Below are 142,387 nucleotides of genomic sequence, written 5' to 3'. Positions count from 1 at the left end.
CTTTATGTTTAGTTACAAAGTTAAAAATGCAAAACACATGCATGTTAAGAAGTATATAAAAAACTTTAATTTTCATATATTATTTCCACTCATTGCAAAAAAGTAGAGAACAAAAAGAAGTTTGTAGACAAACTGTGAAGCTCAATTTTGGAGTTTTTATTGTAAATCCTCAGAGCTAGTGAGAAGGATGTGCCTGCATAGCCTGAAACAGTTTCTTGATGTAAACTTTCAGGTGGACATTCGGCTGCAAATTTAGTCTATTATAGATTTTGAAGGAGTATTTTATTTCAAAGCATGTGAAAAAATCAAGCTTATTTTCCTGTTGAGTGTTAAAGCTATGAAGTCTGCTCTACACGCCTGCAAAAAAATGTTGTCGTGTGGGAGTATTCTCAACATTTCTCTTCCGAACTGATCGCATTCCCCCTTCAAGTCGTCCAAGTACCCTTGGGGGTGTGCATACCACAGTGTGAGAACCACTGGCCTAGGGTGCATCTTTTCCGAGATCCAAAATCATTTGTTCACAAATATATTATAAGAATTTGGTGTGTGTTTAAGTGAAAAATTACTTTATTTGCCTTTCGATTTAGGTGACTTGGTCACTCAGTGTAACCCTTCCAAGTTTATTTTGCTTTGAAGCACACAAATTTTCATATCTATAATGATTTTCTTTGCTAAATTTGACTCAGATCAGGAATTTTATACAATATATGTGTATTTTGTTTATCAATAATGCACATTTTAATGTTTCACTTACCTCTGAAACAAAGAAAGCTCAGAGATCATTAGTGATGACTAGAGACTGGATGTTTAGGCACTAAAAACATATAAAATAGGCAGGCAAATAAGCACTTATAATTTTCAAAATAGGCAATAAAAAAGGCAATTAAAATTTACTCAAAATAATGAAGATAGACATACAAAAAGCAGGGTTGCTACGCGACTGGAAAACCTGGAAAACAGGGAAAAGTCAGGGAATTTGGTTGGTCAGGGAATAGTCAGGGAATTTTGCATATTTTCTGGAATTTACGTGCATTTTGGAGTTGCAGGAGAACCAGTTATAAAATGAACGAACAGTTCATTTCCACTTCCGAATTCGGTTCTTGTGATTCCAGTCCCCCAAAAGATTCAGTTCAGAAACTTGTTCCACTCGTCATTATGACTTCTAGTCTGTTACGTACAACATTATGGTTCCTTGCATTTCAATTCTATATTTATTCACTCTCGGATCTAGGTTCTTGGATCCGTTCATTTTGCGACTCGTTCTTGTGAACCTGTTCAAGACCGGAATTTGGAGAGGCGTGAGGTTTTTCCTTAGAGAACAAACTACTCAAGACGAAACCTACGCACCAGCCATCCTCAGAATTTTTTGCGGAAAAAATGTTGCTTTAGCTTTGTGTATGGTGAGGAAATTTTCTTTCTTCAAGAACACACCCGTCCGGAACCCGTTCTCTTTTGATACGTAAAGCGGAGCAGGTTGGTGTTCGGACAGTTTATTGGTTTTGGATCTGCAATAAAGCTTGAAGAGCAGAATTTCACGTAACTGGCTGTGGTTGACATCACACTGGACGGGTGCGGACGCCGAGTAAAAACAAAGGGACTCACTACTTCGTTCCCCCCTTGAACCCGTTCTGTGAATTTGAGTCCTCCGTTTGCGACCCGTTCAGAAGCAACCTGATCAATTAGTTAATTTGCTCCTTGTCGTAGTTTTTACATTGCAGAGATGTGTTACACCCGAGAAATTATTGATTTTATGCAGTATCAGTGATGTCATTATTCGAATATGCACGTGTTTTGTGCATGTAGAACGAATTTATTTTTTAAAAAAACTGGTGCGAAATAGAGGAATTAAACGTACGCTGGTCACACGTCGTTGTTAGGTTAGGAATGTTGGTTTCATGCCGATAGTAATTTTACGTATTGTTTGCGTGTAGAATGAAATTATGCTGAAAAGTGGTGAAAATGAGCGCAAGTTCCTTTTGTTTTATTACGATTTCATTATGCTACAAATGCAACTTTTACATGGTTCGATTTCGATGTATGTCTGTTAACACATACTGCAGAGTTTTAGCGATTACTTATGATTTTGTGAATATATGCTTTTGTGGTTAGGTTAGGAATGTCAGGTTTGGTTGTCTTAGAATTAAAATAAAGACCCTGAATGCACTCTACTAAGGTTCTGATTTATTTCTACATTCATTCCCACTAGTTTACGATGTCAACCAGAGAATACCGTGGAAAGCGTGTATGATTGAGTAAGGTCATTTTGAAGGTTTTTTTTTCAACATAAATAACTTTTTTCGAATCCAAATAGTGCTCATTATTTTAAGGAAGGTCCAAACTTTGTGTCACAATGATTGCCAAAATTTTATGATAATAGTCTTCCTGATAGGAAAATTTGAGAAAAAAAAATCATAAAACATTCGGAACTGTTACCTTTATAAAGACAGATTTCGATGTTTTCCGTAATATAAAATTGAAAAACTAAATATGCTGACCAAGGCAGCAATTTATTTTATTAAAAACATAAACTAAACGTAACGTTTCAACCTTCTAGCAAGGTGTTCTTCAGACTCTGTATCAAGTACAAAAGTAACAAGATACAAAAACAGGGCATTATATATACACAAACATTACTCCCTCCAGACTATTTAGAAAGTTGTTTGGAACTTTCTAGCAGGTGACTTTCACTTTCCAACTTTACTTTCACCTAAAAAGCTAAACACAATTACTTCCAAATAGAATGTGTTTGGACTTTAATCTCACGCTCTTTTCCCTTCATTTTTCTTCTTTCTCCTCTCCTCTTTCTCTCTTGTCCTTTCCACTCTTTCTAACATCATCTTCCATTCTTTGTTTAACTTCAATCCCCCATTCCAGTTCATTGTGTCTTCTTCACCTTTCTTCTCTATTTCCTTGGCTTCCTTCCATTTTCTCACTAGCATTCTCTTCTCCCTTCCTATCTGCTTAGCCTCATCCCACTCTATGTCATGTCCTGTTTCTCTCGTGTGTTTAAATATTGCATTTCTTTCTCTCTTAAGTCGTACATCATCCCTATGTTGTTTCAACCTGTCTTTCAGCCTCTTTTTCGTTTCTCCTATGTACACACTCTGACATTCTTTACATTTCACTTCGTAGATAATCCCTTCCTCTTCCTCTTCTCTGTTTTCCTTTTTCTTGTTTGCATTCCTCGCTATTCCTAAGATGCTTCTCCCTCCCTTCCTGTAAGTTTTAATTCCCGCTTTCTTAAGCACTTTGCATATCTTTTCTGTGGTCTTCCCCATACTCCTTATTCCAAACCTTTTCTCTTTTTCTTTCTCTTCCAATTCTTCCCTGCCCGTTTTCTTCCTTCTTCTTTTTATGTCCAGTCTATCCTGCTTCTCATAGCCATTCTTTTCCAGCTGTTTCCATAGGCTATTTATTTTGCCTTCTTTTTCACATTCTTTCATGCATATTTTCTTGATTCTGTCCTCCATATTCTTTATAAAATTTATTTTTGTCACCTCACTTACATCACTTCTTTTATGGCAGAATACCCCTGCTGCACACTTCTTCTGATGCCAAGCGGTTTCAATTTCTTGTCCTCTCTTCCTTTTCATCAATATATCTAGAAAGCTTAAGTTGTCTTCTTCTTCTATTTCAAGTTCCAATAATATCCCTCTTTCTTCATCTTGTATTTCTTTGGCAAAAATATCAAGCTGCCTCTTCGTTCCCTTCCATATGCCAAAACAATCGTCCACATATCTGCAAAACAGAATTATTTTGTCACCTCCTTTTTCTATCACTTTCTTTTCCCATTCATTCATAACCAATTCAGCCAATGCTGGGCTTGTTTTGCAGATATGTGGACGATAATAATAAATAGCCTATGGAAACAGCTGGAAAAGAATGGCTATGAGAAGCAGGATAGACTGGACATAAAAAGAAGAAAGAAGCAAACGGGCAGGGAAGAATTGGAAGAGAAAGAAAAAGAGAAAAGGTTTGGAATAAGGAGTATGGGGAAGACCACAGAAAAGATATGCAAAGTGCTTAAGAAAGCGGGAATTAAAACTTACAGGATGGGAGGGAGAAGCATCTTAGGAATAGCGAGGAATGCAAACAAGAAAAAGGAAAACAGAGAAGAGGAAGAGGAAGGGATTATCTACGAAGTGAAATGTAAAGAATGTCAGAGTGTGTACATAGGAGAAACGAAAAAGAGGCTGAAAGACAGGTTGAAACAACATAGGGATGATGTACGACTTAAGAGAGAAAGAAATGCAATATTTAAACACACGAGAGAAACAGGACATGACATAGAGTGGGATGAGGCTAAGCAGATAGGAAGGGAGAAGAGAATGCTAGTGAGAAAATGGAAGGAAGCCAAGGAAATAGAGAAGAAAGGTGAAGAAGACATAATGAACTGGAATGGGGGATTGAAGTTAAACAAAGAATGGAAGATGATGTTAGAAAGAGTGGAAAGGACAAGAGAGAAAGAGGAGAGGAGAAAGAAGAAAAATGAAGGGAAAAGAGCGTGAGATTAAAAGTCCAAACACATTCTATTTGGAAGTAATTGTGTTTAGCTTTTTAGGTGAAAGTAAAGTTGGAAAGTGAAAGTCACCTGCTAGAAAGTTCCAAACAACTTTCTAAATAGTCTGGAGGGAGTAATGTTTGTGTATATATAATGCCCTGTTTTTGTATCTTGTTACTTTTGTACTTGATACAGAGTCTGAAGAACACCTTGCTAGAAGGTTGAAACGTTACGTTTAGTTTATGTTTTTAATAAAATAAATTACTGCCTTGGTCAGCATATTTAGTTTTTCATAATCATGGAAACAAGGCTTAATGGTGTTATAATATAAAATTGGTTCCAGCATGTGGAAAACTCAAATATTGGAGATATTTGATTCCAAAGTATGGCCCGCGTATATATTTTTTTTAGGTGTATGGTTGGTCACCGGCCCCATTCAAGTTCTGAATTTCCATAATATGTACTATTTTCAATAAATTAAAAAATATAATCATTAAACTTATTGCATTTTCTAAAGGTGCATGACCTAATTTTCTGTTGTTTCTCATTTGTATTGATATAGGCTAATTGAGGTTGTGTACAGGTAACATTGTAAAGCTTTGATATATGCCACATTTTTTATTGATTTTTTTACACCACCTTAATTGTAATGACTTAGTGAAAATGGGGAAGTACAATAGTTATTTATTTTTTCATTGAATAGCATTATATTAATCACTTGGTAATTTTTCAGCTAATAACTGTGTATATCCATATTCATAATAATTAATGTGCCTGCATATTTAATTGAAAAACATGAGGTTCAAAAGCAAAAATCATGACAACAAGCATGTCTGGAAAAAAAATATTTCTGGTCTGGAAAACCTGGAAAAGTCAGGGAATTTCATAATCAAAAAATCGTAGCTACCCTGAAAAAGATATAGGTGTTTAAAAAATATAGAAACATACCTGTACATTCTTTATAGTTGTTTAAAATAAACCAGGAACTCATCATTAGAGAGAGACAGCACTTGTACTTAATAAATCACTGCAAACAGGAGTCACGTCAGCCCAAAATTTTCCATTGTATAATGGCTACACACAATAGTCTGACAAAAGAAATTGTTGCAGTACGCAAATTATTAAGTATACACTTTATCACTGCGCACAGGGTTATTTCAGTTAAAAAATTTACACTATATATTCCACACAGCAGTTCGAACTAAGAATCTGTTTAAATGCATTTCAAGTTTGTACCGTGGGGTTTGGCAGTCTCTGAATAAGAAGCATTAATCGTGGTTGCACATCACAACAAGGTATTTCTTCAGGTGATCAACCAACAAGTTATGTCTGCGATCGGACAACAATTTTTTTAGGATTGAAAAAGATATTTCAACCTCCACAGATGTTACCGGAGCATACTTAAAGCACGCGAGAACATGTGGATCTAACTCAGTTTGTATATTTTCACCTTTCAGAACTTGTTGAATTGCCCTTAATTTGTCCAAGTTCTTATTAGCTGTAATAACTCGCTAACAGTTTAAATTTCTTGGAAGCATCGGAAACTAATTCTGGGAACAGGAAATAGTATGCACAGAGTTCAGTCATGTCCCAATTTTAAAGATAATGCCTAAAATAGGCAATATCATATGAAATACGTAGGCAAAATTAAATTGCCTTTAAATGAAGCTAATCCCTCGTGGCCTTCGCAACATTCGTTTTCATCATATCTCGAACAGGAAAGAACAGGTATTTTGCCTAACATCCGGTCTCTAGTGATGACATATTTTGGATTGTATTTTATTGAAATTTATCTGAGAAGGAAGGTAGACGTGAGCTTGGCTTTCACACTTCTGTGAAGCTTGAATTGCAAGCATTTGAAAACAAAACTGACTGCAGGTAATGGCAGGTTAACACAGTTAAATCTGTTTACCCGATTTCTTCCCATAGTATACTGCATGATGGCATGAAGTTGAATATCCATTTCAACATAGTAGAGGACTATTTTTTGCCCATAATCATGTTTTGTGATTTAAGGTCAATTTCTTAGATGTTACTTGTATATATGTATATAGTATGTTGATATTCTTTTGTTATTAGTTTGTAAATTTCTTTTGGTTGCTATACATGGTAGGCCTGTATTTGGTTTATATTTAGTGTGTTAGAACTGTTCTAAAGTATTTCACAAGTTTCTCTTGTAACACATTGGCTTTGTCTATTACACACTTGTAAAAATGTTGCATCCTGTTTGATGTGTTCGGAGAGTCCTGGTTCTGATGATTCTACATCATATGTCCATCCCCCTTTCATTATTTTGTTCCAGGTTTCTGTACATTCACTTCAGGTTATAAAATATGGTACTCCCAAACATCCCCCAAACAGCAAAAGTTTAATTTGCACTCTAACCACTCTCTATTGGTGAATAACTTTTAAATGACACACAAAGTAAATTATTGAAATTCAGTACTCTGTAGATGTGGGCGTCACAACATTTACGAAGGGAGCTCAAAAAGTTCTTACCCTGAATATTATCTGGATGTGTTATGGAGGTGAAAATTTCTCCACCGACTTCCATCTCCAAATAGCCACCTACTATGGCCACATGCTCCTCACATCTATTATCTATCAAACAATCCCTGATTACCAGCTATGTAAAAGTATGCAGAGTAGATGACACCAGTTCTACACTTCAGTAATGACCTCACTATAATCATTGAAACATGTTCCCCTTAAGTGGGCGGTTCTTCAATTTTGGAAGGAGGTAGAAATCTGTGCTAGGTAAGGTACAAAGTTTAATAGACACAATGGCAAATAAAAGATACTGCAGCTCAGTGTACAGGTTCATTGTCAGCTAGTAGCAATTGTTTCATAGTAAACCTTGTGTGTTTTTTTTCTTTTCTTGAAAGCATCCCATAACTTTTCTGGCAAGTTCCTGCAGTTTGTTTCGGTTATTGTAGACCCCTTTTTTGTAAGTACCTGTAATCAGTCAGTATCACACCTTTGGTGCAAAAGCACAAACAACATTCCTTTGGTGGATGACTGTTGCATGCTGGCCTTTTTGGGGATGGGTGATGCATTTTTCCATGTTTTGCGCATTTCTTTTGTTTCAGGATCAAATAGATATACCCAAGTTTCATCCATGGTCACTTATCTTTGTAAAAAAGTCCTTCTCCTCATTGTCGCATAGATCTAGAATGCTTTGTGCATGTTTCACCTGGGAAAGATGCCATTGCTTGTATCCAAGATGTTATGCAACATGTACACTCACCTCACTTAATACTCCAGCAGTTTGTTTCTTTATACAGCATATTTGCAGAAGATACAATTAAATCTACAAGTATATTAATCTATGCTGTATAAAATGCACGTTATTACTGACTACTAATATTCACCTCCCTAGCTAAGAAATTAACTGTCGCACGTTGATCTTGAAGCACTGCTCCGCTTGTCACCTTGCTTGGTTCTGTTGGTGTGGATGGGTGTCCATTTCGTGGGTCATCCTGTAGACTTGAGTGCCCACATTTTAATTCTCCCTTCCATCGTTTGGCAGTGCCATATAATACACATTGCTTATGGTTCACAGCTACCATCTCTCCATGGATAGTTTTTGCAGGTTTACCTTCCATATGTAGGAACATTACAAGGGTGAATTAAAGGGGGGGTGTTGTGGGCGACATCCACCAAAGACCTATTTTATTTTTTCACATATTGATAAATAATATACACAGTTGGAATTAAATATATCACACGTAGTGTCAATTAAGAAACATACAAGAGTGGAAAAAAAGGGGGACGGCAGACACTTAAGGATCTCATTTTATTTATTCAATATGGGGTCATTCCATGTCAAATCATCCAGAATTTTGTGAAAATGTCACCCACCATCCCCGATTTTGATGAAATTTGGTATGCTTATAGAACTTTTGATGCTGATTACAAAAATGACAACTTTTTTTAAAATTGGTCAAGGGGTTCAGAAGTTACGCGCTTTTTAAGATCTCTGTGTACGCCACATCCGGCTCCACTTTGAATGACACGCATTAGGTTATAAACGATCAGATCTTCCCTCGGGTTTGCCGTAGAAACTTCAAGTTTGTTTTCTTTTGTTCAGAATAGTATAAGCTTTCATTTAAATAACGTTTCAGATGAATGCATCAGTAAACATGTATTTTTATATATAGTTTTATGTATTTTTTTTAGAAAATAAATGACTAACTTCAAGAGCGAATTTCATGCAATGCCCCCCCTTCAATCTCCCCCCAATTTTATATGTAGGTAGCTCAGAGTATGTACTAATTCCTGATCAAAAAATTGGGATGGGCGGATCAGAGACAGGGTGACAAAAAAATCATTTGCATAAAATGACATTAAAAGTAAATCTTATTAAAAATGCTTATGTATTTAGCACAAAGCCTGAAGTACAATATGTTTCAAGTTACAATATTCAAAATTTATGTTCACTAAGCATAGGCGTAACCTGGCGGGGGCAAAGGGAAGCACTGGCCCCCTCCAATAAGTTAAATATATTTTGTGATCCTCCTGGCACTTGAGGAACAAACGAATAAAGAGTAATAATTGTGATTTTTCAAATGTATTTATCAAATAATCCTGGAGACTATTTTTATGCGATGGATAACTTTGCGATTATCTTAACCCGAAGAAAGTTTCCAAGTGACCCATTAAGATAGTACCTAAAAATTGTACTTTATGCATTGCCAAAATTTCATGTAATATAAATTGTGCCGTTCACATTTTAGATGGATATTTTGACCATTTCAAACACACTAAAGTATTTGAATTATCACTAAGTACATATGTTCATCCATTTGTATTGTTAATGTCCACTGGACACAGCATACTTTTTGGCCAGTAGTGGGAAGTTGATGGACAAAGTGGATGCAAGAATTTAATAGCTGCATCGCCATTTTCACGTGGACTTTTGAAGCAATCCTACAAACAAGTTTGAGTCGCGCACACACATGCTACTACATAACTGTTCACTGTTGGAATTCGAAAGCCACTTCTTCACAGAAGTCAAATCATACAGTTATACAAAACATATCACATCAGCACTTACAATTTTGGCTCTGTTAAACAACTAGTGTTTCGAAGTAACTAGTTACAATGTTACAAGTACAGTTACTTTTTATTTAGGAATTCTAACTGTAACTAGCTACTTTTAAAAGTAAGTACCTGTAACGTTAACAACGGTAACAGAGTTACTTTTTGCAGTAGGGAAATAGCTAAATACGGCAATTCTGTTCCAGACTATAAAAATAAAATATGTACCTTCTCCGGATGCTTGGAATTGCTTGCAAGGAAGATATGCTTTGTTGCATGCTAAATTTAGAACATCCACGTTTTACTGCAATTCATTTCTAATTGTATGTGAAAACTCCATTGTTTTTGGTAGACTGCTGCATTTGTTTGTAATGCGGCTGTCCAGCTAGGAAAGAGTCATTGTCGAGGGAGTGGATCTTATTGAACTTGGAATGGAGGAGAAAGAAATAGGTGCAAGTGGAATCAATGACACCATATTCAAAATACCGTGGTCAGCATCCGAATGATTTCTTAATTATAATCGTTCAAGGAAAGCTGACTGTGTTCTCAATCATTTATTTGCAGTTCCCTAGAAACATAAGTAAATCACGGAAATCTTCATGATCATTGATTGTGTGTAACTTTTACACAAATCAATGATCATTAACAGTACGTTACTGTTACAGTAACTGTAAAAGAAACTCAGTTACTTTCAAAGTACCAGTAACAATAACTGAGTAACTTTTTAAATGAGTGACTGTAACTCAGTTACTTGTAAAAAGTAACTTACGGAACCTGTAAGTTCAAAATAGTGCATACTTCCTGATACTGTTGTAGTACTTTGCAATCGCTGACACATTGTACTGTGAGTTGTTGTCATTTCACCCTAGATGATTGCTAAGAAATTTATGCCTTGAATTCTATTTCTACATAATTGCCGTACTTGTTGCTTTATACTACAGAAGTCTTTACAAGTATTTTTACTGTTCGAACCATCCCGTCACAAGGATATTTTCTGTGGTATGTGGCGAGAAAGCTCCATTTGAAAAAAACTTCAATCAGCACAAATGTGTAGTATTAATTCTTACTTCATATTACGTATCCCCATGAAGAGTAGCCAAAAAAGAACTTCCATATTGAGATAAAATGCACAAAAATAATGTTCTCGAAGATACATTTGCTAAACTTGGGAATGTTAATAATGATTATATATATAATTATATAATATAATTATTTTTAAAATGAAGACTGTTGAAACTAACTTAGATACAGTGGAACCTCAATTTTACATTATCCAGGAGACCAAGCTGAAAAAACTTAATACGCGGGAAAATATAAAATCTTGGAAAATTTCTAGCCAGACCATGACGATTGATGAATGCAAAATGAAGGAAAATGTAAAATCGAGGAACTTAAATCGGGATTCCACTGTAATTATTACTTGCAAATTTTAAATTAATCTCTAAATTTAGGAGAGGGCAAGAGCTTCCCTTTGCCCCCGCCAGGTTACGCCTATGCTTAGTGAACATAAATTTTGAATATTGTAACTTGAAACATATTGTACTTTAGGCTTTGTGCTAAATACATAAGCATTTTTAATAAGATTTACTTTTAATGTCATTTTATGCAAATGATTTTTTATCACCATGTCTCTGAACCGCCCATCCCAATTTATTGATCAGGAATTAGTACATACTCTGAGCTACCTACATATAAAATTGGGGGGAGATTGAAGGGGGGGCATTGCATGAAATTCGCTCTTGAAGTTAGTCATTTATTTTCTAAAAAAAATACATAAAACTATATATAAAAATACATGTTTACTGATGCATTCATCTGAAACGTTATTTATATGAAAGCTTATACTATACTGAACAAAAGAAAACAAACTTGAAGTTTCTACGGCAAACCCGAGGGAAGATCTGATCGTTTATAACCTAATGCGTGTCATTCAAACTGGAGCCGGATGTGGCATACACGGAGATCTTAAAAAGCGCGTAACTTCTGAACCCCTTGACCAATTTTTAAAAAGTTGTCATTTTTGTAATCAGCATCAAAAGTTCTATAAGCATACCGATTTTCATCAAAATCGGGGATGGTGGGTGACATGGCCTGGATGAATTGACGTGGAATGACCCTATGGCAAATATTGTGGTATTTTACGAAGAACTACCATTATGGGGAACAGGAAGCTTAACGGCGAGTGTAACGAGTGACTAAAATAGGGGCGACGAAAGGAAGGGGCGAACAAAGATAAGAATGACAAAAGATAGGGGTGACGAGAGATTGGAGGCGATGAATGATAAGGTAGCGAACAAAGATAAGAATGAGGAAAGATATATAAAATAACCCCCCTCACAAAAATCCTGGGTACGGGCCTGTCTCATATGACGATTTGTTGTAACCAGTTTTAGTGCTTACAGCCAGAGCTTGAAGTGAAAAATCTTGGCAGTTACATGGTGTAGCGGAGGGAAGGGGGGGGGGGGGGTGCGATACCATCTGTGAACACTGCTTACAATGATAGCGCCAGGAAAAATATACCGCGCTTTCCAAAATTCACCCGCGTGCATCAGACTAGTGCACCAAAAATGATGTCAAATTCGGTTAAATATGCTGCAGCGAATGGAAGCTAGATTCGGAATGCGCGCGCATATTCACGATTATTAGGAAAAAAAGAGACTAAATCATAGAAGATATTTCATAAATATTATTCAGTGGTATTCTTTTGTAAAAATGTCTAATATTGCCAATAGATGCTTTCCTGCATGTTTTGATGCATCGTCATAATTTATTTCACTTTTCGTGCAAGTGAAGAAGCAGTAGTATTAAAAATGTCTACAGTTTATACTTGCAATCAGTTTATTTGTCTTCCGTGCAACAAAATCGACGTGACATTCCGTACTACTGCCTACAGAACACATATCATGAAACAGAACACGTTTCAGTGCAGACGATGCCATTTTCATTAACCAGCCGCACCAGCTCTTGAGGCTGGTGTAAATTGATGAAATCATGGTTTAACCTGCCGCGCTTTCCAGATTTCAACGGTGGACGGGTGGTGCACCGCTGATGCACGCTTCGGCTTTCCGTATTTCACCGGGGCGCACCAAAGCTTTCACCAGGTTAAACCATGACGTCATCAATTTACTCCAGCCTCAAGATGGCGTCGTCTGCACTGAAGCTTGTTTTGATTCGTGATACGAGGGTCACTATTTATATTTTGAGCCTAACAATGAAAAAACAGGAATTTGGCATTGAAAACTTCTTTATTGTTTTTCGAAGTATTCTCCTTTATGGTCAATACACTTTTGCATTCGTTCGAACCATTTGTCAAAGCAGTGTTTCCAGTCTTGAGACACCTCCATAATATGGTTTTTGAACGCATCAACGGCGTCTTCCGCCGACGAAAGTCGTTGTCCACGCAATTTATTCTTGACATTCGGGAACAAGAAGAAGCCATTGGGTGCCAAATCAGGACTGTGCGGCGGATGACCCATCAATTCGATTTTGTGACTTCATAAAGTCGGTTGTTAGACGACAGCTGGCATTGTCTTGATGAAGAATGATCCGACGGCGTTTGTTTGTTTTCCGTATTTGACCGAAGACCTCTGTCAAACAAATTGTTGTGTACCATTCAGAGTTGACCGTTCTACGTTCCTCTAAAGGCACAGTTGCCACATGACCAGTTTTCCCGAAAAAACAGGCGACCATTTGTTTCGATGTGCTTCGAGTGCAAACAACGTTTGTTGGATGGGTTCATCTTGAAACACCCATACAGTCGACTGCTGTTTACGTTCCGGCTCATGTGCATATATCCATGATTCGTCACCTGTTACAATCTTATATACGTCTTTTGAAGCACCACGATTGTATTTATTGAGCATTTGTTTGCACCAATTGACGCGAGCGTGTTTTTCAGTTTTTGTCAAATTGTGTGGGATCCAACGAGAACATACCTTTCTCACAGCTAAATGAGCATGTAATATTTTATATATGCTGGTGGACAGTGGCGTACGCAAGGGGGGGGTTACCGGGTTTAAACCCCCCCTTGAGCTTTTGAAATATTATGGAAAATGCTGTAGAAAAAAATTAAAATGGCTAATTTACCACAGTCAAAGATCTGCGACAGTAATAATAATAATAATAATAATAATAGTAATAATAATTTGAATTATTATTCCCATGCAGCATGAAGAAAAACACAACATTCCAAACACAATCTAAGCGGCCGAAAAGTTCAATTTTGCAATTTTTTTTGCAAAAAGTCGCGCAGTGACTCTCGCGAGAATTGTGAAAATTCCTTGCTTCGTCGCAGTGTGCCAACGTTATTGCAAACGTTCTTCCCGGTACTGATTTCACATCCCCTTGTGAACTCTTAAAAGTGATGCTGATTCTACATCCACACCATTAAATAATGTTGAAGAAGTGCTTTGAGAATCACCTAGAAGTGATAAATGTGTTGGAATGTCTTTAAACTTACTTTTCAACGAAAACATAGACTCAGTGGCATTTAGCAACATGTATTCTCGCGCTCCATCATCATCGTGGGCGAGTTCCATAGGTAAAGGTAATGTAAATTCCCCCGTGCATATAGCACCGTGCCATGAAGGCACACGTAGTGGTGTGGTGGTCCCCACACATTCACGATCTCTGCCACTTTGCAGATGATGTGATCAGCACCATGCTCCTGCAGCCTTTATCCCCCAGGATTGCTCTCAGGTACCCATTGATATGAGGCTGGGTGCTGAGACAAGGCTGGATATATTCCAACCAATTCCGGGAATCGAACCCGGATATCCCACGAAGTTGTCAGACTAGACCAGCGCGGCTCCTTGAATGAGTTTCATATTTCGATTATTTCAATAAATTTAATATATTTGCTTGTTTTTATGGATTTTCTTCTCACTTAAAATGTCTCACTTATCAACATATACAAATAACCGTTGACTAGACAATTATTTTGAAACAAAAGAAATGTAATTTTGTTCTATTTCTTTCATAAATAGCAGCTGCATTAGTAGTAATTAAACTAATTAATTAATTAATTATAAGAATTATTAATTAATTTATTATTATTAATTAATTAAAGTATAATAAAACAATGGTAATGTGAATTTGTAGAAAGTTTTCGAAATAACACCCCCCTTGATGAAATCCTGCGTACGCTACTGCTGGTGGAACTAATGCCTATGGTTGCCTCAATCTCACAGTATGTCACATGACGATCTTGCAGTATTAGGTTTTGCACAGCATCAATGTTTTCTTGAACGACAACTGATTTTGGACCATCTTCGCGAATCTCGTCGGTGAGCGAATGGCGGCCACGATTAAATTCGTTATACCAGCGTTTCACAGGGGCAAAGGATGGGGCTTCATCGCCAAATGTGGAAGTAAGTTGATCGATGCACTCTTGTCTTGATAATCCACGTCGAAAATCGTAAAAAATCATCGCACGAAAATGTTCACAAGTTAATTCCATTTTATTGTTGTCGCGCAATCTCCAAGGCAACATAAACAACACAAATCAAGCTATTGACAAAACATTTGAAGTACGTTGATTCTCTATGGATTTGCTCGACAGTGTGAACTTCGCTTTTGATATCATCCCTCATCATTGCAGTGTTATAGTGACAGTGAAGTGAAGTGTAACAAAATATTGTGCTGTTCATACTAGTGCGCGAATTTCCAGCCCTCAATGTTTTCAGACCGTTGCCCAGGACTGCTACCATACAAGCGGTGAGGGGCATGAAGAAGAAGAAGATGAAGAAGAAGAAGTACGTTATGGTCAATAATGCCAGACGATTCCGTGCAAACGTCAAATCGCGCCTAACTTCAATCAGTGTTGCCAAGGCTCAAAATATAAATAGTGACCCTCGTATGCGTCCTGTATGCAATAGAACGGAATGTCACACCGATTTTGTTGCACAGAGAGCGAATAAACTGGATGCAGGCAAAAACTGTCGACATTCTATGATACTACTTCTCCTTCACTTGCACGCAAAATGTAATAAAGTATGTCAGTGCATCAAAACATGCGTCCATCTTCTGCTGCAACATGCAGGAAAGGATCCATTTGCAAAATTCGATATCTTTACATAAGAATACCACTTAAATTCGTATTGCACATGCAAAATAAGGTGTCGTTAAGTGAAAATATATAATATTCATGAAATATATTTTGTGATTTAGTCACTGATGGTGAATTTTTCATGATAAACGCGGATATGCGCATTCCGTTGTTTCGGCATGAAGCTTTCCGAATTTCACCGAATTTGACGTCATTTTTGGTGCACCAGTCTGATGTACGCTAGTAGTAGGTATCTACGATAACGTCTGTCGCTATTTAATATTCGCAATTCATTTGCACGTACTTATAACTAATTTGCACGGGTTTTAATTAATTCGCACGTACTTAGAATTCATTTGCATGTACTTAGAATACTTTACATTTATGTATTTGCATGTTTATAACTTTTTATGAATATATATTTATTTATTTTATGAAAAATATGTATATAGAAGGTAATTAGAGGTACTAAACGCTATGCATATGGTTTTATATTCATTACTGCAAAGTATGTAATGTATAAAATGTTAATATTAATGTTTATAATATTGAAAATAAGTTTTCTATGGTTTATGAACCGCTATGAACGGTGGTAATGGGTGTAGGTACAGGTCCAATTACGATTGGGGACGGTCCCGGTACTCGAACCCGAGATATGCAACGTTAATAATTAGTACTATGTAATAATGTATGTTATTATGGTATGAAACACGATGGTCTCAGACGGTAGACAGAATACTGTCTCAGAATCTCGACTCCGCTCTGAGGGTAGACAGAGAGAAAGGAATTAATATTCCGCGCAGGTAGAGAAGAAAGGAATTTGGGGAGTGTGCGTTCAAGGTCAAATGACGTCAGAACGTCAGAACAAAGGAAGAATCTGATTGACCAATCAGAGAACGCGTCGGTAGGTTTTCAGAACCGGTTTTTTCAAGGTTAACCAGTACGCAAGAACAGGGGAAAGCTATGCAATACTGTAGGGCAGGGGAGGGATTCAATCAGACAACAAAGGATGTCTGAGAATGCGCAGCAAGGGTCAAATCTCTGAAGCTATGCGGTTTCCGCCGCCAATTAATATTCCGCTCAGGTTTGCCTCCAAGGCACAGGACGCTTTAGCGCAGGTTTTTTTTTATCTGTACTATGAAGAAGGGAGAGCTATTAGGGACGGGGCCTACAGTTTTCACCATTTTCTTTTATCACGGGGTAACGAACCTAGGACCCTTTGATTATTGATTTAGGTAGTAAATGTATGTTACTGTGTGCTATTTAACTTAATTTTGAGTTTATTTTTTACCAAACTTTGACTTTATGTCAAACATTTTCACAGCTTATCCTTATTTTTACCAAAATAACACTATTTGTACTATTCAGGCAACACTTTTATTAAATTTTGGACTCACAAAGACATTTTTTTTCAACGTTTAACTTATTATTTTACAACTTTATATTAATTTTTTACCAAAATAACACTATTTGTACTAATCAGCAACATTTTTTATTAAATTTTGAACTCACAAAGACATTTTTTCAACGTTTAACTTATTATTTTACAACTTTATATTAATTTTTTTACCAAAATAACACTATTTGTACTAATCAGCAACATTTTTTATTAAATTTTGGACTCACAAAGACATTTTTTCAACTTTTAACTTATTATTTTACAACTTTAAGTTAATTTTTTACCAAAATAACACTATTTGTACTATTCAAGCAACATTTTTTATTAAATTTTGGACTCACAAAGACATTTTTTTCTACGTTTAACTTATTATTTTACAACTTTATATTAATTTTTTACCAAAATAACACTATTTGTACTAATCAGGCAACATTTTTTATTAAATTTTGGACTCACAAAGACATTTTTGCAACTTTTAACTTATTATTTTACAACTTTATGTTAATTTTTACCAAAATAACACTATTTGTACTATTCAGGCAACATTTTTTATTAAATTTTGTATTTACAAAGAGATTTTTCAACTTTTAATTTATTATTTACAAGTTTATGCCTATTTTTTACTCAAATAACACAATTCTATCTGTTCAGGAAAGACTTTTAGTTACATTTTCGACACACAAAGTGTGTGTTCTCAACTTCTATCTGTTTATTTCACAAGTTTAGGCTTATTATTACCAAAAGAACACAATTCAATCTGTTCAGGAAAGACTTTTAGTTATATTTTCGACACACAGAGTGTGTGATCTCAATTTCTATCTGTTTTTTCACAAGTTTAGGCTTATTATTACCAAAATAATACAATTCAATCTGTTCAGGAAAGACTTTTTAGTCGCATTTTCGACACACAGAGTGTGTGATCTCAACTTCTATCTGTTTATTTCACAAGTTTAGGCTTATTATTACCAAAATAATACAATTCAATCTGTTCAGGAAAGACTTTTAGTCGCATTTTCGACACACAAAGTGTGTGTTCTCAACTTCTATCTGTTTATTTCACAAGTTTAGGCTTATTATTACTCAAATAACACAATTCTGTCTGTTCAGGAAAGATTTTTAGTTACATTTTCGACACACAAAGTGTGTGTTCTCAACTTTTATTTGTTTATTTTACAAGTTTAGCCTAATATTTACTCAAATGACACTATTTATATTATTCAGGCACCATTTTTATTACATTTTGGACTCTCAAAGACACACACACACACACACACAGAGAGAGAGAGAGAGAGAGAGAGAGAGAGAGAGAGAGATTTTTTCCAAGTTTACAGGATTATTCTCTAGTTTACTCAAATAACACAATTTAGATGTGTTTTGAATTATATTTTGGATGCAAAAGTATGTTTTTTCAAGTTCTACCCTTTTATTTTACAAGTTTAGGCTTATTTTTACTCAAATAACACAATTTCATCTATTTAGGCAACATTTTGTTTCTTATATTTTACTCACAAAGACATTTTTTCAATTTTTAATGTATTATTTCACAAGTTTATGTAATTTTTTATTCTAATAACACAATTTTAACTATTCAGGCAACATTTTTTTTTGCGATTTGGATTTACAAAGAGATTTTTTAAATTTTTGTATTAAATTTTCTTTTTATTACGTTTTGTATTTCACATTCACTAATTTTTAAAGTTTTACTTTTTATTTTTATCTAAAAACTAAAGAAAAAAGTATTTTTAACTAAAAGTTATTTTATAGTTTTCGGTTTTCAGATTTCCACAATGCTATTTTTGGTTCTGTATTTCTATATTAGGATATTACAGTTCTAAGGTGTGTATAATATTTCAAAGTATTTTCAGGGTGTATTTGTTAATGCATTTGGATGATAACTATTAGGTTTTTGGACGAACTAATGTTAAGAATATTTCAACCAATCAGAAAACGCGTCGGTTTTATTTCAACCAATCAGAGAAGGCGTCAGTTTGCTTATGAGGTATAAAAACTGCGTAAAAGCAAGCAGAAGCTATTTTGAGAAGTATTTCTGAAGCATTGCATCAGATGCCAACATGAATATCATTATTCGAGGTACTTTCGCAGACACTGAATTGATTTTGAAACATGAAAAAAAATACATTGTCCTAAATAAAAAAGAGTACCCATCATGCGTCTACAAATCAGATGTGATCTTCGACACTTACAAAAACAGATTCCCCACACAAAAAGACAGATTCAGATCTATAGACATTATAGGAGAACCTTACTTCACCTTCGAGGGCAGTGGAGAAAATATAAAAGTGGAAATCACCAGCATCTCTGGTGGAGTCACACTCAACTTTAAACAGTGGCAAAAATTTCTCTCTTACTACAAATCCCTCATGGAAGAATTTCAGCATCGGCTAAATCGTAATCCCTATGTGACTTTTGCTCTTTGGTAGAGTACTTTTCATATATGTAAATTTGATATATTCTATATTTGTATATTAAATAAAAATAAACTTAAAAAACTTAACTTGAGTGTTTTATTTGAATCCAAAATATATATGTAATCTAATGAAAATGATTTAAACTTTATAAATATTATTGCTAAACAGTCACAATTCAACATACAAGTTGTTCTTGCAGGCTAATAAGGCTCTGGCGTGTGGGCCTATGCCTCCTACAATCCTCTGTAAGATTCGTGTTGTCCTGTGTTTAATCAATATACATAGTAAACCTAAGCTTTAAGGTTCAATCAGTGGATTTTAGTCCTCATAGACATATAGTGATTGTAGCCTCGTATAATAAACCAAATAGAAATAACCCATGTGTTGATGCAGCCAAAAAACAGTAATACTTGAAAATACCTTGAATAAAGGCTTTAAAACTAAATAACAACATAGCAAACATTTCTTTTTCACAAATCTTTATTATTTGCACTAAATACATTACACATTAATATTTTTATTATTGTACCAACATACAAGTCTTTGAACATTTCTGAATGCGCAACCTTGTTCAGCTGGGGGAGAAGTATCAGAATGATACTTGCACAATCCTCCTTGAAACATATACAAATTCTTAAGGGATGGACAGTTTACAGTTTGTAAATCAACAATGTTATCAATATTAAACAAATCTTTGATAATTTGGGATTTTCCTTTGCAGAAAAATGTACCACCTTGACAGTTCAAGTTCCTAACTGCCCTCCGGACATAGTATATTTCACATCCACAAGGAATATCATACATTAATGCATGGAGATTGTCTTTAACCCAGCGCGATTCTTTGTTCTCTTTGAAATAATCGGGAACACTCACAAGCGCATAATACACAGTGTCCAAATTTGTAGAACTCACACAAATCTCACGCAATATAAATTTTCTGTTATAAATAAATCCTTGTACATCAATAATGTATTGCACCATTTTCGGTGTTATTAGTCAGTGTCTATTCAACTCTCACAAAAATCCTGTGCTACCATAAGTAAGCTCTGCTGAGCGTATAGGATCTATAAGAGTTTTCACTAGTTCGATATTGTTTGAAATTTCACATAATACACTATAAAAAGCTTTGTATTCTGTCTGTACCTCGTGTGTCGTCAAAGCATCCGCAACATCCTCATGGTTAGTAATATAAAAATCAAAAATATGTTTTGTGTTATCCAAGTCCTGTAAATAATACTGGATTCTCTCGCACATCCACTTAAAACATCGTTGGCATTTATTCAAACAGCGTTCTCCTTGGCAAATAAAATAACGTTCAGAGAGTAAATCTTCATCTTTACAGCATACGCACTCACACTCGTAGAAATGGTTAACTACACAATCGTGGGCTAATTGGTTGCCTTGATTAGAATAACATCCCCAGCATATAATATACTTGTCAGGTGTATACCTCTTCAAAGTCTCCAACACACAGTCCTTATAGATATAATTGGAAAAACATGGACATGATGCAATTATTTGACTCATGTCCTTGTTGGTTACTTTGTTGGCGTTATTTCCAGTAATAGATCCTTCCACTCACAGGTACACAAATAAGAACACCTGAAAAATAGAAACATAGTTGTAGTACTTGTTTATATTACGCATATTCATTTCTGTATTTACTTTTTTCGTTTCTTTGTTTTCTGGATTTATATATTATTTCAAAAACTAGTGGAGAAATATACATTCCAGTGGTAAAATCTCTTGCGAGGTACTCACCGCAGTGTGGTTAGCCTTGTTTGTGGAGGTTGAAGACGCCATCTTTTACTAATGGTCCCTTTCAGTCACACATACAAAATTAGAAGCACCTGAAAAATAGAAAAATAGTTGAAGTACTTGTTCACATTACGCATATTCTTTTTGGTTTGCATTGACGTTTTCTTCGTTTCAATATTTGCATTTACGCATTATTTAAAAGCACCATACATATATGTAACAATTCACTTACCTTAATTATAGCTTCTTTTGAGTTCTTTGTCTTCAAATCTCAGACAATAATCACAACTTGATGTCTTCTCTGACGCAATGCTTCAGAAATACTTCTCAAAATAGCTTCTGCTTGCTTTTACGCAGTTTTTATACCTCATAAGCAAACTGACGCCTTCTCTGATTGGTTGAAATAAAACCGACGCGTTTTCTGATTGGTTGAAATATTCTTAACATTAGTTCGTCCAAAAACCTAATAGTTATCATCCAAATGCATTAACAAATACACCCTGAAAATACTTTGAAATATTATACACACCTTAGAACTGTAATATCCTAATATAGAAATACAGAACCAAAAATAGCATTGTGGAAATCTGAAAACCGAAAACTATAAAATAACTTTTAGTTAAAAATACTTTTTTCTTTAGTTTTTAGATAAAAATAAAAAGTAAAACTTTAAAAATTAGTGAATGTGAAATACAAAACGTAATAAAAAGAAAATTTAATACAAAAATTTAAAAAATCTCTTTGTAAATCCAAATCGCAAAAAAAAATGTTGCCTGAATAGTTAAAATTGTGTTATTAGAATAAAAAATTACATAAACTTGTGAAATAATACATTAAAAATTGAAAAAATGTCTTTGTGAGTAAAATATAAGAAACAAAATGTTGCCTAAATAGATGAAATTGTGTTATTTGAGTAAAAATAAGCCTAAACTTGTAAAATAAAAGGGTAGAACTTGAAAAAACATACTTTTGCATCCAAAATATAATTCAAAACACATCTAAATTGTGTTATTTGAGTAAACTAGAGAATAATCCTGTAAACTTGGAAAAAATCTCTCTCTCTCTCTCTCTCTCTCTCTCTCTCTCTCTCTGTGTGTGTGTGTGTGTGTCTTTGAGAGTCCAAAATGTAATAAAAATGGTGCCTGAATAATATAAATAGTGTCATTTGAGTAAATATTAGGCTAAACTTGTAAAATAAACAAATAAAAGTTGAGAACACACACTTTGTGTGTCGAAAATGTAACTAAAAATCTTTCCTGAACAGACAGAATTGTGTTATTTGAGTAATAATAAGCCTAAACTTGTGAAATAAACAGATAGAAGTTGAGAACACACACTTTGTGTGTCGAAAATGCGACTAAAAGTCTTTCCTGAACAGATTGAATTGTATTATTTTGGTAATAATAAGCCTAAACTTGTGAAATAAACAGATAGAAGTTGAGATCACACACTCTGTGTGTCGAAAATGCGACTAAAAAGTCTTTCCTGAACAGATTGAATTGTATTATTTTGGTAATAATAAGCCTAAACTTGTGAAAAAACAGATAGAAATTGAGATCACACACTCTGTGTGTCGAAAATATAACTAAAAGTCTTTCCTGAACAGATTGAATTGTGTTCTTTTGGTAATAATAAGCCTAAACTTGTGAAATAAACAGATAGAAGTTGAGAACACACACTTTGTGTGTCGAAAATGTAACTAAAAGTCTTTCCTGAACAGATAGAATTGTGTTATTTGAGTAAAAAATAGGCATAAACTTGTAAATAATAAATTAAAAGTTGAAAAAATCTCTTTGTAAATACAAAATTTAATAAAAAATGTTGCCTGAATAGTACAAATAGTGTTATTTTGGTAAAAATTAACATAAAGTTGTAAAATAATAAGTTAAAAGTTGCAAAAATGTCTTTGTGAGTCCAAAATTTAATAAAAAATGTTGCCTGATTAGTACAAATAGTGTTATTTTGGTAAAAAATTAATATAAAGTTGTAAAATAATAAGTTAAACGTAGAAAAAAATGTCTTTGTGAGTCCAAAATTTAATAAAAAATGTTGCTTGAATAGTACAAATAGTGTTATTTTGGTAAAAAATTAACTTAAAGTTGTAAAATAATAAGTTAAAAGTTGAAAAAATGTCTTTGTGAGTTCAAAATTTAATAAAAAATGTTGCTGATTAGTACAAATAGTGTTATTTTGGTAAAAAATTAATATAAAGTTGTAAAATAATAAGTTAAACGTTGAAAAAAATGTCTTTGTGAGTCCAAAATTTAATAAAAGTGTTGCCTGAATAGTACAAATAGTGTTATTTTGGTAAAAATAAGGATAAGCTGTGAAAATGTTTGACATAAAGTCAAAGTTTGGTAAAAAATAAACTCAAAATTAAGTTAAATAGCACACAGTAACATACATTTACTACCTAAATCAATAATCAAAGGGTCCTAGGTTCGTTACCCCGTGATAAAAGAAAATGGTGAAAACTGTAGGCCCCGTCCCTAATAGCTCTCCCTTCTTCATAGTACAGATAAAAAAAAAACCTGCGCTAAAGCGTCCTGTGCCTTGGAGGCAAACCTGAGCGGAATATTAATTGGCGGCGGAAACCGCATAGCTTCAGAGATTTGACCCTTGCTGCGCATTCTCAGACATCCTTTGTTGTCTGATTGAATCCCTCCCCTGCCCTACAGTATTGCATAGCTTTCCCCTGTTCTTGCGTACTGGTTAACCTTGAAAAAACCGGTTCTGAAAACCTACCGACGCGTTCTCTGATTGGTCAATCAGATTCTTCCTTTGTTCTGACGTTCTGACGTCATTTGACCTTGAACGCACACTCCCCAAATTCCTTTCTTCTCTACCTGCGCGGAATATTAATTCCTTTCTCTCTGTCTACCCTCAGAGCGGAGTCGAGATTCTGAGACAGTATTCTGTCTACCGTCTGAGACCATCGTGTTTCATACCATAATAACATACATTATTACATAGTACTAATTATTAACGTTGCATATCTCGGGTTCGAGTACCGGGACCGTCCCCAATCGTAATTGGACCTGTACCTACACCCATTACCACCGTTCATAGCGGTTCATAAACCATAGAAAACTTATTTTCAATATTATAAACATTAATATTAACATTTTATACATTACATACTTTGCAGTAATGAATATAAAACCATATGCATAGCGTTTAGTACCTCTAATTACCTTCTATATACATATTTTTCATAAAATAAATAAATATATATTCATAAAAAGTTATAAACATGCAAATACATAAATGTAAAGTATTCTAAGTACATGCAAATGAATTCTAAGTACGTGCGAATTAATTAAAACCCGTGCAAATTAGTTATAAGTACGTGCAAATGAATTGCGAATATTAAATAGCGACAGACGTTATCGTAGATACCTACTACTTACGCTGGTGAAATCTGGAAAGCACGGCTGGTGAAAGATATGGTGCGCACCGGTAATATACGGAAAACCGAAGCGTGCATCAGTGTGCACCAGCGCGTCCACCGGTGGATTCTTGAAAGCACGGATAGTGTGGAACACAGGGCCACATACAGTATGTGACATTCTTATTCCTACACACGGATTTTCAAAGAAAATGCTTTAATATCTGAAAGAAAATACACTCGATTGAAATAGTTTCTTTACAATTCAATAACTAATATCATTAGGAACATAAAATCTTACCCAAATTCTGTATAACCAATGACAATAATAAATTAAATGAAACTGAGAGACATGTAATTTTTTGTACAACTTTTCTAATCGTGCACTTAATAATATAAAAGAAAAAAGTATATTCAGAGCAAATTGACTGACAGTTCTAATACTTTGATGCGTATCCTTTGGCTTTAATTACTGCTTGACACCTGTTCTTCATAGAATTAACCAGTTTCCGACATGTTTCACAGCTTATTTTCAGTGACGTCGACACTTGGGGTAGCAATTAGCAGTGGCGTCTCGTCCCTTGGGGCTTCCGGGGCTTAGCCCCTAAAAAAAACGGACGTATTCACGTAATTATCAATCACCATAACGCATAACTATCACACAGTCTTTTAAAAGGCGATTTTTACCCACATAAATTCATCGTCTGTTGCAATGGATACGACAGTGCTCCTATACGACGCACGCTTTTAGAAGCGATATCGGGTGGGGCCACGCAGAGGGTGTGCGTGGCGATCAACCAATGGCAGGAGTGCAACGTTGTACAGTTAGGAGACTGCGGCGCGGAAGTTAAAAGCCGTGTTCTGTATTGTTCTTGCGCCCAAGAAGTTTTCATAAAACTCGCCAGTTTAAGGTTCATCATAAGATGGGAAAAGACATTTTGAACCTGACTGTCCAAATACCATGAATTTCCGTCGCCTACAGCCGGAGTTATCGTTCCTTGAAGAAACAAGGGAAACACCTTTCATTTCCTTCAGCCTGTTTTTTTTTTTCGTTGCCACCGTGTTGACACAGCTGAGTTGTTGTGTCTAGGCAAAACTGTGGGTATTAAATTCGCCTCGATATAAACAATGAGCCTTCATTGTTCTGGGCGTTCTCGAACATTGAAAGCCTGGGTCAGTTTGAGTTCAGCGTTTTCGTAGCAAGGCAGGTGTAAAATTATTCGCCTATCAGTAGTACAAGTGTCCGGGTTCTAAGCCACCATCATTGGGGCTCGTGGGGCTCGATCGCCTTAATGGATTTCTCTCGTAAGGCGCAGTGTTGCCAACTTCTTACCCGAAAAAATCACCAAGGTTGTGGCGCTCGTCGTAGCCTTTTATGATGTATATTTTGAGAGCAGAGTTGGCAACACTGTGGGTTTACTGTAGCCTTTTATGAGGGGGGGGTTTATTGCCCTCTGTTTACATCTGGCAACACTACCGTAGATTGACAGTGTTGTTAACCTACTGGGTTTTTCACTGTAAATTTTTATCAAAGGACCTGAGGGGTCCATGTATTTTTTATGTCTGGCAATACTGTTGGGGGCCTAGTGTTGGCAACACTGTGGGTTTACTGTAGCCTTTTATGAGGGGGGCCTATTGTCCCCTTTTTTATATTTGGCAATTTTATTGGATGTTTTGTTTGAGGCTTGGGTTTTGCCAACCCATCCGAAGAAAATTCCACTATATGATCTTTCACTGGCTAAGCTAACCTACAAATAGGAATTGGCAACACCGACGAGCCTCAAATAATAATTCAAGGCTCGTCGGTGTTGCCTACCCACTCTACAAAAATTCTACTATATGATATTTTGAAACTTTTGAATGCAACTTATCGTAATTTTCCAACTGTGGGACCAAATGTTTATATATCGTGACTTTTGTAAACCTCTTTCGGGAACAATGTGTCGCACACACGCGCGCGCGCGTGCCTGTATTGTGACGCAAGCAAACAAAAAAAACTTTGCCTGTTATTACAAAAAAAAACTTTGACCGTATTCTTAAATAACTAACAAAGACAATGAATCTTTTTGGCTTCCGCAAACAGATCAACATGGAGACCGCACCACCAAATTCCAATAACCTCTTACCTTCCGTATTATCTAAACTCAACGGTCTGTTGATCATTCACCTCAACAGCATTTGGACGAAACTGAATGACGATGTGGGCAAGATGTTTTATGTTTTTAATAACAATTTACATTTCTACGAAATTCCGATCGACGGGAAACTTCAAATCACCGTGAATCCGGAAAACGCAGGCGAAATCAAAATTTCTACCGGCAAGAACATTTTTCGAATCAAGCACGACAAGATGCTTTCTAACATTACGTACGATGTGTCTGCAGGAGATTATTTTTACATAGAACTCCTCGGAGATTACGACAAACTTATTCCTCTCTTCGTAGAATTACGAATCGTCTATCCTATTATAAATAACCGTTAACCAAAAATGCCTAACGACATTTTCGGCAACACCAAGCGTGTAGACCACGCAGAAGAGATTCTCATGTTGGACATTCGAGTTAAGAAGTTGAGGACCGATTTGATCGCTTTGCAGGAAACCTTAAACAAAAGTTTAGAGTCGGAAATCGCTACGCTCCAAACGCAATGTCTCGACCCCATTCTGAAAATCGATTCCGAACTGAAGACGCTGATAAAAAATTATGTCGACGTACCTTCTTACGACAGCGTTCAAAATATACAGTTGAGCGTGGATTCGCTTCAAAATGATTTGGCCAAATTACAGCAATTTCAATCGAAAAATGAAGATTTGGAAAAATTGAAACTCGAAATCGAAGAACGAACTTCCGCAATCGAAAAGAATTTCTCCGAACTTCAAACTGTGGTGAACGATATAGACGCAGAACGCTTGCACGTCGTTGTTTCCAAATTACAAGAAGAATTCACCGGCACGTTGGAAGAAATTAAATCCAAGTTGCAGACTTTGGAAGATACCATGACGAACCTACCATCGTCGGACGAACTGCAGGTCATCGGTAAAAGCGTCGCGAACATAAAAATTCAATTGGAGGCCTATCAAGATTTCGAACACATTCAAACCACCATCGCTACGCTTCAGGCGTCCTTGGAGTTGATCAACGAAGAAATTAAAAATATTCACGCTGAAGCGAGCGCGCTGACGAGCATTCAAGACACGTTGAGCACGGTTCAGCATAAAATCGAATATTTAGAAAATTTAAACGTCGAATCCAATCTTGCTCATTTTCATCACGTACTGGACAACATACAGGGTGACTTGGAATCGTTACGGACGAGCGTGCCTTCGAGCGAAGATTTGGAAAAATTGAAAACGGCGGTGACGGCACTATCCGAATCGAGCGACATCAAAAGTTCATTGAGCGATCTCGAGAGTAGGGTGGCCAATCTCCCCACCTCCAAAGAATTGCACGCTTTGAAAAGAAACATATCTCGAATGCTGAAACGACTAGAAACGGAAACGGCGAACGTGGAACAGATTCGAGACGAAATTAGTTCGCTGGTGTCGACGCTGCCCACTTCCCAGAGCGTCGCCGACCTTCACACGCAGTTTACAGAGATGCGAAGCATCGTGAACGATCTTACTGAGAAGAGCTCGAAATTGAATCAAGTCGAGAACCTTCAGAACATTGTCGTCAACATTAGAGATCAAGTTGGAGTGCTGGAATCCACGCAGGAATCGACGCTGGCTTCTTTCGGTGCCAAGTTGCAAGAACTCAACGAAAACTACAAGCAGTTGAACGTGGAAGTGAAAATCAAACCGTCGTTTTCTGCCGTAACGGATACCATAGTCGAGCATTTGCTGCCCATCGAAAATAAACTCGGACAAGTTCACAGTAATCTGCTCGGCGTCGACACTAAATTCGCTAAACTGCATTCTCTGCAAGCCATCGAAATCAACAGCGTACCCAATCAACAGAGAATCTCCACGTTCGTCGAAGGTAACAAACTGTACATGTTGCATCCTTATCATCCGTACTACAAGTTTCTCCTCGATGGCACGATTCAGATAAACGAATTTTCGTACTGGTCTCACGGTAGAAAAGCTAGCGTTCCTACCATGACTTTGATATCGAATCGTGGTGTCCAGAAAGCAGGAAACATTCCTCTGGCACGTTGGAACGAAACGCGCAACATATATGAAATACACGAAGACGAAGATCTTACCGTTTTCGACGTGAGTGCCGGCGATAAGCTGATCATTCAAAACACGAGCGAAGTGCCACCCTCTTTGAATCCCATCACGCTTGTGCTTCTCTTGAAACGTAATCTCTAAAAAAATGTCTAGGCAAGCCATCGTCGAAGAATTGCATAAACCTGCACGCCGTAACTACGAACGTTTGGCTGTGGTAACCAAGGGCATCGACGACCTCTGGCAAAGTGACCTCGTGGAGATGAGTAGCGGCAATTTGAAAAACGTGCATAAATTGAACAAGGGCAACAAGTACCTTCTCACCGTCATAGACACGTTTTCGAAATTCGCATGGGCTCTACCTTTGAAAGCCAAAACGGGAACATGCGTCACGGAAGCATTCAAATTAATTTTTCTCGAAAGCGGTGGCAGACAACCACGGTTTCTGCAAACAGACAAAGGGAAGGAATTTTACAACGCCGTATTCCAAAAGTTTATTCAAAAACACAAGATTCAACATTATTCGACCTTCAGTCACATCAAAGCCAGGATCGTGGAAAGATTCAATCGAACCTTGAAAACTCACATGTGGAAACGATTCACGCTTCGGGGAAATTACAAATGGGTCGACATCCTGCCCGAACTCGTCGACACCTATAATGATACGGTACACAGAACGATAGGCATGAAGCCAGCTGACGTTACGAAATCTGACGAGCAGCGTTTAATTTCTACCGTTTACTGTCCAAAGTACACACCCACGACAAAAAAAGCTAAATACAAAATTGGAGACCGGGCGAGGATCAGCAAATTCAAACGCACCTTCGAGAAGGGATTCACAAAAAATTGGAGCACGGAACTCTTTACGGTGGTTCGAGTTTTACCTGGAAACCGACACACGTATATAATAAAAGATAGTAGCGGCGAGATTTTGAAAGGAAGATTTTACGAAGAGGAACTCTCTAAAACGAAACACCCTGACACGTACCTCATCGAGAAAGTATTGCGTAGGAAAGGTGACAAACTGTTTGTCAAATGGCTGGGACTTCCGGAAAAGAGTTGGATCGACGCGGACGAAGTGATCTTGTGAGTACGTGGAACGTGGTGAAGCGTCTACCGGATCCGGAAAGTCAAACGAGAAAAAAAAAAGAACGGCGAGTTGCTTCCCGACAGCATCCGCTGTCTGATCGTAGGTCCTTCGGGGTGTGGGAAAACGACACTGCTCGTGGACAATTTTCTCCTCGCACCGAATTGGCTAGATTGGAAGAACAGGCACCTGTACGTGTTCTCGAAAAGTTTGGAGCAATCCAAATACCAGCAACTGATGAAAGTGTACGATGGTCTGGACATTGCAACGTTCGCTTCGGAAATAAAACCACTCGACGATTGTCGTGAAAATTCAGTTGTTGTGTTCGACGACGCCATCCTGGAAAATCAAAATGAAATTCGCAACTTTTTCACGCAAGGTCGTCACAAAGGAATGGATTGTTTCTACCTAGCTCAAACGTTTTCCAAAATTCCAAAACAGTTAGTACGCGACAACGCTAATTTCATATGTTTGTTTCGTCAAGATCACACCAACCTCAAGCATGCGTACGATGACTACGTAGGCGGAGACATGAACTACAATCAGTTTTCGGAAGGCTGCTGCTCTACTTGCTGGAACGGTGACGATTTCGGATTCGCGACGATCGACATGACGAGGAAACCCAACGACGGAAAATACAGAAACAAAATCAACGACTTTCTAAACGTTGCAACGTTGTGAGAAACGACGTGTATAAATAACGTCATGACGAAACGAATAATCGAAGACGAAAATCTCAAGCTTCGCGATTACCTCGCGAAACGCTTCAAAGGTTGGAAATCCGAGAATCGCGGATTCTACGAAGAGAAGAAACGTCAGGATCAACCCGTGATCGATGCCATCAGCGGTCTAGGTAAAGAAATTAAAAGTGTCACGGAACAAAATAAAAATTTGATCAACGAACTCGTACCGCTCGCAGCTAAAAGTTACGCCGTACCCACACCCATTTCGAGCATTCCTTCGACGCCGTTCGAACTGAAGGATGCACCGGCACGACGTCGAGCCATAGGCAGCACGTCTTCGGATAAAATCGAGTTGGGACCTTTGGCACGAGACTACCTGAGCACGGGGAAATTCGACAAGGATGAAGTGTTCGGATTGTATCCTAGCATGGAAACCAGCGAAGGCGGCGGTGTGGTGTGGAAGATTGGGAAATCGAAGGTGACCTTCGAAGGCAATGACATTAAAGTCAATTTAGGCGACAAGGATAGTTGGACCAGGTATCCGGGTACGGTGGGACTGTGGGAACTCGTCGCCAAAAAGCAGCCGAAAGATTACACCGACGAAGATTACCAAAGTTACAAGGAAATTCTGATCATGACGGATGCCTTGTACCAGAACAACGACGCCTCGCAGAATAGGGTGAAATCGAGCAGCGGCGAGAAGTACAGGAATCTCATCAAACCGATTTGGAACCAGGTCAAAACAGGCAGCGGCGTCAAACGCTACAACACGTTACCCAAAGAATTCGTTTGGGTGGACGACGTTAGGAAACTCGTGGACCGATTGTTGGTGATAGCCGGCGAAGAGAATGCAGGCAACGTTAATTTCTACAACGAGAAGGTTGGCATCGTGGACATGATCAGCACGAAACTTTCCAACTTCATCGTGAACGACGACAAGGGCATAGGTTACCTGATCAAAATCATCAACACGCTGCCTCCGAAATTTTGGAACGTGGCCGAAGGAAAAGGACTCGTGAACGACATCATCAACAAGTTACCTTTCGAGATGCATCTACCTGGCTACCAGTACTGCGGACCGGGTACCAAACTCGAGAAAAGATTGGAGAGAGGAGACAAGGGTGTGAATCCGTTGGACGCGGCATGCAAAGATCACGACATCGCCTACAACACCACGCAGACGGATCTGGACGCACGTCACGAAGCAGACAAAAAATTGGAACATGCAGCTTTCGAAAGGTTCGTGAGCAGAGACGCATCGCTGGGTGAACGGGTCGCCGCACTGGGTACCACCATCGCCATGAACACGAAACAAAAATTGGGGTGGGGTATATAAATAACATACCGTAAAAAACTACACAAGAAAAAATCTCAGAATATATATATAAATAACATACCGTGAAAATAACACATAGAGCATCAACATGAAGCCCAAGGGTGTCGTGTACCAGATACCATACTCCAATCTTAAAAATCTAGGTGCCCTCGATGGGTTACTCACCAAGAAACAACGCGAGAAGAAACGTTCTTGCTTGTCGAAAGGACATGGAATGAAATTGCTGCTCAGCACACCTCAATTGAAAAGATTGCAGCGTTCGCGGAAACAGCAAAAGATCGGAGGTTTCATATTCAGCATCCCGGCCATCCTGGCAGCATTGGGGGCCGTTGGAAGTTTGGCCGGCGGAAGTGCCGCCATCGCGAAAACCGTCATCGACTCGAAGAAGAACAAGGCGGAATTGGAAGAACAGAAACGTCACAACCTGGCCATGGAGAAGAAGGGGAAGGGTGTGATGAAGAAGTTTAAAAAAAAGAAACAGAAGCACTCACCAACCGAGATATTGAATCTCTGATCGAACCGTTACAAATCAAACACTTCAGAGGAGTTTTCATGTCCGACTCGTTACCTTCAAGCGTTAAAAGAAGAGAATGCGGAGTAGTCAACTTGGACGGTCAAGAAAATCCAGGCACGCATTGGATATGTTACCACAAAAACGACAATGATAAAGCATTCGTTTTCGATTCTTTCGGAGGTGTTCCACCTACAAATTTAATTCATTATCTGAAAACAAACAAAACCTCTATATACTACAACGACGAACGCATTCAAAATTTCGGAGACGTGAACTGCGGTCATCTCTGCCTCTCCGTGCTCGCGTTTCTCTCTAAAATAAATAACCCTACGATTGAGGATTTCCAGAAAGCATTGTGGAACCTCAAACAGCATCACTAGGATGGGCGTGTTCCATCTCACGAGCGAATCTTCAATCTTGAAACTCACGCTGCACGACGACATCGTCTATCCTAAATCCGTGGCTCTGCGTGCATTCTACAGCATGTACCTCATACCCAATGTTACGCAGCACAACAACAAAATTAGCGTCGGAAGCGAACACATCGTCGTCACGCCAGGACAATACAATCTTTCCACTTTGCAAGCTCAGTTACCCAAAGGCACATACCTTTCTCAAAATTCGGTCACGCACAGAGTGGAAATCCTATCCGCGACGGAGACCGTGGACCTGGGCACCATGGGAGAACTTTTAGGTTTCGAGAACGACACCAAACTCGAAGCTGGCATCAAGCACGTAGCAACCAACATTCCTAAATTCTTGGCTATAGAGACTCTGAACGTACACTGCAACGTGGCGGAAGGTATGATCACGAAATCTTCGGACGGATTATTAGGAAGTCACAAGCAGACGGGAATCATAGCCACTTTCAAACCAAGTTCCGAGTTCATGGAACCGATCATCTACACGCCCTCTTCGCCGATCTATTTTCCAGTATGTCGCAACCGCATAGACGACATAGAGTTGGTGGTGACGAACGAGAAAGGAGACGTGGTGGATTTCGAAGGTGCCACTACGACGGCCATCGTGGAGATCAACGTATAATAAATAACCATACATGTAAAATGGAGCAAATCGAAAGTTACGAATTGCAATCTTTCCCTCCCAACCGTCGCACGTTCGCCAATCTGAACGAAGCGAACAGGGAGATCGAATACGACGTGGACGTAGGCGACGGGTTCATTCATCCTCACAGAGCGGACCTCTACCTTCAATTCGACGTGGTGAAGAAGGAAAGCGGAGACGCGTTTCCTGCAGCAGCAAACTTGATACTCGTGGACAACTTCGTGCCTCACCTGTTCTCGCAGGTGGAGGTGAGGAAACACAACACTGTCATCGACAGAATAGATTATCCAGGCATCACGTCGACGGCAGTGGGAACGTTGAAATTATCCAAAACGGACGCAGCGTACTACCAGGCCGGGGGATTCGAAGCCGGGACCAAAATATCGACGAAAAGTCACACGGTGCTCTTTCCCATGCGTCTGCTGCCTGGTTTCTTCTCGGATTACAAGGAGATCATGTGGAAGGGAGGACTGAGGATCACGTTTCGAAGAGCGGCCAACGACAACGACGCACTGATGCGATACGCTACTTTGGGTCCGGACGGCACCACGCCGATAGCCAACACTTTACCCGAAGCGGCGAAATGTGTCATCCGGAGCATGGAATTGAGAATGCCGGTGGTGGAATACGAAACGAACTACGCCCTCAAGTACAAAGCGGAGATCTTGAAAAGTCCGCAGGTGCCGATTCACTTTCACGGTTACCAGTGCGTGCAGAAGATGGCGTCGGGAAGTCACATGGAATTCGACGTGACGACGCAGTTCAACAACATACAGTTCGACATGCCAGATTTCGTCGTAGTGCTCTTTCAGACCGGACGCGATAACGATCAGGAAAAAGATTCCAGCAAGTTCGACGACTGCAAGATCAAGAACGTTTATCTGAAGAACGGTAGGAACGAAGTGTTCCCGCGCGAGAATTACAACCTCGACATGACCAAAGACGATTACCTCAAACTTTACGAAGCTTACACGGCTTACAAACGCGTGACCGAGGGAAGCGTGGACGTGTACTACGCGCCCAGCGAATTCAAAGCACGGAGACCCATGACCGTCATCAACACCACGAAAAGAAAGCAAGTGGTGGTCAACGATCGTACCAACATCAAGATTGTATGCGAGTTCCACGATGCCTTGCCTGCAGATACTCTGTGCAGTGTCATTCTTATTGCAGAGAAAACATTTGTGTATGACGTCAAGAATGAAAGAGTAACTGAACAGTTTTAAATAAATAAAAAAAAAATAGCACACAATAAGAAATGTGGAATTTTATATATATAAGTACAAATTGCAATTAGCAGTTTCCAGAAGTTTAATTTTGCTGTGCCATGCATGCATGTAATCGAGGAAGTGGAAGTAAATTAAAATTGTTTTTTTTTCGCATTGCCTATTACTTTTTGTTACACTCTGGGCAGGTCTTACTAGTTTGGAGGCGATAGTGGCCCCACGGAAGTGTATGGACCCCACATTCAAGAATACACCTCTTGTCGTCGTGTGCATCCAGAGCAACTTTCCTGACAATATTAGTTGTAAGCACATGATCGACGCTTTGGATACGATGCTCTTTTTGTAGAATGGGCGATTTTGTTCTGAGGCACTCGAGGTAATCCTCAAACTTGAGGTGCTCCCGAACCACTTGCCTGCTTACACCCTTTGCCTTTTTTGTTACAGAACCCTCAGCCCGGATTGCATAGGCTTTGGCACGAAGTCCAGCAAACTCCACAATCACATCCCCGTCTTTCTCGTCCTTGAGTTTGCCGGGTATTTTTTTGTTCCGGGGCAGAATTCCATACCGGTTTAGCTGGGGATAGCCCGATGTGTCGAAGAGCTTGACAAGAGCTGGAACTTTGGCTATATCACCATATGCATCGGCCGTGCGAACATGGTATACCAAGCTGTCTGTGTCTGTGTAGAGGAGCGAGATATTGTGGTTGTAGTGTGCACGTAGTATGCCGTAATATGTCTCGAACATGCACAACTTGCTCAGATCCAAAACTGCAGCTCCCACATAGATGGGCTTGTTGAGTAGCACCTTGCCCCGGTTCATGTGAATCAGAGACATCTGTTCGTTGTAAATTGTTCGAGACCTGAACAGCGGGCTTGCAACAAGTCGACGACACTGTGTTTTCTTCGTCACCAACCTCACATCAACGCGATTTCGCACATTCTCCATGGTCTTCCCAAATACCGCATTGTTCATTAATTTGAAAAAATCGCGATCAAGTTCCGAAGTGGCATCAGTGCGATGTTTGGTGTTCAGTTCGATGTACGGCTTCAACCATGGAGACTGCCTGAACAAGAGCACCTGGTAAACTGCTTTGACCGAGACCCCTTGCTGCATTAACCACTGGAGGTTCCGGTAGTGTAGCACATAATGCTTTTTGGGCTCCAAATCCATGACGAGCTTCGGTTGATCCGAGCCAGGTGGACACTTGAATTCCGGAGCAGGCGAAAGGTCACAGAATGTATCCTGCAGCTTCTCGGGGAAGTCAAGGTCCACCTCGGCAAAAAACCCAAACTCGTCGCACTCTTTTTCGATGTCGTGGTATAAAGGATCAACCCACTTAAACTGTCCTGTTGGGAGTGGCTGCATCATGGAGTGCCCGTAAAGATTATTCACGTCAGTGTACATGATGTAGCTTGATGGTTGGGAGGGGTCGTAACCAGTGGCCATGTGGTGATTGTTGGCGTGTGCGAAGCGTTGCGACACTTGGACCATGCCGCCCCGGATAGCTCTCTCGATGAAAAGCATGATATCATTATCGGAGATAAGTGAAAGTTTAACTTTAGTCAGCAGGAGCATGGCCGACCATGCCAGTCCAGGAAGGCTGTAAAAATATACAGGGTCCAGGTTGTAAATGTTTATCGCAGTCGCCCGAAACGCCTGGAACACATCGGCAAGAAGCGTCACATCAAGCTTCAGGTATGCATCGTGGTAATCACCGAAAGTTCGGCAACCCAACTCGACCCACATAGACTGAGCATGCTTGTACTCCTCGTCGGTAATACCAGAACCTCTCAGCTGGCTGTAGAACTTATCCTGGGGAGGCAGCAACTCTTCTTCGAACTTGGAAGGGTCTGTGACGTATTCGTAGGGGTAGACCCCTTTACGTCTGATGAGTGCGACATCTAAGTTCGGGAAACTTGATGTAGTAATGGCTAGTTGGTCGTCTCTGAGCTTCCCAGCAAGAGCATCGAGGCTTGCCTGGAGGAACCTCAGAGAGTCGAGGAACCGAAGCTCGATGCTGCTGCTTGAGTTGGGGATCGGCACCCACTTGCTGATGCTAATATAACGCTCCTCGTTCTGTGCCAGGACATTGATTCTCGCATTGTCGTACCCTAGATGTGTAACCAAGTGATGGAAATCATATCCCGAGCCATTGTGAAAAAAGACCGGTATGAAGCGCGGGTCCCTGGCTCTCAAGTTACATCTGTTGCACCACGGGCCAATGTAGCTTCCGGTCCCATAATGGTCATGGTGGTGGACCTTTTTGTTATCGTCAGTGAAGACCGACTTGCAAACAGGACAATTTAGAGCCATTTCGTGCTGATGCTTGTCTTCCGGAGACAGAGGCAGCATGGGCTTGGGGGCCAACAGCACCTTCCCTATCTTGATGGCTTCCTGTTGCATTCTCTCCAGGAAGTGTTTGACCGGGTCGGGACCGCGATACACATAGGGCTCGGAGGCAATATGTTGGTCTCGCCACACCACAACATAGGAGTAACTCGAGGCCTCGTGGATTTGGAAAGGAATGGTAAAGGATGTTTCGGGGTTGGGCTCGCAGTTAGACAGAGGTTGAAGAAAGGCCTCGAAGTCTGCTACAATATAGGCAGGATGCTTCACCATAGCACTGTGCATGCGAAAGCACTCTACTGCACCAGGTTCGGGCAGGATAATTCGTGCAGGCTTGTTGGTACCACAATAGAGCATGTGGCGAGCTAGCTTCTCAGCAGCAATGTTGGGTCCTCTGATGTACCGGTAATCCTGCTGTTCTCGATTATAAAATATAGCCAAGCACCTGCGACACACCTCGACGTGGGTTTTGTCTTTGCTCCGTTGGCTCGAAACAAGCCGAGAGAGGGAACGGATAAGGGTGTAATGGTGATGGGTCTCGTCCTTGATGAGCAGGAGGTTGATTTCTCGTACCTCGTTGTTGTTGCTCATGTTGATCACCCGGATGGGATGGACCTCATTTTCGTTCTCGGTGAGACCGTAAACATTGATGGCTAATTGCAGGCCCAACAAGTCACGAGCACGAGCCTCAAACTTGCGAATATGCGAGACTTCTACAGGGTAGGCAATCCCGGCCATTGCATCCTCCAGTTCCGACTCATACTGCTTGTAGTGTGCAACACGGTACGAGTGGTTTTTCCAGTGAACAGGGTGCAATGCTGCCAGCACCGACCAGAGGAAACATTTGGTGTCTTTGTTCTGAATATTGAGAACAGCTTTCCTTGCTTCAACCTCGGGTGGCAGGGCAATATAGCTAGACCCTGCCAGTGGCAGGAATTTGTTAAGTTTCAGACAAAGTTCGTGGGGGTCGCCACACAGCGAACCGCCCGAGCCTTCAGCCTGATGCTCCTCGTGCTTTGCCACAAACTCCTTGACAAACTTGTCGTAGATGCTGTCGAGGTCAGTGATATCTGCCTGATGCAGTGTTTCTGCTTTTGTGGCATGGAAGAATTTATATATTTCATCAGACGGTTTCTTATACTTGCAGCATAGCACAGCATAGAATTTAGTGGAGTATGTAGCCAATGCATCGTTGAGGATGGATATTATCTTAGCTCGCTCGCTCTCCAGAAAACTACGCACATCGCAGAAGCTGTCTGATGTTATGTTAGAGTCTTCTAATAAATGCTCAAACGCAATTCGGTCTGCTTTCTTCGCCAGCTTGACGCGTTTGGCAGGTGGCGATGCATCGAGGGAGGTTACTTCTACCTTTCGCTTGGAAGGTTGCGGTAGAGATGTTCCAGTGCTCTTGCAAGTAGGCTGGTGTTGCTTGAAGTTATCAATAGTAAAATTTATTCCACACTTAGAGCACAATTTGGTTGCACATATTCGCTTTCCCGGCACACAAGTACGACAGTGTCTTTGAAAATGTTTACTTGACACAGCAATTTGGCACGTAGGGCAATTTTTTACAGAACGCATAATGCAGAGATTTTTTGGGGGTATGTTATTTAATACCTAATGCTGTGCAATGCAAAATATAATTGTTCACTTTTTTTTTAACTATTTTCTATGACCTTACTTGGGTTTTTTTTTTCGCCAAATTATATGCTTCTAGTCTCCTATACAATACAATATACGTACAATATTGTCAACAGTATTATATTTGAGCAGGTCGCTTGTCACCTAAACACTACAGCTCACAGGTTGGGAAAATCTGACATGAAAGCAGATAATACGCTTATGCCTTATTTATATATAATTTTCACGGGGCGTACAATATTGTCAACAGTATTATATTTGAGCAGGTCGTTTGTCACCTAAACACTACAGCTCACAGGTTGGGAAAATCTGACATGAAAGCAGATAATACGCTTATGCCTTATTTATATATAATTTTCACGGGGCGTTCAATATTGTCAACAGTATTATATTTGAGCAGGTCGCTTGTCACCTAAACACTACAGCTCACAGGTTGGGAAAATCTGACATGAAAGTAGATAATACGCTTATGCCTTATTTATATATAATTTTCACGGGGCGTACAATATTGTCAACAGTATTATATTTGAGCAGGTCGCTTGTCACCTAAACACTACAGCTCACAGGTTGGGAAAATCTGACATGAAAGTAGATAATACGCTTATGCCTTATTTATATATAATTTTCACGGGGCGTTCAATATTGTCAACAGTATTATATTTGAGCAGGTCGCTTGTCACCTAAACACTACAGCTCACAGGTTGGGAAAATCTGACATGAAAGTAGATAATACGCTTATGCCTTATTTATATATAATTTTCACGGGGCGTTCAATATTGTCAACAGTATTATATTTGAGCAGGTCGCTTGTCACCTAAACACTACAGCTCACAGGTTGGGAAAATCTGACATGAAAGTAGATAATACGCTTATGCCTTATTTATATATAATTTTCACGGGCGTTCAATATTGTCAACAGTATTATATTTGAGCAGGTCGCTTGTCACCTAAACACTACAGCTCACAGGTTGGGAAAATCTGACATGAAAGTAGATAATACGCTTATGCCTTATTTATATATAATTTTCACGGGGCGTTCAATATTGTCAACAGTATTATATTTGAGCAGGTCGCTTGTCACCTAAACACTACAGCTCACAGGTTGGGAAAATCTGACATGAAAGTAGATAATACGCTTATGCCTTATTTATATATAATTTTCACGGGCGTTCAATATTGTCAACAGTATTATATTTGAGCAGGTCGCTTGTCACCTAAACACTACAGCTCACAGGTTGGGAAAATCTGACATGAAAGTAGATAATACGCTTATGCCTTATTTATATATAATTTTCACGGGCGTTCAATATTGTTAAGAGCGTTAGTTTTTGTAGAGCTCTCTTTTTCCATCTTTCCTCTATACAGTGAAGCTGTAGAAGACACAATTAGCTAACCTAGCATACAACATACCTTCCTAATTAATATGGATATTGTCACACATTCCTCTTATTTTATACTGTTGTAAATGGAAAAGATTATGTACGGTAAATGTTTTGTACATTATAGGAAAAAAATGCAAAATATCCCCCAATTTTAATTCGATCCATCTCTGAATCGAATTTTTACATATTCTCACGCCGGCACATGTTGCCCTATTTGCTTCTTTTACTTGCCTTGCTTAATTAACTCTCGCTAATTAGCATTTTTTTGGAAGAAGTCAAGTAGAACAACATATGGCGGTATGAGAAATATGCAAATCAAAGAACATTTTAGCAATATATGGGCCCTAGCAATTAGCTTTCTCGACTAAGAGTACTCTTTTAAACGTCTTGTGCTGATCGTATTACTAAACGAGGACGTTTAAAATTTTTGGGTGTTGAAAAAGTTTGACCCTACTTTTTATTTCTATTGTTTGCTAATAGATGGCGCTAATAGTACCCCCTCCCCTCCCTCTCCCCTCTTCTCCTCTGCTGTATGACAAATAGCACAAACATAAAATCAAGATTTTGGAGAGCAAAACATAAAATTTGCATGCATCTGATGTCGAACCAGGAACTTTTATCTTTCGGGGAGTCAACATTATTTTTTTACTCAGTCGTCATATAACATGAACACACGCAAAAATTCACATGTGCTTTTTATTATTTTGTGTTCGGTAAGTACAAGTATATTCTTACATAAATTATTGTTTAATTTAATAAATTGTAAACTCGGAGCCTGCTATACTAACATTCCTTCTGTCTATTGAAAGCGAATGTTGCGTGCATGCGGAAATAACACAGAAAAAAAAAGCGGATGGAAGCAATTTAAAATCAGTGGAGCAAGATTAGTATTACGAGAGCGTAAAAACATGTGCTTCCATTCAACTTCGAAAAATAAGAATAAATGTGTGCATACAGAACACATATGCTTTCTTTTCATAGTTGTAAAAGGTAAGTTGCGGGAAGGCTCTCTCTTTTATGTCTGTGTATATGTTGTACAATTAGGTACAAGTATTGTACAATTAGGTACAAATTGTTGTACAATTATTTTCCCCAGTTGTCCAGTTGGAGTTGGGGGCATAACACTGGTACTATTTGTAATCACAGTGCTTTCTCATGTATTTTGTTTAATATTTTATTTCAAATTCACTGTCAGAAACTAGTGTTGCCAGTTCCTGGATGTAGGTTTACCTACTCTGTTGGTTGTCACTGTCAAGCTTCCAGTATTCGTACAGCATAAAAAGCTATAACCCCCCTCTCAAAATATATACATTGTATACGCCAAGATGCTCAATAGCCTAGCAACACATCATGAAAAAACATGCCAAGAGGACCCAGTGGGTTTATAAGTCAGTGCTGCCAACTCCTATTTGTAGGTTAGCTTAGCCAGTGAAAGATCATATAGTAGAATTTTTGTAGAGTGGGTACGCAACACCGACGAGCCTCAAATGATGATTTCAAGCCTCAAATAATAATTTCGAGCCTCAAAAAAGAAACATCCAATAGAGTTGCCAAATATAAAAAGGGGGACAATAGGCCCCCCTCATAAAAGGCTACAGTAAATCCACAGTGTTGCCAACACTAGGCCCCCGACAGTATTGCCAGACATAAAAAATACATGGACCCCTCAGGTCCTTTGATAAAAATTTACAGTGAAAACCCCGGTAGGTTAACAACACTGTCAATCTACGGTAGTGTTGCCAGATGTAAACAGAGGGCAATAACCCCCCCCCTCATAAAAGGCTGCAGTAAACCCACAGTGTTGCCAACTCTGCTCTCAAAATATACATCATAAAAGGCTACGACGAGCGCCACAACCTTGGTGATTTTTTCGGGTAAGAAGTTGGCAACACTGCGCCTTACGAGAGAAATCCATTAAGGCGATCGAGCCCCACGAGCCCCAATGATGGTGGCTTAGAACCCGGACACTTGTACTACTCCTATCGTTCACTCGAGCGCCACAAAGAACAGTTTGTGAAAAGATTAAATACAGCCCTTTCGTGCGATAATGTGTGTTCTTTTTATTTTAAATAATGAGTAGTGTATATTGGTTGTTTCAAAGTCGTACTTAGTAGGTATTCTCTTTTTTTATCAATTGAATATCACTTTTTGACATATTTTGACAATTTTTTGTCGATGTTTTAGCGTTTGACGATTTTTCAGTGCAATTTTCACTGCATCTCATTTTTTTCCCACTCGTACTTGGTAGGTATGCATTTGTAGCCTCTTTTTTATCAATTGAAAATCAGTTTTTGACATATTTTGACAAATTTTTGTCGATGTTTTAGCGTTTAGCGATGTTTTTGTAAAATTTCCTATTTTTTTTTTTCCCACTCGTACTTGGTACGAATGCCATGATCTTACGTGATATAACTTAACCTATTTATTTTTTTTCGTGCTAAACTACACGAGAGCCTCTACGTGCTTTGACCTACTTTAGAGTAGAACCATAAAGACAGAGCTGCAACCGAAAGTGAGGCTCGAAGTGAGGCTCGGTCAGGCTCGACTTAATAGTTTGCTTTTGTAAGACATAAGCCTTATTTTCTCGCAGTGTTGCCAATATTTTACTCGAAATAAAATCACCAAGGTTTTTTTCTTGGTCTAACCTATGTTATTGAACTGCGTCATCACGTCCAAACCTGCATGACTTCCGAACACTATTGGTTTTATTCATATTTTTTTTTACGTATAGGTGTATATGATGAATCCCCAAACAGATTTTTCCTAAGTCTTACAGTTTCCAAGATAACCCTACTTCCGGTCGCCATTTTGGATTTCCGAACATAGGTTCTATTCATATTTTACTTACATATAGGCGTACGTGACGAATCTGCAAACAGATTTTTTCTAAGTTTTACCGTTTCAAAGATAACCCCACTTCCGGTCGCCATTTTGGATTTCCGAGCATAGGTTCTATTCATATTTTACTTACATATAGGCGTACATGACGAATCCGCAAACAGATTTTTCCTAAGTCTTACCGTTTCCAAGATAACTAGTAGTGCAGATTAGAGAGTTCACCAACCGAAAATGGGGCTCGGTGGGGCTCGGTGGGGCTCGCCAAACCTCAAAAACTCACTTTCTCTCTACGTTCCGCGCCTCATTTATTGCGCTAACGATGTTTCACAGCGTAGAAAACAGCACCAAAACATCAAAAACTCACTTTGATTATTTGGAGCTTACCAAAACCTCAAAAACTCATTTTTATTAATTGAGGTTCACCAAACCTCAAAAACTCTCATTTTCTCTCTACGTTCAGCGCCTCATTTATTGCGCTGACACAACGTGATGAGTAAATAATGCAGTCTCTTATTCTTGAAGGATGAATGCACCTTATCGTAATTTTCCAAGCCCCGGTCAATGTTTGTATATCGTGACCTTTGTAAACCGCTCTCTCGGGAACGATGTGCCACATACACACGCGCGTGCACGCCTATATTGTGACGCAAACAAACAAACAAATAATATTTTTTTTTAAGATTCCTGGCCCCTAACCCCACTTCCGGTCGCCATTTTGGATTTCCGAGCATAGGTTCTATTCATATTTTACTTACATATAGGCGTACGTGATGAATCAGCAAACAGATTTGTCCTAAGTCTTACTGTTTCCAAGATAACCCCACTTCCGGTCGCCATTTTGGATTTCCGAACATAGGTTCTATTCATATTTTTTCTTATATATAGGTGTACGTGATGAATCACCAAACAGATTCTTCCTAAGTTTTACTGTTTCCAAGATAACCCCACTTCCGGTCGCTATTTTGGATTTCCGACCATAGGTTCTATTCATATTTTACTTACATATAGGCGTACGTGATGAATCCGCAAACAGATTTTTCCTAAGTCTTACTGTTTCCAAGATAATCCCACTTCCGGTCGCCATTTTGGATTTCCGAACATAGGTTCTATTCACATTTTACTCACGTATAGGCGTACGTGATGAATCTGCAAACAGATTTTTCCTAAGTCATGAATTGGAGGGTTCTATGGCAACTTATATTAATTCTCGTAAGAGAACAGAAAACACAAAAAAAAAACAAAAAAAAAACAATACTGTGGTCACTACAACAAATAGTCTTCTTCAACCCCTATCCAACAAACCAAAAAAAAAATCATCATCCTAACTAGAACCATGTAACTAACATTGTGATGACTCATATTAAGTACCCCTTAATTGTATTACTTATAAGGGTATACTATTGCACAACGTTTTTGCAACAAGTTATTACGTAATATTGTGATGACTCATATCTAATGCTCTTCGTTGTATTAACTATAAGGGAGTAAACTATTACACAACATATTGCAACAAGTTATGACGTAATGAGTACGGACGTCCTGTTGCAGCGCTCCTCGTTTCTGTAAAAATAATAGGTATTTAACTTTCTTTGAAGCTACATACCATCTATTATTTCAAGTTCAAAGGTGTTTCACGTGGTTTTTCATAGTAATTTCGACCAGATTGAATTTTGACGTGATCGTGCATTTTCTATTTCACCTCAAGAAATTCTATATAAATAACATACCTGAAAATTGTATCGCTATATACTAGATTTTTTGATTTCTGTGATTTTCGAAAAAGCAATGGCATCCACCACCAGTTTCAATCGTAAAAATGATAAAACTGAATGTGTTACTTGTGGGAAGCTAATCTCAAGGAACAATTTATCGGTACACAGGGCAAGATGTAGCGAAACAGGTTCGAGAATTAATCGTTCGTCACCTTCTAAGTCTTGTGCTCGATGCGGAAAGATGATCAGCATTACAAATTTAAGTAAACACCTCAAAATTTGCAAACCATCGACCGAACAAGGAACATTGAAAAGAAAAATCGATGATCCAGGAACCGAAGCTTCCACTTCCAAGCAAATTAAATTATCCAATGAACGCAAACCAATTAGATCTGCATTCAACGACCAACTCCAGGATTTTTCAATTAAGTCAGAACCAGGCCGTGACATCCTTAGTTTCTTGGACGAAACGAAAACATCTGTACTAAATATTTTGAAAGATAAACTTGAAAACAACTCTATAAAAATATACGTTGTTCTGTTTTCCGAATACGAGAAAGTTGATGGCACAACGAGTATTTTTTATCATCGTACAAAAAATCAGACTCTTTATTTTGCTGACGTCGAAAATTTGAACAACTTCTATTATAAAGTTTCCAACGAGCTGGTTAAGAAACATGACGATTTCGAGGCTAAAGGGTCGGGATGGTCTCTGTGTGGAAGTTCTCACACGTTAACCGTTTACGTGAACCAATTCTCGCCTCTTCGTGCATCCAGCTACGTTCCTCTTCCACCGAACATTCAACACAAGAGAGCTGTGTTAAATATACAGAACAGCGATAACAAGTGTTTTCTCTGGTGTGTGTTGGCTGCACTGCATCCTGTTCATTGCAAAAATAATCCAGAACGGATTTATCATTACAAGCAATACGAGTCCGAATTTGAAAGTGTAATGTCTGACATCGAATACCCGGTGACATTGTCGAAAATCGTGCAGGAAAACGCATCGCTATTAATGTATATTCCTTTACGTCAGATAAATATCTTGTGCACCCCGTCAGGATAAGCGATATCGACGATGACGATGCTCGTGTGATTAATCTTCTTCTAATTTCCAACGAGGATGTTCATCACTATACGCTAATTTGTTCACTGTCACGTTTGGTCAGAAGTCAATCAACCAAGCATGCAAACAACATCGAAGTTTGCCCGAGATGCCTAACCACGTTCGACGATCGAAAACAACTTGATTATCGAAATTACACCGGACGTCAAATTGCTATCGAGAAACTTGCCGAACATAAAATTTATTGCGGCGACAACAAACCGGCTAGAATGTTGATGCCCGAAACGAACGAAGTCGAAGAATTCAAAATGCACAAGGCATTGTTGGAACATCCCGCAATCATCGTCGCAGATTTCGAGGCGTTCCTCAAACCACTCTCCTACTGCGAACCGGATCCTGAACTTTCCTCCACAACGGGGTACCAGCTTCATCAACCTAATAGTTTCGGCTATGTTGTTGTGCGACGTGATAAAATAAATGAAGCATATATATACCGCGGGCCAAATGTAATCGAACACTTCCTGGAAAAAATGGTGGAGGAGGTTGAGGTAATTGGTAGCGTACTGCTTACATCAAAACCGATGGTACCTTTAACTGAAAATGAACTTCAAAATTACAATTCCACTGAGGTGTGTCCGGTATGTGATCAAAGTTTCACTGATGAGAACAAAAAAATATTCCACCACGATCATTTCAGCGGAAACTACATAGGTGGAATTTGCAACACGTGCAATCTTAAAATCCAGAAACCTAAATTCATCCCCATATTCTTTCACAACGGAAGCGGATATGATTTTCACCACCTGGTGAGACATCTTGGCTACGATCCGAAACGTATAGGTGTCTTGGCCGAGAATGAAGAACGCTACATTAGTCTCAGCAAGCAAGTGTCGATTCGGGGAACGAAAACAACAATCGAGATGCGCTTCCTGGATTCGTATAGATTTCTCTCTGCAAGTCTGGATGCTTTAGCGAACAAACTCACCGACGATCAATTTAAAATAACTAGAGCTAGTTTTCCCAACGTAGATATAGAACTCGTTAGACGTAAAGGGATTTATCCTTACGAATACGTTAGTGATGGTTCTAAATTTAACGACGACGCTCTCCCACCTCCAAGAGAATTTTACAGCAGACTCAGAGAGAAAGGAATCGCGGAAGAAGAATACCAACACGCGCAACTCATGTGGGAGAAATTAGAATGTACGACACTCGGAGACTACCACGACGCATACTTAAAACTGGACGTGACGATACTCGCGGATGTTTTTCAAGCGTTCAGGAAAACGGCAACGAATATTTATAAATTAGATCCAGCGTATTTCTACAGTCTACCGGGATTAGCGTGGTCGGCAATGTTATTCCAGACAAAGGTCAAGCTGGAACTGATATCGGACGTTGACATGTTACTTTTCATCGAAAGAGGGATACGAGGTGGAATGGTGCAATGCGTACAGAGACATGCAAAAGCTAATAACGTACACATGAAAGAAGATTACGATTCAAATCGAGCATCGAATTACATCTTCTACGCCGACGTTAATAATCTCTACGGACATGCCATGGTTCAGAAACTTCCTTACGGGGGATTCGAATGGTTAGATCCCACTTCGATAGATATTATTCATTTCGACGATAGCGAGTGTGGTTTCTTCGCAGAGGTAGATTTTCAATTCTCCGATCACCTGCACGACACGTTTTCGGATTTGCCTCCGACTCCCGAAATCAAATGTCCACCCGACTCGGTTCAAGACAAGCTTTTGTTAACATTGGAGCCTAAACAGAGATACGTCGTCCACTACAAGAATCTCCGGTTTTTGATTGGGAAGGGTGTTCAGATAGTAAATGTTAGAAGAATACTAAAGTTTAAACATTCCACGTGGTTAAGACCTTACATAGAAACTAACACACAACATAGAACAGCTGCCACTTCCGATTTAGACAAGGACTTCTTTAAATTAATGAACAATGCGGTGTACGGAAAGACCATGGAGAATGTTAGAAAGCACGTAGACGTGAAATTAATTTCCGATAAGAATAAATGTCGGAAGTGGATAGCCGATCCTAGATTCAAGTCGAGAAAAATTTACAACGAGAATTTGGCACTTTTCAATCTAGATATAAAATTGATGAAATTCAGAAAACCAATTTACGTTGGCGCAACGGTTCTCGACTTGTCGAAACTTTACATGTTCGAATTTCATTACGACGTGATGAAACTCTTCTACAATGATAAGATATCACTTTTGTACACGGACACCGACAGCTTCATTTACAGCATACAAACACCTAACCTATACGAAGACATAAAAAATCCTTCCATGCTTGAGTATTTCGATACTTATGCGTATCCTCAACCCAACAGATTTGGGATTCCATCTCGTAACAAAAAAGTCCTAGGTAAACTGAAAGATGAATGTAACGGTGATATTATTGTCGAGTTCGCGGGTTTGCGTTCGAAGATGTATGCCATGAGAACAGAGAGTAGCGTCACGAAGAAAGCAAAAGGTGTGGGCAAGAATACGGTGGAGAACAAACTCACCTTCCACGATTACATCGATTGCCTTTACTCACAATCGACGATACTAAGTATAGAACAAAGAATCCAAAGTGTAGACCACGTGATTACAACAAACAAAGTTAGGAAAGTAGCAATAGATCCGCATGACGATAAAAGATGTATTTTGTCTTGTGGAATCCACACGTTGCCTTGGGGACACTATCGTTTAGAAATTAGTAAAAATTGTAGGCAATGCAATTGAAAAAAAAATAAACTTAAATAACTATAACTAAAATAAAACAAAACTTTGACTGTCTCAAATTATCACATACACAATAAAGAACTAGCAAGGACAATGAATCTTTTTGGTTTCCGAAAGCAAACAATGGAGACTGTACACCGCAAGGCAGATCATGAATTTCTACCTTCCATGTTATCTAAACTCAACGGCCTGTTGATCAATCAATTTTCGGAACGCTGCTCTTCTTGTTAGAACAGGGACAATTTCGGATTCGCGACGATCGACGTGACGAGGAAACCCAACGACGGAAAATACAGAAACAAAATCAACGACTTTCAAAACGTTGCAACGTTGTTTATTTTTTTTTCAATTGCATTGCCTACAATTTTTACTATTTTCTAAACGATAGTGCCCCCAAGGCAACGTGTGGATTCCACAAGACAAAATACATCTTTTGTCGTCGTGCGGATCTAATGCTACTTTCCTAACTTCGTTTGTTGTAATCACGTGGTCTACACTTTGGATTCTTTGTTCTATACTTAGTATCGTCGATTGTGAGTAAAGGCAATCGATGTAATCGTGGAAGGTGAGTTTGTTCTCCACCGTATTCTTGCCCACACCTTTTGCTTTCTTCGTGACGCTACTCTCTGTTCTCATGGCATACATCTTCGAACGCAAACCCGCGAACTCGACAATAATATCACCGTTACATTCATCTTTCAGTTTACCTAGGACTTTTTTGTTACGAGATGGAATCCCAAATCTGTTGGGTTGAGGATACGCATAAGTATCGAAATACTCAAGCATGGAAGGATTTTTTATGTCTTCGTATAGGTTAGGTGTTTGTATGCTGTAAATGAAGCTGTCGGTGTCCGTGTACAAAAGTGATATCTTATCATTGTAGAAGAGTTTCATCACGTCGTAATGAAATTCGAACATGTAAAGTTTCGACAAGTCGAGAACCGTTGCGCCAACGTAAATTGGTTTTCTGAATTTCATCAATTTTATATCTAGATTGAAAAGTGCCAAATTCTCGTTGTAAATTTTTCTCGACTTGAATCTAGGATCGGCTATCCACTTCCGACATTTATTCTTATCGGAAATTAATTTCACGTCTACGTGCTTTCTAACATTCTCCATGGTATTTCCGAACACCGCATTGTTCATTAATTTAAAGAAGTCCTTGTCTAAATCGGAAGTGGCAGCTGTTCTATGTTGTGTGTTAGTTTCTATGTAAGGTCTTAACCACGTGGAATGTTTAAACTTTAGTATTCTTCTAACATTTACTATCTGAACACCCTTCCCAATCAAAAACCGGAGATTCTTGTAGTGGACGACGTATCTCTGTTTAGGCTCCAATGTTAACAAAAGCTTGTCTTGAACCGAGTCGGGTGGACATTTGATTTCGGGAGTCGGAGGCAAATCCGAAAACGTGTCGTGCAGGTGATCGGAGAATTGAAAATCTACCTCTGCGAAGAAACCACACTCGCTATCGTCGAAATGAATAATATCTATCGAAGTGGGATCTAACCATTCGAATCCCCCGTAAGGAAGTTTCTGAACCATGGCATGTCCGTAGAGATTATTAACGTCGGCGTAGAAGATGTAATTCGATGCTCGATTTGAATCGTAATCTTCTTTCATGTGTACGTTATTAGCTTTTGCATGTCTCTGTACGCATTGCACCATTCCACCTCGTATCCCTCTTTCGATGAAAAGTAACATGTCAACGTCCGATATCAGTTCCAGCTTGACCTTTGTCTGGAATAACATTGCCGACCACGCTAATCCCGGTAGACTGTAGAAATACGCTGGATCTAATTTATAAATATTCGTTGCCGTTTTCCTGAACGCTTGAAAAACATCCGCGAGTATCGTCACGTCCAGTTTTAAGTATGCGTCGTGGTAGTCTCCGAGTGTCGTACATTCTAATTTCTCCCACATGAGTTGCGCGTGTTGGTATTCTTCTTCCGCGATTCCTTTCTCTCTGAGTCTGCTGTAAAATTCTCTTGGAGGTGGGAGAGCGTCGTCGTTAAATTTAGAACCATCACTAACGTATTCGTAAGGATAAATCCCTTTACGTCTAACGAGTTCTATATCTACGTTGGGAAAACTAGCTCTAGTTATTTTAAATTGATCGTCGGTGAGTTTGTTCGCTAAAGCATCCAGACTTGCAGAGAGAAATCTATACGAATCCAGGAAGCGCATCTCGATTGTTGTTTTCGTTCCCCGAATCGACACTTGCTTGCTGAGACTAATGTAGCGTTCTTCATTCTCGGCCAAGACACCTATACGTTTCGGATCGTAGCCAAGATGTCTCACCAGGTGGTGAAAATCATATCCGCTTCCGTTGTGAAAGAATATGGGGATGAATTTAGGTTTCTGGATTTTAAGATTGCACGTGTTGCAAATTCCACCTATGTAGTTTCCGCTGAAATGATCGTGGTGGAATATTTTTTTGTTCTCATCAGTGAAACTTTGATCACATACCGGACACACCTCAGTGGAATTGTAATTTTGAAGTTCATTTTCAGTTAAAGGTACCATCGGTTTTGATGTAAGCAGTACGCTACCAATTACCTCAACCTCCTCCACCATTTTTTCCAGGAAGTGTTCGATTACATTTGGCCCGCGGTATATATATGCTTCATTTATTTTATCACGTCGCACAACAACATAGCCGAAACTATTAGGTTGATGAAGCTGGTACCCCGTTGTGGAGGAAAGTTCAGGATCCGGTTCGCAGTAGGAGAGTGGTTTGAGGAACGCCTCGAAATCTGCGACGATGATTGCGGGATGTTCCAACAATGCCTTGTGCATTTTGAATTCTTCGACTTCGTTCGTTTCGGGCATCAACATTCTAGCCGGTTTGTTGTCGCCGCAATAAATTTTATGTTCGGCAAGTTTCTCGATAGCAATTTGACGTCCGGTGTAATTTCGATAATCAAGTTGTTTTCGATCGTCGAACGTGGTTAGGCATCTCGGGCAAACTTCGATGTTGTTTGCATGCTTGGTTGATTGACTTCTGACCAAACGTGACAGTGAACAAATTAGCGTATAGTGATGAACATCCTCGTTGGAAATTAGAAGAAGATTAATCACACGAGCATCGTCATCGTCGATATCGCTTATCCTGACGGGGTGCACAAGATATTTATCTGACGTAAAGGAATATACATTAATAGCGATGCGTTTTCCTGCACGATTTTCGACAATGTCACCGGGTATTCGATGTCAGACATTACACTTTCAAATTCGGACTCGTATTGCTTGTAATGATAAATCCGTTCTGGATTATTTTTGCAATGAACAGGATGCAGTGCAGCCAACACACACCAGAGAAAACACTTGTTATCGCTGTTCTGTATATTTAACACAGCTCTCTTGTGTTGAATGTTCGGTGGAAGAGGAACGTAGCTGGATGCACGAAGAGGCGAGAATTGGTTCACGTAAACGGTTAACGTGTGAGAACTTCCACACAGAGACCATCCCGACCCTTTAGCCTCGAAATCGTCATGTTTCTTAACCAGCTCGTTGGAAACTTTATAATAGAAGTTGTTCAAATTTTCGACGTCAGCAAAATAAAGAGTCTGATTTTTTGTACGATGATAAAAAATACTCGTTGTGCCATCAACTTTCTCGTATTCGGAAAACAGAACAACGTATATTTTTATAGAGTTGTTTTCAAGTTTATCTTTCAAAATATTTAGTACAGATGTTTTCGTTTCGTCCAAGAAACTAAGGATGTCACGGCCTGGTTCTGACTTAATTGAAAAATCCTGGAGTTGGTCGTTGAATGCAGATCTAATTGGTTTGCGTTCATTGGATAATTTAATTTGCTTGGAAGTGGAAGCTTCGGTTCCTGGATCATCGATTTTTCTTTTCAATGTTCCTTGTTCGGTCGATGGTTTGCAAATTTTGAGGTGTTTACTTAAATTTGTAATGCTGATCATCTTTCCGCATCGAGCACAAGACTTAGAAGGTGACGAACGATTAATTCTCGAACCTGTTTCGCTACATCTTGCCCTGTGTACCGATAAATTGTTCCTTGAGATTAGCTTCCCACAAGTAACACATTCAGTTTTATCATTTTTACGATTGAAACTGGTGGTGGATGCCATTGCTTTTTCGAAAATCACAGAAATCAAAAAATCTAGTATATAGCGATACAATTTTCAGGTATGTTATTTATATAGAATTTCTTGAGGTGAAATAGAAAATGCACGATCACGTCAAAATTCAATCTGGTCGAAATTACTATGAAAAACCACGTGAAACACCTTTGAACTTGAAATAATAGATGGTATGTAGCTTCAAAGAAAGTTAAATACCTATTATTTTTACAGAAACGAGGAGCGCTGCAACAGGACGTCCGTACTCATTACGTCATAACTTGTTGCAATATGTTGTGTAATAGTTTACTCCCTTATAGTTAATACAACGAAGAGCATTAGATATGAGTCATCACAATATTACGTAATAACTTGTTGCAAAAACGTTGTGCAATAGTATACCCTTATAAGTAATACAATTAAGGGGTACTTAATATGAGTCATCACAATGTTAGTTACATGGTTCTAGTTAGGATGATGATTTTTTTTTGGTTTGTTGGATAGGGGTTGAAGAAGACTATTTGTTGTAGTGACCACAGTATTGTTTTTTTTTTTGTTTTTTTTTGTGTTTTCTGTTCTCTTACGAGAATTAATATAAGTTGCCATAGAACCCTCCAATTCATGACTTAGGAAAAATCTGTTTGCAGATTCATCACGTACGCCTATACGTGAGTAAAATGTGAATAGAACCTATGTTCGGAAATCCAAAATGGCGACCGGAAGTGGGATTATCTTGGAAACAGTAAGACTTAGGAAAAATCTGTTTGCGGATTCATCACGTACGCCTATATGTAAGTAAAATATGAATAGAACCTATGGTCGGAAATCCAAAATAGCGACCGGAAGTGGGGTTATCTTGGAAACAGTAAAACTTAGGAAGAATCTGTTTGGTGATTCATCACGTACACCTATATATAAGAAAAAATATGAATAGAACCTATGTTCGGAAATCCAAAATGGCGACCGGAAGTGGGGTTATCTTGGAAACAGTAAGACTTAGGACAAATCTGTTTGCTGATTCATCACGTACGCCTATATGTAAGTAAAATATGAATAGAACCTATGCTCGGAAATCCAAAATGGCGACCGGAAGTGGGGTTAGGGGCCAGGAATCTTAAAAAAAAATATTATTTGTTTGTTTGTTTGCGTCACAATATAGGCGTGCACGCGCGTGTGTATGTGGCACATCGTTCCCGAGAGAGCGGTTTACAAAGGTCACGATATACAAACATTGACCGGGGCTTGGAAAATTACGATAAGGTGCATTCATCCTTCAAGAATAAGAGACTGCATTATTTACTCATCACGTTGTGTCAGCGCAATAAATGAGGCGCTGAACGTAGAGAGAAAATGAGAGTTTTTGAGGTTTGGTGAACCTCAATTAATAAAAATGAGTTTTTGAGGTTTTGGTAAGCTCCAAATAATCAAAGTGAGTTTTTGATGTTTTGGTGCTGTTTTCTACGCTGTGAAACATCGTTAGCGCAATAAATGAGGCGCGGAACGTAGAGAGAAAGTGAGTTTTTGAGGTTTGGCGAGCCCCACCGAGCCCCACCGAGCCCCATTTTCGGTTGGTGAACTCTCTAATCTGCACTACTAGTTATCTTGGAAACGGTAAGACTTAGGAAAAATCTGTTTGCGGATTCGTCATGTACGCCTATATGTAAGTAAAATATGAATAGAACCTATGCTCGGAAATCCAAAATGGCGACCGGAAGTGGGGTTATCTTTGAAACGGTAAAACTTAGAAAAAATCTGTTTGCAGATTCGTCACGTACGCCTATATGTAAGTAAAATATGAATAGAACCTATGTTCGGAAATCCAAAATGGCGACCGGAAGTAGGGTTATCTTGGAAACTGTAAGACTTAGGAAAAATCTGTTTGCAGATTCATCAGGTACACCTATACGTGAGAAAAAATATGAATAGAACCTATGTTCAGAAATCCAAAATGGCAACCGGAAGTAGGGTTATCTTGGAAACAGTAAGACTTAGGAAAAATCTGTTTGGGGATTCATCATATACACCTATACGTAAAAAAAAATATGAATAAAACCAATAGTGTTCGGAAGTCATGCAGGTTTGGACGTGATGACGCAGTTCAATAACATAGGTTAGACCAAGAAAAAAACCTTGGTGATTTTATTTCGAGTAAAATATTGGCAACACTGCGAGAAAATAAGGCTTATGTCTTACAAAAGCAAACTATTAAGTCGAGCCTGACCGAGCCTCACTTCGAGCCTCACTTTCGGTTGCAGCTCTGTCTTTATGGTTCTACTCTAAAGTAGGTCAAAGCACGTAGAGGCTCTCGTGTAGTTTAGCACGAAAAAAAATAAATAGGTTAAGTTATATCACGTAAGATCATGGCATTCGTACCAAGTACGAGTGGGAAAAAAAAAATAGGAAATTTTACAAAAACATCGCTAAACGCTAAAACATCGACAAAAATTTGTCAAAATATGTCAAAAACTGATTTTCAATTGATAAAAAAGAGGCTACAAATGCATACCTACCAAGTACGAGTGGGAAAAAAATGAGATGCAGTGAAAATTGCACTGAAAAATCGTCAAACGCTAAAACATCGACAAAAAATTGTCAAAATATGTCAAAAAGTGATATTCAATTGATAAAAAAAGAGAATACCTACTAAGTACGACTTTGAAACAACCAATATACACTACTATAATGTCACTCTCAAAACTTAGCACCAGTAGTACAGGCACCAAGGGTGCAAAATCTAATCATTAACCTCCAGTAGAGTGATTCGGAAATGAGTGAAATCAGTGACACGGAGACCAATGGGCGTCCGGGAGGGGGCAAGGGGGGCCGCCACATATAATTGCATTACAGCCACAATAATATGTGTTAATTATTGCATGAATATGATATTCAAATTTAAGCAATGTTTTTGAGGGAACAACACTATTGTAGAGAAAAATGTGTCTTGTTTGCCCCCTGGAAAAAAAAACACCTTCCTTGCCCCTCCCCGGAAAAAGTCCATGCGGAGACCGAGGAAGACGACGAGAGCGGTGATGAATAAATAAATACCTTCAAGCTTCTTTCAGGTATGGGTTTCTCGTATATTCTACAGTGATATGATATTATAATCCTGTGTAGAAATATTCACTATATTATTTCACTGTACTCATATATACCGTGCATGCATTATCAAAAATAATGGACACATCGATGGACACATCGCAAATTTTCTGTCCTTCCCTTGCGCTAGCAGTTAGTTTGGCAACAGCGCAGTAGCACTGGCTGGGTATTGGCCGAACTCATGTTCCTTCTAAAAGCGTTCGCCGTATAGCGTCATTGATGTAAATTATCGTTTTCCGGGGTACGTCGCAAAGGAAGGCGTGGCCTCCACCCACCTACGCTACAGTGAAGGTCACAGGCTAGCAGAGAGAGGAGGAGAGAGGGCAATGGATTTGAGTGCTGATTCGGGGCTAGTTCCAGTGCGTCGCGTGTTGTTCTGTAGTGTTTTGGTGGCTTTCATTCGCTATGTTTGAGTGAGTTTGGCAGGGTTGATGTTCGAACACAAATTGATGAAGGACATAGGCTGTCAATTACAAGACACAATGAATTTGTCCGGAAAAATAGGCATATTTTAAATAGAATTATCGATTGCTTAAAATTCTGTGGTCGACATGAACTTGCTCTACGAGGACATAATGAAAGAGAACAATCTTTAAACAGAGGCATCTTCCCAGATTTATTATCCCTTCATAGAAGAGGTAACTTCGTGTTCATTATTGTAGTGAAGAGTTGAAAAACATAAACTCTATCAGTAGATTGCATTCATTTTTTATTTAAAATTATTAGAGGGTACCTTTTCAGAAACAGTAAAAATGACAAACATAGTTTGAATAATTCCAGTGGCAACAGCTGAATCTGAGCGATGGTGACTTTTACTTGTCCTGCGATAGGAAGAACGTCCTAGTTGCCGACCGAGGGGGAGTTCTTTCGCAACATGTGTGAGGACTGCTCTGTTTGTTTTTCTTCGCCCCCAAACCTCCCAAGTGGACAACGAGGCTGGAAGAAGGAATACCGTCCAGCATTTTTTCTAAGCTAACGAACTTCCAGGCGGTTAATTTTTGAAGTTTCAAGTCTTCCTTAAATACCCCTAGACTCCAGAGGACCGACACAGTTTAGCGCCATAACCAGACCGAACACCATCTCCGCGTCACTTTGCGCTAGATACGGAACTTTGCTTTGTTTTAACTTTTCGACCGCGTCGTGTTAATTGTCGTGAGTGTGTGATCACAGTGACAGTGCCAGGAATTGAGGCCGTGTTAATTAACGTGTTTCACGTGCTCCAGTTGTGTTTTTCTCCTTTTTGTAAGGAGGGACAGTGAATTAACATAGGCGGCTGAAAACTACGAGAGGGAGGGAACCCTCGGGTTTTCGATTACTGCTGCCATGAAGCCAGGAGAAGACGGCACGACGCTTGAATAACGGCGCCTGAGATGAAAGCCACGACGCAACGACAGCTCGCATTGCCAACCCAGGTGAGAGACCACCCAAGAAGACGACAGTACGACAAAGTCGACACCAGTGAGACGGATGTTACGCCGAGAAAAGGAGAAGAGATAGAGAGAAAGAGAGAGATGAAACGACGTCAGCCCTTAGACGACCCGACGCCCTGCGTATCGCCGAACGGCCATTGAAGCCACGATCGGATGCAACGCCCCGAGCAGACAGATGGAAGCGAGGTGCTTTTTCCGCCCATCTTCGTAGCTGCGATGGAAAATGAAGAAAAATGAATGTTACGTCGAAGTACGCCGAAGAGACAGTTTTCGCCCGCCAGGAGAGCAGACTTTCATAGTCACAATGCCACGAGTGTCGTCGGGACGCCGCAACGAGGACCGTTGACATCAGCGAGGACCACGCCGCCATTGAGTCGGTATGGTATTCGCCAGTTATCTCTTTATGTGTGAGAGTGAACATTTGTTCACCTACGTCGCCACTGTTCGTCATAAGACAAAGCGAGATGAAATCGAACAATGTTGCCTGCAATTACTAATTATTTTGGCCAATCCAATCAAAAGTACTATAAATCTTCAAAATTAAGAACCTATTTCCCTCACCCTTCGAAATTCTATAAATGTAAAAGAACTGCGATTTGTTATTGTTTTTCCTATCCTCGCGCCGAGTATTTATATGATTAATTATAGGTTTGTTTTAACTTTTACCGTGCTCTTTGATATATATAGGTATTAGAAAACTAAGTACTAAATAGTATAGCCGACTAAATCATTTTAATATATCCTAGTTTATATTACAGTCGTTATTATTATCAGCAATCGTGTACTTGTAATCAAGTTAATTTCCTCTTGTCATTCATTTAGTGTATGCTTATTCATTTTGCATAGTTGTGCCTCGACAAGTGTAATGTCGATTATTATTTACTTTTGGAAACTAAGCCGCCCCCAAGCTAATCGCGTCTCTTATGTGACAGAGCGCTGGCCGCGCGTATTTACATTGAAAGCAAGCCTAAGGGGCTAATAGAAATCTCAAATGTTCGAAGGTACACGGGAGATAAACCAAAGAGGCGATTAGATATTTCATCATTTAATGGTATCTTGTGTTCGCCCCTGCAGCGTGAGTGTGTGAGTGCATGATTGAGTGAGAGTGTTATATTATCATTGTTGTGTTTATTTTTACCGAAAACACGTATATATCCGTTATCCTACAGGTGTCCTTGATTCATTTATATATAGGTATAGATGTATATCCTCGTATGGTCGATATTTTTGGTTTTAGTCCTGAGTTTGAAGCTGTATAGCTTATCTCCATTGACCAGAATAGTTATAGTTTTCTATTATAACAACAATTATTATTATTATTATTGCTATAAATGAATAACAACACCACTTTATGCACGACGTGGCTTACCGCCGGAGGTGTAAATAACCGACCCGGTGACACGAACGTGGAATTAAATCGTTAGCTGGTGGTAGGATTCGTATTTCCTTAACCGGAGACGCGAACCAATGACCGACGACCGTCCAATCGGGCGGCCGCGGAACCCTGAACCAACGGACCAGCGGTAGAGTTGTTTGGCACCTCGAACTGGGGACTTCGGTCTCCTGGACGAATTGTCAAACCCCATTACAACACTATCCCAAAATTCCTGGTCCTTGTGGATGTGCTCTTTCGCGAATGAAAGTCTAGTCCTGCGATTCACTTTATTTACATACAGCCTCTTTCATGGTATTCTGCCATGATATCCATGCTTCCACAAGGTACGTCGGACAGTTTGATCTTGCCAGCAACATTTTCTACTAACAGTCGTAACTGAGGAACACTTAGTCGGGGGTTTTCTCGCACTCTTTTTAAAATAAAGCGTTCATCACGTTTATTCTACCGTCTCTCTTTTGGTTTTCTCGGCACATTCTGCTTTGAACCTTCCTCTCTATTTTTTTTTTTTACTACGTATTGAACTGTGGAGTGTGATTTATTGACTGTTTGTCCAATTTTTCTTAACGAATAATCTCTAAGGGCCAAATCCTTCAGATCGGAACTAAGTTCCTTCACCTTATCCATTTCGAACACGCTGATAGACGATAGGCCTACAACAGTACCTACGCCTGCATTCCGCTTGACGGGGAGCGCGCCAGCATGTTCAAACTTGTTACGAAGTTGCAAACTGCACGAAACTGCCCGAATAGCGGTGGCGCTGTATGCGAGGAAGATTGAAACCCTTGCCTGTACGAATAACAATTTTGCATGAAACAGGGTATTTTTCTATTTTCACACAAATTATATACTCTGTTTATAAACTTTGAACATACTACATTTTTATTGACATTTGTTGGTAAAACCTTCATTAACATTAATTTCCAGGTACATATGAAAATAATTACATTTACTAGTAGATATGACATTTTTTTCCTCGGAAATTCTATGTGTACGAATAACAATGTTACATACTGTATTAAAGTGGTTCTGGTCTCACAATAATTGCATATTTGGGTTTAAAGATAATTTATCTACTTTCTGGATGAGGTGGTTTAAGTAACCGTCGGCTTCCTTTTCTGTCACTCTCGTTCCTGACTTATGTGAGGATATCTTTCCCCTACACTGTAGGGCCTACAGAAAAAATATGTGACTGCTTGCTAGGGGTGTGTGGGACAGAATTTTCTGATCGGGACGGGAATTTTTTTTAATCCCGACATTCGGGACGGGAAATGTTCGAAATTTCTCGAATTCTACAAGTCATTTCCAACTTAAGTGATTGTTTTTGCATTTCTGGAATAAAAACAAACCATTTCCGACAAGTTCCAGACACTTGCAATGCAGAAAACGTCGAGAATTAACAACTTTTTAAAATGACCATTCGGTATTTCCCGACTGCTCGGAATTCCGAAAAGTCGGGAAGTCATTTCCCGAACTCGGGATCGGGACAGGAATTTTTTTTCCGATCCCGACTTTTCGGGATCCTGCACACCCCTACTGCTTACTACCTTCCACACCAGTTCGAAAATCACTTCTAAAAGTAAAGTAAAGTGCTCTCCTGTGCTTTGCACCACGCCATGAAGGCGTATAGGTGGGGTCAGGGCCCACACTTTCTTGATCTCGGCCGAGCTGGGAGTGATGTGATCCACATCACGCTCCTGGTCGCCTTTACCCCCCCCCCCCCCCAGAGTTTCCTCCAGGTACCCACTTCATTACACGCTGGGTGGGCGCCGGAGCCGCTTGAACAGGTTGAAAAAGTCCTGGTTTTCCCCCGCCGGGTATCGAACCCGGGTGTCTCGCATGTAGTGAGACGCCCTAACGACTGAGCTACCGCGGCTAGAAAATCACTTGGGGAAGGCAATTTCAGCGGACGACATTACTACCATTTCCATTTGCAGGCACACATCTTCCATCGAACGTACATTTCCTTTCTATATGTTCGTTGACTTTATGGTCATCTATATAGAAAAGAAATAAATGCGTAATAATAATAGCTGCTTTATTTTGAAAAATGCCTGGTATGCTCAGTAAAATAGCGCTTAGCGTTCGAAGGCAGCGGCAGGCAGTGTAGAATAGTTTCGAAATTCTACAACCGGAAATGGACATTTCCACTCAATTTTTTTTACAACAATCTCTTTTGCAAATTTTTATATGTGTATATATATACACACACACACGCACATGATGAAAGGCCGAGTCTGCTCCACGCACGTGTCAGCAGTAAGAATAAGCGTCAAATTTGCTCCTGCCACGTAATTAGTCTGCTAAAAGGATGTTACAAATCTTAAGAACAGATGAAGACGAGAAAAATGCAAGGTTATGATTAGTGGGAATGAATGTACAGGTAATTTAGAACTTTTTTTTTCTTTAGAAAGCATTTACAAAATGCGTATTATTTTAATGCTAACGGAACCTAACGTAACTACGAGAGCATAGAAGAATGCTAAGGAACCTAATCTTAAGACATTTATGTGAAAGTAATCGCTACAACTTCACAGTATGTGTTACAGACGTAATTGCATACATAGCATGATGAAATCACGATAAAACAAATACCGAGTTTGCTGCCACGCGCATCTCTTTTGAGGTTCCAGCAGAAAAAGAACGTGGCAGCAGACACTACCTTGATGAAAATAGCTTCAATTCATCATTGAGGTGTTGGCCTTTTGTGAAGATTATCTTTGCAGTAATAGGAGGGATGGGCGGGTATGAGGTCATGCGAAGGGAGGAGAAAGCAAGAGCGCAAAGTATGGTGGCAAGCTGCTAGATACGGAAGATTTAAGATTTTTGAGCTTGATATTTGCATATTTTTTCCCTTGGAAGGTGTACAAAGAGTGACATGTCATGTGTGCGAAGATGGCATTTCAACATCAGGCCGGTACAGCCATGGAATGCTTGAGTGTAAGTATTGTTTTATTACATTAAAACAAGTGCTGACAAATCGAGCGACATGTTTATCTAATCAATGAGCTATTGAATCGAGTACTGTGCATAGTTATTAAAGAAAATGAAACGGGCGTGTTATAAAACAAAGTCGCGATATTGATATTATAAATTATATGAATAATACGTATGAATTTATCAGCAGTAAATTAGCATACATTTTCTTATAAGTAGGTGGATGGGGGCCGTTTACCCACTGTACCCCCTTGAGAATTACGTCGATTTTTTTTAAATCGACAAATTTCAATGTTTTACGTAATGTAATAGTGGTTCCAGCATTAGGAGAGAACAAACAATGAAGATATTTGATCGCAAAGAATGGCTCACGAAAGTTAAAACCTGCAATTTCGGAGTATTGTCGCTGCTTTTTGTTATTAAAAACTTTGTATGCACAGTAAAATAGCGAAAGAACACATCGAAATTAACTATCAGTACCAAACCTAACAATCCTAACCTAACTACATAAAATTATATCTGCTGTTGTGCAAAGTCGTTTGGGTGCTATATTCACTTGCGGGAAGCGTACATTATGTTTTGCGGTAAAATTTTCGTATCCCCCAAAACGTATTTCTTCAATTTTACAGGAGAATGTACTTACCGAAATGGCTTTATTTATACTTTAGGAAGGTCTTGAAAGTTTGTTTTCACCTCGTTGAAATTTTTTTGCCGGTAAATCATGTAATTTTCGACATTGTCACTCCGATGCACGAAAGCTTTTCCCTTGATGTCTGTCTACTATGTGAACCAAATATTTGCGAGGGTTTCATGACGTAACAACCGGTCAGTGTTTCCAAATATGCGGTTTTGTAACTGTGTAACAGTTCTAGAACGTAAATAATCGTGAGTTACCGTTCATCATTTCTGATTACGAACTTGCGACAACATGACATGTACAGGATCAGTGGCGTGCTCAATGTGAGGTTGATGGGGGTTATAACCCCCCCTTTCGCCCAGTATCTCTAAGGCTATTTATGAATGGTTCGTGGGGCTATTTATGAATGGTTCATGGGACTATCCGTGAATGGTTCGTGGGGCTATTTATGAATGGTTCGTGGGGCTATCCGTGAATGGTTCGTGGGGTTATTTATAAATGCTCCGTGGGGCTATCTGTGAATGGTTTGTGGGGTTATTTATGAATAGTTCGTGGGGTTTTCGAACCCAAAAAAAATTTCTAATTTTGAAAAAGAAATTTAACTATGTTTCCTAACCTAACCTAACCTTGCCATGCATGGTTCGTGGGGCTATTTATGAATGGTTCGTGGTGCTATCCGTGAATGGTTCATGGGGCTATTTATGAATGGTTCGTGGGGCTATCCGTGAATGGTTTGTGGGGCTATTTATGAATGGGTCGTGGGGTTTTCGAACCCGAAAAAAAATTTCTAATTTTGAAAAACAAATTTAACTGTTTCCTAACCTAACAGAACCTAACCTAACCTTGCCGTGCATGGTTCGTGGAGTTTTCGAACCTGTAAAATTACAAAATCAGTAACACGAAAGTAGGTATTTTTCTATGAAGAAGGGTGCAACACTTCATAACCACTGATCATGGACTACGCTAGTCAAGATTTCTCTGCCATATCGCGTGTAACGCAAGCAAAAGCGAACAAAATAAAAATACTCAATATTTCGAAAATTGAGATTATTTGCCTGCAAAAAACGAAACGCGAAATAGAAGAATCCTTACGAATGCAGAATATGTAAGTATCAATGTGAAAAATACGAAAATAAGGGAATTAGAGACGTCTGGTGGTTACCGAAATTTTGTTTTGCTACATGGTAAAGTACGGTAATACGCTAAAACAACAGATGTACTGTACTTCACAATAACACATTTCCTAGAGCTAAAATCAACCTAACTTTAACACTTTACTATACCAGAGATGGATTTCTTCAAATTTACAGGAGAAAGTACTTACGCAAATCATTTTCTGTACCGTTGTTGTTGTTCAGGAATGTAGTTTTGACCCATTTTAATGCGAATGCATGTGGTTTTGTACGAAAATCTATTTCCGATGCGCTATTGCTGCTGCCGCCATTTGCTTTCTGCACGAGAGCACAATATGCTCCATATTGCCCATATATGCTAAATTGAACGAAAGGAGTGCCTAACCTAACAGGCATACCTCGTCCCCGTGATGTTTCGTGGGGCTATCGTAAATTTTTGGGCTAATGTCAATGGTTTTTGGGGCTACCCGTGGATGGTTTGGGGGAAATAAGGAACAACATTAAGTACTCGTTAATGTAAGAAATAGACATTATTTTCTTTAGAAATTCATTATTTCACCTAAATAAATGTTCCACAATGCAGAATAGTATGTTAGCAATGTAAAAAATTGCAAAATAAATCATTGATAGGTGTCTCTGGTATAGTAAAGTAGTACCAACCTAACAAACAGGCTAAATTTTCCGTATCCGATAAACGGATTTCTTAAAATATACAGGAGAAATTACTTTCCGAATGCAGATTCGTTAGACTTGTGGAAGTTCGGGCAAGTGTTTTCTAGCATCGTTCATTGAATTTTGCCGGTAAATCATGTATTTTTTGTTATAAATGTGTGACTGATGCACGAAAGCTCTTGCATCCATTTACTTCCAGGTGGATGTAGCCTGTGTGTGATGACGTAGTCCGGGTCAGTGTTTCCAAACACGCATTTAGGTTACTGGTCACATGTTTCAATATGTATGTTCATTTGAATGTGCTGAACGTATTTAAAATGACGTGTGCAGAATGCATGGTACAGTTGAAAGGCGTTGAAGATGTAGTAGATTTCGTAGTAGAGAATGGTATTGCATGTTTCGTGATGATGTGTCATGATTGTTTGCATTTCTAAACATGCCTTTAACAGGGGCTCTGTAGAGGTAGCCGGAGCAGAGCAGAGGCAGGGCTGCGGTAGCGGTAGGGGGCGGTAGGTCAATTACCCCAGGGGTGGAGCCTGGAATCTGTGGGAAATTTGGACCCAAAAATTTCAAACGAAAATATAGGGGAGTTGGGAGCCTGCATTAAAAAAATGTAAAACTTTTTTTTAATAAAAGAAAATATGTAATGATGTGTATTTTGCCATGATTACTTTACACTTGTCCTCGGGTAATTGTAGAAGATCCTTGAAAATGTCCTGGAAAAAATTGCATGATTTTGTGTAGGAAACCTGCAACAGGTGTGGTGATTATGTGGAAAAATAGCAAAAAGTACCTAGAAGATTGTGTATATCTTGTTTTTCTTTTGTGGTTTGTAATCTGGCAATAAATAGTTAGGTGCCAAGACTTTTTGATTTAACCTCGTATATAATGGCATACCATTTCCTTCTGATTAGGTGGTTTCATATATAGTGGAGGCCTCCCAGATGACGCAATGTAATTGCCTTGTAATCAAGGGGTACCGGGTTTGATACCTGGTGGAGGCACATAGTGGTTCGGATGCCACTTTAAACTGTAGGTCCAGTCCTGATTAGCCTTGTGCATAAAGTCATGGTGATTTTTCCTATTGTGGTAACTCCAGCACGAAAGTAGTAAGTAGTAAACGGATTGAAATGCCTCGTTAGTAAACCAACAATTTGGTGTAGAGGAAACAGAGTTTGCTAGCATCTATTTATGAACTTTCAGAAGATAAGGTGCAATTTTGATTAGGCAGTATTTTTCAAAGGAAGGGATGCATCTTGTGGTTAAAAAAATATGGTAACGCATTATAAACTTGCAGAGGGTATGTGTACATTAGATTCATATTGTTACTAGGGCTGAACCAATACCCATACTGATAATTGATACCAACGCCTGAAATTTGAAATAATTAAGTTATTCAAAATGCTCATTAATATTGGTAATTGTTCCAGTCCAGTTGTAAGCATCAATTTACAAGAGTGTTGCTTTAAATATTAAAAAATTACATTGTAAACATTAGGGGTAAGCTGATACCCTCGCCGATTTGTACCGATACTCATGCTTGAAAAAAAATGTTATAATTAAAGTTGTTCAAAATACAGATTAATACTAGTGTATTGAGCATTCCACTCTAATTATAAGGATCCTTCTTTAACTGTAGGTCCAGTCTGGATTAGCCTTTCTGCACATCAAGTGGACTTGAAACAAAAAGTCTAATTATATGCATTCATTTACCAGGATTTTTGCTTTAAATATTTGAGAATTACATCAGAATATTAAATTGCATGTTACGTTATCACAAAATTCAGTTTTTCACTCAAAAACTGGTGCAAAATAGAAATAAATTCAGGATAATTAGACTCCGTGAAATTGTCATGAAGCATTTTTACAGGGTCCATAAAAGACCAAAATGCCGGAAAAGTATCGGTAAGAAAACTTCAATCAATACGTTTCGATACCAATACATTGGCATTGGTATTGTCTCAGCCCTAGTATTTCACATAATATTGGTACAAAAGCAAAGGAACCTTCTAATCGGTTGTAACTTCCAGGATAATTAGACTCCACGGAAGTATTACATAGCATTTTTATACACCCCGCGAATGATCAAAATGCCAGAAAAGTATCTGCCGGTATCTGTAAATAAAATTCAACCAATACTTTCCAATACTGATACAACTGGTATTGGCTGAGCCCTAAGTGTACCAATTGTACATGAGGATTTATACGTTTTATTTTTTTAAGATGTTAACTTTTTGTCATGTGCAATGCAGTATGATCAGCCATGTTTTTACATTATCTTGCAGATTCCAATCACGCTACGGAAAGAACCGGGCGTGGATTCTGAGGGAAGAGAAGTACTAAAATGTGGGTTCAAAATTGGAGGGGGGATAGATCAAGACTACAGAAAAAGTCCACAGGGGTATACAGACAATGTAAGTACTTTATAATGAGTTTTTAAGTTATTTAATTCTTTTGTTGAAAAATTGGTTCTTAGATGGTTTTCAAAACATATTTTAACCTTTAGTCGAAGGCCAGTTTCGAACGAAACCACACAAGTTATGACATTATGGGTGGCTGGTTTCAATTGAAACTGCCTCCACATAGCAGCAATAAACCCATCATTTCTTGAGAACTTCAGATGATATATCAGTTCTGGGTTTTTTTCTATATTTTACTTGTAAACTAACTAACTAACTCTCTAGCATTCTTAAACCCGAAGGATCATGGCTTCAGCAACACAGGCCTTCCATCTGTTCCTATCCTGATCAAGATCTATATACTCTTTTCCATTCCTACCAATTTCCTTTAGGTCAATCTCAACATTATCCGTCTATCTTACTTATTATTTTACTTTTATATATAATAATGAAGTCCCTCATTGTGGCCGTGCAGGCTAAGGCATCAAGCTTTGGGCTCTGGCGAGGTTTGTGTCTCCTGGGGGAAGCATAACAACTTTTCTCCTGAGATTTTGGCCTGTGTATGCCACCAGTCACATACACAGGCCAAGGAAATTAGGGAGGTACAAATGAGCGGTGTAACCCGGTCATGGAAACCTACAACGACGACTAGGGTTCGTTGTGCTGACCATGCATCACCCCCTAACTTGTTGGATGATCTCTCACCTCGGCAGATGAGAGTGAGGCTGGCATTTGGTAGGTAGACCCTGAACCTCACGGGCTATTGTGCCACGAATTATTGTATTAATGAAAACAAAATAACATGTTCACAATGTGCAACAATTAGTGTCCAGCGGGAAACCTCCAATTTTAAAACTTTCCTGAAAATTATGATTTCATAAAATTTTGCTTTCTTTTTTTCTCTTTCAAAATTTGGGGACAGGCATTACATGTTCTCAAATATTGGTGTTTTGTCATGCTTATTTGCAAATTTGGTCCATCCAGCTTCCAAAGTAGAAACAAAAATCCAGAAATTCTTTGTGTAAACTGGCAAGACTGCCATTCTTATGATTTTCTTCTTCTTTCTTTAACTCTTATTTTGGGGAGGTAAAATGTATAAATTTTACCTCCACTAAGAGTGAAATTTTGATTCTGAAAAGAATCAAAACCAATATTATTTCTCTATTACAGTCACTTCTATTGTTACAATTTTTTGTTGTACATTGCTGAAAGTTTGAGAAGCTCGCACATGAAAAGTCCCCATATAGAGCAGCTAATATGTGGGAGGGTTAAAAGTTAATAGAGGATGAAATTGCCTTTTTTTTTCTAATTCACATATAGTGTCTCATTGATCTCCACAAAAGATATGACTGAATTACAAGGAAAGGAACCCAAGAAACTGAACTCGCAAAAATGGTTCCATTGTTTTTATATTGGGCTGTAGAGTTCTGCATGGGACCACTTTCACTTGCTCATAATTGTTCGAGTCTCCCACCCTCGTGTGTGCTATGCTCGAGTGTATATAATCAAATATTTTAATCTGACAATAATCATGTATGTAAAATGTCCACCCTGGTAATATCAGCTCACAATCATCTATTTCATTTTCATATATCACCGTATTGGCAAGATAGAATAAATTACAAATAAATTACATCTGAGCATGGAGATGATGATTATGTACACTTAAGTTTCAATTTCACCGAGCGTTTCACTTCATGGTCCATTATTTTAGGGCCCAATATCACGAACAAATGACGGTTATACGTGTACTACTGCGCTTTGAGTGTGTGCCGCTCGTTTTGCCTGGTCGAGCATCATTCAGTCGTGAAATCATGGCAAGCAAGGAGCTCTCAAATCTGTATACTATGTAGGTGCTCAAGCGGAAAGTTCTTGCTGGTGGGGTGAGAAATTAATTATTTGACAATATAATATTCATTAATGTGTTTTCAAGCAGAAATCTTCATTTGTACATATGTGATGCAGGTTATGAAGCGTAGGAGTATATTGTGTAGTGCTTGTCATAGCAAACATAGTATGTGCTGTGATATGTTTTCTGGATAGATTTGAAATACATTATTTTACTTTTTCTTTACAGGGTATATATGTTACAGAAGTTCATGAGGGTAGTCCAGCAGCAAAATCAGGTCTTCGAATGCATGATAAAATTTTACAGGTAGGAACCAATTTTTCCCCCCATATTTATCTAATTTATGATTCGTTTGCATTAAAGATATGCAAATTACTTTGCCTCTTTAGGCTAATTGCAACAATGGTCACACCCGCAGAGAAGCACTCTAGCAGAAGCCAGTACTCCAACCTTCTGTGATAAAATCACGAGTGTCACCTAGGATGCAAAAGATGCAATTATTTCAACTGTGTTAACTGGGCTCCCACGTAGCCAAAAGGCTGTAGCCTTTGGTGCAAGCTGTCCCAAGGTTTGATTTACAGTGAGAGCTAAAAAAAAAGCTGTGTTGACCCAGCACCTGATGACAGTTGAAACAGGCTCCAATCTCTAATGCTAGAAAACAGTGCAGATGGGACTTGATGCACTGACCACTCATCACTAGGGGGTGGATTTTTGCATATTTGCATGTTTTTTTTTCCTTAAGAAAAATTCACATGGTCTCAACGAATTTATCCATTTCACTTGATGTGGATTACCCTGTAAAGTTTTGTAGTGCATATAAATGCATATTTCAGACATTGCATATTTTAGCTTAACGTGCATATAATTTGGATATATTGGGAGTAATTTTTCATGTAATTGTTAGTTTCAAGTTTGTCTACTTCATTTTCCCCATTCTTTGTGTCAGCATTAAAAAATAGCCTACTTCCTCTGGTCATGGGCACTAGTTGGGTCAAGGACATTCCAAAACTCGTCTCATAGCATTGCAGGTGCCTGGTTACGAAGATAGAGAAAACCCACCCTTTTATCAACCAATGACCTTTCAGATGGAAATTTACCGAAATGCAAATTTATCATGCTCAAGCAGAGCTTTCATTTCTGGTAACAAAACATTTTTTGCCTGCATAGGCCTGGACACTGTGATTTTGATAAACTTATGATAATTTTTGCGGACAATGCTGCTGTATAACCTAGTGAAGGATCATTCTGTTATTTGAGTACAAAATAAGAAGACAGTAGAAATTAAGGGAATGATGGTCAGATGATGAAGATATGCACTGTGAGTGCATTTTATTCTTAAAATATACATAATAAAAATACAATAACTTTTTGCGATTATATCTGTCAATGGATTGCAGCTAAATATTCAAACAACATACTGGTGAGGATTGAAAATGATTTTTCGGCCATTTTCTTCATGAAAGTAGTAGTGATTTGAAGTGCTAATTTTACTATTAAAGTAATTGGAAGGAGAAAAATGGCTATATATATATACCTGTGGTAGCATAGCTACTGGCAGGGTTTCCCATGCTGGGCAGGTTAGCGGGTAAAGAGCCAGACTAAGAAGCAACCTAACGGTCAATGGCTCCAAAGATGATGGAAGGTCATCTCAACAGCAGAGGAGACGGATGAACCAGAGGAGTAACACCTCTTTAAAAAACCGTGGTTCAGCTGGCTCCGGCTGATAGTACCATGTAAGGGCCCCTTACCAGGGTTACGGTGAAGTCCTCAACAGCAGATGCGGCGAAGAAGGAGCCCTTCGGTACGGCGCAGATGGCGGAAGAGTCAACCCACTCCACTCTCTTGGGAGTAATGAAGTGAAAACCACTGCCTTGTAGAGAAGAGGGATCTTTAACGGCTAAGGGAGATTGCCCCTACAGAAAAATGCAGCCTTGGTTTAAAAGGCTGCAAGAGCAGGAGCACCAACATCTAATGCTCCGGTCAAGCCCAGAGGCAAAGAGGAGGCAGCCCCTACACTGGGATAGGATGCTGTAGGCCAATCCTCTGCACATTCGAATTTTACATGATTAAAAGAACAACCAGAAAGCTAGCCGGATGGATTACAAGGAAGACGTACTGGAGATGACATGGTACGAAGGCTTTTGGAACATGGAATGTTAGAGGCATAAATGGTAAAGAATGTGAGTTAGTTAAGGAAAAACAAAAAGACAAAAAATAAATTATCTAGCCCTGACAGAAACTAAGAAAAAGGGTAAAGGTGTAGAAGAAATAGATGAAGGTTTCCTTCTGATATGTAGTGGAGTAGATCGAAAAGAACAAGCAAAAGCAGGGGTGGCATGCATGATTCACAGAGATAAGAAAGAGAACATAAAGGGATGGAAATATGTCAACGAAAGAATAATGACTGCAGATATAACTGAAAAGGTGAAAGATATAACATTAGTTCTTACATATGCTCCAAATGAGGATGAAATAACACAAAACAAAGAACAGTTTTATGAAACATTGCAAAGGACAATAGAGGGAATTGAGAAACAAATCATTCTTTTAGTTGACATGAATGCCAGAGTTGGAAACAAACCAGGGGACTGGGAAGGAGTAATAGGAAAATTTGGAGAAGAAACAATTAATATCAATGGAGAAAGTTTGCTGGAATTTTGTTTAATGAATGACTTAGTCATTGTAAATACTATGTTCCCACATAAGCATATACATAGATATACTAGGGAAGAGCAACAAAGGAATGAGAAATCTATTATAGATTACATAATGGTAGAAAGAGATAGTCAAAAGTTTGTTAGAGATGCTAGAGTTAAAAGAGGAGCAGAAATAAATAGTGACCACAAGTTATTAATATTAGAGAAGGATTTTACAATGTTTAGACAAGAAACCACCAGAACAAAGTGCAAAAGAAAACGAAATGAAAGAGTAAACACAGAAAGGAGGATTAAAGGTTTTAAACTAAAGAAGGCAGATATACAAGAAAAGTATAGAGAAACTGTAGAAGAAGAACTCAAAAAGTGTGAATCCTGGGAGAGAGGAGGACTTAGAAAAGGTATGGAGTCAGCTGAAAAACATACTCCTTAAAGTAGCACAAGAAGTTTGTGCAAGATAAGAAAAAGAAATGGAAGAAATATTTAATGATAGGAACATTTGAAGAATACAGAATTCAAAGAGATAGAGTAAAGAATATAAACCTTGTTGTTGCTAAAACAGTCTGATTCAACTGTCGACGTCATTCACTTCATTGTTTGTGTAATTGCAGCAAGGTGAAGCTGTTCCAAAGTTTATGGGGGTCAAATTTACCTCCACGTGCCTAGTTACTTTTGTGATTTTTTTGTTGTTCATTTTTTTTGTTAGAAGTTTTGATTACTGTTCTTCGTGAGTGAAATATTTTAACAGTTTTTACTTGATCTGTGTTGTGTGGCCGTGTTTTAAAGTGAATGTTTAATTTTTCTAAGAAATTGTTCAAAAGCTCGTAGTATGAAAGACGTATACGGTGGCTGCTGGAGGACATTTCGAACCTAGTTCATCTGAAGTGCTTCAAGATGAATAATTGACTCCAAATCAGATCATGATGTAGAATATCATGTTACTGAGTGAGAACATTATACTAATTCTAAGACAAATCATGATGATGAGAATGATATCGCGGATGAAGATGAAACTTATTTCATGGGAAGAGACAAAATAACTCGATGGAAAGAAGCTCCCTGCTCATCTTCAAATGTTCACAAAAGAAGTATGAATATTGTTTTTCTTCTTGGATCACTTGCAACTGCAAAATTCAAATCCTCGATGCCAAATCTGCTATCGATGATTTTCACTTTTCATAGATGACACTACTGTGAGGCATATTGGAAAATACCAATACGTATATAGAAATTATATGTGGATATTCTGTAAGGGAGAGAAGTGCCAAATTTGCCGATGAAGATGAAGTTTTAAAAACAAGACAAGTTTATTTGACATAATATATGATAAAGAAATAATACAATGGTCCCGTTTAGTTAGTTGTGTAAAACAATTGAGATTTTGAAAATTGATATGTATTTGGACCTTCAATTTTTTCAAGGGAAAACATACTAAAAATGTATATTTATATTTCTTTAAAAAATAGATATTGCTAAATTTACACAAATATTTGAAGTGTGTATCCTACAAAACAAAATGTATTGCTTATTCCACATTTTCCTCATTATTATCATTTGATTTAACTATTGCAAGAAAGGGTTTTGAAATGTTGAAAATGCAATGTCTGTCCATATCATCTTTTTTTTTTTAAATAATTGCACCTCGTTTCTATATTGAAAAACTACTTTAAGTTCTTGAAAATATTCAATTTAATTGTATAAAAGTATTTTGTGGTGCATATGTATCTTACAAATAATATTTTATATTTGGGAGTCAAATTTACCCCCACGTGCCTACTTAAGGTGGTGAAAGAGGTGCCCCTGATTAAGGGTTAAGACAGATCGTAGAAAAAGTCATTGAATATGATAGAGAATTATACTTATGTTTCATTGACTTGGAGAAAGCCTTTGATAGAGTTCCTCAGCATGTGTCATGGAAAGTATTAAGAAAGAAAGGAATAAACCAAGAACTAATAAAAGCCATACAAAGTTTTTACAATGAATGCAGAAGTTTTGTAAGGACAAGCAAGAATACATCAGAGGAGTTTGAAGTTACAGCTAGAGTAAGACAGGGCGATATACTATCACCTTACTTGTTTATAATTTTAATGGACCATGGACTAAAAGAAATGAAAGCAGTAAATATTTCAGATCTGCTGTATGCAGATGATATAGTTCTCTTTGCTAACTCTCAAGCAAACTTACAAAGAAACTTGAATATTATAAATATAGCCTATTAAATAAATCAATGAAAATAAATAAAGATAAGACAAAAATTGTGAGAATAGCCAGAGAAGAGAAAACATGCATAATAGAGTTTGAAGACAAAGAACTGGAACAAGTTAAGAGTTTTAAATACGTCAGAACCATCAACAGCAATAGAAGAATAGATGGAGAATTAAATACAAGAATACAAACAAACTATATTATGCTATCAATCAGGGGTTTGTAGGAAAAAAAAAGAAATCAGCCAGAAAACAAAAATGGCAATATATAAATCAACATATTTACCAACTATGCTGTATGGGAGCGAATCGTGGGTATTGACAATTAGGCTGATACAGCGGAAACGAAATATTTAAGAACAGTGGTTGGAAAAACAAGAAGAGATAGAATTTGGAATCAAACAATCAGGATAACGCTAAATTCAAATCCAGTGGAACAAAATGTCATCGAGGCACAACTGAGATGGTTTGGCCATGTTAATAGAATGAAGGATGGAAGAATACCAAAGGAAATATGGGAGGCAAAATCAAGAGAAATAGGAAAAAAGCGGCCCCAAGGAAGACCACGGCAAACATGGAACAAGAACATTGAGCATACCCGGAACAGAAGAGGCATTAAATGGGATGAAGCAAGGAAGATAGCAGAGGATCGTAACCAATGGAGAGCTCTCTACAAAACCTCGACACCTTTGGGTGGAAGAGGATCCGAGTAAGTAAAGTAAAGTAGTAAAAACACAATAACGTTTTGCGATTATATCTGTCAATGAATTGCAGCTAAATATTCAAACAACATACTGTTGAGGATTAAAAATGATTTTTGGGCCATTTTCTTCACGAAAGTAGTAGTGATTTGAAGTGCTAATTTTACTATTAAATTAATTTCAAGGAGAAAAGTGGCAGTCCTATAGAGACTGAAATATCGTCCGTAGAATTTGTGTACTTAGTGATACTGTATTGTATATTTAGTGCAGTTTTTATGGGTGTATAACACGTTTCTTGGTTTTGATAAGGAAAATTGTCACAATTATATCTCTTATATAATCTACAAAACAATTTGTTAAAAAAAATTATGCTATTCTTATTCTTTAGTCTATCGTTGTGCATTATTTTCCATTAAATCTCACGTGACAAATAGCGTTTGTTCGACTTGCACTGCGAACCACAGATTCATCCGAGTGCAGAGGGTTTGCTGCCCGAGTTCAATATCTGTCTATAATACATTTATCTTTGTGTGCACTCTTATCGCCACCAGAACCGCACATTAAATGTAGCAATCCAGCATTGCTTCCTCTGAATTCGATCTTATGGTGATGGATTCACATTCAGTGACCACAATGGCCATCCAGGCCATTGTGGTCTGTCTGTAGCTGTACCAGTGCAATTTATGATTGTGTTGTTAATTTGAATCAAAATGCAGTTAATCTGAAACTTAAATGAAGTATTAAAAATTTGGTAAAATTTCGTTGATAGTTTTGAACAGACAAAGATTAGATTTGTTTTTTCTTTTTCTGTCCATCCAATCTTTTTTCGATATTGTTATAAAGAAAATAGTACTAGGAGAAGTTGAGAAAGATGAATTGGAGAAGCAGTTAGCAATAGCTTCCAGAAACCCAGGTTTGCAGTTTCTGGGATGGGTGAAATGTGTGTTGCAGGGGGAATCTGTCCAGGATTTGCCTGGGTATTCCACAACTGAAATTTATTTATTTATTTATTTGAAAATTCTGAATACAGAAAAATCTATTTTACATTAGGATATCAACACAGGAAATGAAACGAAAAAATAATGTGCAGTGGCATCCTGTAAAATGGAAAGAAGATTTTCAAAATACAAAGACTCACTTTCTGACAATCGCAAGAGTCTGCTACAAGTACCTGAAAACATCGATAAATAACGTCTAGTGTATTGAAATGCTAATGTAAAAGAATAAGATATTGATTAATGCAACGAAAAGAGCATAGTGTTTCCAACAAGATACGTATATTATTATAATTACAATATTGCAGTTTTTAGAGCAAACCTCCAGACAAAGAAATTCGTGTAATACAGTATAATTATTTCGTTACATGAAACTAAAAACATTTGTAAATTAGTATTTTTTGGTGATCATAAATAGTGCAATTTATTACACTTTAATTTCTATAATTGCGTTCAGTGAGTTACTGATACATTTATTTCCCGTGTAAGGCGTACAGAACCTTAAAATAGGTTGTTTTGAAGATTTTTTAGTGCATATAAATCTGCCCCCTACTGATCACCCAGCCACTTGCTCTAAAAGGAATGTTTCACCATAAAGTTTATTTTTTTCTTTGATTAGTATAGTTATGGATTCTCAGAACTTGCATGGAAATACAAATATTAAAGTCTAGGCAAAGATTTTAACAGTAGTCAAGGCATTGTGTTCTAATCAAGACTAGGGATGGACAATATCGGAAATTTGAAATCGCAATATATCGTCAAGAAAATATCTTCACAGATGATACAATACTTTTTCCATATCGTGATATCAGCAATATATTGCCGACACAATATATATCCCTAAAATATCATGATGATATATCGACATATATAGAGAGGCTGTTCAGCGTATATTTGACCAAACGCGATTCCTTCCCCCTGCACTCAGAATGAACTTGCCCAACCTTGGTTGGGCATGTTTGCCAGTGTAGTGTGTGAGCTCTAAAGGAGTGGTTGTGTTTTCTCACTGGGCCAAAAATCCCACCCAAACTGAGCTGATTTTGGGAGGAGTACGTTGTATAACTTTTCCAAGTGTTTCAGTTTTCTCGCTTGGCCGAAAATGCTGCCAAAACTGAGTCGCTTTTGGGAAGGTTATGTTGTAGCCCTTTATGACACAAAGTTCAGTGTGTCAATGATCAGGAAGTAGTGTAAGAGCAAGGATTGTGACGTTCGTTTGACTTTATTCAAGAATGTGATCGGCAAGTATAAGGATTGCATGGCCCCAGCGTTCAGTTCTGCAACAAAGGGGACGAGAACACGGCCGTGCACACAAGCCACCACCAGAATAAAGGCGAAACTTCGCAGAATGGCCATGCAAGACACTCCACCGAACCAAAGACAGATGGCAAATCATCTAAATATGTCTTTGGAAACTGTTAACCGCACCTTGTACCTGCATACTGGTGGTGGCTTGTGTGCACGGCCGTGTTCTCATCCCCTTTGTTGCAGAACTGAACGCTGGGGCCATGCAATCCTTATACTTGCCGATCACATTCTTGAATAAAGTCAAACGAACGTCACAATCCTTGCTCTTACACTACTTCCTGATCATTGACACACTGAACTTTGTGTCATAAAGGGCTACAACATAACCTTCCCAAAAGCGACTCAGTTTTGGCAGCATTTTCGGCCAAGCGAGAAAACGGAAACACTTGGAAAAGTTATACAACGCACTCATCCCAAAAGCAGCCCAGTTTGGGCAGGATTTTTGGCCCAGTGAGAAAACACAACCACTCCTTTAGAGCTCACACACTACACTGGCAAACATGCCTGACCAAGGTTGGGCAAGTTCATTCTGAGTGCAGGGGGAAGGAATCTCGTTTGGTCAAATATACGCTGAACAGCCTCTGTATATGTATGTATCCAGTGGCACAGGAACATTTTTCATTTTGGGGGGTACAAAATTCAACCTCCACACATACATACACTGGTCAAGAAAATTAGGGGAGCAAACAAGAAATCCCAAAACCAAAGTTGGCAAGTCAAAAGTAGCAATGTATTTTAATTAGTTGAGTGTGTCCTCAACCAGTACAATACATGCCTATTAAGTCATTAGCACAACAGAGTTCTAGGGGTGATTTCTGCAAGGTACTCACAAAATCAGGAGAACATCACGGTGATAAGACAACAGAAATGGACAGATATGCAACAGATCCATACCTCTAATAAGGCGTGTGGTCGCCATGAACTGCTATGACAGCTGTACATCTGTTTTGCATGCAACCAATAAGGTTATCAACGACAGCCTGCGGGATATTCACCCATTCCTCCAGAAGGGCCATTTCCAACTGTTGCAGAGTTGTAGTCAGCGCTGGCTGAGCAGCAATGCGTCTTCAGATTGTGTCCCACACATGTTAAATGGGATTCAAGTCTGGGGAGGATGCTGGCCATACCATTCGTTCGATACCCTCATTCCGTAGCATGGCGTCAACCAGACGTGCTCGGTGAAGTTGGGCATTATCGTCCACAAAAATGAAACGATCACCGATATCTGCAGCCATTAGGACAACATGAGGCCTGAGGATCTTATCCCGGTACCGTAAGGCTGTCAAAGTACCGTTCCGGATAATGTGCAGGGAGGTACGTCGACCAACACTGATCCCTGCCCATACCATTAAGCCACCATACCGAGACACTTCGCGCACATGTGCGGGATAATTGAGAGTCCCACGTTCCCTCCAGATGAGAATGTGTCTATTATCTGACTGGAGACTGAAACGCGACTCATCCGAGAAGAGAACTGAACTCCACTCTCCATGTCCCCACTCACGATGTTCCACAGCCCACTGTCTGCGGGCCCTATGGTGTTGGACATTCAGAGGGACACACACCATTGGTCTTCTTGCATAAAGACCCCTTTCTCGCAGGCGATTTCGTACAGTTTGGCCCGAGACTCTTCGTCCTGTTGCCAAAACAAGGCCGCGTTGCAAGTCAGTTGCAGTTTGCTGCCTATTCCTGCGAGCCGACAATGCTAAGTACCGGTCTTCCCTAACTGTTGTTGACCGTGGGCGACCTTGCCTAGGCCTCCTTCGTACTGTACCTGTTTGTTGAAATCGTGTCCGCAACCTGGAAATGACACTGCGTGACACACCAAGGGCTGCAGCCACCTCACGTTGTGTTTGCCCTGCTTCCATCCTCCCAATGGCTCTCCATGCGCTAGATTCCCCTAAATCATGTTGTTCTGCCATCGTTCCTATTCAACACTACTCAACTGAATCCCACCTGCACTTACGGTCTGCCAGCACCAAACAACCGGTGTTCCCAAGTGACCTCGTGATTGCTCCTCATATCACAAATTCTGCCACGTGCCTTATGGTGTCACTAGAGAGCTCTTCATGCTGATGATCAGAGTTAGGATTTTTAGGTGCGCACCTTTTTTTCGTAGTGAAAGTGAGACCTCTCTGGAAGGACTCAGTGTGTGAAATGTTGCCTCAAGGTGAGAATGGAGCTAATTTTCCAGCACCTTTTTTCCCCTTTTTTGATAACCTTTCCCCTTCCCTCCCTTTTCTGGGACATTTATCTATTTTCCCCCTTTTTCGTGTTCTTAATCGCTTTTCCTCCCCTTTTTGTGTCCTTTTACTGGTGTTGTTAAATATATTTCCTCAGCAAATCATTGAATTTTTATTTTCTTTTTTTGCGACACTTTTCTCTTTAAGATGTTTTCACATTGTTAACTGAAATTGAATGTATTTAAACTGTGCTTGATTGTTGCCTATTTGAAATCAACAATGGAAAGACCGCTGCTGATATGCACCAGATCGCCGTTATTTTTTTAAGATAGAAGGAAAGTGATGGAACTGTTATTCGATGCACGGTTTGTGATACGGGAATCACATTAGATGAAAAACACCAGAGAGATCGCATCCAGCAACATATTTCCAGCTCTAAGCATCAAAAGAACAAGAATCTGCAAGGAAGTAAATCTCGGCAGCCTCTCTTACGCAATGCATTTGAGCAGTGTTCTTCCAAGAACCAAAATTTAAAGGAATGTAATGTTGACTTGTGTGCACCTTTTACACAGGCAGGGATTCCACTCAACAAGGTGAACCATCCGGCCTTGAAAGGGTTCCTTGAAAAGTACACACGGTTGTCAGTGCCCGATAAGAGTACGTTAAGGAAAAACTATATTTAACCTGTGTATGAAGAAACTGTTCGTAAAATTAAGGTGAAAGTGTCAGATTGCGATATACGTAGTTGTCATTCTGGATGAGACGACAGACTCAATCAATGTTTTGAACATTTTGGTTTTCCTCTGACAGATGAGGATGTTAAGCCCATGTTACTAAACATGTAAGAGATGCAGATAACCAATGCCAGTACAGTGATGCAGTCATTTATGGATTTCTGTCAAAAACTGTGGCCTGGTGGAATTCAGTTCGAAAAAGTTGATGTTGTAGTTACTGACCAGGCTCTCTACATGCTTTCGGCATTTAACTAATTGAAGCCGTTGTTCCCTAAGTTGAAGCATGTAACCTGTTTGACTCATGCCCTTCACAGGGTTTCTGAATCTATTAGGAATGAATACAACATTGTAAATGAGTTCATATCTGATCTGAAGAAAATACTCCTTAAGGCCCCGAGTCACATTATTGCCTACAGAGAAACTACCTGCCTGCCCCTGCCACATTTCCCCATCATTACTCTTTGGGATCATGGATTGAGTGTGCTGCATTTCTGTGTGAAAATTTTGAAAAAATTAAGGAGTTTGTCCTTTCCCTGGATTCAACCGACGCAGGTGCAATTTTCAAGGCACAGCAACTTCTCCTCCCAGACAAGATAGATAATTTGCAAAAAGAATTATTTTGTGTACATTCCTACATGTACCTGTCGACAGCCATAAAAGCTTAGAAGAACAAGGCGTCCAAAAGGAAAAACAATTGGATATCTTTAATACTGTGAGGGGACAGTTAAATGGTTTTGCCAGAGACAAACTTGAGGCTAGTCTTGACAAGAATCCAGATGTTGTTGAATTTGCTACTTGCACCGAGTTGCCATTCCGAGTGAATACTAAGTTTGCCCACTTGTTTCTGTGGATGTAGAGAGAAGCTTCAGCTTATATAAAGATATTTTATCTCCGAAAAGAAACAAACTCACTTTTAAAAATTTGGAAATGCTTAATGTTGTAAGGTACAACAGCTTTGTGTTTTTCCCTGACTGGTGAATAACAGTAACACAACCTATGTGTGTGATGTGTACACAGCTTCGAGTGAATAGCTTAGACTAATAAAATATGAGGGAAAGTTTTAATAAGTAGTATAATTATCAGCACCTTCTTTTTGCCCCAATCAGCACCTTTTTTGCCCCTTTTTGGGTCTTATTTTAGCTCCTTTTCCCTTCCTTTTTCCCAATGAAATTTTCCCCTAAAAATCCTAACTCTGCTGATGATTCATCACAGATGAATTGTACTGGTTGAGGACACACTCACTTCATCAATATACATTGCTACTTTTGACTTTCCAACTTTGTTTTTGGGATTTCTTGCTTGCTCCCCTAATCGTTTTGACCAGTGTGTATACATATTTGTAAAATTGAATTTTTCATGTACCAGTGCGCGCACGTGTGTGTGTGTGGGCACACACACATATATCGGGAGGAGCATGGAAAATTCAATTTTATAGCAGCACACACATTTTTTTTCTAATCAAAGTTGTGATAAATATTTTTTATATATAGTTATATTATCCAGTTGATATTGCATGGTCGATATTTTTTCAATATCTCGATATATATCCTAGACCAGTGGTTCTCAAACTGTATATCCCCTGGAGTACATGAATGACTTGAAGGGGGTACACGATCTGCTCAAGAGAAATGTGGAAAACCCACACAACAACATTTTTTTTGCTGCAAGTGTGTAGAGCACACTTCATTGTATCAGACTTCATAGCTTTAACACTCAACAGGAAAGTAAAGCTGATTTTATCACTAGCACTCTTATCTTTGATTCATGTGTTTTGAAATAAAATACTTGTTGAAAATCTCTCTTCCTCACATAGCTCACCACGCAATAAAATTTTGATCCCTTTCTCCACTACATATTTATGTGACATTGCTTTTTCATCCATGGTGCACCGAAATAGACTAAATTTGGAGCTGAATCTCTGCTTGAAAGTTTCCAGTGCACAACCAGACATCAAGAAACTGTCATGCTATGCGGGCACATTCTTCTCAGTAGAAACTGAGGATTTACAATAAAAACTCCAAAATTGTGCTTGACAGTTTGTTTACAAACTTATTTCTGTTCTGTTCTTTACCTTTCTTTTTTCAATAACTAGAAAAAATAAATGAAAATTAAAGTTTTTTCTTCTCCTTTTTATTCTTCTTACCATACATGTGATTCACATTTTTATTTTTGTAACTGATCATAAATATTGTAAACGTAGGAACACCCATTAAAACAATAAACATAGGATTCTAATGTCTATTTATTTACCATTTTTCCACATATAGCCAGAATGTCATTTTGCTCTATTGTAGATACACGCCTCCAACATATCAAAAGCTCCCCACCAATCAGGCAGCTAAAAGAACCCAAAACCCACTATTTGGAGAAAACCTATGGTGGGTTTACGTTAGACGTTTAGTTACAATTAAAGGGTACAATGAGAAAAAAGTTTGTTTGAAAACCGCTGGTCTAGACGATATAAGCACTAATCCAGACTTACAAGAGGTAGATTGTTGATGAATACAACCTTCGTGATTAAATTAATGTAAAATATTTACTGAAGAAGCTATATGAAATAGCTTTAGCACACAGAAGGTATGTTATAACGAGATCTACCAAAGTCAAGCCTCTTGCTACGTCTTACCTTCACATTGAATTTCCCAGTTTTGACAGTCAAAATAGCCCTACACATACTGTTACTATAACTTAGTGCCAATATTTCTGTGGGCTTCTGAAGACTATGTAACCAGAGGTTCCAGACTTGAATCCTGGTTCAGGCATGGCTGTTTCATTGTGTTTGTTCTATCGTTCATTTCATTAATTGAGATGGAAAAAGGAACGTAAAATAACAGGACTGGAAAAGTAGCTTAGTGGTAGAATATTGGCATTCCAATGTCTGGTTAAGCCACAATTTTCACAACTTCTCTGTGAGTCTGTTCATACTAGATAGAAAAATACATTTAGAAAATTGCCATTTTTAGAACATTTAGTAGCTATTATTGATTGTTAGGTGTCATTTGATTTGGAATGAAATATGCTTTTTTTTCTTATTACAGTGTAATGGATACGATTTCACCATGGTAACTCATAAAAAAGCTGTGGATTATATTAAAAAGCATCCAGTATTGAATTTACTAGTAGCTCGAAAGGGGGTAACTTCTACATAAACTGCTTAATCACAGCAAATAGCTATGTACCTGCTTTAGTTGCATTATTGTAATTTATTTGTGATCCAATGCATTTTAGATCAATTCCTATTATTTTGATTTTATGTGATTGACTTCCCTCATGGTCTTAAAGGCATAATATTTTATCAGCTGTACAATTCATATACCTGTTTGTCAAGATGGAATTTTATGGAATGTTCAGGTAAGAGGTCGTCAGTGTGTTTGTTGTCTGTGTTTGATAATCCAATGTAAAGCCATAAACGAAAGGGTCAGTATCAGTGTGCACTTTTAGACTGATGTATAATTGTATTTGTACTCGACTTGTTTGTACATATGTTGTGGCCCTAATGCAGGCATAGGGTACCCATTTCCAAAATGAATTACTTATTTGTCAACATCAAAATCCTTATTACTGATATTGGGAGACTAACACTACAGACTTTTACACTCTTGGAATTTTTATGCCGTCTGTAAGTATAATTTACTTTAAATTATGTGGCGTATGTTTGTTCACATCCCCAAAATTTTTCACTTTGAAATTTGACGTGCTTGTTCACTATATACGTAGTAAGTCATATTTTTTTTCAACAAATATTCTGTAGACTGTGTAGCCATGATTTTTTTTCAACACAATCAAGTTTGACTATAGTAAAATTCATGCAAGTTTAGTGCATACTGGATTATGACAAAAGAATGATTTTTACAATCACTTGTTTTGATTATACACTTGGTTGTAAACAAAGATTTCAACTGTTTAAGTCATCAGATGAGCACATATGCAGCTCTACATGGTGAGTAGTGGTCATGTGCAACTCCTTAAAACTGGCAATGCTATTGCAGCTTGCCGAACTCTGTGCCAGAGTGGTTAGCAATGCCAGGGACCCTGGCTTGGGCATGGGTGTCTTTGTCTTTGTGTGTCGCATCATCATATCATTACTCCTCATCGTCACAATTAGGCAAAAGTGGCAGAAAAAGCCACATAAAACAACGAAATTGAACCAATCAATCAAAGCAACTTCCATACTCGAGGAGATGACATAGCCGACAGATTTGTGGGTAAACAAGATAAGTTAGGAGTGTAGCAGAGATTCTCTGCCCCTCACCCGACGTACATCCAGTTCGTATGAAACTCGTGCGAATTTCAGTAATGAGTTGATACAATGCTGACAGTTAAGTAACACTCTGACTACAATATAGCAAGTTTGACACAAACTGATGGTTGTACCCAAAGGTGGATGATAATGCTTCTTTTTTTGTGTTCTGTAACATTTTCCTTTACTCCTATACCCAAGTGAGGGTACAGATTTCCATGATTCTGGTCATGTAAAATTGTAGGTAATTAGTCTTTGTGCATAAAGATTGAGTTGACATTTTCCATCTCTACTTGGTCTCCATGTTCACACTTAAACCTGTTTGACGACAAAAACTTAAATAATACAAAAAGCAGCAAAGCTCAGGAAGAATTTGCATGCTGTTTATGGCCTATTTTTTACTGTCTATATTACAACTGCATAAAAGTAATACATGGAAAAAAAACATGAATTAGTTTCTATTTCCTGTAAGTGTATTCTCTATTATATGTATCTAGATGGTAATGAAGATTTTGGTGAATTATGGGAGTAATTCTAAACATAACCTAATATTTTGGAATTTAGAATAACACTGTGACTCTTCGAATTGAGATACATTCTGATATAAGTTACTGCAATATATGGACAGTTACTTTCGTTGATCACCTGGATAGCAGTGCTTTGAAATTGTAAAGTAAGAGATTTTTAGTTGCACAGTATTTTGGCCCTTCACCTAGTTTGCTTCCATTGTTATTTTTCTGATTACCGTCTACCTTCTGAGATACTGAAAAGTACTGAAGAGTACAGAAATGGCTGTGTGCGTTGTCATATTTTTAATGGTAGTAATGCATTTATTTCAGACTTTAATTGAAACCTGCCAAAGGTGAGAGGGACCACAATTTAGGTTAACCGTAACTTCACACTAATATAGCATGGAATATTCACACTAGGGTACTTAATTCTATTTGCTGTATCCACTTTTAGAATGATACTAAATGGTTTTAATTAAATTTGATAAAATTGATTAAAGTGAAACAATGCACTGCCATATTTATCAAGAAATAGCATGTATTTGGGTATAATATATAAATTGTTTAAATACCTTAATTCAAATAAAGTATAGGACCACATCATATACCAGATGTTTAAATACTTATCTGTACGAGAGACCAGTGTTGATTAGTCTCACATTGATGTGCTTTTTATGGCTTTGTTCTTAAAATTTTTCACTATTTTACTGTGCATTTTGGTTATAAGAAAAGTGTGAACCAAATTTTCTGCATGTTTGTATGTATAGTTATATATTAAGACTGGTGTATTTCTCTCTTTTAACTTAAATGTGTAACAAGAAATGTGTCTGGCTATAAATTTTTTAGAATGTCTTCATTAACTTTTTTGTTGGTGGGCTAGATCTGTCCAAAATATTTATAAACATAAGTGATTAAGATATGAATACATTGAATTATGTTGCATGTTGTTTTGGGGGGCAAATGGTTGCATAGTACATGCATTTATAATCCTTTACAAAATGGAGTGCATACATAAATGAAATCAATGCATTTCCTGTTATGTACTGAACAAAAGCTTTAATAGCCAAAATTCCTGTTACATAGCCTTGGTGACTCTCTGAGCCAGTCTGTCTCTGTATTGCTGTGAAATTCCTAGTTTCATTATATAAAATTTATTGATTGACTCCTGTGGTTATAATCAGTCTAATCATGGTTTTTAATAAATGCAAACTATTTAAGTGAGTGTGTGATCGTAGATACAGGCAGGCCATTTCAGATACACGGGACCCACTTATCGTAGTGGTTTCAATTAAATTGACAAACCAATAGAATGCAATTTTGAGAATTTGACAAATGCAAATGAAAGTTAATGAATATTATATTCCAATGGTATTGTAATTTCTAAAAAGAATTAAAGGGAGCTTTGGTCTTGTTCACGGGGGAAGTTTAGATTCAAAATCAGTAATTTAATGGGCATTATAGAATCACAGATTTAATATACTTCTATTAGAAATAACCTAGGCACATTGGCATCTACATAACCATGAACATTAAGTGAGAAATTTTAGTTTGTGTAACCATGCTGTTTATGAGCATAAATTTCCAAGTTCACTACAATTCCTCGTATACGTATAAAGAGTACAACAGAAAATAAGATTACATACAAGAAAGCAGTTAAATATATTGACCATAATTTCCACTTACTGCACGTTTAAACTTGTAAAAAATTTTCTTCAAATGTCAAGAAAAAGTTGAGTAAACCTTACAATATTCAGAAGTTGCCATTTGTATATGATTCAGTACCCCAGGAGGTGAAATGTTCATTGTTAAGAATCAAAATACATTTTTCGTAACTTGTTTCTTTAATGTAATGAACAAGCCATGCTCTTCACTAGTTTCTGCCAGTATACACACACAAAAAGCTTCCACAGTTAAGAATGAATGAACTTGAATGTATACATGTAGACTTAAACGGAATATGGATGTTTACATTGTGTAATTGTTAAGCAATATTAGTTCATGATTTTAAGTTGTTATGAGTTATTTGATGGAGATATTTATTTTATAGCAAGTATTTTTGATTTTGTATACAGAACGGTGGGAAAAAAATCTGTATCTTATAGTCAGTGTATTCCAAATTCATGACTATGTATTCCAGCAATGCAATTTTTATATTTTTTAATAAAGATGCATTAAGACCCAAATGTATTTGTGGAGTTTATCTTCAAACTATTGAACAAAACAGATTCTTGTAAAATCTGAAACTTTTCATGTATTTGTGTATTTAGTCTTACAATTTTTGAAACTCTTACTAATGCCATGTATCGAACATTTCCTTTTTACCAATAAAAATGCACTTTCTTGATTACGGCCAAAGGTGGGGGTGATGTGATCAGCACCATGCCCCTGGCCACCTTTACCCCCCCCCCCTAAAGTAAGTTTCCTTCAGGTACTCATTTTATATTATTCTGGGTGGGCGCCGGAGCTGCTTGATCAGGTGAAAAAAATCCTGGTTCTCCCCACCAGGAATCGAACCCGGGTCTCTTGCATGGTAGTCAGACACCCCAATGACTGAGCTACTGCAGCTTATGTATCAAGTACAAACTTGAAGATCCACCTTTAAATGTCAGTGATTGTTAGTAGGGTGAGTTGGAGTGTTGCATTATGGAACACCTGGCAACATATTTAAATACATGCCACATGGGTCCAAGTTGGTCGAATCAGTTGGTTGCACTTTGTTGTGGACTCCCAATGTTACACGTTTTACATCCAGCCTGTTCCATATACATGGTAGAACTGTATGCATTTTAAAGGCCCTGAACTTTGCTACTGTTCCCACTTTCCAAAGAATCCTCTTTGGACTGTTTCAATCAGCATGCCCCAGAGTCTCAAATTGATGACTTCCAGACATACTGTAGTGCATCAGGTTATTCATGTCCTTGTCTGTCAGTGTAGAAGTCTGCGTTTCTGCTGGGTCCCCAGTCATGTATGTATGAGGGAGAACAAAGCAGCAGATCTTGTCTACCTTCTGCAGCCAGGGACATTTGCTTGGAAGAGTAAGATCAGGTAATGGGGAATGAGCTTCATATTATTGTGGCATTTCTCTTACTACCCCTCCCATCACAAAGACAGTCATTTTAACCTGGCTTCGTATTGGACACAGTCATCTTACCCATGGTGGGGCTCTCCAAATGTTTCTCGCCTATATTTTAAGTGTTCAGCATATTCTTACTGAACGTGCCAATATTACTATCCTCAAAACACTTTTATCATCCATGCTGGGAGAGGACGACAGTGTTTTAACAAATGTTTTAGCTTTTTGAGAAGAGCAGGCCTCTTACACTGTTTCTGAGGAAGTTTTTAATCTCTCCTTGCCTTTTTAATGTGCTGTATGTGTCCTGTGCAGGTCCCTTTACAACCTTACACTTTTAACCTTTCTCAACCGGCTCTTTACACCCCTTTTTTAGCTTTAAGGTAAGGATTCTCATAATATAATTTGAAGGATACGTGCCATCACACCCAAAAAGTTTAACTCCTGCATGGCCATTTTGCACCCTTAAAAGTACGAGGACAATAATTTTGTCTAAAACTTTACCTTAAAGCACTGGTTCTCGAACTTTTTCGCTTCACGGCAACCTTACTGTTTTAACATTTTTCCGTGATGCCCAGGTCAGAATGTAGACATATCTAACAGTTGCAGCACTCAGTGTGATTAGGTTGCTTGCCTTAAATTAAAAAGTAAAAACACACTTCAAATTCAGAAACATTTTGTGTAAAAAGTACTAAAAATCATGCGTAGACTAACAAGTAATTGTAATTTCAGTGAAAATATTTGGAACATTTTGCGTCACCCCTGTAAGCCAACCACAGCGCACATTTGGGAACCATTGCCTTAAAGTATAAAAATGGGTGTAGATTTTGTTGTGTACCATGTATGAAGCCAGGTGTCCTAGGTTTTAATTGGCAAAACATTATCCACCCTGGTTCAAGAACAGGCGGGCTGTCGATGACTCAATACAATTCTTTACGAGAACAACTGTGATTGGAGGAAAGACACTGTTTATGATGACGCTATTGATTATTTTGTTCGCCTATGAATGATCAGAGGCGTAGCTGGTGCGAAAGGGAGGGGGTGTCCGTAAAATTGAAATGCATAACCCCAGAAATTCAACAGGTAGTGTTGAATATATGAAAATTTTGATTTGAGATGCGTTATTATTTGCAGTAAGGTTACACATAAGGAGCACGTTGAAAAAATAAATTACTATAGTGTGGAAGTCCGTTATAAATCTTAATTTCTAGATCCCCCTCCAACACGCATACCGCTTTAATTTTCTGGCAGTACGTATAGTACTGGAACCTTCTTATCAACCTGATGGTAAACAAATTAGGTTAATAATGCCAAACTTACGATAATGTATAATTATAATGTAGTATGTTCAGCAGCCCTGGTTAACTTGACATGATCTTCATAGAAGTTCATTCTCTTAGTGTTCTTATGAAGAGTACCGAAATTATTTCATGGAGGAAAATGTATTATGTGCACACATGGCCGTCACCCACTTTTATAATTTATTGTTTTACAATAAGGGGAACTCTTATTTCTTTTTATTGCACTGCTTGAATTTTGAAATTTTTGTTCCTGCAACAAACCTGTACCATTCATATATTTAATAATCAATCCCTTTTAATATAATGCAGTAAAGTACAATTACATGTGTGACCTCTCCCGATATACTTGCAGTTTCCAGGATGGGCGTGAACCACCTTTTCCCCTTCTCTCAATTCCACCCATGATATATGAATAAGTTGTTTTTATAACTAAGATTTTACAGTGCATGACATAAGTACAAACCATAACATTTTCAACCCATAATATTAGCACTATGCACTATTTCGAGAAAAGACTGTCACACCTGCAGGTGAGCACGTACTCTTATTACAAATGGCATGGTGTCTATACAGTGGGAGGGGGGGTCTTGGTGGATGTCATAAACCCTTTCCTTTGGCCCAAGATTCCTAAAAAAGGATCGTCAAAGACACAGAGGTCTGACTACTAACAAAATATACATATCTCCGTTCGAAAATACTGGGCACACCACTGTCTATGTACAGTGAACCGGTCGTCTGCCCAAAATACCCACGTTACAGATCCTAATGAACCACGAATACCTGCTCCAGTGTGGACGTGACGTCATAGCCCGATTTTATCCAAGCTGCACGGCGCATGGAGACCTGGATCCCGAGAACTGCCACAGCGATTGAGCAGATCCCAGATTACGGAATGAGTCATCCCGCCCACGCAGATGTCTAGTAAACAGCCAACATAAAATAACCATACAATAAAAATAAAGAGTACTTGGTTCTTAATTTCTTTCAGATAACTGCAAAGTTGCTAAAAATTAACAGGATTTCTCTTTTTATTCTCAGGAAAAGAACATTGCCTAAAAAAAATGTACAGTTCAGGAGCCCATGCTTCTATTCAAAATAATATTCTAAAAATTTGTTCCTTAAAATATTCCTCTCATATGTTGTCACTAAATGCATTTGCTCATGAAGTATCTACGGGAAAGTTTATTTTGAACAATAAAACAATAACTGCCAACAACTACAGTATTTATTAGACACGAAAGCATTTACTTAAATATGCACTGCATTACTAACACTGTTACTCAAATTTATAACTTGTCTATTTGGTCTTCACTGGCCACTGCCATTGGGTTGGAGGTGGTTTGGCAACAAGGGGCTCCCAAGGTCTCCAGCTTATCATTTTTCGTGCAAGCCTCAATTCTTTCTCTGCCTGGATTATCAACTCTTCCACCTGGCCACAGTTGATCCTTTCTTCAATTCTCTGAGGATCAGCTTCCTACAATGAGAATTTCAATGTCATACCAAATATTTTGAGTGTTTTAAACTTTAATTTACCTAAGAGTTTGTTCTAAACACACAATTTAAGTCTCCAGTGGGTGAGTTTTATGCTAAGAACTAATGTGTGTGAATGCAATCTTTCTCAAATGATGTGAAAAATGTGTGGCAGTAAAGGACATTTTCAACATCATCTGTGACCAAAGTACATGATTTCTTTACTTGTTGTTGTGAAATATTTTAAAGTAAATACATGCGCTTGACTTGAGGGGGTCACATCCAATTTCACCAGCAAGGAACTTGCTTCCAACTGCTACATGGGCTATGTTTGAGTGGCACAATAACCAAATGAAGGCACTGCATATTGACATCTTTTGCACACTGGTATTATGAGACATTCTGATGCAGATGAATGATTGGCTAAAAGTTCCATATATTACGATCTTTTCCATGCAAATGGTCTTTCATAATCTCTATAGGTCAATTGTCAATGTTAACTAGATGTGCTTTTATGCAGAAACAGGCCTCTGTACGGATTTGAAACCAGAACCTTCACTAAGATGCTCCTATTCTTCAAGGTTGTATTGTTATCAAACACATATATTCAGAACAAATATTATGTAGCCTATGGGTGGTATTGCTATTTGCATTTAATGTTTTATGATCATGGAAAGGTGTTATTAGGAAGTAATCAGTGGTTTACCGTTTATACATCTGTTACCTTCACATTTTTGCATCCTTATCCTCTTGCACATAAAAGTGGATGACTTTTTAATGTTTGTAGTAGGTTGATTCCTACCAACAACGGCTATCCATATGATATGAGTTAATATGAAGTATTTATAGTCATCCTACGGCCTTAACAAATAGTTACTTTTCAAACAAATGCATCAGTAAATTCTACTGTTTCACTGCTTGATGGAATGTCTGTCATAAAACTGAGACAAACTCAGTGCTATATGGTATTATAATTACAGAGATATTACTATCAGTGGTCCTATAAAGATATGAAAGATACTATGGAACATTTAAGGTTCCTCACTAATAAACAGTGTTCAGAAAGTTAATTTCCTAAAAGTAAATAACTTACAGTTACTCATTTTAAAACGTGCCTCCATTGCAGTTACTATTACTTGAAAAGTAACTGTAGGTTATTTTTACATTTACTTTATGCTAGAAATATGCTTGCAAGCAAAGTACACACAATAATTAATTGTAATAAAATAAATGTGTTTATTACAACAAATAAAAATAATGGAGCAAAAGTTTGCTTTGCTTGTGATCATTAATTTTACTTTGCACCTTGTGGCATAGATTTCACTTGCACCTGTTTCTTTCTCTTCTATTCCAACCTCAAAAAGATCCACTCTCTTGACAATGACTTCTTTCTGGCTCTACTACCATGATCCAAATTAATGCAGCAGTAAACCCAAAGTGCTGAGGGCTTCACGTGGAATTAGAAATGACAAATTGCAATAGAGAAATGATTTTTCTAATTTAGCATGCAAAGAAGCCTAGCTTCCTTGCCTTAGAAGATTCCATAAAACCCTTTCACCTTAGCATCCAGAAAATACACATAGCTGGAAACAGAATTTAGCTCTTCCCCCATGTTACAAATTTTCAAGTTAACAACTTGTCATAAAGTAACTGTTGATAATATTACTTCTGCAAAAAAAGTAACTGTGACTTCTAAATACTGTTAATAAAACATAAGATGCATTAAAAAAGTTCAGGAGTTAAAATTTCTTTTTACACACAAAACTAATTAAGGCAAAGAATAAATACTAACTTGACTGAAGTTAAAGATGCTATTAAAAGGCTAAAGAAGAACAAAGCACCTGGCATTGATTTAATACCAGCTGAGTTAATTAAATATGGTGGAAATTCGTTAATATGTCAAATTCATAAATTAATTTATTTCATCTGGAATAAAGAAGAAATATGAGAGAATCCATAATTGTTACTGTGTTTAAAAAAGGTGATAAAATGAACTGCAATAATTACCGTGGAATTTCTCTACTCTCAACAACATATAAAATATTATCTAACATTCTTTTAACAAGACTAACCCCATATGCTAATCAAATTATAGGTGATTATCAATGTGGATTTAAACGTAACAGATCAACTACAGATCAAATTTTTCACATCAGACAGACACTTGAAAAAAAAAATATATTAGTCAAGTTTGGAATACCTAAGAAGCTTGTTAGTATGATAAAAGTATGCACCAGTGAAACAGAAAGTAAAATTCGTGTGGGTATTAATGTGTCTGACAAATTTACATTCATGATGGGTTAAAACAAGGAGATGCATTATCACCATTGCTCTTTAATTTTGCTTTAGAATATGCTGGTAGGAAGGTAAAAGAAACTAATGAAGGACTAAAATTAAACTGTGTGACTCAGCTGTTAGCATATGCAGATGATGTAGATACAATTAAGAATAATTCTAAAATATTTTTCAAAGCAGCTAAAGAGATAGGTTTTGGAGTTACCAAAGAGAAAACTAAATATATGCTTATAGGCCGAAACCAAGTGTTAGGTAATAATCAAAATCTAATTATTGATAACAACTCATTTGAACCAGTTTCCAAATTCAAATACTTAGCAGTAATAGTAACAAGTGAAAATTGTATTAAAGAGGAAATAAAAAGTAGGCTTAATTCAGGAAATGCATGTTACTTCTCTCTTCATAAACTTTGTCTTCTCGTTTAATATCTAAGAAACTAAAAGTTAAAATATACAAAACAGTAATTTTGCCTGTGGTATTATATGGGTGTGAAACGTGGTCCCTTACATTGAAAGAGGAACATAAATTGAGAGTATTTGAAAACAAGATGCTTAGGAAAATATTTGGACCTAAAAGGGATAAGGAGACACATGAGTGGAGAAGATTCTATAATGTAGAACTGCACAATTTGTCATCCAGTCCAGATATAATAATTAAATCAAGACGACTCAGATGGACAGGCCATGTGGCACGAATGGGAGAGGAAAGAGGAGTTCACAGGATTCTTGTTGGGAAACCTGATGGTAAGAGACCTATATGAAGGCCACGACGAAGATGGAGGGACAACATTGAGATGGACCTAAAGGAAATCGGTAGGGACAGATGGAAGGCCTGTGTTGCTGCAGCCATGAACCTTCGGGTTTATGAAGGCTAGAGTGTTAGTTAGTTAGTTAATAAATACTTTTTATACTCACAGCTTTAACTATATTTAACCTGTCACACACAGTCTGATGTGTATACTTTCTATATGCTGCATTTTCGGGCATTCTTTCCAACGCTCGTATTATCTTTGAATATAGAACCTCTAATGTGTGGTGGGGAGTTTTAGCCACAGCAAGTCCTGTTAGACCAGTAGCCTAGAAAGAAAAATAATTTTCATTATTATTGTACTGCTATATTCTTATTTTGCATTAAGAATGAATAGAATAGAATGCTTGGAGCGAATTTACAATACTGGAAGTATCTTCAATTGCTTTCAAATTCGGCATACTCACTAATTTTGACCTCATAATCAAGAATCTGCAGTTAAAATTTGGCGGTCACGTCTAGAAATTGAAAAAAAAGTGGGTCCGTGAACGGAGTAAACACCCTTGATTTATGAAGAAAACAATTTTTTGCAATGATTAGCATTTCCAAACTATGTTTATGATGACCGTTAATTTTAACTATGCTTGCCTAACCTAACCTTAATGTGAATGGTTCGTGGAGCAAACATGCTTTCCACCTTTACGCAAGATGCCATTATCTCACATACAAATCAATGCTCTCACTTATTGCAAGACTGTTGTGCAGAAAGGAAGACGTCTTCATATAGTTTCCATGTTAGTGTATGGTAATTGACAAGGTTATTTTGCAATTTCTAGACGTGACCAGTGGCGCAGGAACGGGGGGGGGGGGGGGGGGGGGTACAGGGGTACATTGTACCCCTGCAAATTTTGAAGGGGGGTACTGTACCCCCCTAAATCCGTAAATCGAGTTGTACCTCCTGTACCCCCCCCCCCCCTTTGGTAATTTGACAGTAGACGGAAGGTGCTACTGTTAAAATTACCTATTATCAATTCGCCCAATAAAAAATGTATTATTGTTTATAAATTTTAAGCATTATAGTCCTTACCACAGAAATTCAAAACATTTAATTGTAAACTTATTATACTACATTGTGCTTGCTACTAGTTAGTTCATTCACCTAAGTTCTTGGAAACCTATTTAAGGAGATGAAAATTGTTTAAAATGTGTGTGGAACGATGGAATCTGATTGACTCTCAGACAATTATGCTGCAGACGATTGCTGCTTTGCGTAAGGGGGGGGGGGTACACATTTCTAAAGCAGTGGTCACGTCGATTCGAAGATAAGGTACAAATCTTCATCAGAAGAGTATATGACTGACCCCATTTTCTTTTGAATATTTATAATGGAATTTTCCGAAACAGAACACTTACACGAACGAGACGAGACACGATAGACCAACTGGGGGGGTGTTACAATGCACTCCTGCACCTCACCCATATTTTTCATAAATTTGTAAGAGGGTGTTGGGAAAACTATACTTAAACCTATAAATTAAGATATATATATATTTTTTAAAATAGAGTGCCGATTAGCCTATCTGAGAATGAGGTGAATTTGGAATAAGTTTTCATAACTTCTGAGTGGAAACCGAAAGAAAAATAAGCACAAACAAGAACGAGAAGGACCTCACCACACAGGGGACGAGATGAGGCTGTGACAATTCTCGACTCATCGCATCGCGATATCATTCCTAGGTGAAATGAAATCTTTCCTAGACATTTAAACAGGGTGCAATTTGCGATTTTATCAGAGGGGGGACTATTTTTTACCTATGGATATAAATTGCTTAAAATCTAATTGTGATATCGAATGCAACACAAACACAACGCCATTTTATGTTAAACTCTAAAGTCAAATTGTAAGAAAATTACATTAGCCAGATGAATGCACGAGATAAATGAGACTCACTGCAGGTTCTATTGGTATATTTTGGATTGGATTTACAAGGTCTCTGGGAGTAAGATGGGAATATTTGATTGATTGATTTGGTTTATTTTACTTCGCATTTCTGCCACTTTTGGCTAATCGCGAAGATGAGGATGAGTGATGATATGATGAAATTGATGGACACTCAAAAATAACACCCCTGGGCAGGCCAGGATTCGAACCTGGGGCCTCAGGCATCATAGCGCGCTATGCTAACCCCTCCGCCACGGAGTACGGTGAGGTGGGAATGTGTTTTGGATTTTCTTTGTAGATGCGAAAATCTTTAACTGTGACGCGCACATGCTTCTGCTTACATTAAAGTTTTCATTTTCACGTGAACGAGAAATTGACATGTCATCCTAAAACACCCTCATGTATCTGCATTTAATACCACTACATACGAAAATAAATCTTGGCCGGCTCTTCACATTGTCCACCAAAAATTGAAAAGAAAGAATAAACTTTGGAGCGTATGGCTTTCCTTGCTACTTCTGAGAGCTGAAGGATTTCGGTTTTGTAAATGTACCGAATGATACGTATTACTTTCAGTACTTGAAGAGCGTCATTAGGTACAGCTAATTACATTACAAATAAATGATTTGTCAAATTTTTCACAAATATTTCAAAGTTAGACTTCTTACGAGTTGATTGGGAACCATCTGAACTCATTTTTTTCTTTTTTAATACAACACCCTATAGATGTCTGAGAAAATACCAAATACATGGCTTCTAAAAGGCATTGGATGTGGTACACATCTGCCATAAATTGTTTAGATATTATTATGCGTAGCTATGGGACTTTTAAAATTAGAATGAACGGAACTGAAGTGGAACTCTATATAATGTAGTTTCTATATCCAGTGGGTGGGAGATGATTATTCCTGGTTGGGGTGGCTCAAGATCCCCCTCACTCCTGATTTTCCGTTCAGACCCACCGGAGCAGCCAGTGTTGTCACATCGGATTGGCAGAAAAGAGCTAAATCCCGCCTAAATAGGAATACAATTTCTGCGAAGCAAATAGAGGCAGAGCCAAGGCTGGATTGAACTACAACTGAGACCAGTTAGGTAATAGACGAAAATATAGTTCCTTGGTGTGATTCATGATTTGGACAAACCTTGCTCCAAAATACTAAGTTGGCAACAGTAGTACGTACAGCTGAGTTTCCCTTCCACGAAGGAGCGGAGTTCTGTCGTCTGCTCAGTGCTCACCACACAAACGTCAAACTGACCAGAGAAAAGTGTGGATCTTGTTCTTCCCCTTCGCAGCTCATTGCAAAGAAACGGAGACAGATGAAGAATTGACAAGGGTCTACCACTATTCATTGGATTTTCGTGGTAACTGTCTCATGAGTGGTAGTTCTTTCTACGAGTGTTTGTAGCTAAATCAATGTGCTGATAGCAAAACAAGAACGAAATGAACAAATATCTAGCTCGAAGAAATGTTTTCTTTACCGAAAGGGGGGAGGGGGTGTAATAACGACTAGCAGGCATAAATGTCGTACTGATAGCCGGTAACGCTTTTTAAAAAGTCACGCCACGCCACTGGCCTTATATGTTTCAAAATTGTTATCTGATTTTAAAATCTGTTTTTTTTTTTTTAAAAAAAAAAACAACTTAAATTCTAACAAAAACAATTAAAAATATTTATGCATATTTTGCATTAAATAACAGGACATTCGTGTGTGCTGTTCTAAAAGAGAATATTTCTCATGGCTTCACATTATACCTAGGTATCAAGGACGTTTTTGTGGGGGTCCAGGGGGTCCGGACCCCTTCCCCCCCAAAAGACTTACCAAATAGTAAAAGTAATTTATCAAAATATAATTGTTTAGCATTTGTTATACTCAATTTCCATCAATGCCAATACCATGCTTGAACAGCGTAACAATTAAAAGTTAGGGTGCGGCAGATATATCTCCCGGATTTCATTTGTGAATAACAAAGCAACGATAGATGTTATGCAAAACTTTATTGCACACTTGGAAAGAACAAGGTTTACCATTTCATTGCACATTTGCAAAGAACAAAATGTTCCAATTATTTTTTACAAAATTGCCACAAGTCACCATTTTGGGTGACATAGTTGACTTTGTTTTAAAATGATATCGTCCAAATGCCAATCTGCACAGTGTACATTTCTGAAGTCTCGCCCTGAAGTTCTGCATTACCCTCCTAGTCATGTCTGGTCGGTATTGCCGCTCTTTCCTGTCTGATACCATCTTTCAGATCATTGGCTGTCCTCGGCCTTCCTTGGTAAACTTTAGCCTGCAGGTACTCACATAGAAAGAAGTCGCAGGGTGCGAGCTCGGGGGAACGAGTTGGCAATGGAAGGTGACTTCGAAGTGAGATCAGACGCCCTGGAAACATTTCACGTAGCACGTTCATCGATACGCGTGCTGTGGCACAGTCCTGTTGGAACCACACAGCCAATTTGCCACGTTCGTTCGATTGCGGCTGCAGGAAGTTTCGTAACATCCATACATAACGGTCAGATGGTACATTAACTGCGTGCCGTCTTCCTCAAAAAACTAGAGGCGTTCATGGAGTTGTCTCGGTACATATGGGAAACAAAATGGTAATCCTTGTTCTTTCCAACTGTGAAATAAAATTTTGCATAACATCTATCGTTGCTTTGTTATTCACGAATGAAATCCGGGAGTTATTTCTGCTGCACCCTGTATACTCGATGTTTTTTTCCGCTGAACTTATTGGAGGCTAGGAATTTGGCTCATACGGCTTTGAAGGATTCCAAAGATTTATGCACACTACTAATGATAATATCCATAAAATATTAATCAGGAACTTTACTTTTCGTTAATTGGATCTAACTCCTTTTTTTGTTATTCAATAAATATTCAATTATTTTTCTATCTGACATTAAATTCCTTGCCAGGGCAGTTGTTTTTGTGCAAATCTTGGCGATCTTAACTCAACGTAAGCTAGATAATGAATACTTGCTGTTATATTTCTATTATTTTACTATCTTTTACCTATTCATGTAATAATAACAATACAATATTAATTAATTGACATTTAATTAATTAACATATTAATTTAATTAAATATAATTATCCTAATTATTATCATTGCGACACTTGATTGGACATATATATATATATGGGAGGCTGAATTTTGTACCCCCCAAATGAAAAACGTTCCTGCGCCACTGGACGTGACCGCCAATTTCTAACTGCAGATTCGTGATTACGAGGCCAAAATGAGTGAGTATGCCGAATTTGAAAGCAATTGGAGATACTTACCCAAATCTGAAACAAGAATTGTATTTAATGAGAATATTTGCCCATTTTGGTGTTCTTTTTTATTATTCCCAGAATCAGAGTAGGGACTACAAAAAAATTAACGCATTTGCTAATTTTGTTCCACTTTAGAACATCGTAAGATTACTTTACAACAGAGAAACTATCCAAACTTAGATCAAAATGTTTTTCATTTATCGTGCATTTTAACTAGGGAATAAGCGTTTCTTTTTCATTTCCCGTTGAGGAGGTGGACTGAGAAATATAAGTAACCAAGAAAAGCATTAATGCATTTCAATAAGAAACATCCGAATTAACAACACTAATGTGAAGTACAGATCTTGCGATGTACATTCAGTACGGGTCAATGTAGCACACTGAAGGAAAAGGAAAACTTACTTTCTTCAAGCAACCAGATGCCATGTTTGTTGTGCACAAATATTCCAAGCAGCTGATAATGGAAAGTATCTTATAATTCATCCCGTACCGGATTAATGAAAGAATTAAAGCGAGAATTCAGTCCCTCATTCATCGTTACTGTCTGGATCTACGATTACATTCACACATGATTAGCTTCTTTATATATTTTATGATCCAGTGTTACAAAATTATCTATCAAGAAATATTTGTGTACGGGACAATTCTGATGACAGACACGTTGTGTCTCGAGAATCAAAATCATGGGTAAGGCGCTGTAGCATGGGATTCATAAATACTTCCAGACAAGTTAACCATCGCCACCCGCCATGAGATAATTTGCATGGTAATATTTATGCACACAACTTTATCATTCTACACGGGTCTTCTCTCTTACCTTCATTTTCTCGTCTATTAATTCATTTATAAATGCATTTGTATAAATTTATTATAGGATGTGAATGTTATTCCTTTTTTAAAACCAAGAAAGAAGGGTCCGGAATAAACATGAGTGGGGTTGGGTTGGGTTGGGTAAACTGTGACGACTGTATCACAAAGAAGAAGCAAGGAAGGAAGGGAATTAATATTGACAAAGTATTTGTAGACTGTATTATTAAATTCGATACAGAGAAATATTAAAATACCAAAGCCGTAGTTTCCTTTCTTTATAAACAAGAAGTTGACTAATCATCTCTCAGGATTGGTGACAATGAAATTACGCAAGACGCCATGATAAATGAAATTAAATGAGGAGACTGCTTGCTGCTTCAGTACTTTCGAAGTGCAATTTTTGATTTGTCATTAACTTCAGAGAGGTTTGCGTAATGCAAAGATAAATACATGCATATTTCTTGTATCAAGGAAGAATTGTGGTGGATTATTGTTTGCGTACTATTTTAGAAAACTGTAAGTATTGCCGGACAACAGAGTAAATCCGAAAGTTATTACCTATGTTTTTGTGAATAAACAATTTATATTGCCACTCTTGTTATTAATATTGCAATTATCAACTAAACACGTTTGTTGACGTCTGTGGCACCCGAAACCTTAAGAAGTTTCAGATATGTTTAACAATAAATACTTCTGTCAATGTCACTTCTAGATTTACGTAAAAGTAAGAAGTCCCCACAAATAATTCGAGACATTTACCTGCTGTGCTCTCAGTTTTTCTGATTTTGTTTTATTTCATCTTTCAGGTGACATAACTATCTTAAGATGTATAGTTTTGAGGGAGAATTCCGTCGTAAACCAGAACAAAATCTAGGGGGAGCAACCAAAAAGGAACACAGAGATACTCTATTACAACGAGCTCAAACGGAACGCATGAAAAGGGAGGTAAGATATGAAATCATTTTTAAAAAATGACATTTTTTTTATGATCATGGATTTTAGATAGTGCTGTTGCACACAATGTATGTAGGTATATATTTTTTTTAGTACATTTATATCATGTATGATTAGAAAAATATTTTAGATTACATTTGAAATGAATGGTCTATTTTGAAAGAACAGACACCATTCCACTCCTTTAACCCTAAATTGATATGTATATTCACTGTTCAGAAAATGGTCTATATGCTGGGTGGATAAATTTTTTTTAAAAAAAAAGATCATGCTTAAAGTTGCTTACATGCGCGCACACACAAAAAAAAACACACACACACACACACACACACACACCACACACACACACATACATACATACATACATAAAGAGCATTCGCTACGAGACTCAGCGGCAAGCGGCCCGGCACCAGCGCTTGTCTTTCCCGGTGAACGGGTCCATGACAGTCTCTAGAGTCGGCTATTAAAATTACAGTTTTCATATTGTGTACTAACCTTGACTACAGGAGGTGTTGAAAATGATGTCCCTCTGCTGCAACATATTCCTGGCATCTCCGAAGGAAATAGGCATTTACACGTGCAAGTTGCTGTGGTGGCTCAGTCGGAAACACGTCTCACTACCATGCTAAAGGTCCTGGGTTCGATCCCCAGCCGGTTCAAATCCGGGAACTTTTGCATTGAATATCATGGGTACCTGGGGGAAACCCTGGGGGGTAAAGGCAGTCAGGGGCATGATGCTGATCACATCACCCCCACTCATGACCGGATCAAGAAATTGTGGTGCGTTACCCACACATCCCCTATATGCCTTCATGGTGTGGTGCTATGCACAGGGGAGCACTTTTTTTTTTTTTTACATGTGCAAGTTTGTCTACTGTAATTCTCTCGATTTCTCGTACAATACTCACTTTTAACTCACGGATGGTGTGCGGATTGTCTTTGTATACTTTATTTTTTTAGATTTCCCCATTTTTCTTTCCACAGGAAATTTCGTTGCAAAACGTCGTCACACTTCTCCACAATTCCTCTTTTCGAAGTAACACTCGACAAGATAAATCGTTTGTTGTAATGTAAACTTTTGTGGTGCCTTATTAAGCTACAATCTTCAACACACGGACACAACACAACTTCCGAGGGAGGGTTATACTGGCATCAGTCTGTAACGTCAACAGAAAGGGAAAAAGAGCGAAGGCAGAGAGAGTGAAAAAAACAGAACTGTAGCGTGCGACTGTCGCAGACCCATTCACCGGGAAAGGCAATCGCTGATGCCGGGCCGCTTGCCACCAAGTCTCGTAGCGAATGTCAGGGAATGCTCTGTATATGTAATGTAAATATACATTTTTCTGTTTCTGATACTGTACAGTGTGGTCCAGAAAGTACTTTACAAATTTGTAAGTGTATAAAAATTTATTCAGAAAAGTTACTGAACTGGTCGTGGTGTCATTTTGTAAGGAAATGCATCAAGTTTCAGTTAAAAAAAGCTATTTCGGTTCAATACGGTAGACATCCCATCTGAAGTCAAATTTGTTGCCAAACCTGCAGAATGGTTGTATGTGGAATGCCGGTCTCATGAGATGCATGACAGGTTGACTTTGTAGGACTACCAACAAAGCTTTCCTTCACTTGCTCAACAATGGCTTCGGAAACTTGTGGACATCCTGGGAATTAGTTCTTTCGACCAGAACAACAGTCTCAACAAAACACTTATGCCAAGGGTAAATGGTAGGCCTATTGGGAGGATATTTCCCATTGTGGGTATGGAAGTACCATTGCACAATTTTTGCAGACTTTGTTTCTTCAAACCAAAACACAGTAAGCTCGGTCTTGACCTGTGAAAGTGGCCATTTTTAATGGAACTAACACTTGCAGTGCTGGAATTCGGTACTATTCCACAATGCTAGTCAAACTTGATGTATATCCTTACAAAATGACACCACAACCAGTTCTGTAATGTTGTAAAGTTCTTTTTGGACCACCCTGTATACATATGAACCTACGATGGAAATGTTTTTTGTATGTGTTCATGAAATTATAGTAATTTCAGTAATTTTTCTTCCAGTGAAAAATAAAACATTCTGGATGTACTACATAACTGTGTTATTTTTTATAGTCTTTGTAGCTGAATTTTGTTGATTTTTTCTTTTTTAGCGGTAGTTTGCAAAATATCAGCTGCCATGTTTATTTACAGCTTAATGATAATGACACTATTTACAGTTTAACATGATTAATATTTTCTATATTATTCTTCACAAAATGTTCTAATTATTGAATTTTAAATTGAGAGAAATATAAGTGTGTGTACAGTTTACATATTACATTCTCTTTCGTATGAACTTCGCCCTATCAGTACATATATATTTCGTTTCCTTTTTTCTTTTTCTAGAGCCTAATAAGCACCATTCAATGATTATGAGATTAATGTATTTTCACCAAAAATGATTCAATATCTACAAATTTTACTTACATTATTCTGTAAAATATTTCTTTAAGGTGATTTAAAGAAAATATTTTGTTTCCTTTTTTCTTTTTCTAGAGCCTAATAAGCACTATTCAATGATTATGAGATTAATGTATTTTCACCAAAAATGATTCAATATCTACAAATTCCTTACTTACATTATTCTGTAAAATATTTCTTTAAGGTGATTTAAAGAAAAAAACAGCCGATTTAAATCAAACCACTTTAAGTAGTCTTCTTCTTTTAGAAAAGAATAACAACAATGCCCATATTTCATCATATTATTTCAATAAACTCTACATCATAAAATATGCCTGTTGCATTGTGCTTAGGTTAGATATAATTTGTTAGCTGATCTGGGATAAAGAAAAATATTGCAGTATAATGAAATAACTATCAAAATACATAATTTAATTTGGCAAATTCTCAAAAACCCTGCTCTTTTCTTTCTTTTTCATTTTTCTATTAAAATATATTATTGTGATTGTTTTTTCTCATTCTTTAGCTCAGTTCCAAGTATGTAAACATTCAATATGAGAAATTCTTTAGTCTTAGTTATAATCCATGCATACCAGTTTGTCTGTACCACTGTGTTCAGTGTTATTGCAATGTTGTATTTTTTAACTGTAAATGTGGGTCTTGTGTCTGTCTGTATTTGGTAGTTGCAGTAAATGTTTTCCATTACTATTTACAGGAATGTAGAAAGAAACATACCAGTGCAATTATTATACAAGCGTTCTTCCGTGGGTGCCTGGAGAGGTTGCATTTAAGACAAAAATTAAGAGAAGAGTTTGATCAGTTGCATGCAATAGCTATACAAAACAAAACCCATGAGGACAACATTTTGTCAACCCTTCTCCAGAAATTGTTGTTTTTCTATAAGGAAAACAGTGATGATGCACAAAGATTGGTAAGTTCAGTATTTCTTAAATTGCTATATTAAGACCCCAGCACATGATATCCAGTGTGCAGGCCCGCATGGATGTTTGTGTGTCCATTCATCAATTTCATCATATCATCACTCATCGCCATCTTCGCAAATTAGCCAAAAGTGGCACAAAAAGCGAAGTAAAATAAAGCAAGTCAATCAATCAATGATATACATTGTCTTATGCTTGAAGAATGGTTCACCATGTGCATTCCCCATTCAGCTTTACCAATATCAATGAGAAATTATAATGTTCCAATATTTTACTTTAACCCTTTGTTAGACACGTGGATGCAAGTTTGCAACACTGTAAACTATAATATGCATGTTTTTATGTAGCTGAACATTTCTCTTTATCTTTGTACTAAGCTCATTTGTGTAGTTCTGCTATATTTCTAAGCTATATAATATTAGAAAGTTAAAGTCAATACCTGCCTAAATATGTAACAAGAAAAATGTCAAAGTGTTGAAAGACAGAGGATGAAGCATATTCAGATATTACAGTATATGGAGGTGGATTAAAGAAGAGGAGGAGGACACACAGGTGTTTGTTGGTGACGAAAGAGAACATGACAGTAATGGTGTATTTAGACGCATGGTAGACAACTGTCACTCAACCATGATACTGACGTTAACTGTCGCTTAGATGTACAGCTGAACTAAGCAGCTGAGCTTAGAACAAAGACATGGAAAGAACGTCAGCAGGCATGCACAGTATAGTTCCCAGTGTATTTCATACTTTAAAGGCAGTTGATGGGTTGGGGTGACACGGTCACCCACCTGCCTTAACCCTAGAACACAAAACCTTTGTCAATTTTTTTTTGTAATAGATGATATAGTTGTCCAGAGTGAACAATGCTAGCTTGCACTTCCCCCATCTTAGTACCTTCCTAGCTTACTAAAATAAGGTCTGTAACAGTCAGACAATCATCTATGTTGTTCATGTGCATCTGTATAGGAGGGTTCATCATAATTGGTACGAGGGTTTAGTGACAATGTAAGTTTCTTTCGTGATATGTGAACTTGTATATTTTTGTTCTAAATAATATGTTTAAGTGTTGGCCATGGTGGCTCAGTCGGTAACGCGTCTGACTACCATGCTAAAGGTCCCAGGTTCGATCCCCGGCCGGTTCAAATCCGGGAACTTTTCTAACGATGGAAGTGGCCCCGGCGCCCACCCAGCATCGAATAACATGGGTACCTGGGGAAACCTGGGGGGTAAAGGTGGTCAGGGGCATGGTGCTGATCACATCACCCCCACTTACGACCGGATCAAGAAAGTGTGCGGCGTTACCCCCACACCCCCTATACACGTTCATGGCGTGGTTCTAAGCACAGGGGAACACTTTACCTTTTCTTCTTCTTTTGTTTGCTAAAATGAAGGTAACAGAAATCATGGCAGATAAAGATGGGTTTGTTTTTAAGTCCACTTTTTGCACAGAGAAGCTAATCGGGACTGGGCATACAGTTTAAAGTGGGATCCTATGTCACCACCCATTATCAACCTCTGGGCAGATAAAGATGAGCGACAGAATGCTATGATTAGAAAATGACTAGGCGAATCATAGTTATAATCATACTGTATATTCATTCTAGCTCTGCAAAGGTTCCTTCTCCACCTTGAAGCATAGCGTTTTCCAAATTCTAAATTTTCAAACTAATATTCCAAGTTTGCACCTAACTGATTTATATTTGTAAAATTGGATTTTGATTAGATTCACAAGATATTACATTTAACTAACTATTAAACAAATAAAGTTTTTTTTGTATTTTTCCCCAGCACCCCTAAGAAAAATATATTTTTTGTAAATAATGAGCCTAAAATTAATATAAAAATATTTCTTTTTAAAATAATAAGAATATAAACTAATAGCACAAACATAAAAATTATAAAACGTTATTAATTATGTAGATTTAAAAAATTATAAAATTAGTTGTAAAATGTACAAATGGCTTTGTGTTTACGTTTCTCACACAAGGTTTTGTGTTCTAGGGTTAAGTATGGGTCATTCCATGTCAATCAAAATCATCAAAATCGGGGATGGTGGGTGACATTTTCACAAAATTCTGGACGATTTGACATGGAATGACCCATATGTTACAGAAGTTGGTCACCCAATGCAGTCTTAACCTTTTGGAGCCCAAGGCCATTTTCACATGTAACCCCCTTGATGCCCGAGCTGATTTTGAGCAAAATGCAGTGTTTCAATTAATGAGTGTAGATCGGAGGCTAATTGCCCTAGAGAGATGAGTGATATACCATTGTACGTGGAATGAACCAGATATTCAGACTATATAAACTTTATGCAAATTTGGTGTATATGTGGTGGGGGGAGGGGAGGACACTCAAAATTCCAAAGTTTCAGAAAGAAATGGGAATTTCCCCCCTCCCCCCAAGAAAAAAGTACATGACAGTGTCGACATACACATGGAAATTATCGCTGACATGTAAGGAACAGAAAAATATTTGCATTATTATCGTATAACCAATGTAACACAAGTTGTACCCCCAAAAGGAATGGTCAGCACACCACTGATTCAAGCTTCAAAATGCAGTGGTACCTTGAAATAACTGTAGCTCAGAGGCTAATTGCCCTAGAGGAATGAATGATATACCGTTGTACGCGGAATGAATCACAGATTCAGACGATATAAAATTTATGCACATTCGGCGTATATATGGAGGGGGGAATGGGAAATCCCCCCAAATCTTTTTTTTTTTAAAAAAAATGGGGTTTCCTCCCCCCTGCCCCTGGAAAAAAGTACATGAAAAGATCAACATGCAAATAGAAATTATCACTGGCATGTAAGAAACAGAAAAATATTTGCATCATTATCATATGATTGGGAAGAGTCACACTTCACTCAAAAAATCTTTGGCACTTGGGCACAAAACGTGTCTCAGCTACGCACAATCTTCCAGGAGGAAAAGCTAGAATGGAGTGACAAAAGCATGCCAATTCTTGCAGCTACTTCCAAATTCTATTTTTAGACAATGCAGGGTAACCTTTGTAGCCATTTGTGAAACACTGTGCTCAAGAACAAAGGCTTTTCTTCAGCGTGCCTCGAACTTACATTATTACGACGCAGTTTCAACAACCCCTCTTCCCCCTCCCCAACTCCCGCTTGCTCCCGCACGGAAAACATTCCTTTTGACCTCGGGTACCGATATACAAACTTCCTTCCAATGCAGTTTCCAGGATTGAGGGAAACGCATTGCTTTAGAACAACAAAGGCTGCCTTCCTTTGTCGGCAAAATTTTCCCTTAAAAAGAGACACAAAAAAGAAGTCTCCTTTTTCCCGCCATTTTCATGAAAAGGAAAAACGTGCAACAATCATTTCTGTTAAATACATGTGTTAACAACAATATGAAAAAAGAAAATCGAAATTCTAACCAAAAATAGCGAAGTTATAACGTAAAAACTACGACCTTGACAGAACGTCTCGATCGAGACGATTGGGCTCCTAAAGGTTAAACTATGGTGTTCTGATATTGAACACCAGATTTTCTTCTGTTTTTACATTCAGCGAGAATCATCATCAGTCATCCTTCTACCTTTGTTAACTGTATAACAAACATATTTCAAGGTAGAAGTGATTTCCTATTTCTGGTAAATAGAAGACTGCATATCTTTAGCATTATTAAGTTTTTGAGTAGAGAATGTAATACATCTTGAGTACTAAGTATTTTTTTTTCCATCTTTTCATTCAGAAATTAACGATTAATTAAACTTGTTTGTTTACAGATATGGTTATGCCAACAACTGTTGAAATGCCAGGAAACTGTTCTCCAGCATACAGTGAACCCAAACAACCTATGGTGTTGGAGGATACAAAAATTGTTGCATCTTAGTCTCTCACACATGGTGGCTTCTATTGATACTGGTAGCAGAGATCTTATAGCAGTGCCTCTTCGGACAGTTGAAGTATTCACTTCATGGGAGACTGCTCAGCGTGCATTAGGCTTTAATAGGGCTACTAGCCACCTGACACAGATATTTACATATTTGATTAGAAAAGGTTAGTTCATATTTTTTCCCCTTACGAGAACATCAAAATAAGAATACAGTAAGGTGTCAAACAGTTGTATATGTATGTTTTTTGAATGCGTAATGGTTTTCAATTGTGATAAGGTGTGGAATACAGTTTTTCTTGTATGTACGCATTGCTTGCATGATAGAATTATTTTCCTGTAGTTTACGGTTATTACAAGCATAAGAAAACAGTTTTTTCTTATGCTTGTAATAACCTTGTGGAATACAGGATGAGCATAAAAGAACTAAACAGATTTAACACTTCATATATCAAAAGCTGTTTGTTTTATCAGGAAGCATTTAGTACTGTTTTATAGAGAAAGTCTTCAAGTTTACGACCTCCACTTTTAGTTTGTTTTTGTGACATCAGCATCACGTGAGTGTCCTTGATGCCAGTCAAGCAATATGGCCGCTGGTCAGGTAGAAAAGTCATTCTGTGGTAGAAAAGTCTTGAATTTGAAACAAATTCTGTTACTGTCATACAACGTCGTTTTAGAACACGGTATAGCAAACAACCATCCACAAGGCAGTCCATTTACTATTGGATCAAGAAATTTGAGGAAATTGGTTGTCACTGCAAGAGGAAAAGTCGTGGAAGAGGAGAACTTGATATCTGTCATGTTACAAAAAGTTCACACATACAACATTTGTAACTTAGCCATGTAAATTTTAGGTCATACTCTTCCCACCATGTAAGTATTTAAGCCATCTTATTAAAACTCTTGTTTCTGTAAAAGTTTGAAACTGTCTATTTCTCTTAGGCTCAATCTGTATATTAAGTGTGAAAAATAATATCGCTGTAGTCTGTATTTCAATATTTAAGAGAGTTTGCCTCTCAATAAGTGTGATTGATTTGGTTTATTTTATGTCACCTTTTGTGCCACTTCGACTAATTTGCAAAGGTGGTGATAAGTGATGATATGATGAAATTGATGAATGGACACTCACAAACAACCATGCCCAGGCCAGGATTCGAACCTGGGACCCCTGGCTTTGTAGTGCGATGTTCACTAAGCGTGGTTAGTGATATATAAATATCTGTGTCAGAGGAAGTTCCAGGATTTCACCCTTCTGCAAGATTCAGATATCTCATCTAGGTTTCAGATAAAAGTCAATTTTGATTCAAATGACCATCATACATACATCATAACATCTAATGCTTTTGCAGTTAATACACAATTTGTAACTGCTGACCTCTGTGGTGGAGTGGTTAGGAAAACATGCTACAATGCTAGGGGTCCCAGGTTTGAATCCTGGTCTGAACATGGGTGTTCTTGGTGTTCTTTGTGAGTGTTCGTTGTGCTGAGTTAAATGTCACAGAAAAGTGTTGGTAAATAAGAAAAATTCAAAGAATTTGTATCTTTGAAACATTAGTGAGAAAAACATTAAGCAAGTATGTTAATTAAAGCTTTGCTCTTGCCAGCTGCCAACATCATAATACACAAAAATATACTCACCTTGACATGTCATAAGCTTGTTTTCCTATATTTCATCTAGTTCACATGGCTTCTTCAGGTGCTAAATTTTAATACAAGAGCACTTAAACTGTTGGAAAATACATAAAAATTGGTATCCACAGGAAGGTTTAAAACTTGTTGTTTCTATGTGAGTGGATAAAACTACAATAAATTTACATGGTATATATTTTTGCCATTGTGTGTGTACATTCTAATGTTTGCAACTCTTCTGGTCAATTTGAAAATGCTCCATTATTGAAGTACAAGTGTGACTCACCCCCAAGTGTAGTAGAATTAACTCTATTATTGAGTTTTTATTCATTGACCATTCTTCAGGAATCTTAGCAATATTTGGAAAGTTTATTTTTAAAAGTAACTAAGTTGCAGTTACTGTTACTCAAAAAGTAATTATTACATCCAAAGACTGCTTAGTAATATATAGATGATCACAAGTAATACATAAAAAATATATTAAATGCATTCAGATTGTGAATTTTCATTTTTCATATTCTGAGTTATTGTGATTTTTTTAGAATAATGAATATATAGCATGGCATCTTTTTCAGGTTATTTTAGACATGTGCGTAGTCTAATTGATCAAAAAATACCACCTTTGTTGGAGAGCAGCCCTCAACCACCAACACCTTTAGCAGGCTGTATATTTGAAATGCTAACCCGACCACTTCATTTGATATCCCAATCTTCGGGAACGGACTACAGGTTGGTTACTGTTCATTTCATGTTGCATCTAGATAATCAGTTACTTGTCTTTACTTTCATAAGTCGAGACTGAGTAAGTCAGATTGATGGTTTGAATTATGTGATTGTGGTTACTTGCTTGAGCAGACTAATACAGAGTGATCCATTGAAGAGTAAACTGCCACATCAGTGTTTGAGCTATTGGCAAGCGAGGTGCTCACGACCATATGTCGGCCCTGTAGATAGTCCGTGAATCAAACGTGCAAGTTTCCATAACTAGTTTAAAGAGTGATTTATTTACAACATGTCTACATCATTGAATCTTCTTTCAAATTGCCTTTGAACTTCACGTGCTGATTGATTTAACACACATGAATCATAAATAAATACATGCTGTGCAGTAGAGAACATTTGCTGAGCCATAACACACTTTGCAGTTGGATGCGCTAGAAAAAACACAATACGTAACAAGTACCCTATCACTTCACAGTCGCCAGACTAATAAACAGGCCACATAATGCAAAACAAGGACCATTATCACTTCACAGTCTTGTGTCTACTTTCAGGACCTTCGTAAAAACCAGTTTCTAGCCCCTTTGTCAACTTAACGTTAGTGAGTGTCTTAGTAAAGATGTACCAAAAATGTGTGCACATTGTAGGCGACTAGTTTGAACACCTTTTTTTTATAAATTTGGTAAGTAAATCACTTTTTAAAATAATCACAGGAACTGTTTTGGACTTGCTTCATCGACACTACGATGCCGACAAATGGCCATGAGTGCCTCGCTTGCCGATAGTGCAAACACTGATGTGCCAGTCTGCACTTCAATGGGTCGCTCTCAATAATGTTATACAGAATAATAATACAACGTATCGGTTAGGGATGCGCCGAAGCCGATTACAGATGTATGAAAATTGGCAGAATCGACATCTGCAAAAACCCAATATTTAAACCGGTACAGACCTTCTAATATGTTTTATATTTTAATTTTGTAATATTTATTGAAAATTAGGTTATGATTCGTCGTCATTGCAGAGTTTTTGTAATAAAATTATTGCAAACTCTCATTCAGAGGATCAACCTACCTCAAAATCAGAAATAGAACAGTATATTGCTGAACCAACTATTCCACGTGACCAGGATCCGCTGTTGTATTGGAAATTCAAAAATGAGTATCCAAACCTCAAGCAAGTGGTGAGAAAATACTTGGGCATACCTGCTGCATCAGCGTTCGGTGTTGCTGGACAGATTTGCGATAACAGAAGAAGTAGGTTACTTCCAGAAATGCTTCCAAAACTCGTGTTTCTGAAGTTAAATCTGCCAGCATTAAATAATATTAATATGTAGTAATGTTAAATCTCTTGAGAATGTATGTTCTTCTTAAAGGTTTGTCACGGTATCTAGTGACATGTGAAACGCAGTTCGATATAAATTAATTTTTGTCTATTGATTCATTTTATGCACAAACATGAAATTGTGAGGTTTGACTTATTTTGTGGATAAACTTGTATCCGAGCCAGACGTCGGAAGCTGGGGACGGGTTTTTCTTGAGTGACAGCCGCCGCTTAGAACATGACATATTTGCACCAACACGGAGATAAGGAAAGATTATTTTCGCCGCTACCGGGCTCGAGTCGCAGCAGGCGTTCGAACCCATGTTCACGGATGACCAGGAAGACCAGCTGGAGCTCAAGCCTGCAAGGATCCAGGACGCGTCGCTGACCGCGTTTCAAGACAATGGAGAGAGGTCATTTCCACCCCTCTGAAACAGAAGCCAAGCCACTTGAGCGTCATTTTCAACGGAAGAATTCGAATCTCTTATATATAGGCAGTACTATGATTCCAGAAACAGTTTTTACCCGGATTTCATAGAGAGAGCATCTCCGCGCTACACTCTCGCGTGAACTTTGTTTCCTTACGTACCGTGAGCGAATCGCAGATAGAGGGTTACCAGTGTGCGCCTTATTTTGGTGAAGATTACGCGGTGATTTGTTTTTGCCAAGCGTGGACTACATAAGGATGGAGGGCTAAAGAAGATAGAGAAGGGAGGCCGTCGCTTCCCTGACACCTGCAACGACGCCGAAGCCAGTCAGACGACGCCGAAACCAAACACTGCCCAAAGCCCGAAGGACGCTTTCAGATCGACGTCCCAACCAAAGCCCGAAGGACGACTCCAGAACGACGCCGATCGAAGACAGAGGGAGAGATTGAAGGACGACTCCAGAACGACGCTTCCAGACGACGCCGAATCGAAGCCCGTCACCAGAGAGATTCCGAACCGACGCGTGACCACGTACACCCGACGCTAGTGACAAGAGGAACGCCCGAAGTTCTGAGGAGGTGCAAGTACACCATATCGTCGCAATTATTCTTCGTCGCGATCGACCTCGGAGGACAATTTCGCCACAAAGAAACCGTGTGCAAGTCCCGCGTCCAGGAGAGATGAACGACCACGCCATGTAGCAGAGTCTGGTACAGTATACTTCAGAGGGTCTCATGTACATGTAAACGTGCGCCGTTAGTATCAACACCGTACAGTTAACGCCGACGTCTCACTTATTTGCAAAGTTACTCAGGAAAACCCAAACCTAACTTCCGCGTCTAAAAATTGTTTTGGTATTGTTATAAAAAAGGGTAATTTCATGTTCAGATGTTCTAATTTAATTGTCTGCATTCAGGGTTAGAAGCTCCATTTCATTTCTTTAATATTTAGTATAAATTGTCAAAGTGTGCTCCATTTCTTGTGTAACCGACCGCCCCGTCGCGCCATTTAATTTGTCAATAGTTGACTGATGAGTCCTTTTTAATTGTGGAAAGCGTAGTTGTTTTTATTGCAAGGTCGTGTGCGTGAAATAGTATTATTTGTTGCATAGTGGTTTTTAAGGTAATTTTTGCTCGCGCCGACGATTGATTTGTGGATTCCGGCAGCTGGAGCCAATTAAGTTTTTGCATCACTATGTAATTGTGTAGTTGTTCTCATTGGACGAGAGAGGCTTGTGTGTAATACCCCCGTCCGAGAAACTTGTATAAAGTCGTGCTTACGACTGGGTGCAAACGTTCAGTCGAACGAAAGATTTAACCACGCCGACCCAATTGTCTTAGTTAACCGCTTTCCGAGGGCTGGCACTTAAGTTAATTTAAAAGAGCACAGGAGCTGGCAGACGAATGCCCTAAATTCACATAAAGGTTTAAAAATTAAAAGGAATGATATGTCAATGAGATCCATGATTTGTATCCATACTTCACATGTAAAAATACCTCATGTGTGTGAAAGAGAGATAGCGTGAATGTTGTGAGAGTGAGGAGGCTTTGTAAACAGTTGTTGATTGCAATATTTTTTGTTGTTACAATATATATTCACTCTTTTACCGTTCGTCAGTGTTGTTATTTGACGTTTTTCAGGTACCGGATATTATGCTATTAGTGTGTTATGAATGTTCGAATCTACATATCAAAGGTAAACAAAACAGTGTAACATTTCAAGGTATTAATCTCCGCCTCGCAATAGTATGACAATAAACGACCGTCTCAGTACCGAACTTGATAACTGGACCGTGAGTCACGACCGGTTTCCCGTACACATAACGACGTTGGCCCCGTGCAGGGGTATGATTGACACGTCATTTCGGGGACCGTGAGTGCACTCGTTACATTTGGCGCCGCGAACATGGGACGGCAACTTTTGTCATGTCTTTCCAGGAAAGCCAGGTTGCGAGAGCGGTAGAAATTTCATTGTTGTATACGTCATGCATAAAATTCTTGTGTTAGGTTCCTGATGATTGTGTGTTTTTCTTTTTGTATTTCGAGGGTTATCTTCATGTATTTGTCGTAGGTTCACGTGTAAGGACACGTTATTGGGCGTAATTGGTAACAATAGGGCAGATATTTTTTCGGCGAAAGCAGCAAGGGCAGCTGCATAGGGCATTTTTATGTACTTTTTTGTGTACTTTTTTGGTTGTTGGCATAATTTATGGCATCAGGCTGAGTTGCGGGATAAGGGATTCCCGACGGACCTCCCTTTTCTTTTTATGTATCGATTCGTAATTCACATTTTGTGTGAGCTCGCGTAAGTTTGCGTAACTGTTCCAAGGTGCGACAGAAGATAGAGCAGATAATTAAGGAAAGGCCTTCATGAGATTAAGAAATCGTCGCATAGACTGTTTGAACAAGAGTGACGTCATGATGGTTTGCAAGGTTTGTGGGCAGGAATTTTATGATTTCGAAGTCGACAGCGAGGGAGATTCCGGACCGGTTTGTCTCCAGTGCAAGAGCCCGCCAGGAATGGAAAGGGAGATACCAAGTGCCCAGGGGGGTACATCGTCACGTGCGGACAGCGACCACAGCAAGGAACAAGATGACGTAGGAAGTGGCAGTGGTGCCAACCAATTCCAGCTGGTCCTCCAGATGCTCCAAGGAATGGAAACCAGGATGCAGACCGAGATGCGGACCAACATGCAAGGAATGGAAACCAGGATGCAGACCGAGATGCGGACCAACATCCAGGGGTTGGAAACCAGAGTCCAAACCAACATCCAGGGATTGCAGGCTGAGGTGCAAGGGATGCAGACCGATGTACGAGGGATGGAAGAACGCCTCCAAGGGACGGTTCGCGCCTCCGGAGAAGAAATAACGCAACGACTCCTTCAGACGATTCAAGAATCCGAGGCTCGAATCGAAGCCAGGATCGCCAGGACCGACGCTCGCATCGATGAACAGGAAGCCAAGGTGGCAACACTGGCGCAGAGCGTAATTGAGCAGGAAGGAGCTTTGCAACACATCGGCCAACAATGTGCACAGCTGGAGTCAGCCTGTAATCGGAGCAACGATGCCCTCGAGCGACAAGTGCGGCGAGCAGCGAGCATAGCGGAAGGGAATTCCGACAAGATAAAGGAAATCGAGGATAAACTGCGACAATTGAACGTAGCTGACGTCCCGGAATCATCGCGAGAGCCGGCAGCCATGACGTCACCACAGCCAGCTGCGGTCCCCTCGTCTTCAAGGCGCGCGAGTGACGCAAGACCGACTACGCTTGTCAACGGGGGAAGCGAAGTGGAACCTGGACTACATCTTCCATCGCCGCGACCGTTCGAAGCCCAAACTTCAAACCGGGAAGATATATGGTCTGAACCAGCACCAACGAGAAGAGCTCTGTTCCCGCCGGAATATAAGAAACATTTCAAGAAGTTCTCCGGGGCCGACAGGATTTTGCCGTCTGCCTTCATCGAGGAATTCGAAGCAACAGCGCGGGAGTTAGGACTTGCGGATGGGGAGCGATTACTCGTGCTGAAAGGCCTAATGCAAGATCGGGCAAAGAACTGGCTGGATCGGAATGAAAGACACTTTCATTCATACTCGGCGTTTAGGGAAGCGTTCCTGACACACTTTCAGCGCCCTATGCAAGTAGAAAGGATGCTCATCCAGCTGAGGAACGAGAGGTACGACAGGAACGGGGGACTTACTTTTTCACAATATTTCTGGCGTAAGTTCAATGAGTTCCAGGCTCTCCAGCCACAGATGACCACATCGGAGATAATTGCGGCCCTAATTTATCATTACCCGCAAGAGATAAGACGGCATCTCAACGGGGCGTGCGTTTTCGATGCAGAAGCCATGTCGCTCACGCTCGAGAACCTAAACCAGTGCGAAGAGGAACGCGAGAGGACAAAGAGTGACAGATGGAACAAAAGGAGGCGACCGGAGGATGAAGGAAACCGGGGGAACAAGCACCCACGCGTCCATTTCGTCCAGAGGAGGTACGATGGGCAGCAACGCGCTCCAGGAGCCGGAGTTCGCCAGTTTCGAGATGATCCGCCTTCGCCACGACAGAGACGCCACTATCGGGGACAGAGACGTCGAGGTGGTCAGACTCGCAGTTCGCCGGGCCACTATAACCACAGCAACGACAGCAACTTTTCCAACGGGCGAGTGAACAATGGTTATTATCAACGTCACCCCGACAGTAGACCGGAGAGCCCGCGTTCTGACAACGGGCACACAAGGCGCAGCCCGCCGAGGGTTCAAAGGAGCCCGACGCGAAACGCGAACGGGCCGAATCCCAGCAACACGTCTCCACAGCCGGGGCCGTCAGGTCGTCAGCGCCGAAGGGAGGAATGGGATGGCGAGACATGGTTAAGCGACATCGCGCCATTTTAGAAGTATAAAATAACATTGCGGGCGTTACCCCCACACCCCCTATACGCCTTCATGGCGTGGTGCTAAGCACAGGGGAATACTTTACCTTTTACCTTTTACCATACCCAGAGTGCATAATATGTATATTTATTATGAAAATTGGAGGTATCATTTATATCATGTGTTTTGTGTTATCGAACTGGTTTACTTTTCTTGTACAGGGTGTTAAAAAATTTGTAGTCAAAATTTCATGCCCCTGATTAGTAAAAAATTTTATTCGCCTACAGAATTTTTTGATCGGAAGGAGGGCGAGATGTCACGGTATCTAGTGACATGTGAAACGCAGTTCGATATAAATTAATTTTTGTCTATTGATTCATTTTATGCACAAACATGAAATTGTGAGGTTTGACTTATTTTGTGGATAAACTTGTATCCGAGCCAGACGTCGGAAGCTGGGGACGGGTTTTTCTTGAGTGACAGCCGCCGCTTAGAACATGACATATTTGCACCAACACGGAGATAAGGAAAGATTATTTTCGCCGCTACCGGGCTCGAGTCGCAGCAGGCGTTCGAACCCATGTTCACGGATGACCAGGAAGACCAGCTGGAGCTCAAGCCTGCAAGGATCCAGGACGCGTCGCTGACCGCGTTTCAAGACAATGGAGAGAGGTCATTTCCACCCCTCTGAAACAGAAGCCAAGCCACTTGAGCGTCATTTTCAACGGAAGAATTCGAATCTCTTATATATAGGCAGTACTATGATTCCAGAAACAGTTTTTACCCGGATTTCATAGAGAGAGCATCTCCGCGCTACACTCTCGCGTGATCATTGTTTTGTGTCCGTGAACTTTGTTTCCTTACGTACTGTGAGCGAATCGCAGATAGAGGGTTACCAGTGTGCGCCTTATTTTGGTGAAGATTACGCGGTGATTTGTTTTTGCCAAGCGTGGACTACATAAGGATGGAGGGCTAAAGAAGATAGAGAAGGGAGGCCGTCGCTTCCCTGACACCTGCAACGACGCCGAAGCCAGTCAGACGACGCCGAAACCAAACACTGCCCAAAGCCCGAAGGACGCTTTCAGATCGACGTCCCAACCAAAGCCCGAAGGACGACTCCAGAACGACGCCGATCGAAGACAGAGGGAGAGATTGAAGGACGACTCCAGAACGACGCTTCCAGACGACGCCGAATCGAAGCCCGTCACCAGAGAGATTCCGAACCGACGCGTGACCACGTACACCCGACGCTAGTGACAAGAGGAACGCCCGAAGTTCTGAGGAGGTGCAAGTACACCATATCGTCGCAATTATTCTTCGTCGCGATCGACCTCGGAGGACAATTTCGCCACAAAGAAACCGTGTGCAAGTCCCGCGTCCAGGAGAGATGAACGACCACGCCATGTAGCAGAGTCTGGTACAGTATACTTCAGAGGGTCTCATGTACATGTAAACGTGCGCCGTTAGTATCAACACCGTACAGTTAACGCCGACGTCTCACTTATTTGCAAAGTTACTCAGGAAAACCCAAACCTAACTTCCGCGTCTAAAAATTGTTTTGGTATTGTTATAAAAAAGGGTAATTTCATGTTCAGATGTTCTAATTTAATTGTCTGCATTCAGGGTTAGAAGCTCCATTTCATTTCTTTAATATTTAGTATAAATTGTCAAAGTGTGCTCCATTTCTTGTGTAACCGACCGCCCCGTCGCGCCATTTAATTTGTCAATAGTTGACTGATGAGTCCTTTTTAATTGTGGAAAGCGTAGTTGTTTTTATTGCAAGGTCGTGTGCGTGAAATAGTATTATTTGTTGCATAGTGGTTTTTAAGGTAATTTTTGCTCGCGCCGACGATTGATTTGTGGATTCCGGCAGCTGGAGCCAATTAAGTTTTTGCATCACTATGTAATTGTGTAGTTGTTCTCATTGGACGAGAGAGGCTTGTGTGTAATACCCCCGTCCGAGAAACTTGTATAAAGTCGTGCTTACGACTGGGTGCAAACGTTCAGTCGAACGAAAGATTTAACCACGCCGACCCAATTGTCTTAGTTAATCGCTTTCCGAGGGCTGGCACTTAAGTTAATTTAAAAGAGCACAGGAGCTGGCAGACGAATGCCCTAAATTCACATAAAGGTTTAAAAATTAAAAGGAATGATATGTCAATGAGATCCATGATTTGTATCCATACTTCACATGTAAAAATACCTCATGTGTGTGAAAGAGAGATAGCGTGAATGTTGTGAGAGTGAGGAGGCTTTGTAAACAGTTGTTGATTGCAATATTTTTTGTTGTTACAATATATATTCACTCTTTTACCGTTCGTCAGTGTTGTTATTTGACGTTTTTCAGGTACCGGATATTATGCTATTAGTGTGTTATGAATGTTCGAATCTACATATCAAAGGTAAACAAAACAGTGTAACATTTCAAGGTATTAATCTCCGCCTCGCAATAGTATGACAATAAACGACCGTCTCAGTACCGAACTTGATAACTGGACCGTGAGTCACGACCGGTTTCCCGTACACATAACGACGTTGGCCCCGTGCAGGGGTATGATTGACACGTCATTTCGGGGACCGTGAGTGCACTCGTTACAGGTTCTCTTTGTAGATGTAGATGCAAATGTACATTTGCATCTCTTGAGAATATATATGTATATACATAAATATGCAATAGAAATGTACATATCAAATTTATTTGTCATGCTGAAAATAACATCCCATTTCTGTTGAATAATCTTATGCATTTAAATCCGTTAAATATCAGCATCGGTATCAGGTCCAAAAATTATCAGTGAATACATTGGCATCGGTAAATTTTCAGCTTCATCGCATCCCTAGTATCTGTTATTTATATCAGAGTAGATAGTATGTGAAAAATTAAGCATTTTTTGTTTTCTACTCTTCCCATAAAAAAAACAATGGATGCAACCTGTATCCAACCACCATACTTACTCACTCATACATTTAATGTACAAGAAACTTCTTACAACATATATTTTATTTGTGACTATGCAATATGAAATGTAATTTTGCAACTAAATTCATTTAAGAGAATTATAAACAATGACTGCATGATTTGTTTGCAGCTCTGTTGTCCTACGAGGACTGTGCGAGCACATCTTGGCACCGCAATTTACAGAACCAGTCTACATGTTTGTGATTCCAGCATTGGGAAATTTGCCACATTTTCCTTTTCTTCATCTGTTAGATGCATTACGCACCTCTGGAGAAAAACATACATCTGAATTGTCAGTTCCATCAACCACGTGGCTGTTATTTTCTGTTCTGTGTCTGGCAAAGAAACATTTTGGTATGTATTATGACAGCATTGTGCAACATAGACTTATTTTTGCCTGGTGTTACAAAGGATATATTAAGTAAGTGGAAGTGGTGTGAAATACAATAAGTTAATACTTACTGTACTTGTATGAAAGTGGACATTTGTTAATTGCCCCTTCCTATTCTTTTTTCTCATTATTACTGCTTTCCCCCCCCTCATTCTGTATTTTATTTTTCCTTAGTGTAGGTAATTAATTGCATGAGAAATCAGGTTTTCCTCTTGCAAGAAGTGCTTCATTTTCCTACTGAGATACAATAGAATTAATGGTAGCGACCAAACTTTTTAGCATACAATAAAATTAATGGTGCCTACTAAATGTTTTGCCATGTTAATTTCATCCTACATTTTAATTTTAACTGAAGGGCTCAGGTGTAAAACGTGGTAAGTGACATTTTGTTCATTTCTGTGTTCATTAAGAAAAAGTGTTATTAGAAGCTATACTGTAGATAAATTGTTTTGTGTTGTATTTACAAATTTCACAAGGCTTCACTGAGTCCAAAGCAAATTGTATGACATGGCAATTTCTTTCGAAAATTGAAGGATGGCTCTTTTTACTTGGTAACTCAAAAATGACCAAAATGTCACCATGTTTGACACCTGAGCCCTTCAAATGTTTTCACTGGGATTGAGTGTATAGTGGTCTTTTGTAATGTCATTTCTAGTACATTTCAACAATTAATAGTGACAGTATTGATTCATTGGTAGTGCTTCAGCAATAGTTACAGCTAATTTCATTTTTCCAATATTTCTATATGTAAGTAGTCTGTAATAAATTCATAATGTTTGTAAAATAAAGTTCCAAGAATGCAGTGTCTTAGAGAGTTATAAACACAACATAAGTATAGCAACATAACATAATTAGGTAATAAATGAATCACTAAATTTCTTCATGAAAAATTTGCCATTTTATATTTGATGAACAATATTTATGCGTTCATAATTATTAGTTTATTATGTACGTCTTACATTGTCCATTTGTATTTTAGGTTTCACCAGAGAGTGCGAAAGTCCTGGAGTTCTAAATTACTTACAGATATTGGCTATTTTAACTGTAAATATAAGTAAAATTGGAAGTCACATTTATAACCAAGAAAATGGAAATTCTGATTCTGACAGTGAACCAGAAAATGAAGACTGGAATTTTGCTGCAAGAGAAGAAATGCAGGTAATGAATTTTTCAAGGATTACATTATAGATTCATTTTCTATGATTTTGAGTTCCTAATGTATTGTGTAGCCTGCCTCGTGGCAGATTGGTTTGCACTGCTCACTGTGATACCAGTTGTCCTAGTTTCGAATCCCAGCCTGGGCATATGTGTTATTTGTGAGTGCCACTTCATTAATTTCATCACATCAGTACTCATCCTCATTGTGACATTTAGCCAAAAATGACTGAGATTTTTATGTAATCATCAAATATTTTAAAGCGAAAATCTTTGTAAATTGATGCACATAATTAGAATGGAATACTTACATGCTAATATTAATGTATATTTTGAACAACTTTTAATTGTAATTTTCAAGTATTGATATTGGTTGGAATCTGTAAGAAATTGACATGGGTATCAGATTAAAGTGGTATCAACACGGCCTTAGTTGAAATGTTGAAAAATGTAGATGTAATATCTAAATATACTTAAATCCTTCTATTCCACAATATCATACAAGCAAATTTAACACAAATAAAGGAAACATTTGTATTTCAGATATGCAATTGTGTATGCAGTAAAATATTTTCCAGCCTTATTTTACTCATTTTCTCTTGTTCTAGGTACTAGACGAGTGCATTGAAATGCTTAACGATGCAACAAGAGTACAAAATTTACTGTTGGCTGTGGATCAGTCTACTGATCCATATGTCTTACAGGCATTGTGCCAAGTCTGTCATAACTTGCTTGTATCCCAAAAATTTGCAATTCACAAGTATAGGTAAGTAATCATGTTTATTTTTATTTTTGAAATTTATAAGAGTGACTGAAAGTGATGTAAATCATAGTTAAAGAAATTTCTTCCAAGGCTCTCTATACTCAAGGGAGCTTTTGAGAAATAAATATTCTAATGTAAAAATATTTCAGCTGTTTCAAAATTATCCTTTGGATGCTTTTCATAATTTTCTGTTTGCTGAATAGTTGCTTGCGAATGCTTGAATATATGTTCAATGTATGTATTTTTTAATTTTTCATCAACCTCCACACACACATATACAGGGTGTCCTACTTATCAGGAATTATGCTGAAGTTATTGACACCATTGACACATTTTATTCTGCATGACTTTTCCTCACGTGCAGTAACTAGTAACACAAATCCTGTGGCATCTATACATTCATAAATATTCTGATATATCTTGAACATGGTTATTTTGCTTTTATTTCTACCTAGGAAGTAAGAATGTTACTTTGTTTGTATGTTCCTGGTTACAACAAATAGGAGATTAGACTACAGTACTGTTACCAAATGATGGTAATTAACAGCAGCTGTTGACCAAAATACCATATTAACCCCATGCATCTAGTGAGACTTAAATTATTAAATAAAATTAGAATAACCCGTGGTGCAACAGCTCATAGGGCCAGGGCCTACTTACTAACTAACGACCTCAAACCCACCTGTCGAGGTGGGAGACCATCCAACCAGTTACAGGGTGACATGTGGTCAACATGACGAACCTCCAGTCATTGTAGGTATCCGTGATTGGGTTACGCAACTCATTTGTAGTTCCCCAATTTCCTTATAATGGTGGGTGGCCAGCCACCAGTCCGATACACAGGCCGAAATCTCAGGAGAAAAGTTCTTACACTTGCCCCAGGAGACTCAAACTTGCATGCATCCCGTAGCCGGAACCCAAAGCATCATGCTGTAGACTGCACGGCCATGGTTTGAGACACAAGTTTTACTTATGTGTAGTTTAAAAGGTTCCTTTCTAAATGTGGCATTTCAAATCTGTTGCCAGGTTCTTCTTCAGGGTTATCCAATAAGGTCACAATCATGAGACTGGTTTGACAAGACAACTGTTGACCATGAGGCAGTCTTCAGTGAATTGATTTTTGTCCTTGTAACCATTCATATGATTGTTTTGGTCTTTTGAATGTGATCTTATTTAATAAGAAGAACCCGGTAACGAATTCGAAATGCCTGTTTCAGAAAGGAACCTTTTAAAGCACATGTAAGTAAATCTTGTATTTTTATTAAAAATTTGCAAGCTGTGTTTATGTGAACCTTTAAGAAATTAGTGAAACTTTTGGAATTATTTATTTACAGAGAACAAATTTGTTATGTGGAAAAATTCATTCGTGAATCATCATTTGCTAAAATTTGTGACCATTTTTAATGTAAAATGTACTTTTGCACTTAAAATGAACAAATTAATAAATAACAATTTGTTGAACTTAACAATTCATTAGCCGAACTCCATGGCAGATTGGTTAGTACAAGGTGCTATGATGCCAGTGGTCCTGGACTGGGTTTTCTTGGTGAGTGTCTCTTCATCGATTTAATCATACCTTCCATTACCCATCCTCATCTTCACGATTAGCCAAAACTGCAGAAAAGTGAAGTAAAATAAACCAAATCAATCAATTACCAAATTCATTAGTGCAATTTTTCATTTACATAAGTTATTTACGTGATTTGTAATACATACAAGAAAGTTTTACCAACAGTTTAATGTAAATTGCTATGCCATTTAATTTTAAGATTTAAATAATGTTACTTTTAACATGATTTTCTACTAAAATTCAAATTGAAATCCTGGAATTAATTTTATCTTGACCGTAGAATAGCCACCCTATTTAAATTCAACTTGATAAAGTGTCTTTCTTTCCACCCCCAGGTTGCTGTATATGTTAGCTTTCAAGCCATCTTTTCTTCGTCACTTGTGGACAACCATTCTCTCAATATCACAGACATCATTATTTGGAAGCTCAACTCCTCTACTGCAAGTAATCTCTCGAGGAATACAGATGACACCAGAGGAGAGTGACCGGATTGTGCCATTACTTGCCGTATTTTGTTCACTCTTCAGCTTACTTATTGTTACACTCCACGATGCTGAATTTTATGGAGATGAAAATTTACCAGGTAAGTTTTCACATTTTAATTATGTTGGAAAATATGTGTTTCTCTAATATTTTTATCAATTTTTAAATATTTGAGACTGATAAATGTAATGTGAGATATGCCAACCCCTTCTCTCGGCCACATCATTATAGCTAACGAAACTGTGGTGACTTGACTTGAACGATGATCTGGACAGTAACCTATGTGATTTCCTGTCATGTTTTCTCCTTACTTCTACTATAGCTTATTTATTACCCATAACTGTTACTATAGTTCTCAGATGATGGTGATATTTGTATTTTATTATTGATAAAGTATTTTTTCCCATCTTATGTTTATTAAAAGTAGAGCTGTTTTAATCCACATGACGTGTTGAGCAATTTGGTTTTTAATCCTTGGTTTGTCATGTTGATGTAAATAGCCTAGTTGCTATTAATATCAGTAAAAAAATGTAGAAGATTCATGTGTCAACTTTATGGGATTGAATTCTACTGCAGGATGAATATTTGCTTTCCATAGAAATCCTAGTAGGAGGAAAAGGGGCATTGAAATAAGTATGTCATCCTAGTTTAATGTGGCACGATGTACTATTATGTGAGAGCTCGGGAGTAAAACTTGATAACCCACACTCCATTCAAATTTAAGATAACATTGACTGCACAGTCTCCTGTTGCTTACACATTAGTGAATAAGATCTATTCACTAGCCAGCAATTGGCAAAAACACCCAGGAACGTCTGGGTAATACAATGCAATGGACGAGCTTGCACTTTTGTTTTTCTCGGTCTCATACTATTGTGGGTTATCAAGTTTGACTCGTGAACAGCTCTTATATGTAATGGTACTTTATGTCATTTGTTGTTAATGTAAAAATGATTTAAGACCAGAAGTCCCATGTGTCATCCATAGTCCAAATTTTTTAACCCACCTGGGAGAGTCATTCAAGTATTAAACTTTTCTTTTCAGTAGCTCTTTTTAACCTTTCAATTGGTTACTTCCTTTCCATGGACTGCAGATAAGATAAGTGTTGAAACTTTAGTCTAACTCAAATTGAGTTAGAACTTTAGTGTAACTCATGTTTAATTGTCATTATGCATGAATGACCTCTTCCTACATTTTGTTTATATCTCCAGAGTAAATTGTGACATTCGCAGTGAATTATTAACTTATAAAATATAAGAGTATAAATTTAGCCATGAAACGGTATTTCAAGAAATAGCTTTCTTGCTCTTGTAGTCGGAAAATCTCATTAAAATGGCTAAATTATGAAGATGACTAGGTGTATCATTGTGTGGGCATGGTTCTAGTTAAATATACTTCCAACTTATGATACTACAATTTAAAGCATTAATCACTGTGAATGGATGCAATCAAAATGGTGTCTTTAATTTCTGCAGGGGGAACCCTACAAACCATGCCATTCCAATTATCAGAGCTAATACCTCTAAGTCTTACACTGAAAGAAGTATGCCTAGGCCTTGTCGAATTAGCTTTTCCTGATTCACGACCAAGCGTAAGGGACGATTACCACACTGCTGTGCATGGGAGAGGGAAGCCATCTCCTAGTACTGAGGACACACAGATGTGGTCTCATTTGTTTAAGGTAAGATCCTCCTGCTGCTTATTTTTCAAGATGCTTTGACTGCTTTTTATGAGAATATGTGACAGGATTTTAATGCTGATTGCATTTCTGTTCACGTTTCTTGTAGTTTATGGTTCTTAAAAGCACATGGACACAACTTTTGATGTAATGTTTCAGAAGAACACGAGCTTCCCTCATCAAACATTTATTCTTAGTTTGATTAATCAACTAAAAATAAATGTCTGATAGAAATAACATGGGTACTCTCAAAGTGTTACATCAAAAATTGTGTTATGTGCTTGTAACATCCATAAACTACACGAGAAATAATTCTGCAATGCAACCAATACATGCATACAAGACAAAATATATTTCTGTTCACAGTATCAACAAAGCAACTAGTTCTTTAGTGCTATATTGCTTCCTCTTTTTATTTATGGAAGGACTGTAAGATATGACAAAAATGTTGTATTTAAACTGAAGTTCACTGTTTGTTTCTTATATATATATCCAGAAGTAAGTTTGAATTGGCTGTAAAAAACAAACAAAAACTAATTGTCAAACTGTTTGATTGCTGCTGGATTCTACATACCTTGAATTACCTGCTATTCAAAGTAGTTTCCTTCAACTGAGGGGCACCAGGTTTTGCATTTCCTCATCTTAGAATGGTACTATTTGTGATAATTTGTGTGAGGTTGTCCTGTCATCTACATCACTTGGAACTAAATCTCTGTTCTTGGCCAAATCTCATGATGAGTGATGATCTTGCATTTTGGCTGCAGGTTGTGGCAGGGGATTCTCTTGAACATGATCGCACAATGCATCAGCGTGAGTTGTTTTCTCACAGTGGATCTGTGACTTGCCAAAGGATAATTGAATGCGTCACACATACACGCAATCACGAAAGATATTCAGAACTTTCCTATCCAAACTTCATTATAACCTATTAATAAGTAACAAAGTATGGATTGATACTCTTAAATTTTTTCCCAATATTGGCAAAGTACCAATATAATGTTAGCAATGCTGGTAACCAATATGAAATTGCCAATCTTTCATGAAAATCTTAGTCGTGTGTATCATGAGGACTACATACAGGGTACGTAAATTACATCTTTATGTGGACCTTCCTAAGGGCATAGTGGTAATGTTGTCACCATATAATCAAGGGGTTCTGGTTCAATATCCAATTTAGGCACATAGTGGTTTAGATTCCACATTGAACTGGAGTTCCAGTTCCGATTAGCCTTTCTGTGCATAAAGTAGTCTTAAAAACAAACTCAAGCAAACAATATGTCTTGATGCACCTAAAAACAATAACATGACAGAATTTTAGTCTGAATTACAGGCTATTTATAGAATTACCATTGGTAAAATTGTCGACAAGTAATGACGTTGGTATGTCTATATCTGCTGATACCAACAAAACACCACTTAATCTCTCACATTCCTTCAAAGAATGTACCCAATTTTCAGTAGTATCTGTAGGTAATAAAAGTTAGAGAAGGTTATTCCATACACATGTGTTGAAATTTGCATTATATGTATTTTTTAAAATTTATTTATTAATAGGTTACGGTTGGTTTAGTAAGGCAGTTACATTCAAGAGACATAAGACGTCCCTTCTGCCCAGAAGATCATTGGATTTCAAAGCAAGTTATAATTCCACTAGACAAACCGTCAGATTTCAACCTTCGAAGAAACAGACTGCGAACGTACAGACCATTCCAAGGATTGCGAGCTTTTACACGGGAGGAATTAGGTAAATGTCCATTTCTACTTTGTATATGCTGCAGGACCAGAGGTATTGACTATTGCTGGGGTGGTTGTGAATATCTTACTGATACCAATTTTGTTTTCAACCAATACTCTTAATGATATCGATTTTTTGGCTTTGAACTGATACTCTTACTGATACCAAGTGTTTTTGCTTTGAACTGATTGATACTCTTACTGATACAATTTTTTTTTGCTTTGAACTGATTAATACTCTTACGGATACCAAATTTTTTGCTTTCAAACTGATTGATACTCTTACTGATAACCGTTTTTTTTTTGCATTGAACTGATTGATACTCTTACTGATACTGAATTATTTTTTTGCTTTGAACCAATACTCTTACTGATACCAATTTTTTGCTTTGAACTAATTGATACTCTTACTGATACTGATGTTTTGCTTTGAACCAATAGATACTCTTACTGATACCAATTTTTTGCTTTGAACCGATGTTTTGCTATGAACCGATCGATACACTTACTGATACCGATTTTTTGCTTCAAACCGATACTCTTACTGATACTGAAGCTGGGAATGTAAAGGTGATTAAACTCCAACTGATGCATCGATAACAACACCACTGGTATTCGGTATTGGCTCAACTAGTTATTTTACTTCTTTGCATGAACATGTTTTTAAGTTGTATTTGTATAAGGCTGTAACATTTTCTACAAACAAAATGTCACACCCATTGACAACTTAATTTTAAAGAAATGAATTGTTTATAATAATTTAGTTGTATAATTGGGTATTCTCAAGTATTGTATGAGGGTGGATCAAATGAAAATGAAAGAGGGGCCACAGAATGAAATCAACAAGGTTTATTTGTAACATAATCTCCAAAGTTACACAAGCACTTATCCCACTGTTTCACCAAGCGGTGAATACCCTGCTCGTAGAACTCCTTTGGCTGAGAATGGAAACAGATGCGAACATTGTTAATGACTTCATTGTTCAAGTGGAAGCGCCGACCCTGCAGTGCCTTTTTCAACAGACCAAAGATATGGAAGTTGCATGGCGATAGTAGATCAGGGCTATATGGTGGGTGTTCCAACACTGTTCATCCAAACGTCGCCAACGTGTTTTTTGTAACAGCTGATGTATGGGGCCACATGTTGTCATGCAGCAAAACCACTCCAGAGGACAACAAGCTGGGCAGTTTGGCGTTGTTTGCTGCTCGAACTATAGTGCTGCCCGACCGCCTACGCATATCACGTGCTCATGTGAGACTATCTAGGGTGAGTCCATTGTGTAGTAGGGGTTTCTGTCCTTACCTCCCGCTCTACCTCTACACAGGGCTGTCGCCACACACACATACATAAATATAACCCAATACATCCACTGTTCCATTTTCATTTGATCCACCCTAATATATCTGAATGAACAGTGAAAGGGAATTAGTAAGTACAGTAAGGTGCCATTTGTAGTGTATTTTTACTTGTTTTGTGTAATTTTAAAATGTACTGAATTTTCTGTAAGGGGCAAGGCCTGCCAAGTTACTTTTTCATGAATCCTTGGATACACAGTCTGTTTTCCTGGTATTTGCACAGCATGTTTTCAGCAGCAAATTTGAAATTCTGTACTATTTTAAATAAAGTTTGATATTGCAAAAACCGTGAATGGTAGAGTTACAGATCATACCTAATTTTATGTAGAAAGTTCAATGAAAAATGTAGGCTTGCCCAGGACTCAAATCCAGGTTTCTGGCATACCATGCCATTGAGTCAGCCTGGCTTCGTCTGATTTTTCACTGTCACTGTTTTACCAGTGTGGAATTGTTTCTGCTAGTGCTACCACAATAGGATACCACCTGGTTGATGCAAAGATACAAACAGTAGATACTTACGAAAGCAAATTCCAGCTTTAACAATAACCATAAAGCTCAGAATGGAATAAAAAAGGTAAAGTAAAAAAAGGTAAAGTGTTCCCCTGTGCATAGCACCACGCCATGAAGGTGTATAGGGGGTGTGGGGGTAACGCCCCACACTTTCTTGATCCGGTCGTGAGTGGGGGTGATGTGATCAGCATGACGCCCCTAACCGCCTTTACCCCCCAGGGTTTCCCCCAGGTACCCATGTTATTCGACGCTGGGTGGGCGCCGGGGCCGCTTTCACCGTTAGAAAAGTTCCCGGATTTGAACCGGCCGGGGATCGAACCCGGGACCTTGAGCATGGTAGTCAGACGCGTTACCGACTGAGCCACCGCGGCCAAATGGAATGAATTAAAGAAAGAATATTACATGTTCATTCAATTGAGAACTTACACAAGTAAGTTGAATTCAGGAATAAAATTTGTGTGTGTTTATGCACTGATTGTACACTTATTCAACTATGGTAAGAAGTGTTGGTCCAAACTTTCCAATCTTCATTGATCCTGAATTACTAAAAGTTATTTTCTTCTTTACAGAGGAAGGCCCACCTTTATCAACAAAGGAAGTTAGAACCATGACCATTTTGCGTGAGCTTCCATTTCTTGTAGGTTTTCAAGAAAGAGTGCTTGTGTTTCAAAATTTAGTGATGAAAGATAAAATGGAGCATCAGGGTGAACGTAGTCACTTTTTACAAGGACCTTTTATACAAGTTGTTATTCGTCGAAACTACTTATATGAAGATGCATACGAAAAACTGTCACCAGAAAATGGTAACCTACTATTTTTTTTATTGTTCTTTATTTCAAGATTTATATTCTTTTGGAAAGCATAATTCTTGAAGTAAGTAATTTTAGCCCTAGGCAGTGATTCACTAGTCGGGAGAGATATTAAGTAGTGAAGAAGTTAAGCAAAGATGATACTGAAACCGATCATGATGTTTTTGTTTTTTTTTAATAAGAGAGTGGTAATTCTCACCAAAATAATTATGAAGAATTCCAATCCCAGTGCACGTATTACGTTCTGTCATACCAAGAGGATCAAATCTAGGGTGTTCAGAAAAGCACTTAAGTCACAAACTGTGATTCTCTTTTGCTTTCATTTAAGTCACACCGAATGAATTGAAGAAAATATTCAAAGTATAATTTTATATTGAACATGTGTAATGATTCTAAATAATGATTAGCCAAACATACATATATATATATCAAAGAAGGTAAAAGGAAACACTCACCGGACAGTAGAAAAATTCAAAATTTTCGCTAATTTCATAGCATCATCGGTGTAGATACGAGGGTTGCTCCGAAAGTAATGCCTCCAATTTTTTTTTGGACACACCATAGCAGATACAATTAAATAAAGCACAGTTTCAGCTGCAAGACATTATTTTTCTGTGTAATCACCACCTTTCTCTACACATTTTTGCCAGTGATGAACAAGCCTGTATACCACGCTTGTAAAAATCACTACCAACTGATTAAGTCCACTGTTTCGCAGCTATGATGACGGCATCATCTGTTGGGAAATGTTGCCTAAGCAATACATCTTTCATTGGCCTGAAAAGATGGAAATCTGACTATATGAGGACTGTATGGTGGATGTGGAAGGACAGTCCTCATATCGGTTCAACGGGTCCCGACAAACGTCAACACGGAACTCTTTCTGGTCCTGTGTAAGCATTCGTGGCACCCACCATGCACAAAATTTGCGATATTCCAGTTTCCTTAACAAGGTTTCCAATGCATTGAAGCCAATATTCAGCTCTATGCACAGTTCCCTGGTCATTATTCGGCCATTCGAAAGGATAAGCTCATCAAGACGCATGTCATTTTCTGGTGTAACAGCTATGCATGGCCGTCCAGAACGTGATATGTTTTTCACTCCACTTTCCCCACTGCTGAAACGTACCACCCACCGCCTCATTGTGCTAATGTCCACTGTCTGGTCTTTATAAAACTGCAGCAAGCATCGATAGATTTCAATTGGTGCAACTTTTTTCCACGTGAAGGAATTGAATCACACATCGTTGCTTCAAATGGACATCCAAGTCAGACCTCACATTTTTGGGATGCCTCTCTGCCGCCATCTGTCGCACAGCAACGAAATAGCAGGTATATTTTCAGGATGATTCAGCCTCCACTACTGTATCACCAACAACCACCTACACTGTCACATGCAATGAAAAAAAATTTGGAGGTATTACTTTCGGAGCAACCCTTGTAGCTATCTGCTGTAAAATTGCATATTTTTTTAACTTAAATCTTTTTTTCCCGAACAGCCTAGAAATTATCTCATTATGGAGAAAGTGTAATTTCAATAGAAGAGGACACTTTTACATTTTCTCATACTTTAATTATTTTTTTTTGTTGTTGTTACAGTAATTCAATTCTTTTTTTCTTTACAGTAATACCATTTTTTTTTAGGTTTTGTTTTGTTGTGTAGTCTTTAAAATTCTAGATTCAAGATAGCTGTGTAAAGACTATTTCAATCATTTGTTCATTGTTTTGTTTCAAAATTGAACCAAAACCAATAAACAAATTTGTGGCTCGTGAAAGCTTACTTTGTAAATTTTGAATATTTGATTTTTTTTTGAGTCACATGGAACAAGATTTACAGTATTTCAATATGTAGGTACTTGGAAAGGCTGTTTCTCAGTTAGGCTAGGTGTGAGTTATATCATCACAAGGCATTTTAATCTAAGCTATTTCAAGAGAACCTAATAATCGTTTCAAGATTTTCAAAAAATATATATTTTAATACATTATTTCATTTTCTTAGTATTGACATCACTCTGTGTGATAATTTTTGTGCTCTACCTCAGTTTTTGGGCTTTGCTTGTGGGAGTATCACAGTTAACACTTCCATTGAACTTCACTCAACACACACACACGCGCCTGTTCATACTAATATACCACATGAAATGTAACATCTGATAGGAGATAAACACTTGATTTTTAAAATTTGATGTCACTGTACAGGATATTTAGACTTGGCAAAATCTGCCAACCACATAGAATTTTCTGTATCCTGCAAAATATCCAAACTCCAAAAAGTATGTTTTGTTAGGGCGATTAAATTTTAACTGAAACTTTCTATTTTAGAAAAACAAACAAATGTTAATTTAACCATTTGATGTGTTTCAGAGCCTGAACTTCGACTTAAGATGCGTGTACAGCTAGTAAATGTTGTTGGCATGGATGAAGCTGGTGTGGATGGTGGAGGAATATTCCGAGAATTTTTATCAGAATTGCTCAAAACTTCTTTCGATCCTAATAGAGGTTTCTTTAGATTAACCAAGGATAATATGCTATACCCAAGTCCAAATGTTCATCTTTTAGTAGAAGACTTCCCAAAGCATTACTACTTCATTGGACGAATGTTGGGGAAGGTAAGTTGGAATTTTTTTTTTGTTTGTTTGCTGTGAAAATTTTTACATTATATTGTATGGATGGGACAAATTAATCTGTACCTTTATTGGTATGTAGTCAGTAAGTTGTCTGACTGCCACGTGGGAGTCCTGGGTTTGTTTCCCAGGGTGTGTGATCTAAGGTCAGTATTTTTCTGGCCTTGTCCCTACATGAAGCGGTCTGGGGTTCACCCAGCCTCAAATGCATTGGTACCAGGGTGTAAAGATGGCCAGAGCATGGTGCTGACCCATCACTTCTAAAGAAAAATGAGATGTGTGCCGCCCCTTCCGGGGCATATTTCATTTTTGACGAAATGTGAAATAACACATTGTAATATTAATTTTTCATGTTTCTGAAAGGTGTGAGGTGCATTTTCCTACCCTGTTTTGTCACGAAATGATGCGAAATGAACTGCAAAATGCGAAATAGACTGTTAAACACAAAATTTACCATTTATATACCGACGCGACACTTTCTGAAGTCTGAAGTATCCTGTGAGTTATGCAATTCACGGAAAATTGATTAATTCTGCTGTAAATATTTAAGAAGCAAAAATGGACCCCTTTATACAGGAATATACTTAATATTCTGGTAATGATTTAATGTGCTATTAGAATGGTTGTGTTTATTTTATGTAATAGTGCAGTTTTAAAATCAAATTTAGTATTACATTCACATTTTTAAAACCAAAATGTCATTTTATATGTCGCTTTTTCACCGCTATAACAGCTTTTGAACCCGAAATTGACTCTGTTTTTTACCGAAATTCTGCTTTTTATTTACCAAAAATATGTGCCTCTAATCATGGCATATTGGGAAGTAGAACTGGTTTCTGACATCCAATATGCCTATAAATAAATCAAAACTTAACCTCACCGATGGCATAGTGTGTAGTGCCACCATCTTGTAACCAAGAGATCATGGGCCAATAACTGTGGTTGAGTGGTTAGCACTGCATGCTTCGATGCCAGGGGTCCCAGGTTCGAATCTTGGCCTGGGTGTTCCCTTGAATTTTTGGAAAGTTCACATTGAAAACTGGGAATTATACTTGAATTTAACATGGCCCTAGTGGCCACGGTGGATACACATTTCAGTAGAAGTAGTTTCTAACATGCAAAGAAATTTATGTGATTTCATTCCTTCCTTTCCTGCTGTATTTGAGATGCTAGTGACATATTGGTAATGGAGATTGCCAGTCAAGACCTTTTTTCTATATGCATATACATAAATATATATAATATAAGTATGCCAAGGGATGAGACCTAAGTAATTAACAATTGTGCATTGTTCAGCACTTTTTCCCCCCCATGAAGTTGGCCTAATTATTTGGTACTTATGTAAACAGTTTGTTGGAAAGCTGTTTCCTTACTATGTTTTCCTTCAGTATGGCACAGGTAATTAATTATATCTGTTTTTAAGGAAAGTTTGATAATTCTCTGATGTGATGAACTAAAAAGCATGGCCTAACAGAAATTTGAGGGACCAGGGCCTAACAAATAGCTTGTCATTGGTTAGGTGTGTGGTTAGTGATTCAAGTATCATAGCCACTGTCATTTGATTTTCTAGACTGCAGTTGCATCTTCTTGCCATTAGGCCCCATGATGACAATCAACACCCAAATTTTGTGGTTCCCACCTTGAAATGACCCTGAAATGACCATTTGGCTACATGAGAGCTCATGTGATGTAATATAGATCACGTGAATTTTTGTAACAGGTAACTATAATGACTGCTTAATAATAATCAGGGGATTGTGAGAAATCTGCCCAGTGTCTTGAGTTTGAGGTTGAATTTTGAAGTACATTTTATGCTAATTGTGACCGGACCTATACTTCAAACTGGAATCCAAACCACTATGTGCCTTCACTGGGTATCATACCTGGGTTATTTACAAAGCATTTCCACACTCAAATAACTACAGATTTAAAAGAGTGCATACTCCAAGATTAGGACACACACACACACACATTATCTCTATCATATTTCAGGAATATTGCAATTTTCATATGCATTACACACATTGTGTTGTATGGGCATGAGTTGTTATGTTAATCTTAATATAATTATTAAGGCTTGATGTTTATTATAATTAATTGCTTTCTACGACCAATATATTTGATGTTACAGGCTATGTATGAAAACTTGCTGGTGGAACTACCATTTGCAGAATTCTTCTTGTCAAAGATAGTTGGAAGACATTCCGATGTAGATGTACACCACCTAGCATCTTTGGATCCAGTCATGTATCGTAATTTGCTATATTTGAAAAGTTATGATGGCGATGTTTCTGACCTTGGGCTAGACTTCACAGTAGTAAATGACGAACTTGGTGAAACAAGGGTAAGCATAACATTAGGCATTACAGAATTAAAATCTATATATTAAATCAAAGTGAGAAATTATTTTGAAATGAAATTGAGTGTAGGGGCAAATTCTTGTGCAGTTTTGCAAATTGGCGATATTTTCAGAAGGTTTCAGAAGGTTTGTCATGGTTTATTTGCATTTTTTTCTTCTCGCTTGGTGGCTCAGTCGGTAACGCATCTGACTACCATGCTAAAGGTCCCGAGTTCGATCCCCGGCCTGTTCAAATCTCGGAACTTTTCTAACGTTGGAAGCGGCCCCGGTGTCCACCCAGTGTCGAATGACATGGGTACCTGGGGAAACCCTGTGGGGTAAAGGCAGTCAGGGGCTTGATGCTGATCACATCACCCCAACTCACGACCGGATGAAGAAAGTGCGGGGCGTTACCCCCACACCACCTATACGCCTTCATGGCATGGGACTCATTATTTCTAAAATTGTTATATATAATCGCAGGATGCACATGCAGATTAGATTTTGTAAATGCTTACCTATTTTTAACAAAAAATTCAACAGTACAATTGAAGTAAATAGAAGAAGAAAAATGCATTTTTAATGGATGTTATGAATGCAATTTTGATTACACTTTATGGAGTGCGGTTACAATTACGTTATAAATGTGGTCATCTCCAATTAGACTTCCTGGTTGTCCTAATTCTATTTGAATTAAAATACTTAATGATATTCCAACCAACAGGTATTGTAAAAAATGATGTAGCTTAGTGCTCAGAGTTAGCATTCAATTAAAAAATGCATTTGAATACAAAAGAAAAAGCTATTGTATAGTGGACCACAGGCAAAATGGCCTGCACAGAACCACGTGTCCTATGCATTATGGAGGAGAAGGGGCACAGTGGAGTATGCTTCTTTATGTCCGGAGTTGAATGGATGGAGGGAAAGATGGCCCTGTATTTTTTTTAGATGTTTCTCAGATGTCTTGTACGATTGGGTACAGACGTTAAAAGCCGAAAATATTAATTTGCATATCATATTCAAACTCTCTGCACTGTAACTAATTTTTTCCATAGTTTTTGTTTACCATGGTGTCTCTTTCTTTTCTTGCTTCTGAGTGTACATAGAAGCAACCTACATTACTTTTCTGGTAAGCATTGTTTTTTGAAACTTTTTTAAAAAATACAGAATTTGCATGTACTTTGTTGTAATTACAGCAATCAATGCCAGTAATAAGTTCTGTGAAATTTCATTTTTTAGGTAGAAGAACTAAAACCTGGTGGTTCGAACATAAGTGTAACAGAGAGCAACAGGATAGAGTACATACACTTAATTGCAGATTACAAGCTGAATAGACAAATAAGAGCGCAGTGTAATGCATTTAAGCAGGTAAAGTAATGAACTTGATGCAGTGTCATATTGCAGTATTTCTAAATTAATTATGTTTACTTGTATTGGTATTTGAGGTGATATTTGTTTTTGATATATAGTTCATTTTCTTTTGTGATTTGATTAATGTGAGTATGCTTAGTATGGTTCAAATGCAGTGGTCGGAAGTGGCATGCTACATTTTGAAAATATGTACATCTGAGCTTCGTGTTTTTAGAAAATTGAAGCGTAGCTGTACCGGTAGCGAAGCTACATTTCTTCTAAGCATTTTGAGGTAAATTTTGAATGTGGCAACAGCATCAAAAAGAATTCAACAATAACGCTTACTTTTGTAGGAGGTTCATAAAGACAAAGTCTATTATTGTACATGGAAATATGGATAATCTAGATTATAAAAATCGTAGATTATAGATAACGGTGTAATTTATTTCATTAGTATCTGAATCATTCTAATTTCCAGAATACTAACTGATATATATGAATACATTCTGGCTAGCAGCTACGTTTTTTGAGCTACATCATTATTTTGAGGAGAATTGTGCCTCCTTTGTGCCACCCCTGGGACGAATCCTGTGGACATCCCTAGTGTAAGAGGCAGCAAAATGTTATTAATTACTGGGTAAAAGACAACTTGCAGTGCAAAAGGGAGCGATACATTTTCCACTAGAATGACGGCAATAGTGCCAACAATCAATGGCTCAGTATGTTAACAGCATTGACATTTGTCAGGATATAGGATCTCATCAGCAAGAAATTATTGTTACAAGAACGATAGACATACACTTTCTGGAATTACAATTATTTTTGTCATAATATTTGTTCACAAATTTTCAAATTACAATGTGTTTAGAACACTCTGATTTACATATCAGTTTCCTCAAAATATTTCTGTTTCTGTTACTTTCGCTAATCATGACAATGAAGATGAATGTTTTATTTAGTAATTCTCTTATCTAGAGTCGCTTTCTGCCACTTTTGACTAATTGTGAGAATGAGGAAGAAATATGAATGACGATGAGCAGCATGGGGAATGGAGGAGCAGGAAGATCCCTTCCTCCAGGCATCTTTCCTAGTTTTATTTTGAGTCCACTTTATGCACAGATAAGCTAATCGAGACTGGTTCAGAACCACTATGTGACTCAACTCAATATTTATTCTCAAGGAAATTATGTTGATATATAAATGTAATAATTCTACCAAATTTTATTTCTGTATGGTTGTAATCATTAATTTGGGTAACACTCTAATTGCAATACTCATACATACATCAAATTTGAATTAATATGCTGCTTACATAGGTACGTTATTCTCAAACACTATAGTAAAAATAAGTAACTGAAAAAACACTGCTATCTATTTTCCAGCAATTACAGCTACCATACTAGGGGTTTCTGTTGAATATCCATACGGTGGTTTATAAATTTTTTATGCAGAAGCAGCGCGAAAAGTAGAGAGTAGCGAACAGTTGTAGCATAGCAAGCTACTTTTTGGTAAATGTAGCTGTAGGTGTAATTTGGTGATTGACACTTAAAACTAGGGCTCAGTCTTTCAAATAGTACCAATACTGATACTGGGACTTCACAATTGTAACAATTCACACTAGATCAGAATATTTATAAATTTTATTATATGCATTTTACCCATGCCAGTCTGCCAGAGTTTTGTTTTCAAATTTTCATAATTTCACATGAGATAATTATTTAATAACAAAATAAGAAAATCCATTCCTTTCCACAACGTTGTGAAAATAATGAAAATTATGTATTTTGCATAATTTCCAGGATATTTAGACTCCATGAAAGTATCATGTGCCATCAGTGCCACTCATTCGTAGCTCCCCAATATACATGCTGAAATCTCAGGAAAAATTGTTACACTTCCCCAATGAGATTTGATCCTGCAAGCATCCAGTAGCCAGACCCAAAGCTTGCACCTTACACAACACAGCCATTTATTAACATTTATAAATATTCTGAATACATTTGAATTCACAGTGTTTAAGTATTGGTATCATCATAGATGGCAATCAATAAAAGTGTTAGCTTCAGCATCAGCTTGAATTAATAACATTATTCAGAAAAAAGGGTTTGCCCTTGTTCCATGGAACGTAGGCATGAACTAACAATGAAAAAACAACTGATTCTCAAAGTGTACACAGTACTGTAAAGCTTACATAAATAAATTCATTACAGAAAATAATACATGATATTTGCACGAGTTTTAATACATTTTTACTGTTAAAATTTAAACTTTTAAAAATAATATGCAATATACAGTATTACTAAAAAAATTGTAGCCATTTTTGTTTTATACTTTTTTCTTTCAGGGCCTTGCTAATGTCATACCAATGGAATGGCTTCAAATGTTCAATAACAAGGAAATACAAGTTCTTATCTCTGGTGCTGAAATACCTGTTGATGTTGAAGATTTGAAACAACATACGAATTATACAGGTAACAGCATATTTACTTAATGTTTATTCTTCAAAGTATGTGCTAATAAATGCGAAACAAATATAATTTAAAATTTTGGAGGAATCAGGTTTTGTTATTAAGTGTTGAAGTGATTTGTGTGAAGCATGGTTAATGTCCGGCTGCAAATTAAAGTTCTGTTTGAATGTGTTGAAGATAGAGCTGAATCTGCAATGCATTGGCTTGAATTTGATCACCTCTAGTGCACTCAGCAAAATGTTATGCCAATGTTAAACTGATACTTTATATGCTTATCTTTGCATGTAAGAGTACTCTGTGTGCTTTTTATACATGGACTGCTCTACTTCTTTTATAAACGGTGTCTGTTATGTACTGTTATTCTTATGTTTTTCTACAAATTAGAAACTTACCATTCAGTAGATTTCCTTTCTAAGTGGACCATGGTCAATTCCAGCTCACTCCTTGACATCACCCCGGATTCGATCATACAATGTGTTGGGCTGTTTGTGATTGAAAATAATAGTAATAATTAGAGACCGGATTTTAAAGGGGGAAATTATTGCCATAAAAAGGGGAAAAAAGAACTATAGTTTTGTTTTTGCACTCCACTAAAATATTATTTTAAATGAAAATGCAATATGTACCATTCATTTATAAAAAGGTATACATTAAATTTCATATTAATGTGTCTCTTTTTATATATGAATGGTAGCTATATACGAGCACATTGTGCTTTCATTTCAAATAATATTTTTAGTGGAGTGCAAAAATAAACTATAGTCCTTTTTAATTTCCTTTTTTTGAAGGTAAAGTACAGTGAATAATCTTACCATCCATTTCGATGAAATCTTCCTTGCAACATCTTACTGCATTCTATAGCTTGCTGCCACTTGTATCTGGCTTTGCCATTTCACTGACATTCAATCTCATCACTGTCACACAGTTAAGTTAAAACTATTCTAAAAACCTTCACAATAAAAGTCTAAATGTAGCAGATATAGTCTGGTTTGAAGTTCCTACAGTATCCGAACAAAACATAATAATGCTATGAGATTTACACTGCATTGAAGAACATCCAATCATTTCGGAAGCATGCATATGCAATTCTACTGTCAATCCCAAATAAGCTGGGTCGGTAAGTCACATGATGTGCTAGTGAAGCAACATTTCCACAATGTTGAAGGGGTGGATGGAGACCAGGATCGCCAGATCTCGCACTTTTACTTCTTGGGCTGCATCAAGCAAAATGTGTACCATGTTCATGGCAATGATATTGAGTACTTGAAAGCGAAAATCAGAGAAACTGATATGCTTCGTCGTGTGTGGGAAGAAGTAGAGTGTAGGGCAACTAACGGAAGGCACATTGATTTGCATTAAGCATGTAAAATGTAAAATAACTTTAAGAGTTTGTCTTTCATTTTGCATGTATTTCAAATGTTTACGTTTCATGTTTCATGGAATTAATAGTTTTGAAACCCCACCTAACTTTACAGACACAGTGTATTTTACACACATTGTGTACGTGTATCAGTCATTGAAAGTACAATGTTTACACTAATAGCATCAATTTGAGAATTAGTTTCTATTTCTATTTCATTCAGGTGGATATGCTCCAGAACATCCAACTATTAGAGCATTCTGGAAAGTAGTAGAGAACTTTACTGATTTACAGAAACGACAACTACTGAAGTTTGTAACAAGTTGTTCAAGACCACCACTTTTAGGATTCAAGGTAATTAGAAATAAGTACAGTTCTTTTAAGTACAGTATTCTTAAAATGACCATGGTCTTCAATGTATGTATGTATTGCAGATATTTAAATCTTAACATGTGTTTTCTATTGGAACTATACCGTATCAAGTTATCAGAGTTTAATTTAAAATTATTTATAATTTCATGTAAGATAATCAGTTCACCACAAAAATGCATTTCTCTCGACAATGCTATTACAAAATAGAAATGAAAATTATGCATTTTGCATAATTTACAGGCTATTTAAGCTCCGCAAAGATGGACATTTTTGTGGATTCTGTGAAACACATGGATACCACAAAAGCATGTGCATGTATCAGGGATTAAATTTCAACCAGTACCACTGGTATTGGCCGATATGCATATGCGTGCAGACATTTGGGCCTCCCCGATGGACCAGTGGTAGCGTTGTTGCCTTGTAATCAAGGTGTCCCGGGTTCGATACCCGGTGGAGGCACAAGTGGTTCGGATCCCACTTTAAACTGTAGGTCCAGTCCCGATTAGCCTTACTGTGCATAAAGTGGACTTAAAACAACAAATCAACAACAGCATGCAGACATGAAAATGTCCACTGCTTTTTGGAGTTCACCGGTTCTTGAAAAGAAATACACGTATAAAAAATTCATTAATTTAAAATAAAGTCCAGGAAAGAATACAATTGCAAAAAAGAAATCAAATATCAGTTCTTTATGTGTAGTTGCCTATATTTTGATAGGAAGATTTTATTGCTCAGAATTATGAACCCTAATATTAACCTTGGATTTGGAAGTTAGTAGGAAACACTTCGCCAGGGTTTGAATGTGGAACTGGGTGGACAATATTTTTGGCATTGAATGCTACAGTACAAGTATGTGATGTATTATATTTATAGTGATGGCTTGTGTAAATTCGAAGTTATTACTTCAATTTCTGTAATGTTGTTGTTATGTCAATTTCTTTCACCTATCCCTTGCCCCACTCCCAATTTTTGTATCTTGAGGTGCACTTCACTAGAAAGTCTGTATATGCATGTTTCATCAAAATGTACAGTCTGCCCTAGGAGTCTGTAGAGTGATGCCGTGCATAACAGTAGAGAAGGGGAGAAAGTGAGTGTGTAGAGCAAAGCAGTGCATGCTGCTGCAGCTACATTGCCTCTTCATTCAATCCCTTTGTTCCCCTCATGTGTTCATTGGTCGAGCCCTCTTGAGTCACTACTTGCACAGACTCCTGGTCTTCTTTCACTTGCTCCATAGACTCTTGGGACAGTGTATAGGACTCTTTTAACCCCTTGAATCCATGAATTTCAGGAATTGGATCCACCTTTTTGTGTGCAGCATGCTGGACCAAGTGACAGATTGCCAACAGCCAGTACCTGCATGAATTTGTTGAAGCTTCCAGAATTTCCAGACGAAGTCACATTACGAAACAAACTGCTGTATGGGATCCAGGCTGGAGCTGGGTTTGAGCTCAGTTAGGACTTCCATGCAGAGAACACAATGTGATACATGTACATACTTTGTATGTATATAGTTGGTGGCTGTGCCCTATGGATTTTGTTATTGTGTGTGATTTATACATAGAGAATTATGTGTATTCTACGTGTACAGTGTTGATGTATTATTTATTTCTTACAGTAAATTTTGTGACTTCAACTGAATGAACAGAAAATAAATTATATGTTAACAAATTGTCTGTGATGTACATTGCTAGTTTTTACAGTTATTGTTGTACACACAATTGCTGGTACATCAAGTACGACTGAATGAATTCCTTAAAAACAATTGTCATCAAATCAGTTTTTACCACAATAATTTGCTTTAGCCAAATACGATAGGGAATGCCAAAGTCAGGGGAGTGGTGTAAACTAGTAAAAAGGTTAAAAATTGACTTGACTGACCAAATACTTTGTTTACCTTAGTAATTTTTCCTTGTTTTGAGGTTATTGGCGGTATTGGGAGGTGTTAAGCGGAAACGATAAATCGAAACTGGTGGCGATTAGGGGAGGCGAGGGGCAGTTACCCCCCACTTTTTCCCCCGCACAATGCCCCCCTCCCCCAGTTTTGGCTCCTTGCCCCCCCCCCCCCATTTCTGGAAATCAATCGCCGCCACTGAGTTGAAATAAATTAAAATTGACTTGTGTTTTGTAAATGGATTTTTGCTGGGCACTCTGGCAGAGTGGCTAGCACAATGCAAGGTCCCAGGCTCGTATTCTTCATAAAACATGCATGTATTAATATTTCACATTACTTGTTTTACTTTATTTTAGGGATGGGCCGATATGAAATTTTGGCTGGAACCAATATTCTACCGATCCGATATAAAATTAGATATGGTACTTGAAGAACATGAAATGTTCCTTGATCTCCTTAACAAATGTGTGTTTCGAGGTTACTGCAGTGCAAAAGAAGTTGAATATTTACACATTTGCTTTTTTAGAAAGTAGGGCATCAAGATTGTCCATAAAAATTACAACAAAATGGCAGAATTTTGCCATTTTTAATTATAAGATATTTATCGATATATCGGATCGGTAAACTAATCTGTAACTTTACCGATGCACCGATATGCTTATATCGGCCGATTCCGATAGAGTACTGATTAATCAGTCCGTACTTTATTTTTTCCTTTACTCTTACAATTTGTTTATCTTTTTGTATGCTCAATTAACCACTTGCCTGACACATTATTTTCCCAAAAATGGTCCATATTTTACACATTTTTTTTATTGTGTGTTTGTAATGTACCGATATCGGCAATTAAGGAACAGTAACAAAATTCTATTTTTGGGGTCAAATAAAGTCACAAAACTATTCAAAAACCTCCATAATTATTAACCCGAGTTAACTCGTACATATATGGAAAGTACTACAAATGTTTGAAAATAGCATATAAATTGTCGAAAATAAAATGTCTTCACATTTTAATGTTGTCCAAGTTTACAGACTATCACACATACTGTCTCACATCAAATGATCAAATGTTACCCACAGTGTGATAAACCCAAAAGCATGGGCTAACACAGAGTGCAACATCGCAATCTGGGCAATAATATCTTGACTCGTGACGAATCTGCTTTCCTCTCTCATCACTGGAAAGGAGACATCTACGTAGCGTCACGGGAATCTGGTAGATGTCAGCAGTACCTCGACAAGCTATCTACACCTTCCACCTAGTGGCCAAAATGGGAATTAACACCTATTTAAGCTCAAACGAGACTGTCCGGGTAGGCAGAAAAGTGCACTGCAATTGTACGATTTTAACGAGATAACTCTGGTAAATAATATGTAAAAGCAAAAACAAATTCCAAGTTAACTTGGGTTAATCAGCATCACTCACATTTAGCGTTTTCTTCTCTGAT

General features: G+C 38.1%; 3 protein-coding genes across 3 annotated transcripts; 2 read left to right on the top strand and 1 right to left on the bottom strand.

Moving 5' to 3' along the window:
- Positions 1-61,135: 61,135 nt before the first annotated feature.
- On the top strand, positions 61,136-85,737 carry LOC145995956 (tax1-binding protein 3 homolog). The gene is made up of 4 exons (XM_083132035.1): positions 61,136-61,338; positions 66,063-66,191; positions 68,254-68,331; positions 81,840-85,737. The coding sequence occupies exons 1-4, from the start codon at positions 61,282-61,284 to the stop codon at positions 81,948-81,950; spliced, it is 375 nt and encodes a 124-aa protein (XP_082988161.1). The 5' UTR covers positions 61,136-61,281; the 3' UTR covers positions 81,951-85,737.
- A 3,397-nt stretch (positions 85,738-89,134) lies between these two features.
- ND-13B (NADH dehydrogenase (ubiquinone) subunit ND-13B) lies at positions 89,135-98,216 on the bottom strand. The gene is made up of 3 exons (XM_083139840.1): positions 98,059-98,216; positions 92,601-92,762; positions 89,135-89,395 (listed from the first exon to the last, which is right to left on the bottom strand). The coding sequence occupies exons 1-3, from the start codon at positions 98,137-98,139 to the stop codon at positions 89,219-89,221; spliced, it is 420 nt and encodes a 139-aa protein (XP_082995966.1). The 5' UTR covers positions 98,140-98,216; the 3' UTR covers positions 89,135-89,218.
- Positions 98,217-98,624: 408 nt separating this feature from the next.
- Positions 98,625-140,710, top strand: LOC145995940 (ubiquitin-protein ligase E3C). The gene is made up of 18 exons (XM_083132034.1): positions 98,625-98,982; positions 99,273-99,411; positions 102,573-102,788; positions 106,553-106,826; positions 108,864-109,017; positions 118,219-118,442; positions 119,459-119,637; positions 120,243-120,400; positions 122,303-122,550; positions 123,926-124,131; positions 125,683-125,872; positions 128,297-128,530; positions 130,901-131,145; positions 133,292-133,504; positions 134,738-134,866; positions 137,193-137,319; positions 138,900-139,030; positions 140,337-140,710. Exons 2-18 carry the CDS (start codon positions 99,292-99,294, stop codon positions 140,502-140,504), a joined length of 3,216 nt encoding a protein of 1,071 aa, XP_082988160.1. The 5' UTR covers positions 98,625-98,982; positions 99,273-99,291; the 3' UTR covers positions 140,505-140,710.
- Positions 140,711-142,387: the final 1,677 nt, after the last annotated feature.

This window comes from Lepisma saccharinum, chromosome 1 (assembly GCF_977018435.1).
Source record: "Lepisma saccharinum chromosome 1, izLepSacc3.1, whole genome shotgun sequence".
Taxonomy (NCBI): domain Eukaryota; kingdom Metazoa; phylum Arthropoda; class Insecta; order Zygentoma; family Lepismatidae; genus Lepisma; species Lepisma saccharinum.
Note: the sequence above shows the minus strand (reverse complement) of the source record. Positions and strands in the feature narration are given on the sequence as shown.

Coding starts and splice junctions, on each gene's coding strand:
- LOC145995956 (XM_083132035.1), top strand. CDS start 61,282: ATGTGTGCGAAGATGGCATTTCAACATCAGGCCGGTACAGCCATGGAA. Junction 61,339..66,062: donor CAGCCATGGAATGCTTGAGT/GTAAGTATTGTT, acceptor ATTATCTTGCAG/ATTCCAATCACGCTACGGAA. Junction 66,192..68,253: donor CACAGGGGTATACAGACAAT/GTAAGTACTTTA, acceptor TTTTCTTTACAG/GGTATATATGTTACAGAAGT.
- ND-13B (XM_083139840.1), bottom strand. CDS start 98,139: ATGAATTATAAGATACTTTCCATTATCAGCTGCTTGGAATATTTGTGC. Junction 92,763..98,058: donor CATCTGGTTGCTTGAAGAAA/GTAAGTTTTCCT, acceptor TTTTCTTTCTAG/GCTACTGGTCTAACAGGACT. Junction 89,396..92,600: donor GGTTAAATATAGTTAAAGCT/GTGAGTATAAAA, acceptor TTCTCATTGTAG/GAAGCTGATCCTCAGAGAAT.
- LOC145995940 (XM_083132034.1), top strand. CDS start 99,292: ATGTATAGTTTTGAGGGAGAATTCCGTCGTAAACCAGAACAAAATCTA. Junction 109,018..118,218: donor TCTTCGGGAACGGACTACAG/GTTGGTTACTGT, acceptor ATTTGTTTGCAG/CTCTGTTGTCCTACGAGGAC. Junction 139,031..140,336: donor CACCACTTTTAGGATTCAAG/GTAATTAGAAAT, acceptor CATGAATTTCAG/GAATTGGATCCACCTTTTTG.